The sequence below is a fragment of the Schistocerca piceifrons genome, chromosome 2, assembly GCF_021461385.2.
Source record: "Schistocerca piceifrons isolate TAMUIC-IGC-003096 chromosome 2, iqSchPice1.1, whole genome shotgun sequence".
NCBI classification, from domain to species: Eukaryota; Metazoa; Arthropoda; class Insecta; order Orthoptera; family Acrididae; genus Schistocerca; species Schistocerca piceifrons.
In genome coordinates, this window is record NC_060139.1 from 50398504 (window position 1) to 50542682 (window position 144179).

General features: G+C 42.4%; 1 protein-coding gene across 1 annotated transcript; it reads right to left on the reverse strand.

Moving 5' to 3' along the window:
- Nucleotides 1–49015: 49015 nt before the first annotated feature.
- Nucleotides 49016–118681, reverse strand: LOC124775141 (metaxin-2-like). The gene is made up of 4 exons (XM_047249980.1): nt 118448–118681; nt 90015–90335; nt 73740–73895; nt 49016–49108 (listed from the first exon to the last, which is right to left on the reverse strand). The coding sequence occupies exons 1-4, from the start codon at nt 118679–118681 to the stop codon at nt 49016–49018; spliced, it is 804 nt and encodes a 267-aa protein (XP_047105936.1).
- Nucleotides 118682–144179: the final 25498 nt, after the last annotated feature.

Sequence of the window (144179 nt, forward strand, 5' to 3'; positions counted from 1 at the left end):
TAATAGCAGACAATATTGTGGCCAGCCTGCTACAGCTAAAGGCTCGAGACTACAACTGATAACGCGGCGACGACCACAGTAGGTACTGGCTTCCATTTACAGGGCTGGTACTGTAAGGACGACGCACTGTGATATAAAATGGCAGTGTATTTGCCGTGCTTACTTTGAATCGGCACTAGCAGCTCTAAAGACTGATTGAATACAAGTAAACACCAATAATGGTGGATGTGTATGATGTAGGGCAGAAATATTTACTTATCTGTATGTCCTTTCCCCCCTACACTGCAATCTGTACATGGAGGAAGCAATGATAGAAATAAACGAAAGGTTCAGGAGTGGAATTAAAATTTAAGATGAAAGGATATCAAAGATACGATTCGCTGATGACATAGCTACCTTGAGTGAATGTGAAGAATTACATGAACTGCTGAACGAAATGAACAGTCTAATGAGTACTGATTATGGATTGAGAGTAAATCGAAGAAAGACGAAGGTAATGAGAGGTAGTAGAAATGAGAACAGCGAGAAACTTAACATCATGATTTATGGTCACAAAGTAGATGAAGTTAAGGAATTCTGCTACCTAGGCAGTAAAATAACCAATTACGGATCGAGTAAGGAGGGCATCAAAAGCAGGCTAGCAATGGCAAAAAGGGCATTCCTGGCCAAGAGAAGTCTACTAATACCAAATATCGGCCTTAATTTGAGAAAGAAATTTCTGAGAACGCACGTCTGGAGTAAAGCGTTTAATGGTAGTGAAACATGGACTGTGGGAAATGGAAACAGAAGAGAAACGAAGCATTTGAGATGTGGGGCTACAGACGAATGTTAAAAACTAGGTGGACTGATAATGTAAGGAATGAGGAGGTAGCGCGCAGAATAGGACAGGAACGGAATATGTGGAAAACACCGATAAGGAGAAGGGTCAGGATAATAGGACATCTGTTCAGACATGAGGGAATGACTTCCACGGTACTAGAGGGAGCTGTAGATGGTAGAAACTGTAGAGGAAAACCGAGATTGGAGTATATTCAGCAAATAATTGAGGACGTAGGTTGCAAGTGCAACTCCAAGATGAAGATTTTAGCGCAGGAGAGAAATTCATGGCAGGCTGCATCAAACCAGTCAGAATACTGATGACAAATAAAAGGCCCATGAGCTCTTTATTCTGCTGCACCCACATACATCTCCTGGGAGAGAATCAGAGTTCACACCAAGCCATGCTAGACACCCCATTACAAGTTAAATAAATTTGCACATGAGTCTGTAGCCATAGTACATGCGAATTAGTTCCCTACCTTTTAAATATAATCTCCTACAAGTTTCGTTTAAAACGAGCTCCACTCAATATCCTCATTCTCTCAATCACCAGAAAATCATTTTTTGTGTGATTTCAGCAACGCCCACATTGTGTTGTTGTGGTCTTCCGTCCTGAGACTGGTTTGATGCAGCTCTCCATGCTACTCTATCCTGTGCAAGCTTCTTCATCTCCCAGTACCTACTGCAACCTAAATCCGTCTGAATCTGCTTAGTGTATTAATCTCTTGGTCTCCCTCTACGATTTTTACCCTCCACGCTGACTTCCAATACTGAATTGGTGATCCCATGTTGCCTCAGAATATGCCCTACCAACCGATCCCTTCTTCTTGTCAAGTTGTGCCACAAACTCCTCTTCTCCCCAGTTCTGTTCAATACCTCCTCATTAGTTATGTGATCTACCCATCTGATCTTCAGCATTCTTCTGTAGCACCACATTTCGAAAGCTTCTATTCTCTTCTTGTCCAAACTATTTATCGTCCATGTTTCACTTCCATACATGGCCACACTCCATACCAATGCTTTCTGAAACGACTTCCTGACACTTAAATCTATACTCGACATTAACAAATTTCTCTTCTTCAGAAATGCTTTCCTTGCCATTGCCAGTCTACATTTTATATCCTCTCTACTTCGACCATCATCAGTTATTTTGTTTTCCAAATAGCAAAACTCATCTACTACTTTAAGTGTCTCATTTCCTAACCTAATTCCCTCAGCATCACCCGACTTAATTCGACTACATTCCATTATCCTCGTTTTGCTTTTGTTGATGTTCTTCTTATATCCTCCTTTCAAGACACTATCCATTCCATTCAATTGCTCTTCCAAGTCCTTTGCTGTCTCTGACAGAATTACAATGTCATCGGAAAACCTCAAAGTTTTTATTTCTTCTCCATGGATTTTAATACCTACTTCGAATTTTTCTTTTCTTTCCTTCACTGCTTGCTCAATATAGAGATTGAATAAAATCGAGGATAGGCTACAACCCTGTCTCACTCTCTTCCCAACCACTGCTTCCCTTTCATGTCCCTCGACTCTTAAAACTGTCATCTGGTTTGTGTACAAATTGTAAATAGCTTTTCGCTCCCTTTATTTTTCCCCTGCTATCTTCAGAATTTGAAAGAGAGTATTCCAGTCAACATTGTCAAAAGCTTTCTCTAAGTCTACAAATGCTAGAAACGTAGGTTTGCCTTTCCTTAATCTAGCTTCTAAGATAAGTCGTAAGGTCAGTATTGCCTCAAGTGTTCCGAAACTTCTACGGAATCCAAATTGATCTTCCCCGAGGTCGGCTTAGACTAGTTTTTCCATTCGTCTGTACAGAATTCGCGTCAGTATTTTGCAGCCATGCAGCTTATTAAACTGAAAGTTCGGTAATTTTCACATCTGTCAACACCTGCTTTTTTTGGGATTGCAATTATTATATTCTTCTTGAAGTCTGACTGTCTCATACATCTTGCTCACCAGATGGTAGAGTTTTGTCAGGACTGTCTCTCACAAGGCTGTCAGTAGTTCTAATGGAATGTTGTCTACTCGCGGGGCCTTGTTTCGACTTAGGTCTTTCAGTGCTCTATCAAACTCTTCACGCAGTATCATATCTCCCGTTTCATGTTCATCTACATCCCCTTCTATTTCCATAATATTGTCTTCTAGTACATCGCCCTCTATATACTCCTTCCACTTTTCTGCTTTCCCTTCTTTGCTTAGAACTGGGTTTCCATCTGAGCTCTTGATATTCGTACAAGTGGTTCTCTTTTCTCCAAAGGTCTCTTTAATTTTCTTGTAGGCAGAATCTGTCTTACCCCTCGTGAGATAAGCCTCTAAATCCTTACATTTGTCCTCTAGCCATCCCTGCTTAGCCATTTTGCACTTCCTGTCGATCTCATTTTTGAGACGTTAGTATTCCTTTTTTGCCTGCTTCACTTACTGCATTTTTATATTTTCTCCTTTCGTCAATTAAATTCAATATTTCTTCTGTTACCCAAGGATTTCTACTAGCCCTCGTCATTTTATCTACTTGATCCTCTGCTGCCTTCACTACTTCATCCCTCAAAGCTACCCATTCTTCTTTCCCCCATTCGTGTCAATTGTTCCTCTATGCTCTCCCTGAAACTCTGCACAACCTCTTGTTTAGTCAGTTTATCCAGGTCCCATCTCCTTAAATTACCCCACATATACCAAGAAATTCACTGAACATCATGGCCTCGGGCATGGATGTGTGTGATGTCCTTAGGTTAGTTAGGTTTAAGTAGTTCTAAGTTCTAGGGGACTGATGACCACAGTAGTTAAGTCCCATAGTGCTCAGAGCCAGCCATTTGAACATCATGTCGGTTCCTATGTACACTTGGTAAACATGTTTTAAATTCTAGTCCTGTCAGAATGCGATAATAGGACTTGCTTGACCCCTCACCAGCTGCTCTGCAATCCAGAAATATATCTGGCTTAAGTACATGACATCAGATTTCATATGAGGGCCGAAACAAAAATATATCTGATCCTGGTCTTTCACTCTGACATCGTTAAATATGAACACAATATTCCACTGTACTGTTTCTGATGGTGTAATTCCACTGCTTTCACCATATGTCGGATATTTTATTCCGTCAACACTACGTAACAACCCCTATACTAGCTTCCGTTTGGGTTGAAATAGAATTTTTGAAAATAATGAGCTCGAGGCAATCCCCACAGGATGTGTTATCAGAAACAGAACAATATCAGCCATCACGCAATCGAAAGGCCCAACACAGTATCTATATTGTTGGATAGTAGAGTATTACTAACCTTCCCCTGGTTTCCAACATCATTGCTGTTCCAGTCGGTTACTACAAAGCCCTTGTATTGGGAGTGCTTCTTTCACCCAGTCATGGTGACTACTATACAATTACATCAGCATGCAGGGGGCTTTTAGGTACACTCCTTGTTTACAAACTCTTTCATGTAGCAGACTATACGGATTTACTCAAGTAAAATCATAGTTGTATGCCTGTATTTAACACACAAATTTCCTCTTCTTCTTGTATCAAAGTGCAGTGTGAACAGTAGAGTTGAGTGACGGTTTCTTCTGATGGGTGAAGAGTTTTCTGCGTCATGTGCAACAGTTTGTTCCACATCCTCTCACAGAATCGGTAGACTTATAGTTGCCAGCCTTGCTGGTATTCTAGACCATGTTGAACTGCATGTCTAGAATACATGAAGTTCTTAAAAGTGTGCTCGTGTAGATAGGTGCACTTTCTCTCGTTAAACTGCTGGAAAACTAAATTAGGACACCATTTTAAAGGTTTCCAATTCACTCAGGATTTATTGTTGCAACAGTTCATATGACGTACATGAGATGATTACATTTGCACATCAATAGCACAAGGGGTTCTGAGGTACCAGGTATTGACCCACGCTGACACCACCATATTAGTATGTGGTGTAGCCTCCATGGACGGCAATGCAGGTGCTGACTCTGGTGTCCAGTCGATCGCACAGATGGCGAATACTATCCTGGAATACGTTATTTAGCGCCTGCTCATACTCTACATGTAGCTCCATAAGACTTGGTTGATGACTCGCACGAGTCACTTCTCATTCTATGATTCCCCCGTGTTCTCAATTGGAGACAAATGCAGAGATCGTGCTGGCCATGGAAGTTGCTGCACGTCTTGCAGAACATGTTGAGTTCTACGGGCAGTGTGTGGGTGAGTATTATCGTGTTGAAGCAGCACATCAGCTTCGGCTGCGAGAACAGCAACAGAACGTGTGTAACAACATTCTGCATGTACCGAGCACTGGTTAGTGTCGCCTCCAGAATCGTGAAAGTTGAACGATAACTGTACCTTGTCACACCCCCGACCACAAGATCAAGAAGCGGGGTCAGTATGACAAGGCAGCACACACGTCGTAAGCATTAACGAGCATGACTTGCGTGGAGGCAGAATCTGCTATTATCACTGGAGACCTCCACGCCTCATTCAAAGAGATCCTCCAACAGCACCAGTCAAACCATGCATGTAGATGTTATGGCGTGAGTGGAGGATGGGCTAGAGGTGTGCCACTGCTAATAACTAGTTCGCAGCAGTTGGTGTTGATACACTTGGGCTCAGAAGCCCTCTTATCTGTGCTGTCGTAGCTGTACGATTTGTTAGTGCTGTCATTACAATACGATGACCCTTGCGGTTATCTGTGCTGCATGGATATCCAGAACCTAATCTAAGGCTGTGAGAATGTTCACGAGACCACTGATGCCAGTATTGTTGCACAGCTGACGCAGCATGTCCAACTTGTATAGTAACTCTCCGAAAGGACAGCCCCGCCACTCGTAAGGCCAGAATTTGACACCTTTCAAGCTGGCTCATCTGGCTGTGGCAAGCACGAGTGTTTCTCTTTACTATGGTTGCCTGCTTGCTTCACATGTCTCCAGCACACTGAGACGTTAAAGGGCAGATATAGATGGCGCTATGGTAGGTGTGCCACTGGGCTATCTGCTGGAGGTAGACGTTGGAACCACTGTCAGTACATCTACAAACCCCCAGGTAGCGAGCGTATGCCACTACCGGATCAAAATCGACGTCGCCTTTCCTGGTGTACGATTTTCTTTTATGACCATGTAGTTTAACTGTTTGAAGGAAGTCCCCTACTGTGATAGTATGACGGCTCAATATCACTGAAATGGATAGAGGGTTTCGATGGAATTAAAGAGCAGTCTGCGTTAACACAGTACAGAGTCTATTCCACTCATCTAAGTGTGGATTTTAAGATAACACTACTAGAAGAAACTCACTGTGCAAGACTAGCACCATGCTGAAACCTTTACAGGGGTCCCTGTTTAAGCCTTAACTGAATATTAAAAAAACTTTATTTAGGATGAGATTGTTAGCGTCACCCAACCAGGGCAGAGATTTTTGACTCACATTAACATGTATTTTAGCAACATTTCAAATACTTGAGTAGGAAATTGCGGTTTTGATGGCCTATTCATTATTAATGTACAAAATCTTGGTTCTCCTCACTAAGATGCTGCAACGAGAGATGCATGGGGAGATGCACACTGCAGCATCCTTATCCCACCCTCGACCCAAAAGCCACTGGTCATGCCCCTTTGGATGTTAGGTCAATCATTCCGGTTCGGCATTACTACAGTGACCGCACTGTTGTCCACATTGCTCTTGATAATGGAAGCAAGATTTAAGAAACACGAAGACCCGTTCATAGGGTTTTTCGACCTGGAAAAAGCGTTAGGCAATGTAAAATGTTGCAAGATGTTCATGAACCAAGACGAAACAATAACACTGGAAGGCAAACAACAATGTGTTATGATTAACAACGAGACAACAACAAGACGCAAAATCCCACAGACTGGCGATCTTTTACAGAAGCACGAAATTTAGCGCGGACTTCAATGCGAAATGCTTACAACAGTTTCCACAACGAAACTTTGTCTCGAAACCTGGCAGAAAATCCAAAAAGATTCTGGTCGTATGTGAAGTATGTTAGCGGCAAGAAACAATCAATGCCTTCTACATCTACATCTACATTGATACTCCGCAAGCCACCCAACGGTGTGTGGCGGAGGGCACTTTACGTGCCACTGTCATTACCTCCCTTTCCTGTTCCAGTCGCGTATGGTTCGCGGGAAGAACGACTGTCTGAAAGCCTCCGTGCGCGCTCTAATCTCTCTAATTTTACATTCGTGATCTCCTCGGGAAGTATAAGTAGGGGGAAGCAATATATTCGATACCTCATCCAGAAACGCACCCTCTCGAAACCTGGCGAGCAAGCTACACCGCGATGCAGAGCGCCTCTCTCGCAGAGTCTGCCACTTGAGTTTATTAAACATCTCCGTAACGCTATCACGGTTACCAAATAACCCAGTGACGAAACGCGCCGCTCTTCTTTGGATCTTCTCTATCTCCTCCGTCAACCCGACCTGGTACGGATCCCACACTGATGAGCAATACTCAAGTATAGGTCGAACGAGTGTTTTGTAAGCCACCTCCTTTGTTGATGGACTACATTTTCTAAGCACTCTCCCAATGAATCTCAACCTGGTACCCGCTTTACCAACAATTAGTTTTATATGATCATTCCACTTCAAATCGTTCCGTACGCATACTCCCAGATATTTTACAGAAGTAACTGCTACCAGTGTTTGTTCCGCTATCATATAATCATACAATAAAGGATCCTTCTTTCTATGTATTCGCAATACATTACTTTTGTCTATGTTAAGGGTCAGTTGCCACTCCCTGCACCAAGTGCCTATCCGCTGCAGATCTTCCTGTATTTCGCTACAATTTTCTAATGCAGCAACTTCTCTGTATACTACAGCATCATCCGCGAAAAGCCGCATGGAACTTCCGACACTATCTACTAAGTCATTTATATATATTGTGAAAAGCAATGGTCCCATAACACTCCCCTGTGGCACGCCAGAGGTTACTTTAACGTCTGTAGACGTCTCTCCATTGATAACAACATGCTGTGTTCTGTTTGCTAAAAACTCTTCAATCCAGCCACACAGCTGGTCTGATATTCCGTAGGCTCTTACTTTGTTTATCAGGCGACAGTGCGGAACTGTATCGAACGCCTTCCGGAAGTCAAGAAAAATAGCATCTACCTGGGAGCCTGTATCTAATATTTTCTGGGTCTCGTGAACAAATAAGGCGAGTTGGGTCTCACACGATCGCTGTTTCCGGAATCCATGTTGATTCCTACATAGTAGATTCTGGGTTTCCAGAAATGACATGATACGCGAGCAAAAAACATGTTCTAAAATTCTACAAGAGATCGACGTAAGAGATATAGGTCTATAGTTCTGCGCATCTGCTCGACGACCCTTCTTGAAGACTGGGACTATCTGTGCTCTTTTCCAATCATTTGGAACCCTCCGTTCCTCTAGAGACTTGCGGTACACGGCTGTTAGAAGGGGGGCAAGTTCTTTCGCGTACTCTGTGTAGAATCGAATTGGTATCCCGTCAGGTCCAGTGGACTTTCCTCTATTGAGTGATTCCAGTTGCTTTTCTATTCCTTGGACACTTATTTCGATGTCAGCCATTTTTTCGTTTGTGCGAGGATTTAGAGAAGGAACTGCAGTGCGGTCTTCCTCTGTGAAACAGCTTTGGAAAAAGGTGTTTAGTATTTCAGCTTTACGCGTGTCATCCTCTGTTTCAATGCCATCATCATCCCGTAGTGTCTGGATATGCTGTTTCGAGCCACTTGCTGATTTAACGTACGACCAGAACTTCCTAGGATTTTCTGTCAAGTCGGTACATAGAATTTTACTTTCGAATTCAATGAACGCTTCACGCATAGCCCTCCTTACGCTAACTTTGACATCGTTTAGCTTCTGTTTGTCTGAGAGGTTTTGGCTGCGTTTAAACTTGGAGTGGAGCTCTCTTTGCTTTCGCAGTAGTTTCCTAACATTGTTGTTGTACCACGGTGGGTTTTTCCCGTCCCTCACAGTTTTACTCGGCACGTACCTGTCTAAAACGCATTTTACGATTGCCTTGAACTTTTTCCATAAACACTCAACATTGTCAGTGTCGGAACAGAAATTTTCGTTTTGATCTGTTAGGTAGTCTGAAATCTGCCTTCTATTACTCTTGCTAAACAGATAAACCTTCCTCCCTTTTTTTATATCCCTATTAACTTCCATATTCAGGGATGCTGCAACGGCCTTATGATCACTGATTCCCTGTTCTGTACATACAGATTCGAAAAGTTCGGGTCTGTTTGTTATCAGTAGGTCCAATATGTTATCTCCACGAGTCGGTTCTCTGTTTAATTGCTCGAGGTAATTTTCGGATAGTGCACTCAGTATAATGTCACTCGATGCTCTGTCCCTACCACCCGTCCTAAACATCTGAGTGTCCCAGTCTATATCTGGTAAATTGAAATCTCCACCTAAGACTATAACATGCTGAGAAAATTTATGTGAAATGTATTCCAAATTTTCTCTCAGTTGTTCTGCCACTAATGCTGCTGAGTCGGGAGGTCGGTAAAAGGAGCCAATTATTAACCTAGTTCGGTTGTTTAGCGTAACCTCCACCCATAATAATTCACAGGAACTATCCACTTCTACTTCACTACAGGATAAACTACTACTAACAGCGATGAACACTCCACCACCGGTTGCATGCAATCTATCCTTTCTAAACACCGTCTGTACCTTTGTAAAAATTTCGGGAGAATTTATCTCTGGCTTAAGCCAGCTTTCTGTACCTATAACGATTTCAGCTTCGGTGCTTTCTATCAGCGCTTGAAGTTCCGGTACTTTACCAACGCAGCTTCGACAGTTGACAATTACAATACCGATTGCTGCTTGGTCCCCGCATGTCCTGACTTTGCCCCGCACCCGTTGAGGCTGTTGCCCTTTCTGTACTTGCCCAAGGCCATCTAACCTAAAAAACCGCCCAGCCCACGCCACACAACCCCTGCTACCCGTGTAGCCGCTTGTTGCGTGTAGTGGACTCCTGACCTATCCAGCGGAACCCGAAACCCCACCACCCTATGGCGCAAGTCGAGGAATCTGCAGCCCACACGGTCGCAGAACCGTCTCAGCCTCTGATTCAGACCCTCCACCCGGCTCTGTACCAAAGGTCCGCAGTCAGTCCTGTCGACGATGCTGCAGATGGTGAGCTCTGCTTTCATCCCGCTAGCGAGACTGGCAGTCTTCACCAAATCAGATAGCCGCCGGAAGCCAGAGAGGATTTCCTCCGATCCATAGCGACACACATCATTGGTGCCGACATGAGCGACCACTTGCAGATGGGTGCACCCTGTACCCTTCATGGCATCCGGAAGGACCCTTTCCACATCTGGAATGACTCCCCCCGGTATGCACACGGAGTGCACATTGGTTTTCTTCCCCTCTCTTGCTGCCATTTCCCTAAGGGGCCCCATTACGCGCCTGACGTTGGAGCTCCCAACTACCAGTAAGCCCACCCTCTGCGACTGCCCGGATCTTGCAGACTGAGGGGCAACCTCTGGAACAGGACAAGCAGCCATGTCAGGCCGAAGATCAGTATCAGCCTGAGACAGAGCCTGAAACCGGTTCGTCAGACAAACTGGAGAGGCTTTCCGTTCAGCCCTCCGGAATGTCTTTCGCCCCCTGCCACACCTTGAAACGACCTCCCACTCTACCACAGGTGAGGGATCAGCCTCAATGCGGGCAGTATCCCGGGCAACCACAGTCGTAGTCCGATCAGGGGATGCGTGGGACGAGCTGGCCGTCCCCGACAAACCCCCATCCCGACCCCCACAGTGATGCCCATTGGCGACAGCCTCAAGCTGTGTGACCGAAGCCAACACTGCCTGAAGCTGGGAGCGAAGGGATGCCAACTCAGCCTGCATCCGAACACAGCAGTTGCAGTCCCTATCCATGCTAAAAACTGTTTTGCTAAGAACGTCTGAACTAATCTACAGAGAGCGTAAACAAATCGACAAAATTTAAACGGTTATTAAAATACAAGATTGCCTAGTAAATGCAGTAATGCTGCTACTTGCGCACTGCTGACACTGCTCGGCGGCGGAAGGAGACTAAGCGAAATTACACTATTCAGGTACTAAAACACGATGCTACACACTCAAATACTATAATACGCCCGAAATTTATGAATTAAACAATGCAAGAACCAAAAACACGCAAAGAAATTAAGAATTAAACTATGTAACAAATGAGTGAGCTAGGAGTATACGACTTGCTGCTCAGCTGCTTATCCAACGGCGGCAGGGAGCACACTGACTGCGACCAACCGACACTGGCCGTTCAAAACAAAACAGTAGACAAACGACTACGCGAATTTACACTATTCAGGTACTAAAACGCGATGCTACAACTCTCAAATACTATAATACGCTCGAAATTTATGAATTAAACAATGCAAGTACCAAAAACACGCAAAGAAATTAAGAATTAAACTATGTAACAAATGAGTGAGCTAGGAGTATACGACTTGCTGCTGCAGCTGCTTATCCAACGGCGGCAGGGAGCACACTGACTGTGACCAACCGACACTGGCCGTTCAAAACAAAACAGTAGACAAACGACTACGCGAATTTACACTATTCAGGTACTAAAACGCGATGCTACAACTCTCAAATACTATAATACGCTCGAAATTTATGAATTAAACAATGCAAGTACCAAAAACACGCAAAGAAATTAAGAATTAAACTATGTAACAAATGAGTGAGCTAGGAGTATACGACTTGCTGCTCAGCTGCTTATCCAACGGCGGCAGGGAGCACACTGACTGCGACCAACCGACACTGGCCGTTCAAAACAAAACAGTAGACAAACGACTACGCGAATTTACACTATTCAGGTACTAAAACGCGATGCTACAACTCTCAAATACTATAATACGCTCGAAATTTATGAATTAAACAATGCAAGTACCAAAAACACGCAAAGAAATTAAGAATTAAACTATGTAACAAATGAGTGAGCTAGGAGTATACGACTTGCTGCTGCAGCTGCTTATCCAACGGCGGCAGGGAGCACACTCTGCGCGATAGCAATGGAGATACTATCGGATACTATCGGAGACAGTGCTGCCAAATCAGAGTTACTAAACACAGCCTTCCGAAATTCCTTCACAAAGAAGACGAAGTAAATGTTCCAGAATTCGCTCTACTGCTCATCCAAAAACCCAAAAACTAGCACATACCCCATCATAACAAACGGGGTAACGCCAGTTCTACTGTCGAAGAATGACGATCCTGAAACGAATGCTGATACAATGGGCAAAATTATTCATCTCCCTGAAAAGCATACATTCTCTAATTCAGCAGTTAAACCGCGAAATCTGTCACTAGGAAAATGACGCATCTTAAAAATGCTAATAGCAAGAGTCAGAGGCAACCATTTGGAACCTCTAACTCACAGCTTTCGCCTCTGATGCCGAACCGCTGCGCGCCTCGTTTGCATAATCACTTGTTAGCGCCTGGCGTGAAGCCAAACTTCTTGGGCGGCGTCAAGCGGCTCGTTCTTGGCACACAGATTGCTCGAATTTCCCTGCAGTACCGTCAGTCGTAAAATTCAGACCTTGTTGCTCATAGAAGCACACACATCCCGTGCATTACAGCAGGTAGTCTCCCGGTAACTTTGACACGTATCCCTAACGAAAGGCTGTCCATCTTTAGTAAACATTCGATGAGGTTCTCGAATATATAAGGCACTACAGATCTGTCAGACTATTTTGATAAACAGATGTGTCCTAATCGTACTTTACAAGTTGAATTTGCAACAGTACAATCTTAAATGCGCCAAACTATTGACAGAGTCAGTAGGGGTTCAGAAAATATCGTTCTTGTAAAACACAACTACATCTCAATTCTCACGAAGTAATGAGTGTTATGGACAGGAGATCTCAAATTGATTTCATATTTCTAGAGATGCAGTAAGTTTTTGATACCGACCTTCACAAGAGACTTGTAATGAAACTGAGTGCCTATGCAGAATCATCTGAGTTATGTTACTGGGTTCGTGATTTCCTGTCAGAGGGTTTATAGTTCATAGTAACTGACAGGAAACCATCAACTAAAACAGAAGGTTCATCAGGTTCCCGAAGGCAGCCTTGTGGGTCTTCTGCTGTTCGTAATCTACATAAACGATATGGGAAACAATCTGAGGAGCACTCTTAGACTGTTTCCATAGGATGCTGTCATTTACTGCCTTTTAAAATCATCAAAATCAGTTGCTAAATGACTGATACAAGATATCTGTAGAGTGCAAAATCTGGCAGTTGAGCCTAAGTACTGAAAAGTGTGAAGTCATCCGCATGAGTATTAAAAGGAATCAGTTAAATTTTGATTACACGATAAACCACACAGCTCTAAAGGTGTGAGGTGTAAGACCCCAAGAATATTTTTCTTTCTTTGTGCTTATGAAATATGAAATGTATGGAACAGAGAGTCCATAAATGTTAAGTACTTGTAATATTTTCTGTTATAAAAAAAGGAAGCCGCCAACTTCACATTTTTTTCTGCTTTCAGCAAGGAGATGCCTTGTTGATTCGTGTCGTTTCTTGTTCTGCTTTCGTTATTTAAGCATCAATCCTGTTAGCTCTTTAGAACCTTGAATGTAGTTACGTATATTTAAATTAAAACCTTTAAGATTTCTTCATTTAACAACCCAAACACATCCCATTGTATTAATCTCCTGTGATTATCAGCTTTATTTGCAGCTATTCATAAAAGAAATGGGAATGAGCTGCCGTGGCGCTGGTCCCTGATTGGCGTGATCCAAATACTGATTAGCAAATTATCAGATCCTTTATCGTGCACCAGTGAACCCGCACCCGCTCAGAAACGGAGTTCGACACTCATTTTAAGCGTACAGTATAAAGCGGTTTTCCGACCGCGTTATGCACTCGCCTTTTCAAAATTACGTTGGGCCACGCCAACACCAGGCTGGGGTAAGAGGAAAACACAACAGGAACCAACAAGCATTGCTCGGCTTGTTTTCCTCAACGTTACTGACGGGGTGAAATAATATATGATTACGACTACATGCTTTACGTTCTCCATCTTCCTTCCATATTCGCTAGCAGGCAAGATAGGTGTTGCAACTCACATTGTCAACCGCGCCTGCACCATTGTTAAAAAACAACAACAATATGTGTTATGTAAAAATTGTAATTGTTTGCATAAAATAACTGTATTTCTTTTCGTGATCGATGAACGGTTAAGACCATTGTTAGGTGGATACGATATTCAAATGATACTGTAAAACGAAGATAAATAGAACAATTAATATATTATATAGTAATGAATGATAACAGTAAAGATTGATGCAAGCCTAAACAATACGTAAACACATTAGATAAGCAAAGAGTTACTATTGTGCTTCATTGCTTAAGGTATTAAGTATTAGGCTGCTTTTCTTACACTTTCGTTTACGAATTCACAGAACATTAATCTTCCAGCATAATTTCACATTATAGGGGAGACTGGGTGCAGTTGAAACGATTTGGCTTTTATCGTTCATATTATTGTTGTTTATAAACCAATCAACAATAATGATATGTCAAATGCAAGAGCGCGGTTCTACCTACAAAACGGCTATAGCACTTTTCTTTCTGGAAAGCATATTTTACATTGTACAAATTAAAAAAAGAAAATATCGGTTTTGTTTCAACCGTCCCCATATCAGGGGCGGTTGAAACAGTGATTGGGGTCAGTTGAAACACATGCAAATAACACAAAATATAGACTAATATTGCAACCTGTTTTATTAAAAAGTAGGCTAATTCTAGTGGTATGCATAATTATGGCACTATATGATGAAATAAATCAGTCTTCAAGGTTTTAATACCAATAACGACACTTCCAGGTAACATTTGATAAGTAATGAACATTATGAAAAAACTAAAAGGAAACATTTCTTCAAACAAATAAACTTACAGAATAAAATTTTTACTTGGGGTCAATCTGAATATTCAGAGTCACAGTTGTGGCAAACATAGCTAAGTCCACCTTCTGTGCATTCTTCGTGAGCCAACTGTTTACAAGTAATACACTGAATCCACTTTTCTCCGGGTCTGCTCTCTGAATATGGCGATAAGCAGACAATACAGTAGGAGTCTTCCTCTTCTGATGACATTTCCTGTTGAGTATTATTTTTTCTGCGTTTTGAAATATTTTTCTTTCATTTTCTTCCATCGAATCTTTTCTTCACTTGCTTAGCTTTTCTCCGTCTCAATCTTGCTTCATGTTCTATTCTTATCTCCTCTTTCTCTGGCGTGTCAGTGTAAATTGTTGACTTTCCAGTTTTTCGCCCTTTCGTCCTATTACATTTCCTCAGCGGTGCTTTCGGTAATGGCCGCACTGCTTCCGGTGTAAATACAATAGCATAATTAGAAATTGCTTGTGTGCTTGTAGAGGGTCTCGGTGAAGTTTGATAGGCCTAATGCTGCTGCACAGTGTAGGTGTTTTAGGTCTATTCGAAGTTTCTTGACGTTTTCTTGCTGGGTTGATGGAAATGGTGAGCTATTAATAGCCGCCAGCCGCTGGTGGCCGAGCGGTTCTGGCGCTACAATCTGGAACCGCGCGACCGCTACGGTCGCAGGTTCGAATCCTGCCTCGGGCATGGATGTGTGTGTTGTCCTTAGGTTAGTTAGGTTTAAGTAGTTGTAAGTTCTAGGGGACTTATGACCTCAGCAGTTGAGTCCCATAGTGCTCAGAGCCATTTGAACCATTTTATTAATAGCCTGTTGTTGAACTGTTGTCTCTGTTATTATGCCTAGTTCCTCAGTTAAAAGAGAAGGCAACAGGCCTAATGGTGGTTTTTCATCTTCAGGTGGATTTTCATTACTTACAGGAACAACTGCAGACTCAGCTGTATTTCCAGCATTGGGTCTATCCGTTACAAATGCAGGAGCAAAATCGAGTTCACTAAACAGCTGCCGGTTATATCGGTAAATTCCCGTTTTGCGAAAGCTGGCTTGAATGTTGGAAGATGTCAGAGCGAGGGGCATAGCAGACGCTACAAACCCGGGAATGTCATATATTGACATTGTTTTTCCTGGATGGATTCGCATACACGCATCACATGTCGAGTTTACAGCCTTCTTGAAAGGACCATATGCAGATCGATCGAGTGGCTGGAGTTTGTGAGAACAATGGGGATGGAAAGTCAGTAAGACAATACCATTGTTCTTGCAAAAATCCAGTGCGTCAATATGAATGTGTGAGGAGCAATTATCAAGTATGAGTAACACTTTATGAGACGGAGATACATTCGCGTGCTTCTTGAAGTGTTCCAGGAAATTCATATATGATTCATCCTGCATCCAACCAGAGGGATTTGCAGTTCCAGCAAACCCTACTCGCCCACCCCTAACAAAATGGTCTTGGTAACGCACTCGTGGAAAAACGAAGAATGGAGGAATAACATCGCCAATGGCGTTTGCTGCAAAGGTTACTGTCACTAAACTACCCCTTTCAGCTGAAGTTGCTGAACCTACTTGACGAGCACCGCGTCTGGCTACAACTCTGTCTGGTTTTTGAACAGTGGTTATGATTGTTTTATCCGCGTTATATATGTCTTGGGGTTTTATTAAAGCTAGTCGCCCTTAATAGGCTTGTAGCTTGCGCACAGCGTACGGACATTTCAGGGTTTCTTCTCATAAACATCCGAAACCATTCCTCACCAGCCATTTCGTTGTCGTCCCAAGTTGGAGGTCGTGATAAATTATACTTAATTGTAAGTTCGTATACCAATTTCTCACCTCTATTTTAGACAGACCAAAATATATATATCAGCACATCGCATCAAATATTTTGATAGTTCTTGTTCTTGTTTTTCTTTAAAAACTTTGTTGGGGGCTCTGTGTCTCATACCTTGATCGTCCTGGCCAGTCACGTCTCGCTTTCGTATATACCGGAGTAGAGAACAGTGGTTTATTCCATGCTTGTCCGCTGCTTTACGTAGTGAGCTTCCTGCTTTCACCTCTTCATATGCATCCTTATATTCGACAAATCAACCTGCCTTCCGGAAATCTTCCTCACCCTAACCCTCGGAATCTACAAAACAAAACGAAATAATATATTTACTGTTGCAACGGTAGCCACAAAAATTGTTTCAACCGTCCCCAACCCCACCTTTGAAAGTAGAGAGTTTATAGGAACGGTAGTAATAATAACGCATTAAAACTATCATTACTCCGAATTCTACAATCTTCATTAAAGGCACAAACACACTCTCAGTACTTTGACTTAAATAAAATACACAATATTAGAATAAAAGCCAGAAGAAAAATGGTTACTTTTCTGTGTAGAAAAACAATACGGCCTCCTGTACGCGACGACAATGCACCGGGAGCAGCGCAACACTGAGATTCGTGTTCGGAATTGTCGTCCGCTCTTTTGTTCCATTAGGCCCACCACTCCCTGAATAACATTTCCAGAGATATTAGCTTTGCTTCAACCGTCCTGTGTTTCAACTGTGCTCAGTCTCCCCTATAGTTAACAGTAGCGGACAGAATAATACACATATTAACTGATCTGAGATGGACGACCCATCTCATGCGTAATGACGTGTTCCATTGTGGAAACTACAGTTAGCTGTGTTGTAGTCATCTTGCAACAGCTGTGATTCAACGTTATTTAAGATGAAAAACGTCCCACAGCGATTTGATAATTTCTAAATACTATGGTGAAAATCGTACAGAAAAAAAACAATAGACGAAGCAGATCTTACTAACATTTTTTTTCGAACAAAGAAAGCAGTGAACTAGAAAGCAATATTATTGCCGAAGATATTAATTTTGAAGCCTGCGACATAGGTACATCAGCTGAAAGTAGTACAGTTCAGCCACATATTCAACCAACTGCAAGTCATGTACAGATAGCAAATGCAACATTTCAACCTTCAATTGACCTGGCATTTCCGCCACCACCTAATTCTGATGAACTCACTATGTAGGGAATGAGGCAAAAAAGATCCTAGACAATATGGACGGCACTAACGCAAAGCACCCTACATTTGATACCATAAGTGCTAATGTGTCATAATAAATTACCACTAAACTGTCAGATGAAATGACTTCAAAAATTGGTGAAATGAAAAATAATATAACAATGCAGTTTTCTGATCGATCCTGGTCAGTGTCTAGTCTAAAATTAGACTACTGTAACTTCTGAAACTGAAGATGACAAACTATCCAAACAAAATACGGATTTAAAGAAACAACAAGACGCGATGACCAGTAATGTGTCGAACTTAACTAATGTATGCCATAGTCCATATAGAATGTAGATTCACTTACTGCACAAAACGGCACGCGAAGTGAATCTGTACGCACGTTTAGAGTAGAGCATTTTGCCACTGAGAACATTACTAATTCTAAAGTGCAATTTTTGTGACGAAATGCGGGCCCCTAGTCGGAATTTATGAGAATGGTACTTCACACGTCATGAAATTCCGCAAAGTGATAATAGTCATGACTCCAAACAACTCAAACCACCCATCGATATAGGGATCTGCCGACCTAGATGTAAAGTATGACATCGAATTTGTCTCAGTTGCAAAAAGAGGTGAAACAAATACAAGAACGTGTGACACATTCTTCACCACTCTTACGCCTTCGCAAGAAAATTACAGTCCTGGCGAAGCAGCACGAAACTGTGGGAATGAAAACAATTTCAGTACTCAGTCCCTCACTAATCTACATCAACATCTATATAAATATTCCGCAATCCACCGTGTGGCACTTGTTGGAAGGTACCTCGAACCACTTTTAGTTATTTCCTTTCCTGTTCCACTCGCAAGTAGGGCGAGGGAAAAACGATTGACTGTGCGGTGGTGTACTCAACGACGAACCTGGCTGCACGAATGGCAAAACGTCATTCTTTCGGATGAATCCAGGTTCTGTGTACAGCATCATGATGGTCACATCCGTGTTCGGCGACATCGCGGTGAACACACATTGGAAGCGTGTATTCGTCATCGCCATACTGGCGTATCACCCGGCGTGATGGTATTGGGTGCCACTGGTTACACGTCTCGGTCACCTATTGTTCGCATTGACGGCGCTTTGAACAGTGGACGTCACATTTCAGATGTGTTACGACCCGTGGCTCTACCCTTCACTCAATCGCTGCGAAACCCCACATTTCAGCAGGATAATGCACGATCGCATGTTCTAGGTCCTGTACGGGCCATTCTGGATACAGAAAATGTTCGACTGCTGCCATGGCCAGCACATTCTCCAGACCTCTCACCAATTGGAAACGTCTGGTGAATGGAGGCCGAGCAACTGGCTCGTCACAATACACCAGTCACTAATCTTGATTAACTGTGGTACCGTGTTGAAGCTGCATGGGCAGCTGTACCTGTACACACCATCCAGTCTCTGTTTGAGTCAATGCCCAGGCGTATCAGGGCCGTTATTACGGCCAGAGGTAGTTGTTATGGGTACTGATTTCTCAGGATCTATGAACCCAAATTGAGGGGAAAGGTAAACACATGTCAGTTCTAGTAGAACATATCTGTCCAATGAATACCCGTTTATCATCTGCATTTCTTGGTGTAGCAATTTTAATGGCCAGTAGTGTAGCTTTCTGAAGCATCATCAGTTTCAGATAATTACTCGTATACCCAAGCAAAGATCAACCTGTCCTGTAGCTTTTCTCAAGCCATTTAAAACGGTGTTATCGAACAAAAACATGGAGTGACCAGCAGGACATCAACTACATCGTATGGTTCATACATAACAATTGCCTCGACGATCAGCAATTTGAACGCACTTTCCTTAGTAAACATTGTTCGAGCCCTGCTCAAAAAGGTTAGGAAAACCAGTTTTAAGCTAGAATTTTACAATCCGCACCAGGTTAGCCTGAGATGCTACGTTGAAAAGTACTTGAAGATGACACACACTGCTGCACAGTAGTGGGACAAAGCAGGTGTTACCCCACTCTCCATTGCTGCCAGATGTATCCATGATGGCGGTGATGACATCATTCAAGCTGGTGGCCTGTAGACTTGGCAACAGCCGGATATCACATAAGATGGCGGATTTTGGCGTGTAGTTTGAAATTTGGAGGGAAGATAGGTCACTTGGACTACCTCCACTAACCTAAGTCATCCTACTGCCACCTCTTCCTTAGGATTGGTGGGAAAATGACTCAGCCTGCACTGGTCTGCTGGAAAGAGGTAAGAGTGTACTTTATTTATTTTGGAACACTTCATTTAAGGATGGATTTGACATACTATATTTATAACAGGGACACAAAACACACACTCTGACATGCTTAGGGTTACACCACACAGCCTACAGACCTGTAAACAACTCATAAATTACAGAAATAACACACAATAAACAACTCGTAAATTACTGAAGTAATTTCAGTACACAACATACAGATGTGCAAACTACTCCTAAATAATGCAACTATAATGCTCTGCAAACACACTTGATAATTGTAAACTTCCAAAATAATAAATTGCACAGCCTACGGACCTGCAAACCACTCGTAAATAATGCAATACATTTATGTCCTGAGAGCCAAACAACTCGTAAATTGTCAAAATAATAATCCATCTAAAAGACTGCAAAAATGCTTGCTATTCGTCAACTCTCGAAATGAAGCAGCAGCCTTTATTTAAATAAAATGAGGCACTACCACCATCCAGTGTGTTCACCATGAGGTCCAGAGTCCACCTGACCTTGTACACAGTACCACCACCAGAGTGCAATGTCGTCAGTTCCATGATGTAATGCAAGATGGCTGGGTAAAATGGCGGAAAACAGTGTCGTCCCCATGGGGTCTGGAGTCCAACTGACCTAGTACACAGTACTGTCGCCAGATGGAACTGTCGTCCATTGTGACATAACCCAAGATGACTGTCTGGAGGGGAAAATGACTCAGCCTGTGCTGGGATGCTGAAGAGAGGATGGAGTGTATTTATTTTGGAACAATTTATTTAGGGATGGATTTGAGATACTATATTTATCACACTGATACAAAACACACGCTCTGACAGGCTTGGGATCACGCCACACAGCCTACAGCCCTGTAAACTACTCCTATATTACCGAAATAACGCGCTGCAGACATGCAAACAACTCTTAAATTACCGAAATAACTTCAGTACACAGCATACAAACATGCAAACTCCTCCTGATATACAGACACCAAATCAAATCGTAAACTGTCCAAATAATGCATCGCACAGCTTACAGACCTGCTCACAGAATAATGCAACAGGCATGCAAACAACATGCACAGGCACCTCCCACCGCCCCCTGTCCACTGTACCGCACAGGAGGCTACCACACACACTCCCAGGGGTTGGGATGCACCAGTAGCCCCCATGAAGTGACGCGACCATCAGCTGCCAAGCCATGCACAAGTGCCCATTCAGGATCCTGAAGCATGAGGTGGCATCCCTTTCATACTAGACACCTCAGAAATTCCTCTCGAAATATGTGATAACCTAGGAACTGTTGATGACGCGACTGGACGGGAGGAATGACCTGTTTGCAGAGATGGGATGCACCAAGGGGGTGCATGCATCGACACCACTGAGAGCCACCACCGGACGCAAGCCAGTGCAAGCCATCACTCTCACGCCACTGCCGATGGCATGTCTAAGTCACCTCTACAGTTTAAATTGTTCGAGTGTTATACTGACGTTACATGTCTATGTAAATAATGCCAAGTCATCCTGTAGGCGGCACGCGTATGTGTTTACCATTGCTGGTGTGATCGCTCTCTCCACCTGCAGTCTAGCGAATACCTAATTGCCGAGCCACTCACCCTAGCAGACGCTGCAGAAATCCATTCCAGAATAGCACAGGGTGCACTGTTCCTCGCGATCCTAATGACACATGTGCGACACGCGTACTGACGTGATAGATTGTGCAATAGAAATCTGTTCAATCGCTCGCGATTCTAATGGAACATGCATGATGTGTGGCTAATGTATCGCTGTGGGTAGCTACATACCATCGCAAATTCCCAAATTTGTGGGAAATTGTCAAATTCTGAATTATTACAAGTCTCCGTACCAACCTACAATTAGTGAATTTCTTTTGGTGCTAACCCATTCCAAACAAACAAGTTTTTTTATTCGAATGATGGTGAGAGCCAACTGTTTGAAATTATCCTTTATATTATTTACCACTTCTCGACTTGATGGTGGCGAGGGACAAAAACTCTCTCTGTACCATTCTCGTCTGTTAGAGACCCTACGTCTTGGCTGCACAACGAAAGCTTACCTGTGCGCTGAGCCTTCCTGATCAGTTGAGTGACTGAGCGATTAAGATTGGCCATGAGGACGACAGAGAAAGCATCGCCCTTCTTCCGTTGACCACTGGGACTGGCTGTACATTTTTCCTCCTGTCAGCTATAGTGGTTCAGTTTGTTAGGATCAGACACTTTTCTCTTGTGTTACGCTGTGATAACCATTTCTGAGATGCAACATTCAAGAATTTCTAGTGAGAGCATAGCCTGCTAGTGTGATTCCACATAATTGTCTATTTACATGATTGTCAGCTTTACAGATGTACCATCGTTGAGGCCCGATCGCAACAGATGACGAGCAGTAGCTACAAGAAGTTGCTGTGGCATTTAAATCTTAGGACGATCTGAGCTTGCCAAATCGCGCTTTATTAAATGAAAACACGAAGCTCATTTTCCAGCTAACATGTGGCTCTTGAACGTATTCTAAAACAGTGCACAGGCGATACGTGTGAATTGGATGGAAAGAAAATCCCTTTACACCGACATCAGGACAAAAGTCACGCAGCAGCAGCTAGATAATGCACGGCTACCCCGTTAGTGGTCCACTGTCGGGGAGTATCGCCCCGAGAGACATCACGCAAAGTCATTGGCTCATTTTTCGATGCAGGTACCCCAAAATGAGAAGAAAATCAATTTTTTTCAAAAGACGGTGTTGTGTGTTACTCAGAGGCAACAGAACTGCAAGCGCATGACAGTGTAAAAAGTTTGGTGTTTCTGTACATTTAGATAACTGTTTTGAGGTCTCCTATATCAACAATCATACTTGGCGACATGTAAAACATCCATACTACCTGATATGTATTGAATCTGATTTCACAGCAATCATGAGGGTATTTAAATACGATGTCACTGTGTCGTTATCTGTTGTTATGATTAAGGTTTTGCTTCATGTACAAAGAACATTATAGGTATTTCATTAAGTCAGTCAGTCATGACTGAAAATAATGGTTCAAGTTATTCTTCCTTTTATTTACTACTAGCTGAGAAACTCAGTGTATTTATCTATAGCTGTGTCCAAGACGTCATATTTGCGGAATTTATTTTTGGCTTATGAATCATGTTCCTATGAAACGTTTGAAGCCGTATGATTGGGTGCATGAACCTAATGCTTTTTTGCTTCACCAACACAATAGGGAACCACGTAGAGCTCTAAGTATGAAATGAAACTGACAGTGAGGACCGTCCCTGCAACACGTAGCGTCTAGCTTTATGTTTTGTTTATGGTCATGGCATAACATAAACGCACCGGAAATCGTATACGTTTGAACTAAAATGGTAAACTTTTAGGATTAAATGGTATTTGAGCAAAGAGCTCTCTCTCCTGTTCAACTTCCATCAACATTTCCGATTCTATGAAGTTATACTGGAGAGAAGTAACTTTTAGCCACTGTGAGTGAAGGGTTATGAGCAGCGACGTAATGCATGACTCCCTCGATCTGAGCTACGTTTTGCCTCGCTTTCGGAAGGAGTTCCCAAAGAGCGATTTAAAGCCTGATGTTCTCAGGCCACACCAAGTCTCACCTGACGATCTTCGTTGCAGTCTTGAGACCTCAAAGTCCTGTCTTTTAGCCGGTCTCATGTATTCAGAAAAAAAACTGTCGGTTTCTAGGCATTTTTATTCATGAACAGAATGAAGTAGAAATTTAATATCTAGGCACCCAAATCAGAAAGCAACCTTAATAAATATATTTTTTGTAGCAAAGACTATAAATAAAACATATCGAATGAAACAAAGCAACATCGTTAAGTTCGTAATACGCAGAAATAATCAGGAATGTGTATTTCCAAGCCAAGTAAATTCAAGGTTAATTTGTATTCGTTAAGATTGCGGCACTTAATTCTGTCACTGACGTAAACTCCTGAAAAACACATCTGTCACTGAGTTAAAAATTAACATTGCCATCTACTGGTTCTTTGTAACACTACAAAACTAACAGCATCATCTATTGATTCTTCGGTATACTATTCTGTCATAATTATACTACAAAGATTAGCTTTGGGTTAGGTTAAACTTCAAATTACGAAATTTTTTTCCATCTTCTGATTTTGATGAAATAAAACCTGTATGTTGCCCCAAAATATTCTTACGTAGCCTGTGAAAACACTGTAAAAATTCGTGTAATAGATTTGGAGCTTAGGATATTCAAACAGACGGACAGAAATGAGAGTTATAATTAAATTTTAAATCACTGTCAGTGTGTGGGTGTTATGTTGACGAGTTGCACAACAGATTGATCTGAAAAGAACCCTTTGGCTCCTGCAAGAAGCAATTTCCACCCCACACAACTACAGAAGTCAGACAGACTCTCCTAACATACCAAAAAGAAATGCCTGAAACACTTTCAGCAGTAAATATCTTCTGGAGTCGTCTACTGTAAGGAAAAGACACAAAAATATTATATTTTCTTATGTAACTCGCAGGATACTTGGCTACTGGAGTATTGCTATTTAGTGTAAGAAAAACATTAAACGAACGGAAAATATTGTTTATTGCAAAATTTAAGAAACTTTTATTTAGAAACTGATACACAAGTTTCCGGGTTCTTTTCGGAATATTAGGTTACCTCTTATGGATAGGAATCCTGTTCATGAAATTTATATACAAAGTATGGGAAAGCTCTTTTATGCCTTTTCTTTAAGAATGTTATTTACTCAGCAGAATGGCTGAGAGCCGCACCTACTCAACTTGAATAATTATCCGATTGAATTTTATCTAAGTACGGTCGAGGCTGTCACATGAGAAATGTAATGGAGTGACGTGAGCCAAAGGTTATATCATCCGCTGTCTGCCCCTCGCTCCTCTGGCCCATTGCGTCAGAAATAGTCCACCAATCAGCGTTACTCTTACAAACTGGAGAATAGTGCTCCGCTTAAGCTGACCAGTCCGGAAATCTATAGCATCTGTGTAGGTGTTTACTGTCCACTTCTGAGAGCTCTGAAACTGCGCACTAGGTCCATCGAAAAAATGCGTATGCTGGGGCTCTTCCAAACAATACAGTAGGTTTTGATTTTAAGGTGAACACGCAGGTCATTATCCCTTTTCCCAGGCAAAAGCGCTTCTGGTCTGTGGGCAGTCGGCCGGTGGGCTAACTCACCATCCTACGGACTTTCCGGCGGGCAGGTTGCCTCCGCCAAACGAAAACTCCTGTGGCCGTCGTGTCTTGAAAGTTTTTGTACGCCAGCCTCGACTTTTTAAACTTGGTGTGCACTTGAGATTTATTTATTAGATCTGCATATCGATTAAATGGATATATATAAAACGGACTCTACCCTATCGACTTTGGTCTCGAATGAAACATCTTGATACGCAGTATACAATGGTGAGGTCGGAATATGTAAGAAATGTAGGTCAGGAGACCATGCCACCTTACATCACAAATCGTTTTTTTTTTTTTTTTCATTGCCCAGTTTTGATGAAATAGGGTCTGTACATTGCTCCATGCTGCGCTCAAGTTATCTATGGAAATCTCATGAATATTCGACAAGTTGCTCCCGAAATTAGCGTGTTCAGACACGAAAATAAAGAGACAATGTGGTCCTACATTTTTACTATTAGTAGAGATTTATCACAGAGGTCTGAGAGTATATTGGGCTCCTTTTGTTCTGGTTTTTGGTGGTTTAAAAATGGAAGTTGTTCCAAGTTCGCTTTAATTATTTTTCATTCTGAAGCTACTTATAATTTATTACGTTTTTCATGGTCAGTTGCTACGTGCGCACTTGTACCTAGAGTGACTTCGTAGTTGATCAGAGCACAATGTACTGAATACATCCCTCCTTAAGCGGAGTTGTTACTCTGATACACAGCAATCGGCAAATTTCTTCACTTGGATATTACATAAAGAATAAGATAGGTCTGAGATGCAAACAACTTGGAGACACATGCTGATTGTATATATGTCGAGAGTGGCTATTGCGATTTAGGCTTTTTATGGCGTTACGCTACACAAGGTGAAGCCGTCATCTCGAGGCATACTTTTTCTCTACAATCATAGGCCGTGTTACTCTTTCAGATTGTGTCAGAGTGTTTGAAGGTCTTAATCATAACTTTGAATTAAGTAAAACATGTTCAAGTGACCCTCACGTTTGCCGTTGCTCCATGAAAGTTCTGCGTAATTACGAATATTTTATCAGCAGAAGTCAGCTCATGTTGTAGCTCATTCATGGGTTAAATTTTTTTATACAAGAGGAATATTTTCAGAGCATTGATACTGATGAAATGCTAGTTATAAACTGAGATCAAAGTTAAATAGTGTAATGGAGCGATCACATTACTAGTCCTACAGAATAATGTCTATTGACCTATAGGTGAATTTCTTCTTCTGCAGTCCAGTCCACACGCTTGCTCTGTTAGAAGATGGATAATGTTTCTATACTGGGTAAGCTGTAATAGAGCCAGCCGCATTAAGTGTATTTAAAGGGTGCATCAAATTTTTCTTACGAGGGCCTATCAGGTTAAATAAACCATTAAAGGATAGATAGCTTGTGCGTGTGAAAATTTCAATATATTGTAACTTCTTTGATACAAAAACACCACCAAACTCGGGCTAATCTTACGTTTCGACACTCATACGTACCCACAATCACTCTTAATAGCCAGGTTATGATAATTAACCAAACCTGTTAGCAAAAAGATTACAAAATGGATTGTCTGTGGCAGAATGCTACCTCAAATATTCCATAATTCGTACCCATTGAACTTCAAGTTCTCGGTCCCGACTTGAACAATATGCCACGCGGATTTTAGTTAATTCAAAGTCGCATTTTACACAGATAAATAGGGTTTTCGCTCGTTTGTCTTCGTCATCCGTTCGCGTCTCCTTTGCGGCATTCCACAGCAGACTTACCACACCTACTCAGAGCTCTCAGTACATGAGTCCAAACATGATGAAGACTGAGCTCCGAACTCACCTTACATTTCACAAAGCAGTCATTTAGCCCACAAAATATGCGTGAAGTTCTCTCTTCTCGTTGGATGAGAAACATTACTGCCAATGGTCGTTCAGTATTAAACTGGGCAATCGTACGTCCTTTGCTAGAAACCATTCACAACATAACAGCTTTTTCGAGTGCCTTATTAAAAGAACGAATTCATAAAATCCACAAATATCCATATAATTCCCTCTTTCAATAAGTGAATTACCGTAAAATGTGTCTTTTTTTCCCAGTACCATAAACTGTTGCACTTAACAAATTTCCACTGAGAATATGATTCATTTTCTTTATTCTGATTCGGTTCCCACACTACCATTTACCCAGTTACGAGGCAAAACATTATTAATATCTTACATTACTTTACACTCACACCCTCATTCACATTAATAATTAAACATATTATATGAACAACAAATAACAGAAGCAGTTATGATCACAGAACATACAGTCTTGTTTCCAAAACGCATTGTTTTGATTACGTATCATTTCAGTCCCTAAGCTGCTGACATCTTTCGGCCACAGTCGTAACTATTAGGAACTGTTGTCATGTAAGAGCACATCTGTCCTGCTAGAAGCATAACTCATGTATCTGCTAGCTACCGTCCGACGTAAGTAGGCGTGATACAAGGACCTACGCCTCGATAGGAAACAGGAGACTTCCGTCGGTTAAATAATTTTTTCACAGAAAGGTATTGCAGTCTACTCACTTGAAAGAAACTCCCACGAACGACTGTACAAACAAAAATAGTCCGCAGATGGCACTAGAATTACAGTATTGTTCAACATGTACCCACACAACAAAAACAAAATTTCATTGAAGTGAAAGTTGATGTCATTTATTATCTAGCCCAGGTATTCTTGTTGATTTAAGTCCCATAGCAAATTCCCTATAGATTTTTCGTTACTTTAGTTTAGATGGGTTGTGTTCTCTAATAAAATAATATCATCGCTGTTGACATGTACCAGACGTGTTATACACTTTCGAAACACGGGGACGAGAGCGCTGCTGTCTGAGACGCTAGCACACAGCGTGTGTCCCGACGGGACTTTTGATTTACGAACGCACGCAGTGAGTAATACGGCGCGGGTGCGGTGAAACGCAAACCGTCCCACTGCAGCAGAAGTGCTCGTCCGCTGCTTAGTCGACGTCAGCGCACTCTGGGGACGGAGGCGAGTAAAAGATGAGTGAGGTGCCTCTTTCAGGTCTTTCATCCTGTCAGCTTCGACGTTACTGCGCTGTCTAGCAACAGGGAGATAGTCGCACAAAGCTGCAGCGTTCGGAAGCCTCGGGGAAATGCGCCCGCTACATAAAGGCATGCCGTGGAAGGTACTGAACTTGTGTATTTTTGTGAGCTCGTCGATGTAGAGAAACGTATTTCCAGTTTCTTACTTTCACCGCTACATATCTGATGCTGTTACATCATCACAAATGGATTTCCTTTTATTTAAAGTAATTATAGAACTTGAGCTGTACAGGTAATTCAAGTAGATATATTTAAAGTTTCATAAACGATTGCGAAAATAATAAAGACATTCCACAACGTGACCTATACTGATAGTACTTCTTCGGAATTTTTCATGCATTAAGGTCTTCCGCTTTATGAATCCATGTCTTCCGTAAAGAACTTTTGATTTTATCTACCCTTTTTACATTAACCATTGTTAACTTTCTTACCTTTTGGAATCAAGCTAGCATGCTCCACTTCCGATTCACCGTATATTTCAGTCTTTTCATGACATCTTCACTTCTAGTTTGTTTCCATGTCACAATTTCTTATTCCACTTAAGTTTTTTCTTGTCTAACTTGATGATTCCGACTATGCTTGTCTCAGTTGCTCCTTAGGCAAACCTTAATTTTAAAATGGTTTTCGCATTTAAAGTCGAAGTCCCTTTGCCGTAAGAGCCGACTAGCTACAGACATGGATTGTATCTTTCTGGTACAGATGCATAGAAATAATGTTTTGAAAACCAGCCTTACTATACAACCCTCTTTATTTCACTTTCTCTAAAATTCAGTCATGGTTTTCAATTGTCCAAAATCTAATAATTCCTTAACTGGTTAAATAACTCCTTTGTTAACCTGTGTGTTATTTGTTGCTTTGGTGATTGTACTTTTGACTTTCAAATGATAATAGTTTTTCAGGTATTTTCAAAATAGCTCTATTACGCTCTTCCATTCGTGTTGAAGTTTACCTGCAGTACAGGCTAACAGAATATGAACATCAGTGAAGTAGAAGGTGCTTCGCTTACTTTTGGTTAACATACTGATTTCTGTTTAGGCATCTGAAAATTTTCAGTTTGGCCACTGAGAATGGTTCTGGTCAATCTGAATCGCTTCGCCTGTTCCAGTATTAATCTCGAATTCATCGCTAAAATGATGAATGTCGTTCACACAGGTTCAATCGAAATCTGTAAATCCAAGTCTTGGTTTTTCTGGATACTCATTGCACCATCCTTCAATGTCATTCATGAAATGTAAATGGAATATTGCGCAATAAACATCTCTGCATCCTGTTAGCTTCTTTTTCTAGTTAAATTCTAATCTTCAATTTCTATTAATATTTGAAGTCCTATCTGGAACAACAGCGCTGTTGTACAGTAAATTAACGGAAAAAATCAATCTGCATCGTAAATGGCTTTTATTTTTCTCATAGCCAGTTTCAGTTACAAACACACTATATATCTCTGGAATTAATTAAGTAGGCCAGGAATAACATAGCTGTTCATCTTATACAGGTTGTGGCAAAAGAAAATGGCACGCAGATGAGAGTTCCAGGGTACACAGAGACACAGCAGAGGAAATGAAATACAGTAGCAAACTGTGGCAGATTTGGAAATGACCACCATTCATCTCTTGGCACTTTTGGGTCCTTGTCAGCAACTTTCTCGAGGTGGATCGATGCTGAACTGCTGGAATTGCCGCAGTCTCATCCGAAATGTTCTGCTGCAGTTCTTGAAGACTACCAGAGCTGTTGCGACGCACCTCCCACGCTCCCCACATAAAGTAATCGCACACTGACCGATTAGGTGACCTGGGTGGCCAGCTGGGGACTCGACCAGACTGACCTCTGATAACAACCCTATCAGGCTTGAAGATTGTGTAAATGCGTTCCAAGTTCGACCGACAGTATGGGCAGTTCCTCCATCCTGTTGACAGTAACTGTAGATCACAGGGTGTGGTTATATGCCTACATTCATGGCCAGTCGCATCCACTCGTCCGGGCCACTTTTATTTGTCCCACCCTGTAATAGATTAAACAAGCAACACTGATACAAAATAAAAGTACGTTATGTTGGTGACGCGTGTAGTCAATGCGCGGAACCGGTCCAGATAATGAGAGACATCTGTCGACAACTGCTGACTACCATAGGGATGCTACGTGTTATAAACAGAGTGTTTCACCCATCGGTCCGCGTGTGATCAGTTGTACAATCAATACCACTACGAAACACAAAATAGCGTGTATATAATCATAAAACTCGATAAAGAAGATATTTTCATGAAAGTAGACACATTTAAAATTACTGAAAATGAGATTAAATTTTAGAGAAACCTTAAATAGAGGCTAAACTAGATGAACTGCTCTCTGTGCGCAATAGGTGAAATAGTCATATAATGCATGTCTTGCCAAAAATTACCGCATAGGCAATGCAGACGTCGACTCAAAGTACTGTGGAGCAGGACATCATCAGTTACCAAGGGAACGGATGCTCCCTATGGCCCCCGTTCCGTCGGTGGTAAGCTCCTGCTGGAAGACCAGAAAATGAAACTGTGTCCACTATCTGGCCGTCGTTTTGTTGTAAAACGTTCCTATGCTCGCGAGGACAGTCAATTATTTGCTAATGAAGATTAGTATTTAAGAACTTTTAAAAAATATAATGAAATTTAAATACACATTTAAAAAAAGAATGGAACTACCTTTAGTCTGTCAGTTTTAAATGCATTAGTTCACAAAAATATGTCAGAACCAGGCCCCCAAGAAACGAGGGAGCACAAAATTGCTATTTACACTTATATTCACCACTGAAGTGGTCACATTAAATAAGAAAGGTGTACCCATATTTTACATACGCACTTGAGTTCCATTTCCCTCAGTGAAAATCTGAAGGCATTTCAATATCGCCCATATCATTCTGCATGCCAAGACCTGCGTACGTTATTGAAACTGTCTTCACAAAACTCGTCATAATGCTTAAATTGTACGCTACCACTGGTGGTCGTTTTTCTCATACATCTTGCTTACACACGACTCACAATATTGTCAGTTTGAATACCTAAGACACAGAGTATCATTACTTCTGTTGTTCAGTCGAAATTAAGTTTTATCCGGGGAGTCCGGCGATTCGTCTGCCCAGGAGACAGCAGTCTGTCTGCCAGTCTTTTGTTACAGCTCATGAAATTCCTTCGTATATAGCACAGAGGTTGGCGCGATACCATTGCCGTTTTTCCCATTTATATTTCTTGATATTAGACGCTGGAGTATGGATGTGTCTTTCCTGCTTCCTCACTGTTTGCCGCATCTGTTTTGAACAAGGTAATGTTGTTGGTTCGCAGTTTCGCCAGGAACATTTAAAGACTGTCGCAGTTTAGAAGATATTCTATTAACCTGTCTATTTTCTACAGATTTTTCCATCGGTGGGCCTTCATCGGGTACATTCATAGTCGCATTTGTCTTGTCGTAATCAGAATACGTAGTATAAGTGTATTTACGGTCCCAACCGCTGCTGCCGTCTTTAGAGTCGCTTTCTGATCTTTCTGTCGCCGTACATCGCCAGTGACGATCATTTTAATGTATGAATTTACTTTGATTGCTTACTTTGCCGCTGTCCATACTGTTCCCTTCCTCTGAGCCGGTAGTTCCACTGACGCTCACTGCCATCTCTGCATTGACTTTGATTTCCATCGGCGCGTTCCGCTGTTCCTCCCCGTGTCATCACTGACGCTACTATTGCGCTTTCCATTTATTGCTCTTCGTCCGGTTCTTTTGCTGGTCGTAGAAGGATTTTGTAACGTCCCCTCATTCACAAGAATCCCACTGCTAGGCTCTAACCCATAGTGGCGTCATTCCGCCCTGAAAGAGCAGCTGAGTGTGCTTTCCTTCGAGGGTGACCAGCGTCATATAGAACTGTTTCAAAGAAGTATCATCCATTTGAGTGCTAATTGTTCATTTATTTTACACAACCATGATTTAGCTTTACAGCCATTCCAAGTGGATGTTGAAGTGAAAATTATTATAGCATACATATCGTGAAGTCCAGGGAATGGGAACAAGAAGTTACCACGTATTTGAAGACATTACTTAAATGTAAAGATATACTTGACATGCCTGTGACATGTCATCTTCGAAAAAACATGTTTCTGGTTTCAAGGACCAGTTGTTGTATTATGGAATTTTGACGTAAGTTAATGTCAGCCATATCCTGTAATAGGACAACTGGTCTATGAGACCAGAAATATGTTTTTCATGGACACCGCAGATATATTTTAACATGTGAGTAATGTTTTCAGAAATGCGCTAACTTCTTGTTGCTATACCCTGGAATTTATTATGTGTACGCTTTATCAATTTTCAGTTCAACATGCACTTGAGAATATCTATAAAGCCGAAATCTTCATTGTCTAAAATAAATGAAGAGTTAACACTCAAATGACGGAAATTTCGTTACAAAAAGTTGCATATGCCATTGCTTCAGGTGGTCTTCTCTCAGTAAGCAACGGTTCGTTTCCCTTCAGGTACTCAGTGGAAGTGCACACGAAGCATGTGCGGGGCTGGTATTCATTACCAACGTACGTCATATGGCCGCATACAGTAACGTAAGTAGGTATGTGCTTTTATAATTCTATTTTAGCTACCCTATTGCCATTGAACTTTCCATGCCAAAAATTTTCTCACTACAATTCTTCTCTGATAAAGGAAAATGTCACATAGAAATTTCTGATCTTTTCGAGGGGCACTTCGAAAGATACATTACAGACTGTGACACACTGCAAGGCAAGACCTGCGTTCGTCATTTATATTGTGCTAACAGACCCACCATTGTGCATAAGTCTTAAGTTACCAGTGGTGGTAGTGGCTATTTATTCAGAAACTTCGCTGTTTACACATTTTCATACACACTGTTCACACTTCCACACCAAGCAGCTTTACGTCATCAATCAGCCATTTCCGAACAGCTAGATGGGTAGGCCTTTCGGTGTTCCATACTAAACTAAAAATCAAGGTTTCTCTCCTCTAGAAAGACATGGTTCTCATAGCTGACAGTTTCCGACGGCAAGACACTTCGCAGTCAACAATCGCTCCGCTGCACGCAGCCAGACCAGTCTTCCGCTCGGCACTGCGCGCATGGTTACAACCACACTGGACTCGCATTCGAGAGGCCGACGGTTCAAACCCACGTCCGGCCACCCTGATTTAGGTTTGACGTGATTTCTCTAAATCACTTCAGACAAATTCCGGGATGATTCCTTTGAAAGGGCAAGGCCGACTTCCTTCCCCACCCTTCCCTAACCCGATGGGACCGTTGACCTGGCTGTTTGGCCCCATCCCCCAAATCAACCAATCAACCAACGAACCACTGCGCCGTAACATGGACTAGCTTCTGAGGCGGGTATTCTGCGAGATGAGCACTTCATCCCTAAATGCTCCAAACGGTTCATGCAGTCACTCGGGATGACTTTCATCGTCACGTCGCATTTTATTTATGCCTGCTCGAACAAAGTAGGGAGAATGCTCACTTCCAAATATGTATCCTGTTGCCTGATGAGTGCGCATTTACCAGGGGCTGTGACGGACAGATTTTGACCTTGCTTTGGTATCCTTTTGAGAATATTTCACTAATTCAATGTGTCTGAGTAAGAAGTGTAAATTTTCGCATACCTTTCGTCCTTTCTCTGAACTTTATTGAGTAATTTGTTTACCTTATGTATTGAACCGTAACTAAAATTGCTGTGTAAACTGATGTCATTTGCATTGTCACATTATCTAAATGTAATTCTTATATGTTGTCTTTGTACTTGTAGATGCCCGGCCCGGTAGGGTGTAATCTATGTATAAGTGGCATTCAAATGAAGCCCGGTCACTAGTGTAAAGTAACGGTAACGATTTTACTAACTCAAAAAGGTAGCTATACACAGTGCAAATACTGAAAAATAGTCGCCAAAACTCTTGGCACATTTATCCCATTTCGACACTAGCCGGCCGATTCCACCCTTGAAGAAGTTAGTAGGCTGCTGTCGGATCCAGGCCTGGACCCAGTCACACACATCTACGTCCGCGAATAGCTTGTTTTAGAGGTCCAAACACATGGAAGTCACATAGTGAAAGGTCGGGACTGTACGGTGGATGTTCCAGCATTTCCCACCGAAACTGCTGCAGTGTCGTCTTCCAGTGACACGCGCCTCTCAAGGAATCGTTTCCGCCATTCCACAACACTTGAACGAATCAGACTGTACTCTCCGTACACAGCCTTCATTTCACGGCCACCAACTCCCTCCCCCGCCAAAAATCGAATCACTCCTTACTCGGCTGCATGTTCGATGGTGGACGATAACTTTTGTGGCAACCTTCTCTTTGGCGTGAAACCTCACACTTGAGCCATGCAACATCAAACGGTGCTCACGTGTCAGTCTCTTTACCTATAGATAGCGCCACTATACCCTAAGTTACTTGGTGTCATCTTACGAGTAAGGCAAAAGTAGACGCAATGACCAGGCTTCATTTGAATGAACCTCATATAAATTTATTACGAGCGAGGAGAGAGACAAGTCATGAGCGGGAAAGGTTTCGAGGTGGTTTGTAAATGATTGGAGACGCTCGGTTTCGAGTGTGGTAAAAAACGGGCGATGTTTCTTTAGGTTTTGGAGAAAAAACAGGTTTCTCAGTGTCGGAAGGAGACGGAGTTCGGAAGAGGGCCGTAGCAATAATTTTGAGACTGAGATCGTCAATATTTACGTGTAAATGCGAATCGAACGCGGAAAGTTGTAGAAGGCGATTGCTGCATTACTATTACTACTATTTCGTATATTTTAAGAGAAAGAATTGGTCTCTAATCCGAAGCAGAAGGAGAAATGCAAGCGTAGAAGACAACGGAGAGGAAAGAAGAGAGTCGGGCAAGATGATTTTACCAAATTCATCGCATGAAACGACAGAAGGAAGAACAGATCGAAGAGACGTCAAACTTTGTAGAACCGGCAGCAATCAGATTACGAAAGATCTATCATATCGTAGGTCACTCATGCAGCAAAACGAAAAATATACTTCATCAGTCTGAGCCGAAAAAGAGAAAGTGTATTTTATGATTCTTAAGTGTTTCTTGCGGAAGCAGACTGAGGCGTTCTGCGAACCGAATAGTCAAGAGTTTTGTTTCAAAGTGTGTTTTATTAGTGGGAGAGCATGCTTCCAATTACTAATATTGCGAACATTAATAAACGGACGGCTTGCAAGTTATGCTGAGAGTCAAGCGGGCCTACATCGTTACATGTGAGAATTGCGCAGTTAATATTAATCCAGCATAAACCGTCTGGCGCCTTTCGTAACAATTTTTAGTTCAGTTTACGGAGTGTTCTGCTACTGAGCAGCACGCCGAAGCCGCAGAAATGCTGCGTTTTCAGTTTTGGTGCATATTTTGGAAACAGGCTAAACCACCGTCGCCATTTTAGCAACAGCTCAGCGATATTCCAGAAACAGCAGAGCGTCGAATCCAGAGATCTTGTTGCAGCTACCACAAGATAGGATGCATCTGAGGTGACATTGTGAATCCACGTATCATCCACCTGCCGTCGTTTGTACGACTGGATAATACAAAAGGAAATGCATTTATCGAACGTCTGAGTTGGAGTACTATACAGTATAAACAGTGTTTTTATTCGTTGAGGTTATAATTAATGATATCAGTTAACGACACTACCGAGATTTAAACACAGATGGCGTGAAACACAGCACTCCTCTGCGCTCATCATTCGGCTACTTCAAATTGACAAAGCATACTGAGGAAGTTCATTCCTTATTCTATACAAGTGCTGGTTAGTATTACAAACCATTAAACACCTGTTACAGTTTGTATCTCTACATACTTCCAGCCCAAGCAGCAATTAACATTTATTATTACTATGTCTAGTTCTTACAACATGCCGGCCGGAGTGGCCGTGCGGTTCTAGGCGCTACAGTCTGGAACCGAGCGACCGCTACGGTCGCAGGTTCGAATCCTGCCTCGGGCATGGATGTGTGTGATGTCCTTAGGTTAGTTAGGTTTAATTAGTTCTAAGTTCTAGGCGACTGATGACCTCAGAAGTTAAGTCGCATAGTGCTCAGATCCATTTGAACCAACCACCATCTTACAACATGAGTCTATTAACGAACGTCACCAGATCCAATGTATTCGGTCCACTCACTCTATGACTTACATGAAGTGTATTTGCGTCACTTGTCTACACACGGACTTCCTGTATTAACAGTTATACATCAATAACAACCACAACAGCAGCACTTACAGATGTTGTGTATTCATATCTATTTACATATTTCGTTGAATACATCGGCTCTTGGTGTGACTATGAAGTGTCAGTCTCTTGCATGGATCAGTTCAGACAGCTATACGGAGAAAAGCGAGCTGACATATGCCGGGTGGTCATAAGAAGTCTGAAAATCCTGCAAGGGTGTTGCAGAGAAGGCTGTGCTGAGAATTAATCGTTAATAAAAATAATTTCATACGTTGCGCCGTTTCCGAATTGCATCGAAGAGCCAAAGAAACTAGTACACATGCCTAATATCGTTTAGGGCCCCAGCGAGCACGCTGAAGTGCCGTAACACGACGTGGCATGGACTCGGCTAATGTCTGAAATAGTATTGGAGGAACTGACACCATGAATCCTGCAGGGCTGTCCATAAATCCGTAAGAGTATAAGGGGGCGGAGATCTCTTCTGAACTGCACGTTGCAAAGCATCTCAGATATGCAGAATCGTGTTCATGTCTGGAGAGTTTGGTGGCCAACGGAAGTGTTTAAACTCAGAAGAGTATTCCTGAAGCCACTCTGTAGTAATTATGGATTATGGCATGTGACATTGTCCTGCTGGAATTGCCCACGTCCGTTGGAATGCACGATGGGTATGAATGGATGGAGATGATCAGACGGGGTGCTTAGTGGGTGTCACATGTCAGAGTTGTATCTAGAGGTATCAGGGGTCACATATCACTCGAACTACACACGCAGCACACCAGTATAGAGCCTCCACCAGCTTGATGGGTCCCCTGCTGACATGAGATTGTCTCCATACCCGTACACGTTCATCCACTTGATACACTTTGAAACGAGACTCGTCCGACCAGGCAACATGTTTGAAGTCATCAACAGTCCATTGCCGTTCTTGACGGGGCCAGGCGAGAAGTAAACCTTTGTGTTGTGCAGTCATCGGAAGGGTTCTATGTTTGAAGTCATCAACAGTCCAATGCCGTTCTTGACCGGCCCAGGCGAGAAGTAAACCTTTGTGTTGTGCAGTCATCAAGGGTTCTGTTCTCGCAGAATCTTTTCCGGCAGCAGATATGTCGAAGATTTAATGCTTTACCGGATTCCTGATATTCACGGTACACTCATGAAATGGTCGTACGGGAAAATCCGCACTTCACCGCTGCCTCGGAGGTACTGTGTCCCATCGCTGGCGCGCCGACTATGACACCACGTTCAAACTCACTTACATCTTGATTAACTGACATTGCAGCATCAGGAACCGATCTAACAACTGCCCCGAAATTTGTCTTATATAGGTGTTGCCGACCGAAGCTCCCTGTTTACATATCTCTCAATTTAAATACGCATGCCTATACCAGTTTCTTTGGCGCTTCAGTGCACTTAGCATTGAAGTTATTAAATTGGGTCATTACCTTGCAAATTCAAGCAGCCTGCCATAGACGGTTTTATCAAAAGAGTTGTTCGTTCTGTTTCCTCAAAACAAACAAGAGATCCACGCTACCGTCCAGTGTCCAGTTTCTGGATCGCTCTGGCAAGCTGCTGAAATTAGCGGGCACAGTGGCCTGCTTGATTAATTAACTTGAATCTTAATCAAATCAAACTGTGTCTGACCACCCTGTGTACTTTCGCTCATGTTGGAAGTTTTCTGCAGCTTACTGATTTTGACAGAATAGACGTGGCATCTCAAGTAATATTTTGCTAGACAGGTGTTGTGTATACAGGGCGAATCACCTAAAATTTTCACCACAGATATTGCGGAAATAGAAAGTGTTATTGATGTACGGTTTTTACAGAATGGAGTAGCAGTCACAAGCTCGTACTCTCAGCCAATAAGCAGATTGTAAGAAAACATAGAATGTGTATTTTTGTGCCAATACACACTTCTTTAAATTGAACTACGCGTATTGACATTAACAGATTTAATGGAGAGTAAATTAGGATGTCGCTGTTTTTTGTTGCAGAATTCTAGTGCCTGACGTTTACGTGATATAGTATTTTGATGTCTCCACACCGAAGCTTATTTGTCATATTTAACCTGTGTATTTGGTACATACGATGTTTTTACCTTTGCTTACAGTGTGCTTGTGCGTTCCTTGCGTGCAGTGTGACTTGCTGATCAGTTACTGTGTGATAGTCCTAGCAGTAGGTCCTGAGTGGACGATGGGATTTACCAAGGCAGAAAAAGCTGACATGCTCATGGTGTATGGAGAGTGTAGGAATGCCGCAGATCGTTCTTGTACGAAATATGATGCAATTATACATCACGCTCTTCAACCAACCACGTGAAATAGGTAATGTAGCACCTAGACAACGTAACAGAAGGAAACAAGTGACGACAGATGAGGGACAAACTAATGTTCTTGCTGCTGTTGCAGTTGATCCGCACATTAGCTCCCACACAATCGCAAGTCGAGGTGGCAACAGTTACGTAGGTCTCTTACACATAGGTTCCATCCCTAAGACATCTCGCTCCATCAGGAACTGCTTGTACACGATTATGAAAATCGTGTTAACAATCCGTCGCGCACTTTTTCCCCCCGCCCAGTCACCTTCCTGCCTCCCTCTAGTCCCTTCTTGAATAGATTCCTCCTCAGTAGCTCTCCAGAGGTTGATCTTCGATTTTCAAGCTTTTGAGCTGTGTAAGAATTGTTTTCACTGTCAGCATCACCAATAAGACTGGGAATGAGAAAAAGCTGTTTTTTTTTTTTTTTTGTCTATACGGGTAATTCGGAGAGGTATTAGCTTTTGCAGCCTGAATGGAACACTTTGCTCTTTCAGGGTTTCCTTTGTTCAGATGATGTCAGGTAGTTGTGGAGGTCCTTGGTTCATCGGTGAGGAGCTAATCACAGCAATGTGGGAGAACAAGAGAGAGAAGAGCCACTTGAAGGCGAGGATACCGAAGAAACAGACAGAAACGTGGAAGACAAAATTTTGCCAAACGACGGTACAGAGTCTGACGTGTTCTTCGCTGCTCTCGAAGCAAATCGGGCTCTCTTGCAGCAGTCAGATTTAGACGACTGTGAAGTAGAGAGTTCATTTTGGGGAAGGATGGAGAGAAAATCTGGACGACGTCGCCACTGAGAAATTATACTCGGACATCCGCAGAAATGCTAGCACGTGTGGAGTAGCTGTTCCGTACTAGACTGGAAGCATGTACTGTTGGTGGTTATTCTGAACACAACATGTGATGGCCAATTTCCTCGTTACTAGGCAGAATTTGCTGCTCAGAATCCACATAACTAGTGCATGCACTTGCGTAGTTCTTTAGTCTATGCTACCACAGGGGCGATGTGCTTTTGGATATCCGTCGTGGCTTGTGGTTGCAACACGATGGCGCTTCAGCGCACTTCGACAATGTTGTACGTGGCAACGTGAATGACATCGTTAGCATCAGATGCACATGGAGATCCGACTGCCTGCGCTCCTCGCTCACCGGGCATGAAACCATGGGATTTTCGTTTCTTGATCTTCCGGGTCTCATGATATCGCTGAAGTCACCCCAAGATTCTATGGCGCGAATACACGCAATACCTGAAGTGATATGCCTGGAGTCTATCCAAAGGTTCGACAGGATATCAACGGACGACACACAAAATGTATAGAAGTAGTGGCGGTCATATTGATCCCTTTCTATAAGTGGATTAAACTGACGTTTGTTGACAGTAATGTACATTGCCTCCTTTACTCCTTGCCTAGCTTGTGTGGTCCAAACAGCCCACGTCCTCATCCCCATTTCAGACAAGCTAGCGGGCAAACAAAGCATCTGCAAAAAAAGTTTGTCAACACAACAAGCTCGATACTACCCTCCCACTAATCACCATCCCTCAAAAATGGTTCAAATGGCTCTGAGCACTATGGGACTCAACTGCTGTGGTCATCAGTCCCCTACAACTTAGAACTACTTTAACCTAACTAACCTAAGGACATCACACATACCCGTGCCCGAGGCAGGATTCGAACCTGCGACCGTAGCAGCAGCGCGGCTCTGGACTGGAGCGCCTAGAACCGCACGGCCACCGCGGCCGGCTCACCATCGCTTGTAACATACATTTTGATATGTAGTATGTAACCAATGTATTGTTACCCGTCGAAAGCGGAGGGTAAGCTTTGTTGGTGCATCACAATTTTCTAAATGTGGACTTTGATTAACTAGTGCAGAATGTTCATCTGTGGCACATCAGCGCGCAAGGTGTGACAAATTCAGCCAAGTAAAAAATTTGTGAAATTCGAACGTTTATATACATATACCAAGTGGTTGTAATGAAACTGACGGTGTTTTGAGTGCTCCAGTCATGACTGTATACATTGCAGCAAGCTGAAACATCGTATGTATGCTCATTAAATGGTCCGCTTGCGATGTGTGTTGAGAAAAATAGTAGTTCTACTTCCTGCCACGAGCTAAAAATGTGTGTCTGTAAGCATTCAGAATGTGAAATGTTAATGTTTAGACGTCAGTATGTTGATTTCTTTTGTGATGTTACTGTTGGCGTAAAGGGTCAAGAAGGTTGAAGTTTTCTGCACGAGATGCAGTGGCTTTTAAGAAGATACCGTGTAATGTTGGTCAAGTTCTTTTATCAAGACCGCAGCAATAGTAGCGCTGCGTTGTCGAAATATCGCCGACAAAGAAAGATGCGAACAGGGTCCATGTCAAAAATGTGCTAAAGAATTTGGTCAAGAAATTTAAAGAAACGCGTGATTAGGGAGAGCGATGCGACCCATTCCCGTGACAGTTGTTGATGAAGTCGCTATAGCTTGAAACACGTATGTTGGATGGCGGCGATGGCGAGGCATTGCAGAGTCTCTGACCAGAGAGCTATTTGTCGTTCCTAGTCTGCGCTTGACCGCGACCCATTCCCGTGACAGTTTTCTTGTTACCATTCACTACTAATCCTGTTCCAGAATTCACGCCCATCTGTGTTAGATAGCATGCATTTCGGCCTCCTCTATCTACAAGGTGTTGGCACATTTGCCAACACATCATTGGCGACGAGGAAAACGTGTTCTTTATACTTGCTTAAATTACTTGTGTCATGGCTTCGCCACATTCGCCAGATGTACTGTCCGACTTTTATCGCTTGCAGAATCAGCAGACGCAGGCGTTATTGGGTGCCCTTGGACAGCTCGTCCAGGGTCAACGTGCCATTCAAACCGATGCGGCCGCCGCCGCTTCACCGCTACCGCAGCCACAACTCGCAGTTGCACCGCCTTTTAGGCACTACGACCCGACCCACGAGACTTGGCAGGAATGGTCCCGCCAGTTTGCCTTCCATCTCGCCGCCTACAGAATTCAAGGTAATGAGCGGCAGCCGTTTTTGCTTTCTTGTGTCGGTGTGTCCACCTACCGTGTGATAGTGAAATTGTTTCCCCGACGCGACGTAGCAACTCTGTCCTACGAGGAAATTTTGTCTGCTTTAGATGCCTATTTCAAAGAAACAGTTAATGTGTTTGCAAAACGGTATACGTTCTTTCGTACAAAACGTACGGCCGGTCAAACTAATAGGGAGTGGGTAGCGACATTGCAAGGACTTACTAGGGACTGTGCCTTTGACTGTGACTGTGGTCTTTCTTATTCAGATACAATGGTACGTGATGCAATTGCACAGAACGTTTCTGATGTTCGCATAAGGGAGCAAATTTTGAAACTAGTAAATCCCTCCCTTCAACAAGTGATAGACATATTGGATAGACAGGACACACTTGACTGTGCTCAGGAATCTTTTGAAACTTCGCCAGCAGTGTGTAACATTAACCGGCCCGCCGGGCGAGCTGCGCGGCCCGGTCAACTGCCCTCCCGCAAACAAACGCAGCTGCCGCCGCAATCTAAGCCACGTGTGCCGCGCCAGCCCACAAATGCAGTGAAATCATGCCCGCGGTGTGCTACTAGACATTCGCGTGAACATTGCCCGTCACGCCAAGCTATTTGCTTTTGCTGCAATAGGAAAGGACATGTTCAAAGTGTTTGCCAGAAAAAGCTCAGATCAGACAATCACAATCATTCCAGGCCCTTTGCTTCGCGCCGGTCTCGAACCAAGGACACTCAGGCTCGTGGACCTTCGCCCATGGACATTCATGTCGTTAATTCCACTTAGTCCAGTGACACTCTTTCTAACAGTGACTGTGTTCGTCCCACAAAAACTGTGCGTCGACGTCGCCGGAAATCACGTCAATTAGAAAGTGATTCTGTACCAGTGTCTATTCCTATTGCACAAAACAGTCGCTGTTGTCGTCAGCAGGACAATAAACTTTTTGTGGACTTAGACTTTGAAGGCAAAGTGATACCATTCCAGCTCGATACCGGAGCTGCAGTTTCATTGCTCAATCACGACACGCACAAACAACTGGGCGCCCCTCCGTTGCGTGCCGCAAATGTTAAGCTCACTACATATTCCGGACAGACACTTCCTGTGTTAGGACAGTGCACTCTTCTTGCAACATACAAGGGACAAACAAAACTTGTGTCGTTTTACGTTCTTCGTTCTTCTTCTGCAGTGAACTTGTTTCGCTTAGATTTATTTCAGTTGTTTAACATGTCTATTGTAAATCAGATCCTATCAGTCAATCAGACTGTGCCTTCAGACAGTGTTTCTCGCTTATGTGACGAATTTGCAGACATTTTTGCACCGGGCTTAGGTTGCGCTAAAAACTATGAAGCACATTTGGAACTGAAGGTCAACGCGCAACCGAAATTTTTCAGAGCGCGCAATGTTCCCCACGCATTGCGTGATGAGGTCGCAAGAACATTAAACGATCTAGAATCACAGGGTGTAATTGAACGTGTGCAAGCTTTTCTCTGGGCCTCACCCTTAGTAATTTTGCCAAAACCTTCCGGCAAATTGAGACTTTGCGTGGACTTCAAGGCCACAGTGAATCCACAACTAGTGACTGCTACCTTTCCTTTGCCCCGCCCGGAAGATCTTTTCGCTAAACTGTGCCCGGGAAAATATTTTTCGAAGTTGGATCTAGCCGATGCGTACTTGCAAATACCTGTGGACGACGAATCCCAGCGCGTATTGGTGGTTAACACGCATCTTGGACTCTACAGGTTCAAAAGACTGCCGTTCGGGGGTGCATCCGCCCCTGCATTGTTTCAGCAGTATTTACAAACTATTTGTGCGTCGGTCCCTACTGCAGCAAACTATCTGGACGATATAGTGATCTCCGGACAGACAGAAGATCATCTTGCGAACCTACGAACGTTATTTCAGGTCTTGCGACACAATGGTCTTCGCTTGAGGGAGGACAAATGTGTGTTTTTTGCTCGTGACTTACCATACCTGGGCCATGTCATCAATGCCCAAGGCATACATCCGAGTCCAGAGCACCTCCGTGCCATACAAGATTTACCTTCCCCTCGCAGTGTGTTGGGTAAAATTAACTATTATCACAAATATATGCGCAATGCCTCTTCCATTTCAGCTCCGCTTCATCGCTTACGCGGTAAAGGCGTTCCGTTCGTCTGGAAGACGGAATGCGAACGCGCCTTTCGCCAGTTGAAATCGGCGTTGCTTTCTAATACTTGCCTCACGCCTTTCGATCCCCAGAAACCCCTTTTGTTGATGGTAGATGCATCGGATTTCGGGATCGGTGCTGTGCTTGCGCACAAAGTTGGCTCCCATGATCGCCCTATTGCCTTTGCGTCCAAATTGCTCTCGTCTGCGCAAAGAAATTACTCGCAGATAGAGAAAGAAGCTTTGGCTCTCGTGTTTGGTGTTACTAAGTTCCATGATTTCTTGTATGGTCGTCACTTCACCATCATCACAGACCACAAACCTTTGACATCGCTTTTTCATCCGAACAAGCCTGTACCTCCGCGTACAGCCCAGAAATTCATTCGCTGGTCTATTTTCGTCTCGCAGTACCGCTACGATATCTTGTATCGGTCCACTGCTAAGCACGGAAACGCCGATGCGTTGTCCCGTTTGCCGGTTGCTGAGGATAAAGCATTCGATTCTTCCGAACTTGCTTGCCTGTTCATTGATTCGGAAACCGATGAAGTGGTCGAATCGTTTCCGATTGATTTTCGTCGTGTAGCTACAGCCACCGCTGCTGACCCTGTCCTTGCTACTGTTTTGCGTTTTGTTGCTACGCAATGGCCTTTGTCAAAGTCTCGGATTGCGGATCCGTTGGTTCGCCGATTTTTTGCTCACAGGGAGAGACTTTTTGTTCGACGTGGTGTTTTGTTGTTGCGTTCTGATAATGATCAGTCCCGAGTCGTGGTCCCACGTTCGTTACAGTCCTCTGTCTTACGGCTTCTTCACCAAGGACATTGGGGTATAGTGCGAACGAAACAACTTGCTCGTCAGCACTGTACTTGGTTCGGAATCGATGTTGCGATTACGAATATGTGTTCTTCTTGCATGGCGTGTGCTGAACAACAATCCGCACCGCCGCGGAAAGTCTTTGCATGGCCAAAAGCCACTTCCCCTTGGCAACGCTTGCACATTGATTTTGCTGGTCCATTCTGGAATGCTCGATGGTTGGTTCTCGTAGATGCCTTCAGTAATTTTCCTTTTGTTGTCCGGATGTCTTCCACGACGTCCTCCGCCACCATCCAAGCGTTGTCTGCTATCTTTTGCATTGAAGGTCTTCCGCAGACTATTGTTTCCGACAATGGCCCACAGTTTATGTCCGCAGAATTTCAGTCATTCTGCCAGGCCAATGGTATTCAACATCTGACGTCCGCGCCGTTTTCGCCTCAGTCAAACGGTGCCGCTGAACGATTGGTCCGGACTTTCAAGTCACAGATGTTGAAGTTGAAAGAGTCGCATTCTCGGGAGGACGTGTTGTTGCTCTTTTTGTCATCGTATCGCTCTCAGCCCCGAGATGGTCGCTCGCCGGCTGAGTTGCTCCACGGTCGTCCTCATCGAACCTTGATGTCTTTGCTGCATCCGCCGCATCAGGTTCCTGTGCAGCGGCAGACTTCTGCTTTTGCTCCGGGCGACGTTGTATTCTATCGCAACTATCGAGGTTCACGGCGTTGGCTCGCAGGGCGCATTCTTCGCTGCCTCGGCCGCGCGATGTATTTGGTTGTGGGGGCCTCTGGTGAGGTGCGTCGGCATCTCAATCAGCCGCGCCTCTGTCGTCGCACGGGTTCTGCCGCTCCCCGTCTGCTTTCAGCGACGGTGCCGTCCGGTCAGCGCCCTGTGGACCCATCTACTGGCTCGCCTCATCCCCAGGTGTTACCGACGCTGCCTTCCAGATTGCCCCATGGCGACGCGCCGCCGCAGCCGCCGCCGCCGCCGCCGCCGCCGCCTGTTCTCCCGCCGGCCCCGCCCGCATTCGACGCTTCGCTGCAGCCGCCACGCGCCTCCCCGGGTCACGCGCCGCCGCTCGCTTCCCGTGACCAGCTGCCCTCCGCCATGGAACTCCCGCCCGCTCCGGACCACATGATGTCATCGCGCGTCGGCTACCCCGACGCAATGGAGGTCGACCCTTCGGCCCCTCCTGTCTCTTTACGGGCGCATACACCGCATGTTGACGTGCACCCTGGACTAGGTTTCCAGGCGTTTCCTAGCTCCCCTCGGACCGAATAGCCGGGTGCGGGTGGCACAGCCTCGCCTGTTGTTAGGCTCCCCATCTCATCGCATACGTCAACATGGGGTCCTCCCCACGGCGGGCGGAAGCCTTATCTCACGACCGTTCGCCGATTTGCGGGGGAGGAATGTGGTGTCACCGCCAGACACCACACTTGCTAGGTGATAGATTAAATCGGCCGCGGTCCATTTAGTACATGTCGGACCTGCGTGTCGCCACTGTGTAATCGCAGACCTAGCGCCACCACAAGGCAGGTCTCGTGATACGAACAAGCACTTGTCCCAGTTGAACGGACGACCTAGCTAGCGACTAGATGTACGAAGCCTTTCTCTCATTAGCCGAGAGACAGACTAGCCTTCAGCTAAGTTAATGGCTACGAACTAGCAAGGCGCCATTAGCCTTACAGTGATTGTAATTAAAGTCTCCTGTGTATAGTCAAGAGCGATGTACCATGATTGATTAAAGATAAGTATTAATCCAGCTACGTACTTTTCTTCATAGCATTAATTACGTAGCCTGTTCCAGTACTTGACGCCCGTCGGCGTGTGTGTACGCATGCCTTTCCACCGGCTCCTACCAAGTGGCGTAACAGTCTTGTTACGTCACAACACTTAAACCTAACTAACCTAAGGACACCACATACACCCACACCCAAGGCAGGATTCGAGCCGGTGACCGTAGCGGTCGCGCGGTTCCAGACTGAAGCGCCTAGAACCGCTCGGCAATCACGGCCGGCAATACATGTGTAAGGATGATATAACAATAAACATGACTTTTCCATTTATTAATCATTCAGTAAGTCTTACAGTGATCTGATTTCCACCAATTGAGTGCGGCACTCAGTTTGAACTCACTACATTTTGACGCTTCGAGCAGGACAATTTGCATATTAATCATAAATTTACTACCGTATATATTCATGTTAGCACTTGCCTGTAGCGCCACGTTCTAGCATGTCACCAGAAACATGGCGCAAAAATCTTTGTAAGTGTTGCTTTCTCAAAAGGATGCATCGAACGAGATCACATATTCCTGATCAACTGTCTGCTGTGCAACATGCGGCACGCTACCGTCACCCACCACTTTCGCACACAGCTACACGTGGAAATTCCTTAGACATGATTTCAGGTACGTGTTACATGTTGGGCCAAATCTGATCGGAAACGCGAGATGCAAATCGGTTTGCCTAACTGCATCGCAAGAACTTTTGCTTGCCGCACTGCAAACGTTTCCTGTTCGAGAAGAAACTCTTTTGTTTGTGAGAGGCTTAATTTTCGACTGGTTCCCTGTTATACTTACATGGAAGATTCGTTTTGGTTATCCATGGGTGCGGCAGTCTCCACAGTTGTTGTGGTTTCAAGCGGGCAACCTTCTTATCAAGTGCATTCCTCACTTCGTACAGCATCTTGGCGATTTGCGCCAGTATCCCTGCAGTCTTGGCCCCTATGTTATCTCTAATCATTACGATCTGACAATGAATCAATTCATTTACTGATTTGTGCTGTTTTGTATCATCGTGACCATACAGTCAGATGAACTCTGGCTTTGTATAACCTCCAGGCAAGTACTTTGGGGTTTCTCACTAACTATCGAACTATCCTTGATTGACCTGACAGTTTCCAACTCTATCAACTTCCCAGATATCAAATGTATAGAAACCACGCATGCGAACTAGAATTCTACAAAATCCCGTCACAGAAACAAAACAACGAAGACGTCAACATTGGAGCGCAGGCAGAATAATGGAAACACCAAACAGAATACTGACAGAGTAACAAAATACACATTGTATTCATAAACACTAGATAACATCGCTAGATACAGGAGCTGTCGCGGCTTCAGACTCTGAATACCTTTACTTCATCCACAACGCACTCAGCGTTCATACACGTAGTCCGGCCGTGCCCCTGGCATCACACACAGAAAGGTGATTATTTTCCATGTAGTTATGGGAGGTTAATTTTTACCGAGCTGTGTCTAATAGTTTCAAAGTCTTCGCCACATTTCATATTTATTGTCAAACCTAAAATTTATTTTCTAAAATGCTGATACGTAAATCAAATGACAATTAAATCCATAATTTGATTATTGTAGTAAAAAAATCGTCATTATTAAATTTTCTCTACAGTATCAGGCCGACTAAAAAATTTATTTATTATTGGTGGCAGTAGCATTTGCTTTTCTAGCTCTAAATATAAGCAAATCACCTATTTCCTTTCTGCAGTACTGGCCATTTCCTTGTACGTGTGTTTCTCCCTTTATGTGAAAAGCAACTTCAGAGTGTATTCTGGAATAACATAGGCTTTTTGGTTTCAGCATATACTGATCATAAATTATTAAGATAACAGGAAGCACCGTTCTCCATCTATGTGAAAAATTAAGTAGCGAACGTATACGTATAGTTATGTTGGTAGAAAACGAAAGCTTTGTACTATTAGAGGAAACCGACTAAAGCTGTCTTTCACATAAATAGCGAAACGCGTGTTAGAAAATAAATATGAATAAAGGAGTATGGATAAGGTGTCTCGTTTATAAACGAAGGTTTAATATTTTTTCTAGTTTGTGAAAGAAATCCGCTGATGTGTAATAAAAATGTTCAAACGTGTGTGAAATCTTATGGGACTTTACTGCTAAGGTCATCAGTCCCTAAGCTTACACACTACTTAATCTAAATTATCCTAAGGACAAACACACACACCCATGCCCGAGGAAGGACTCGAACCTCCGCCAGGGCGACAGTCCATGACTGCAGCGCCTGAGACCGCTCGGCTAATCCCGCGCGGCTACGCTTTAATACTGTCAAGAAAAATAAACACAGGTAGAAGCATAATGTACAAACGTATTACTTTATTAAATAATAAAACATCTTTTAATTTTTGCCCTCTTATTCTCCAACCACTGAAACTCGTTTATGGCTTACACTTGTGGCATTTCCCCTCACGCAGCTTGAACCACTAAATATAGTTAAGAGTGCTGTGATTTCCGTGTATCGTCAATTCCGAATGACGAGTTTCACCTGTTATTCCACTATGACGTCAGGAAGATACCTAGATCGCGGCCAAAGACCTCGTCGTCCACCCTCGCCACCAGAGACACCAAGTTAGGATACTCTTGAATGACCTGTGAACCATCAAATTAGATTTAGTGTCCAGGAATTTCGTTTCGTATCTTGGAGGATTTCCTCAATGTATCCACACAAAAGGTCACTTTCACTTTCTTCCTCGCATTAACATTGAGCAGCAACCCTACTAAGTACGCAATGCAAACATCTGATAATATCAATGAGCATACTAACAAATAAAAAGGTTGAAATAACATTACTTCGATATTGCACGACCCATACATGTATGTGCTCGTTTACATAATCGTACATATCGAAGGAAGTGATACATCAGACGCATGACAACAATCGCAAGTGAAAACACTGTGGTTGAAAAATCATGATTTGTATCAGATGGTACTCTGTAATTATAATAGATCTCATGTGGGATTATTTAAATACCTTGTATGCATTGAAAGTTTTGCTGCAGTTTGCGCGGTTTTGTATTTTTTTCATGAACAACAGTATGTTTCGCTTCATTTCAAAGCATTTTCAGTGGTCACTATGTTCCCCTTTTCCGCTATGGTTGTGATAGCGTTCCCTTTGTGCATTTTCTCTCTAAACTTTTGCAGAGTTCTTCGTTATCTTCCTTGCTTTGCGTGTGTATGTCTTGTATCATGACGTACTTAATTCATCTGCCTAGTAGCTCCCTCGTTAGACCTTAGTTCATTGTGTTTGTTTGTCTTCTCTGTTCCTGAGACAGCATGCTCTCAGCTTCTATAATATATTTTTCTATTTAATGTTCGTTCACTCTCGTGTTGACGTTATATTTTGAACCTTCCTGCTGTAATTGTGATACTTCACCATTACATTTTGTGTCTGTGAGGTTTATAAGCCGTGGGTAGAACAGATATCCGTTTCTGCTTTTTTGGGGTGTCCGAAGGCGCCTGATTGTCTTTAAGCGTTTTTCTTTTCACACTTGCCTTTGTTTTAATTGTTCTGTGGCATTAAGTTGTGAATGATGGTGAAGAGACATAACTACTACATAAATGTTTGAAACAAAAGTAAACAAACATTGCATAAAAAGCGGTCAAAGAAACTGAGGACATAAGCGCAGTTCAGACAAAGGCACTAATATACAAAGAAGTTAAAAAAAGCATCACTGATACAGAAACATGAGCACATTAAAACAAGAGAGGTAACTGCGGAAGCTAAATATCTTAAAACTCGTAGAGAACAAGTAGAGAAGGAAAACGTAACCAAAACCATGGTGAACAAAGGGGAAGACGGTGGCCTCTGAAGTTGGTTTGAAATAAAGCGAAATGCTTATGATCTAAGTAAGACTAAGTATAACGTCAGTGGCGAAGTGTGGCATTTTTTGTAGAGTAGGCTGAGAATTACGAATTTCGAAAAAAAGAAAAAAAAATCTTAAAACAATCTTGTAAAATACAAACACTGCAAAAATAACTTAGTAACATATTTCTATTCAGACAGAAATCACTACAGAAATTTTTATAAATATTTGTTAAAATATTAAACAGCTATATATTAATGAAACTGTAACGCAGAACAACTCACAATTATATCTTTTTTATAATTTAGTTCTATCCTCCGGACCTATTTCTGAGTATAAACATCGATAACACGGAATATGAACTCCCCTTGTTTGGTTGATGATTTCACAGTTCCCTTCTCTACAACCAAACTCGCCAAGTTTGACAGTCTAAAATTTCTCATTGTGTTGCGAAGGTAGGTTGTAATGCTTTTGTTTGTACTCATGCTTGTTTCACAAGACGCGGTGCCTGCTGGAATTGCAAGAACCAACGATAGTAATTTTAAACACTCATACAAAATGTATTTTAATCCATTGTTTATAATGTGTTTAGGGTGGTCCTGAGGCTGTAGAAGTTTATCCTCACTGCTGTAAACAAACGTAAGTGCTCCTTTCAGTTTTTCACCGTCAAAGAAAGGATATACTTAAAGTAATTTTTCAACATCACTATCGGCAAATTGTTTTGCCTACCTTGGCTTGAGAACTTTTTCTCGTTTATACATTCTGTAAAACCTGTTTCATAAAAGTCATGGAATGTAGTCCTACGTTTACTACTGCTGAGTCAACTATTTCCGATGCTACCACCGAGCGAGGTTGTGCAGTGGATAGCACACTGGACTCGCATTCGGGAGGACAACCCGCGTCCTGCCATTCAGATTTAGGTTTTCCGTGATTCCCTTAAATCGCTTCAGGCAAATGCCGTCATGATTTCTTTGAAAAGGCCGCGGCCGATTTCCTTCCCCATCCTTCCCTACTCCGAGCTTGTGCTCCGTCTCTAATGACCTCGTTGTCGACTAATCTCCTTCTCCTCCTCCTCCTCAAATGCTAGCCTTCTCAATTTCTGAATGCTAGCTTCTGTTTCGTTAAAATTAATTTCAGATACTCCTGCTGAATATAAAAGGCTCTTAACTTCCACTATTGATAACAGAATAATTTCCTCAGATCTCAGTCTTTCGACAGCCTTAATGCAGTTTTCAATTTCGAACTTACACCGTCTTACGTCCACAGTTTTACTTTGCAGGCTGTCAAACAAAATACTTGCATGCTGGAAAACATAATTGCACAGTTGTGGTCGAAAAAGAAAAGTTTGGTGATCCAGTATACAATTTAGCCCAAATTCTTTATGTAAAGAATTATCTTCCCACTTTCCATTGTGTATCACATCATAAAATGTTGCTCTCAGGTCTGTACAGTGAAGAATAATGCGGACTAATGAAAATAACAACGTACTGGAACGGCTAAAATATGCGTGAAATCAGGATGATTTGCCACAAAAATTTTTACTTGCGCGTTTTTTTGCAAGCATAGAGGAGGACTAGGTTCAGTTGATGTCCGTAGCAGCAGAAAAAGAGAACATGCTTGTTTCATAACAGAATGGACACCATAACTTTTCCTTGCCATTGCACTACATCCGTCGTACGTTTGCGATACTATTTTGTTTTTATCAATAGTCCAACTGCTTAACATTTGCAACAAACCAGTGTCTATCCCTTGTGCATTCCGGTCTTGGGATAAGTTATAGAACACCACGAATCTCTCTTGTATTTCTCCTGGGTCGTTAGTTGCAATACGAAAAATTACACTCATTTGACTTCTAATTGAGACATCCGTTGCTTCGTCGACTTTTACTTACATAAAAGGACTATTTTTATCTTCAGTTGAAATTTTTTCTTCAACAATATCCGTAATACGAATACAAGCTATTAATTGATTCTGTGCTTCAGAGGAAGTGTCTTTAAATACTCCACCGGATGCTAAATGATCTTTCATGGATGGTTGTTCTCCTACGAAGATATCCAAAAGTTCTAAACAAAGAGCTAACACTTGCCTCGCTAGGAAGCAGATGGTCGAAATGAGTCTCTTCATTATACTTTTGTTTCGATAAACCTTCTCGTTATCTTTCAAAGCTTCCAGGGGTGTTATTTCTGAAAGAACATGGTCAATTCTTACTGTACCTATCTGACGGTGTCTAACAGCCCCCGTAATATGTGAAATGGAACATTCATGCTTTTTAAATGTATAAAAGAAACTCTGAAGACTCTCTTCGTCTACTTCTTAACTTAAAAAATTCAGTGGCCCTTGTGAGGAAATAAACGCTTCCATTGCAGTTTGAGGTAGTCTGCAATGCGTTACAGGATAATAATTTAAATATCGCACAGTTTACAGTTTCCCTTTCGACAACAAAATGACAGGGCAAATCGACGATGACACATCACGCGTGACAGGGCACAGCGAAATATACTTCATTAATCTGTTAATCAATACAGTTACTTACTACATTTGAACTGCGAAATTCATGTTCCAGGTTTCACAACAAGCACGTCCAGTACTTTTGATATGAAAAATCTACAGTCAAGCTTTGGAACTACCAACGTTTCAAATAAGAAAGCCCCTAAATTTTAGTCTGAGGCACAATGAAAACACATAGGCTATTTCCTACCATCTTGCATCAACATCTCATAGTGAATTCATATTTATTTTCTGTAAATTACGAATCTCTCTTGCTGTCCTCTGTGCTTTAAATAAGCATTTAAATTAGGAGTTAATGGTTTCTCATTCTGCGCAGGTTGCTGTTAGCGTGCTACACGATACGAAGTAGCGCTGTCTGTTACGGAGTAGCTGAATAACTTGTCATTCCGTTTAGGAGTGTATCAATCTGTTGGTGAGAGGCAGAAACAAATCAAGCGACAGCTTTTAAAAGCCGTATCGACGCTCTGGAAACCCCAGTCCGCCACGTCGAAAGAAGGAACGAATTTACTGCGCACGCTCGTAACAAGCACGGAATTCTGAGCTGCTGTAGGTTGCAAAGCCAGAGCAGTGATGCATTACACTTTTTGAAAACATTTACGGGTGTACATGATCAGATCGGATTCAATTCAGTTTAGACGAATTATTTTGGATCTTTTTGAGTAGGTTCAGCGTTACAGTATTAACGGATGCTTCCCCACTGTGTAACATTAGTAATTTGAACATCTGTGACTGCGGAAACGAAGTCTAACAGAAAAAAAGTAGTTTAATACGGGTTAGAAAGTTTTCTGTCGATGATACTGCATATTCGCGGAGGGTGCGCACATTTACACATGAAATGAATGGGCAAATCAACTTCGTTTTTCTCAGTCAGTAACGTACGCTGGCGCCGGCCGTTGTGGCCGTGCGGTTCTAGGCGCTTCAGTCTGGAACCGCGTGACCGCTATGGTCGCAGGTTCGAATCCTGCCTCGGGCATGGACGTGTGTGATGTCCTTAGGTTAGTTAGGTTTAAGTAGTTCTAAGTTCTAGGGGACTGATGACCACAGATGTTAAGCCCCGTAGTGCTCAGAGCCATTTGAACCATTTGGACGTATGTTGGCGGCGTTGTGTTGTTGTTGTCTTCAGTCCTGAGACTGGTTTGATGCAGCTCTCCATGCTACTCTATCGTGTGCAAGCTTCTTCATCTCCCAGTACCTACTGCAACCCACATCCTTCTGAATCTGCTTAGTGTATTCATCTCTTGGTCTCCCTGTATGATTTTTACCCTCCACGCTGCCCTCCAATGCTAAATTGGTGATCCCTTGATGCCTCACAGGGTGTCCTACCAACCGATCCTTTCTTTTAGTCTGATTGTGCCACAAATTCCTCTTCACCCCGATTATATTCAGGTTGGCGCGGTGTGACATACTATTCGCTCAATTATTAAGGCTACCGGAATAGTATAAATTCCGAGTGAATGTAAAACTAAGTTCACTCATAACTGCTAACAAGGACAAGTTGGATCTAGCATTTATTAGGATTTGTGTCACTTGCGAACTCACTTAACGAAGTAAATGGTGCGAAATGTCCTTCAAAGCAACCTTTTGACTTAAATTGAAGTACTGATGACTTCAGTATTCTGAAAGAAGAGAGACATGCTTTCGTTTCAGGCAACAGTGTCAGGATACACTCCCCTATCATAAAACGACCTCGTACCGGCTTTACAGCTCGGATTCCGAAAATACTGGTCATGAGAAGCTCAACTAGAGTTCGTCACATGACATGAAGGACGCCATGGATCAAGTCACTCATGAGGATGCACTATTTCTTAATTTACTAGAGCCGCGCGGGTAGCCGCGCGGTCTGCGCCGTCTTTTAGCGGTCTATGCGGCTCCCCACGTCGGAGGTTCGAGTCCTGCCTCGGGCATGGGTGTGTGTGTTGTCCACAATGTAAGCTCCTTTAAGTTAGATTAAGTCGTGTGTAGGCTTATTGGCAGATGACCTAAGCACTTCAGTCCCATAAAACCTTAACACAAATTTCCAAAAATTAATTTACTAGAAACCTTTGACTCGGTACCATACCAACGCTTATTAATGATCTTATGTGGTATCAAATGACATATATAAATCGACCAAGAGTAATTGGTGAGGAGGAAGCAGCTTATTATATAATACATAGAGTCGTCGACAGTGTAAAAATAGTTTTGGTCGTGCCTCAGGAAAATGTAATACGATTTGTACCGTACATGATGTATATTACAAACCTGACAGCTAATATGCAATATACCCACATAGACGACACAGTTATCTGCCATAAAGTACAATGTGAAAAAGCTAAGCAGTCAGATTCTGATAAGATTATAAAGTGCTGCTATGAGAGGCATCTTGCTTTAAATGTTCAGAAATTTGAAAGTGTGCCTCTTACGAGACGTAACAAACTACGTTCCTTCACTGCAAAAACATGGGTCACAACTCCAATCAGCCAACTCCCACAAATCCTATATAAACTAAATCTCGTCCGAACAGGACTTGAGTGCCTAACGGCACCGACCGACCGCCGTGTCATCATCGACACACAGATTGCGCTGGACACTGATATGAAGGATCACATCGTCAGCCCAACGCAATCCCGGCTGCTGTTAGTTTACGATACCTCAGCCGCTACTTCTCAGTCACGTAGCTCCTCAGTCGACCTCACAAAGGCTGAGTGCATCCCGCTGGCCAACAGTGTGTGAGGGTATTGGTGTGTAGTATCTGTAAGTGGTTGTTCTTTGGAGGGCGACAATGCCCATTGGCGCAGAGAGTCGCAAGGAGAGGCAGTTGATGAGAGGCTGTGGAAGGTGTAGGCTGCGTGAGCCAAAGGCGGTTGCGTAGCGCAGGATTTATCTCTACGTTTAATAGTAGTGACACGCAGTTTGAATAATAATGTGTTTATGTTTGTGCAGTGTGATAAAGGAAATAAATAAAATTATACCGGTTCTTAATGCGACTCCATCAGTTAGTACCGCACCATTGCATTTAACAATGAGCGAAGCCTCGATATACACGGTCAACTACAACAAGAGGATTGTAACATAATAATCATTAATTAACCCACTTAATCTCCAAGGACACGGGAGCTTATAAGCGCTCGGCAGACATGGATGGTCAACCACTCAGGTGACCACTGGGTTTAATTCGGTGGTCTGACGGGAACCGGTGTTGCCACTGTGGCACGGCTGTTGAATGATCACATTACAAGTAAATCAGTTAGTACACTTCGCTTCAGAGGTAACACGCTGAAAAAAATTTCGTCAGCCATAAAGGGGATTGCTGATATCACACAAACTTCGTTCACCTGGAAAACTGAAAATGAAGGAAACTTCTGCATGATGCATCACTGCTAAGTAACAAGTTCGGTGAAACGTGGATTATACATAGAAGAAACTGCTACATTTTAGTGCAGAAGGTAACTGAAAGAAATACTCAACGAAGCTAAAACAAATTGAAAGGGTCCTGTGGTCCCCTTTCATTATCATTTTATTTGCTTCCCAGTTGTACAGAAACCTCTGGCATGCGTGAGTGAATGAATGTGGGTGTGTTTCATTTTGCTATACAGTGGTTTAGTCTGCTGCAGGGAATCAGCGGTAGTCGTACAGAATGGCCATCCCTCGTGGTTTTCAGGTAGGCAAAGAGGTTTGCTCCCCTTGCGTTAAAGTTACCGGTGTTAGGTAGGTGGCGGAAGCCTCATCTCTGGGTTTTCCTGGCCACGGGGTCGCGTGGGAGAAGTTGGAGTGTGTGAGACGGTCAGTCTGCTTCCAGCTCTAGTCCCGAGGTCGGCAACCTGCGGCTCGCATAATTGAATGTGAAGCTGCGGCTCTTTAGTTCCATACGCAGATATTATTTGTTTTATAAGAAAATTCTTTTTTAATCGTTCTGAATCGATTAACGAGGATTAGGCAGCATTGTTCTCGCTTTTCACCGCACCCCTCCCCCGTGACACTCGTCACTGTCGCACCGCGATGAGCTCGTTCTGGGGTTCTGACCGGTCCGTCCGTGCCAGTCGGCGATCACCGCACACGTGATGCGACAACAGAGTGAGACGAACAGTGTTTCGGATCTGAACTATTCATTTTAATAATTCAGTTGTTGGAGAATTATTTATTCTATCAAGGCAAGTATTTTTAATTGGGAAATACCGATGTAAAATGTTTTTTGATAGATTATACTTTAGAGCCCAACTTTTCGTATGCATTTACGTAGGTATATGTTGACATAGTAAATAATTGCAAAACTTGCCATCTGCTGTTTTGGATACCTGAATAATGATTTTAAAAATTCTTTATCACAGCTTCGCCGCAGGCATGGCATCTACCCAAAAAAAAAAAAAAAAAAAAAAAAAGGAAGAGAAAAACTGAAGAAGAGCATCAAGGATTGGAAGGACTCAGATGGGCTTCCAACTTGTCTCATTTTCCACGAAACACTCGCACACAATAAGAAATTAAATTTAGAGAGACACTTCACTACAAAACATACAGTTTGCTAGTAAATATTCAGCAGGCGAAGAACGAAAAAAATCTGTCGACGAGCTCCAGAAACAAGTACAGCAATCAAGTTCCATGTTAAGAAACTGGGCACAATGTACAAGTAATGTTAATCTGGCAACCTTCGTGGTATCACTAGAAATTGCAAAAAAAGGCAAACCATTCACAGAAGGCGAGTATGTCAAAGATTGCTTCATACGTGCATCTGAAGAACTATTTCGTGATTTCAAAAACAAACCAGAAATCTTGAAAGAATCTAAGATAGAATAAGTAAAATATCTTCAAATGTAATAAATTTGCAGGTGGAAGACATTCAACTGGCTTCTGCCTTATCGCTTGCTATCGATGAGGCTTGCGATATAAAATACACTGCACAAGTTGCCCTTTTTGTGAAGGATATGTCTTCCCAAGGTCCGAAAGAAGAACTTCGAGGATTGCTACTGCTCTTGGGACAAACTAGACGGGAAGACATAGTGAGTGTCGTGCAGAAATGCCTCGGCGATAATAAGATCGATTCAAATAAAACTGTTTCATTAGCAACTGATGGAGCCACAAGTATGACAGGAAACAATAAAGGTTTCACTGCATAATACACCAAGAAGCGCTTTTTGCGCAAACATTTTCGGCCGAAATAGTTGAGGTCATGAATTTGGTAATCAAGATTGTTAACAGAATCTTGTCAAAAGCATTCTATCATCGTCAGCTTAAAGAATCCTTAAACGAAATGGAAACTCAGTATTCCGACCTCCTCCTTCACAATAAAGTACCATGGGTATCCAAGGGTAAGGTGTTGAAACGTTTTGCTTTGTGCTTGAATGAAGTAAATATAAACCTCAATGAAAAACGCATTAATCACCCTGAATTAGAGAACACCGAATGGCTGCAAAAATTTTACTTTATGTTAGACATGACGGCGAAATTAAATGAGCTGAATTTAAAACTGTAAGGAAAGCGAAACCTAGCCTATGTTTTGGTAGAAGAATTGGTTCATTTCGAAGAAAGATTAATTATTTTTGCAGAAGATATTCAGGGTGTTAAATTACTTCATTTTCAGTTTCTAAAACAATATTGCGACAAAACCAGTGCAACTGTTGACTCTAGTTACTTCAGCACAGTTATTAACAAACTGAAAGATGAAATTGCTGATAGATCTCAGCAATTCAAAGCCAACAAATCCACTCTAGCGTTCATAGAAAATCCTCTCAACACAAATAGTAACGAAATCCACATTGAGCCATTTGGAGTTGATAGTGGATCTCTAGAGATGCAATTGATCGATTTAAAAAGTAAAGCTTTGGGGAGTGGAAAATTCAGAGTTGAAAAGCAAATTGGAAGAGTTGGAAGTCCAGAAATGTATGCACGCAACGCAACAAAAGTGGACAGCTTTAAAATAAATGCCGTGAGTTGAGGCATTTATATTCGACGCATGGAACAGTCTTCCAGATTGCTACAGTGAGGTGAAGAAGTTGGTATTTGGAGTGCTGACTATCTTCGGATCGACATATTCGTGCGAGCAAGCGTTCTCTTGCATGAATATAATTAAAAGCAAAGTAAGAAGCCAATTAACGCACGAAAATTTAGAGACGTGTTTGAAACTTAAAACAACAAGTTACGAGCCAAATTTATCCAAACTTTCTAAAACCAAGCAAAGCCAACGTCCCATTGAATTTGTTCGCTCTAATGTATGTTATCTTTTCTTTTCATTTTTAAGTAAATGTTACATTGTTTAGAAAAGTTCAAATTTTCTACTTGAATAACCATGCAAAGCCATCGCTCCCACTGAATTTGTTTGCTCAACTGTTTTTATTGAAGTACAAGTTAGTGTTGTAAGTGAATGTTTAATTGTTTTAATATTTTACTTGAATAATAAGTGATTATGTAATAATGCCATATGTATATTATCTAATTTGTTGTGAAAAAACACTACTTATAGTATGTGAATAAATATGTTTTTTTTCTCTTGAATGAATAGATTAGGTTTTTTTCGTCAAAAAACTTTATTTATGCAAGTACTATTTATTGTTGGCAAGAAATATTTTTGTGGCTCTTTAAAAACTTTGAAAATTTGTAAATTGTGATTTCAGACTCTACCGATTCAAAAGGTTGCCGACCCCTGCTCTAGTCTGCTCTAGAGGGCTTGCAGCCGAAGTCTTTTCGAAGAAGGGTGAGTTGACTTAAGCGCGTGGCGCGTTGTCTCATATGAAGAGGGGAGCTTTTAGCTTTTGGTCTCGCGTTTCATCTTATAAAGCTTTATTTTATGGGTCACAGCAAGGAAGGCAAGGCTTTTGCCGACTTTCAGTTTGATTCCTAATGCAGACTTGACTATGATCAGTAAGAAGAACGTAGCACAAAGGTGTTGCATATGTTGAAGCGCCCTCGGTTCAATGTGAATGTTTGTGTCCCTGCAACTGCATGTGTGTGCATCTTTTCCGAATCTTGGTCATTTTTGCTTCTTTGCGAATTTTCTTTCTCTCATTACTTTATGTCCGGTGGAAACCATCCACATGTGTTAATATTAGAGTTTGTTGGCCCTCTGCCATTATCCTTCGTCTATTAAAATGTGTCCTCTGTAAGATGTTAATTGTTCGGGGCTGCGTGGTTTCACGTTACTAAAATTTGGCCACGGTAAGTAGAAAGTATGTCTCCGCAAGCCACGTGGCCACACGAGTCTGTTGTGAAACTCATAGCGTTTCACAAGCGATTGTACTTAGTTACCAGGCAGCAGCAGTCTATAGATGCATTACATCAATGTTTTGAGGCATAAATAATTTAGCCTCCAATCTTATCCAGTGTACCGATGTTAAGTCTCCGTCACCTACGACATTTACCTTGTAGTTTTTCTTGTTAGCCTATTCAAAGTGCACAGGTCCAATAATTACCGTCCTCTTTTTATTTAAAACAATTGCTCTGGAATAGATCTTGTTTTCAGGAATGTTGCTGCAAGCTGCACTTACGGACAGTGTTCGCGCACTCTTTGCTTTATTCAATAATTGATTCACCGGATCAATGCCTGAATCATATTAATAATTACATCCCATTCTTTATCAGTGACTCTACAACGAATGTTCTTTCATGAGTCTTTCTTGTGAATAAATTAAGTAATTTTTCCGACTCAGCGCAACCTCTTATTTGTCGTGTGGCTAGAGTTGGTGGCGCACCAATCTTTTAAGTTGATTTCAATGTCAGACAGCATTTTGTTATTCAAAGTTCACGTGGCTCTTTTAGCCATCAGGTTACATTCAAAGATCGCTTCACGCTTCTTACACATAGCGACCTTTTATTCACTCTACTTACAAAATTACACTCTTTTTTCAAAGATAATAATTACGCGTAAGTCACCGCAATTCATACGGTGGCCTCTGGATGTTACTAAAGGTGGGGAATGGTTTTTATTACACAATTAATTTTACTAGTTTCTCGTTCCCACTGCTAAGCCCACAATTTCACATAACCGCTTCTTCTATCCCTTCCACTACAACGGCATTCCAGTCCCCCAAGATTAACAGTTTTTCATCTATATTCCGTGGTCTTGGGTTAGCACCTTCGTCTAATAATGAAAACTTCCTTGATCGCTGGTTCGAAACCTGCCACCAATTGAGTTTTTAATTTAAAAAATCATCAGCATTGTCGGTCGAACACTTCCGTCGTCAGAAGTCGCCCTCATTCAGGTAACGGTCTCGTGTAAAAGGGCAAAGTAGTGGACAGAGGTTGATGACACTCTTTTGCACTTCGGATAGGAAACTGTCCATCTAGCAGGAAAAATCGGCAATGACCAACACAACGGACGGCATTGCATGCTCTATAGATTGTCCCCATTCTGGCCCAAGTTTGGCACAGGTTTCCTACGGTAAGAGGTTCCATTCCTCCAGCATCTCTGTTATATCTGTTAAATGGTACTCGGTGCACGTGGACGGGCTACAGTACGTTTCCCCTGTGCCCCGTCCGTGTGCTCCATGGGACGAAGTCGGGGAAAGCTCAGGATAGTCCACTCGCCGGATATTCTTCCGACAGCTTCTTCATCTGCGCTGTTCCATGTGGTCGCGCGTTGTCATTCATAAAAATAAACGCGGGACCGAGTGCGTACAGCCCTGAAAAGACGCACATGTCTGGTGTTACAAAAACGTTGACCACAGAGTGTACCGTGGTCAATGATCTGGATGTCATTACAGCCATGCCACGTTATGTCCCTTCACAGCGTAACATCTGGACCATAACGACGACTTAACTGATTATTGGCGCTTAGTAGAGTAGTAATGCAACAGATTACTAAGTACGGTAGAGACAACATTTTCTCGACTCGATGCCTGTAAAATTTAACAAAATGAGTGTTCTGAGGTACGTTGTTATGCTTCTTCACGTTTGCGAAAACATTAATTTCCGGGAGTAATTTTTGTAATTTTAGAAAAATGCTAGACAAAAATTTAATGTCATTATTTAATAATGTGATAAAGAAATACATTAAACTTATTTTACAGGGAGAAAGTCAGGAAAGTGTCCCGAGATTACAACACTCTCCTCTACACTCGCAGAAATTTCTTCCTGAGAAATAATGCCCAGGAAGGGTACCACTTTGTAGGGATTCACGGCTTCTTACTCAGACATAATCATATTTTTCCTCGCGTAAGTCGAGGGTAGGCGAAAAAATCGATAGTCAAGCGCTGAGTGCGTCCAGCGAATGTTATCAGGCAGTCGGTGATTAGTGTGTATGTCGTAATGGCGTAACCGGAGTTGTTGTGTAGAAAATGCCGTACCGGTTGAGTGCATTCCCATAGCCAAGGGCTAACTCTTGGTGAAACGTAAGAATTGTACCGAATGGTGACAAAGTGTCACTTCATGAGACCATTAAAATTAATATTAGGACTGATCTCAAAATTATACGATGAAACCAAGGAGCTCGTAGAGAAACATCCCAAAATATCAGAGAATTTAGACGAGGCTTGACAAAAAAAAGCGAGGCGAAACGTTTCGATGTAAACAAAGAGAGTTGGACGAAATGTTTGCAGGAGTGTGAAGAAAGAAGGAACAAAGACCGTGAAGAAAGAGATGCAGAAGAAATCGGATAAACATAGGGATGATATGTATACTGCGAGAGATGGTGTATTAGAAGAAGCACAGGAAGATATTACGGAAGCTAAAACTGAAATACAAGAAGATGAAACATTTTACAGTCAACAGATTATAAATATCACAGAGATGCTACAAGAGTGCAACATCATTATTACAAAACCAGGAGGTAAAGAAAACGAACCAGCGGGAAATCGAAGGGAAGAAATTGCAACACAGAGGCAGGATGACGGTCACCAAATTTAGCAAGAGATTAAACATCTACAATAAAGTATACAAGAACGGGAGAATAAATATGAAGATACAGATAAGAATAATATTGTAACTCTGACAGGAAGGAAAGGTAGTATCATTGCAGTAATTAATAGTGATAACAGCTTCATTCAGGCTAATACAGGACTGAACTACAAACTGAAAAAGAACTGACCACAATGATATTTATCAAGTGTTTAAAAGGAGTTTTTACAGCATGCTTTATAGATGAATTCAAAGTCCAATTTGCAATGAGAGAGTGGAAGGCAAAGTTTTCATCCAAGGAGTTGGGAAGAAAGAGAAGGGTAATGATTACAATTACTTTGAAGGGGAATTTCTGGAGTAATGCTGATCCAAGACTTAACAAGGTGCTGTACTTGAAGATTTACTTCACTGCAAATCTCTTAACACACGCTGAGCTGACAAAAGTCATCGGATAGCGACATGCACATATACAGATGGCGGTAGTATTGCGTGCACAAGGCATAAAAAATGGTTCAAATGGCTCTGAGCACTATGGGAGTTAACATCTGAGGTCATCAGTCCCCTAGAACTTAGAACTACTTAAACCTAACTAACCTAAGGACATCACACACATTCGTGCCCGAGGCAGGATTCGAACCTGCGACCGTAGCAGTCTCGCGGTTCCAGACTGAAGCGCCTAGAACCGCACGGCCACCGCGGCCGGCGAGGCGTTAAAGGGCGCTACATTGGTGGAACTGTCATGTGTACGAATGCCGTACATTTGCCACGCCGGACTAGCCACACTTGCCCCTTCGGCAGGTAGCTTGAGTACCGATCCCCCAGGTAAGGACGCCCTTCCTCGTACTTCTTGTGTCTGCTTTCAAACAGCCGTCTCCACATCTTACCCGATACCACCAGTATGTAAAGGACCTTCTTCTTCAATATCTTGGCGAAATACAGAGTTTCTTTTCCGAAATCGAAATATTTATAACTTTTGGGAAACGAAAGCAATACCGACAATTATGTCAGTACGTAATTAGTCCTGCCAAGTATAAATATAGATCCCTCTGTCTGTTCGGTAGCTTCCTTTCACGCTTACTGATTGCGATACAAACAGTCAATCGCCATGGGAGCAACAAGAAAGGAACGATGTAAAGAGAATGCGAAGGTACGCTAATCATTTCTTTTTGATCACTGCATTTATGCCTACTTTAATTACTGCACCTGCACGCCCAAAAGACAATAAGGAAAGAAGAAATGGGTATGTGAATGTTTGAAAAGAAGAACGACATGCTCCATATTAATTTATTCTCTAAAATCCGACATCCCTTGCGGCGAAACATTAGTTAATAAGGTGTAGCGGGACAGTGTTCAAAACATGACTGTAAATACGTTCACTAAATAGAGATAAGAGCATCTATGATTGACACGTCATCTAAAGTCGACGTACAATTTCAAAATGTTAGAAATAAGGAAATGAAGTAATACAGAATGCTATGCTTGTAAAGTACGTTGATGTTCTACATTGTTTAGCTCTGGTATTAACAGGGTCACAGAGAAAGCATCCCAGGTTCTGGAGGGAAAAGCCGTAATTGTAATTATCTGCACTACTACATAAACAAGAAGGACAACTTAAGGAAAAATAATGTAATGTGTGTTCAAGCTCACAATCGACACCGAAGCAGGTAGTTCTTGTGACTTGTGTATTGGCAGAGGTTTTATTCGACAACTGGAATAAATTAATAACTGGCTCCTTTTACTAACCCCCTGTCTCAGATGAAACAGTTGCTGAACAGTTCAAAGAATCCTTGAGTCTCGTCACAAATAGGTATCCTATTCGTACAATTATAGTTGCCAGTGACTTCAATCTGCCTTCCGTATGTTGACAAAAATACATTTTCAGACCCTATTGTAGATAGAAAATAACTCCCGTAATTATTCTAAATGCTATTTTTAAAATTATTTTGAACGATTAGTTCGCGAGGCCATTCAGATTGTAAATGGTTACGAAAACACACTTGACCTCTTAGCCACAAATAATCCTGAGCATCACGACGGATACAGAGATTAGTGAACACACAGTCATAGCGAGGCTCAATTCCGTAACAAAGGAATTCACCAAAACTAAACTCGAAATATATCTGTTTACAAAATCAGCAAAAAATTCGGTTTGAAGTTTTTCTAACCAGTCTCCAATCCTTCGAAACTATGTAAGTGAAGATCACATGTGGGTTAAGTTCAAAGAAATAGTATCAACAACACTTGAGAGATTCATACCAAATAAATTATTAAGATACGGAACTGATCCCCCATGGTACACAAAACAAGACAGAAAGCGGCTGCAGGAGCACCGAAAAAGGCACGTATAATTCAGACGAATGCAAAATCTCCAAGATTGGCAAAGTTTTACTGAGGCTCGAAATTTGGTGCGCATTTCAAAGCGAGATGCATTTAATAGTTTCCACAACGAAACTCTCTATAGAGATGTGGGGGAAAATCCAAAGAGACTCTGGTCCTATGTTAAGTTGCAAGATAACTCGTGTTGGAGGGAGAAAGAAGTGTGAATTTTATCTAGATTCTATAAATGAAATGCAAGGAGTGCTATTCAACATATAAGTGGTTTATTCCGTGAAACTGCATTAAACGGCACATGCAATAATTATTGAAATTTTATCAAATTCACTTAACAATCACTCACAAATTAATCAAATAATGATAAACAAAAATACAAAATTTGGGTCGCCAGATACTGTAGAAAGTATCAAGTAAAAAAACTACAATTAGAATTGAATTGGCACCAAGAGCTCAGAACAAGTGAATTATATAAGGTGCCTGCCCTGGTATTTGCCCTTTAACATGAGCATTGTATGACTTCATTCTAATTTAACATATAAATAAATTACTCGAAACGGGTTGACCTGGTGTAATAAATGCGGAAGGAATAAAAGAAAATAAAAAAAAAAAACAACAGCTGAACATATGACTCTCTTAACGGGCAAACGGTGAGTACTGTGCCTGGCGTCTTTATGAGCATCTAACACATTGCAAAGAAATTGAAGAAAGCGAAAGAAGAATGCGCAGCTAGGAAGGCGGGCGTTTTGTGTATTACCATGTTCTTAGCGTGGTTGGCGTGGCGGTGGAGTCGGGAGATTGCGTGCGGCTTCATCAAGATTCTTCCGGCGTCGTAGTTGATAGCGTCTAACATGCCCTGCGTTGAAAATAGTGACCGAAACCTGCTACTGGAAGTTATCATTACTGGACGACGGTATGCGTCCATCTGCAAATGCAAACCTGCGTGAAACTGCATTAAACAAAGGTCAAAATTGTTGTAACAGTACTACCGTCATCGGATATGTAGTAAATCAAAATGATCCTGAGTTAAGCTCTTGATAACGCGCACAGTGAGTGCAACTCGCCTACTTGGATCTAACAGACTTTGCTTTCTACGCAGTTTGCGACAAATGCAAAGTGCATTGTCTCATGACAGACGATATGAGAATGGTTGCGACTTACCGGAAGCAGTCCAGAGTGAACTCCTGCCTCCTCAGAAGCAAAATTCGGAATGCCAAATACTAGTGCTCTCCTCACACCTGGAGAGAGAGAGAGCCGCTCCCCTCCAGCGTCTTGTGTCCGCCCTTCCGCAAATTACGTAGCTCGTACTATTTGTCAAACCGAACATGAGATTCTTGCCAATGATGAGGTCCGTTTCAAAATTTCCTCCCTCCTTGCCGTCGCATTCTGCGAGGAATAGAGAGCGATACCCTGTGTGTACAGAGTACACAAATAAACCAAGACTTCTCCCTTTGAGTATTGCCGCTACGTTCCCAGGTGTTCTGCTGGCGGACAACGGCCAAAATTCCCCGGGCCACTTGAGATTCTTGGACACCCAAGTCGTGTTGTTGCTATTCAACTCGCCGCTCTGTCCGCATTGCCTAGAATCGTGACAAGCTGTTTTTCGCTCTATGTTCATAGTTTCCGCTGCCTCGGGTACACGCGCAAATGTCCACGGCTTCCCTTGGCAGCGTGTTGATGTATGCAGCGTGTTCGCCTGTCGCTCATCTTCTGGGGGGCTGCCCTCTGTGAAGCGTGTCGACATAGGCGCCCGACCGCCGCTCTGCCTGTGTCCACCTGGTCGCCGCGCTTCCCAGCTAGGAACGCATCAGAAGAATTCCTTCCATGCACAAAGTGTACCAAGTTTGCCAAGGGAAGAATCAAAGCCCTTTACCGACGCTTACGGACGCAATAATTCACCTCCATCACACTTCATATATTGCAATAAACTAATGACTGATTTTTAAAGCAATTATCTCCTTTAATTATAAACATGAAAAGCTTTGACACTTTTGAAAGTAAACCAGCGGAGAGGCTCGGTAAGTACCTTTACTGCGTCACAGCGACGCTAAAGCTACTGATGACAGTGTCACTAAAGTGAAGTTACTAAATGCAGTTGCAGGGGTCGGGTGGCAGGTGAGGGAGGAGAAGGGGGAGACAAGGGACCCAACCCTTCGGAGCAGGTAAAATCGTGGCAGATGTCCGGCGTGGCAAATGTCCGGCGTGACAAATGTCCGCACACCATTTGTACTCAGGTGATTTTTGTGAAAATGTTTCCGAAAGCGTAGTTGGAGCTGGACGCATGGGACAGTCCGTTTCGGATATCATTAATGAATTCAGTATTTCGAGATCCACAGCGTCAAGAGTATGCCGAGAGTAGCGAATTTCAGGCAATAGCTCTCACCACGGACAACGCAGTGGTCGAACGCCTTCACGTAAGAACCTAGAGCATCGGTGTTGGCATAGACTTGTCAGTGCGAACAGACAAGTGACTCTGCATTAAATAACCGTATAAATCAATGTGAGAAGTATGACGAACATACCCGTTAGGATAGTGCGGCAAAATTTGGTGTTAACGGACTATGGCAACACACAACAGACGCGAGTGCCTTTGCTGACAGCACGATATCGCCTGCAGTGTCTCTCCTGGGCTCGTGACCATATCGGTTGGACCCTAGACGACTGGAAAATATTGGCCTGGTCAGATGAGTCCCAATTTCAGTTGGTAAGAGTTGATGGTAGGAATCGAGTGTGCCGCAGACCCCACGAAGTCATGGACCCAAGTTGTCAGCAGGGCACTGTGGAAGCTGGTGGTGTCTCCATAATCATGTGGTCTGTGTTTGCTTGGAATGGACTGGGTCCTCTGGTACAAATGAACCGATGATTGACTTGAATTAGTTATGTCTGGTTACAAGGATACCATTTGCAGCCATTCTTGTACTTCATGTTCCAAAATAACTATGGAATGCGTGTGGATGACCATGCGCCATGTCACTAGGCAACAATTGCTCGCGATTGGTTTTAAGAACAAACATTCTGAACAACTCGAGCGGATGACCTGGCCACCCAGATCGCACGATGTGAATCCCTAAGAACATTTATCGGACGTAATGGAGGGGTCAGTTTCAGCACAAAATCCTGCGCCGGCAACACTTCCGCAATTATGGACGGCTATAGAGGCAGCATGGCCCAGTACTACTGCAGGGGACTTCCAACTTAATGAGTCCATGCGACGTCGAGCTGCTGCAGTATGCCGAGCGACATGATGTCCGACTCGATATTTAGAGGTATCCCACGACTTCTCCCTTCAGTGCATCTAGACGTAACCCAGAGGATGGAGTAGAATCAGAGAAAGCTTACGAAACCAGCAACTCTTTTGTTAGTATACCAATTGGCCAAAGTTGTGCTTCCAGCTGGGGGAAACCTTACTTCTCGTTTAAAGTTTCATCCGTCACCCATCTTTCCTGTCTGTAGGTATAGAAAATTGTAGAAATTATTAAGGGGATTGAGCAGTGGTTGTCCAAGTATTTCAGTCAGGAATCGTTTAGTAATGCAACAACTCTTTTTTTCGTATACCAGCTAGTGATAGGTATGGTCTGAGCTGGGTGAAACTTTACTTCTTGTTTCAAGTTTCATTGCTTTCTCAGCTTTCCTATCTCTGCATAAAGAAAAGTGTAGAAATTATTAATTAGATTAAGCAGTGCTAGTCCAAATATTTCAGTCGGGAACCATTTAGTAAGACTCGTCACATATGCATCTTAATAGTACGAAGTTGAAGTCACTATAATAGTTGTAATATCCCACAAACCATATTTTACGTAAGCGTTAAAAGTCAAAACGACACAAAGACTAGTGGCGAAAGAACAGACGTGAGTGCCAGATCTGAGAAAAACATCTATCAAAATAGTGAGTGAATTTCCTTAGTATCAGTAAAGAAAAATGTTCAAATGCGTGTGAAGTCCTAAGTCCCTAGACTTACGCACTACACAAACTAACTTATGATAAGAACAACAACACACACACCCATGCCCGAGGGAGGACTCGTGCGTGACCTGACGCCTCAAACCTCGCGGCCACTCCGCGCGGCTATCAGTAGAGAAATCAGTATAATTTTGTAGATTTGTGTCATGAGTCATGAGAGAGCAGAAGAACTGTAGAGACCTGGATGGAGATACAGGCAGATGATTGTGAGAAATAGAAAAACACGTAAAATGACATACAGATGAAGAGTTAACACTTTAGATTAATAATACAAAGTATATGGATAACTGATTTAATTAGGTCAATTTTGTGCAGAGAAGTTCTGAAGCAATGAGCGGCTGTTGGGTATTCATTGATGTGAATGGGGTTGATTAGTGTAAGCTGAATAAGTAAATACTTGAAGTTAAAATGATACTGGGCTGAATATGGGTAATGGAGGTTTTTGTGAAATGAAAGATGTTTGGTGTATGAAGTATTGTAGGAGCTAATATTTGAATAATGTCTTTTATTTTACACAAGTCATTCTATTTTTATCAGTATGCATTTATGTATAGGTAATGATGAGAGAAGTATGATGATAACAAGCAAAGTGTTACTCATGAACGGCAAAGAATAATGATTCACTAATCTGGTTACCCATCGAGGTTGGCACTGTATGTATTTGCGCCGCGCTTCGGAAGTGGAATTCCTGCACTATTTAACTCATAATGAATACCAGCTCTTCAGATTTTGAATCATATGTCGACTGAAAGAGGATATATTCTATCAATACTGTTGGCAATGATAGTAAATATTTTACCACAGCAAGTCTCGTATTACATGACTAAACTCACCGTTTCTTCTGAGATTTCTTTCTGCGCAGTCACGTTAGATACAACTGTGTGTAATTTTGTAAGAGATGATTAAAGTACTATCTTAACGTCTACATTTTTGACTGATGTAATAGCAACTAAGGAACTGTCTAGTAGCTGTCTAAAGTGATGTAGAAAAATTATGTTTTGTCTAATAGGGACAGTTTGCTAGAAGTATGAACGCAATAGTTATTAATTTGTAATGTTTCATCTCTGTGAGCTCAATAGTGATGGTAGCATGGCCAGCAAAAGCTCTTCTGACAGGCAGCTGAGTTAAATGAGTGTTTATGCGCTGTGCTGCAAAAATGGTAACCACCGACAGTTGCGTGTTTGGTGGTCAACATAAACAATTTAGAGAAAATATTCTTTGAATTAAATTAAAATAAAACTTTGAAAGTATTTAACTTTTTCATTTAGAATTTTAGGATGATATTTTTGCAGAGGCAGATCACTATTGGATTCAGAGGGAATTTATCCTTGATACATCGTAATTTTTACTGACTGCTCTCAAATATAATGCTCCTTGTTTTCTTTTTTGTAACGCTTAACAAATTTGCTATTCTCTTTCTCGCAAGTGACTCCAAAGAATTCTTTTAGTGAGCGAATGTATTTCAGATCCACGTTCCGCTACCTTCTTTTTAATAGAAAAAAGTTTAGCTAAGCGCAAGTATGCATGACGAGATACATTTTTTACAGGCAGTGAGTGGGTAGTATTGTTGTTTTAATGGCGTAATGAGCGTGTTTGTGATGAAAATCTGATTCTAACAGTGTAAGGCACTATCGCCATGGGTTCGACCTTAGTGAAACATAAGAATTATACACAGTGGTAAGTGTTGTTACCAATAAGTGATTGTAAGCACAACTTATTGATACTAGGCGTTTACGTCTGCCGCGTTGATCAGTGGACTACACTGTGGAAAGGGCGTGCAGATTATTATAATGGCGTCTGACGATATTTTTACTTATTGGATCTGTGTTGAAATCAGACGTGAATAGATGTGACGGAAAAGATAGTGACTGTCCTTTACTTTGTTTACAACGACATTTCGTTTAGTAATCCTCTTCACTGCAGACACACTATTCATTGAATACAGTATTACTGAGAACACAAAATCTGAGTAAAACAACCCCATTTGCAGTTACAACCGATAAGCTGTTATGGATTAGGTAACGGACAATAACTAAAAGATCAGGCTGCTAGACCACTGGATCACCAACGGTCACAAAGTCAATAGAGGGTTTTTATAGTTAACGTTTTTAGTGAGGAATTCTCTCATATCGTGTACAAGACCGCTTATTATTTACCCCCTTATTTTACCTGTCATAGGTTAATTTCAGTGCAGCTCAATTCCGTCACTTCCTTTACTACGTGGGCGCCAGTTCTGATGTGAAGTTTTTGGCTACTTTCATTTGTGCTAGTATTCATTAGTCTCGCGTGTCTTTGGTTTATTTTCAGCTCATATTCCGTCCTCAGTACCCTCTTTATTCCGTACTGTACTCAGCTAATTTTACCGTTGAAATATTTTCCCTAAGAATTTTAATTCCACTCCTCTGCTTTCCTTTCATTTTTAAACAGTAGGGGATAAAGACTGTTCCGTCGACTTACATCCGTTTTAGTCCGTGTACTTCATTCTTGGTCTCCCATTCCTCTACTGTTCTTGCTTCATATTGTATGTAATCCGCGATTTATAATTTGTACCTGTTTCTTCTGAAATATCAAATAACCTGCACAATTTCACGTTACCTGTCGTTTTTTCAAGGTCGACAAACCGTATGAAGGTGTCTTCAATTTACTTAAGTCTTGCTACCACAGTGAAATAACACGTCAGATCTGCCTCTATGGTGACTTTTTTTCATGCTCTTATGCTCTTTATATTGTTCTTAGCAGAAAGTAGGTTGCATAAGCTGTTACGCTAATGTTCAGAAGTTACTGTATTTATCTGCTTAATATTTTTTCTCTTCTTATAGATTCTATAAAGTAACTTGAATAATAATCGTTTTGCACGCTGTTACCCCAAAGATTCTAAAAATTTCGAAGGACTATTTTGAACGACCTTTGCTTTGCTTTATCGCTAGACACTCGTTCCCCTATGCCTTCCAGATCTGCATCGATGTCTTTTCTCGTTACGGCAGGAGACAGTGACGCCCCATCGTGCAAACCGTCACTCCACCCATCCGCCCCGTCTTATATTTCTGTATCCAACTACTCCGATGTCCGTTTTAGAGATGTGCATTCTTCTTTAACTGATCTGAGTTGCATATTGTCTGACATTCACTACCTAAATATCCACATCACAGAGCATCAAACCCAACTCGTCTTTACTGTCTTTTAGTACCCCACTACTTTACAGATTCATTCTCCCTGACGATTCTACTTCTAAACCCTTCAGCATTACCAAATTGTGGCTAAGTGTGTACATGCTTGTTGGTACGCCCTACAAACGTGTTACGTGCTTTCCGAATCTTTGTGTGGCCATGCAATCCAGCTAAAATTTTCCCATGTCCCCTAGCGTATCCTAGGTACACCTCTCACTCTCGCAATTCTTAAACGATGTATGTGCTATTACATCGAGAAATTTATTGCAGAATAAACGCTGCCATTCTCGTCTCTTATTGCTACTGCGGTGCCCGTATTCTCTCGTAATCTTCTGTGGTATAACTTCCCCTACCATAGTGTTCAAATCTGCAGTAAACATTAGATAACTATCACGCTTTACATAGTGTAAGGGGTTCATTAGAGGTCCATTATTATTCGCTAGCGCAATTGATTAGATGTAATTTCTATGGATTGCTCACGCGCAGACTGCGATATGGAATATCTGTGCTACAACAGAATCGCAGATCAGAGCAGTGTTGGCAGTAATTCGAGTTTAGTAGCTCGCAGAGAGCAGTCGTGTTTTTTGTTGCTCGCACAGAGCACTTGAGATCTGGAGTTCGGACAGGGCGGTGCAACGGTTCACTTGTGCTGGGCCGGTCGTGCAGAACGATGGTGGTGCCTGAGCGATGTGGTACAAGGTAAAGAAATATATATTATTGTTCTCTGTTGCCGCGCGCATATATTGCCACAACTGATTTAACCACAATTCTATTATTAAACTCCCATGTAATTCCTTGCAGAAATGTTTCAATAATAACTTTTGCTCTGAAGAAAACTTTTGCCAGTCATTTATCTGAGTTTAAAGGTTTTACGAATTTTTCCTGTGCATACTCATGATGATTAAGCAAAAGAGAATCAGTTGTTTACCTACAAATGAAAATCTAGTGGCCAGCATTGCAATGGGCTGTGCCAAAAATTTCTGATAGAAGCAGATATATAGAAAGAGTTATCTGGCGACATAATTGTGAGGTCAGAATTTTTCAGTTCATTCAGGATGATTTCACAGGACCATGACGCAGTGTTGCTGACGTCAAAACTTATTAATTTCGATATGCAGTTAGTTTTTAATGGAAGGTCACATTAAAACATGAAATTTTATTATTGGAAAGAAATTTTTCTATTGGGAACTTAAATGAGATTTTTTTCTGTTTTGAGGTTACACTAAATGTGAATATTATAATTGTATTTCTTTTGGGAGGTTACGATAGGCCTACTATGTTTTCCGTTGAATGCACTCTTATACGCTGTTTGATCTCATCATCTTCTGCCTATGACGTTGACACGTACAACTAAACTACTGCTGCGGGTGTTGGTTTGAATAATCTTATTACTGAAGTGATAACAATAACTCATTATTTGACCTATCATCGTATTCATGTGAGTCTTACTCGTGATGTACTGTCTCTTGCTACTGTTTTTATTACTCTATATTTGTTGAACTAGACATCCTTATCTTCTCTCCGTTGCACTTCACGTTCTCTCACTTTATGTAGATGCAGTATTTGCACTCATCTTTAAGATTTTGTTGTTTTCCCACCAGATTGAAATTTCCGACACACCACGGTTTGACTCTTACAATGTGAGTTTACCTGGGAGAGGGACGTGTGTTCTCCGACTGGCACGGGCACCGTTAGCAGCAGGAACAGGTGGCCGTATATCATCGCCTCCAGCTCCGTGGCCTCCTCCCCGAAGAAGTAGGGGGCGCCGGCCAGTTCCGTCGACAGCGTGCTACACACGTCGTCCACCTGTCTGGCCGCATCAGAGTGTATGTAGAAATCAACACAAAATTTAATTCTATATAACTCTGCACCAAACTTAACTACTCCTGTTGCACGATCGGTTAAAAATCGATATATGGCATACAGGCCAGTTTGTGGTTTGTTTTTAAATCATTTTCACATACCGTTTTAAATACACAGGTGTATAATTGGTGTACTACGAATGTAACACATAAAAGAATCGCCATAACAACAAAGCAGAGCATACAGATAAACTGGTCGCACTGCCAACACCAACTTTGACAAGCACACATGATCATCAAGAATATTTTGCAACCTTCCTTAACCGCCTGCATGCTATTTTTGTGCATGGACTTGAACTGTTCAAGCTGCGTGAACTTTGATCGATTTTCACATGATCTTGTGCAAGCGTAACGTTATGAATGTACGTGAGCGTGTGTACCGACAATGTGCAGGGTTGTCGAGCGACATAAGTCAACCAGTCGCAAACTGTTGGGTATGTTTATCTGAATACATGGAAACTAGTCTTCTTTGAGCAGCATTAACTCCAAAGCTTGTCTCGGTGAGGCAAAGAACGATGTTACATGTGCTACTTTTCTTTGCAATTACAAAACAATAAGCGTTGCCGCAGACATAAAGGTCCCTATTAAAACTGAGGTAAATGCTCCTCTAATAAAATACTAGAGGAGAAAAGAGAAAAAATAGAAGGCATTTATTAATACTGTGCAGGAAGAGGTGGAGTACACAAGTCCATACAGATGTGAATAGATGCGCATTTAATATCTTCATAGCACTTTGGGGCACGAGAGAAATTAATGTAGGTTAATTCTTACAGAGAAGAAAACATCAACCAGCCACTATTAATACTGCCATTTATTTAGGTAAATAGCGCCGTTACCGGTTTCGAACTGACAAGTTCATCATCAGACGGCTGTTCATATGATTTTAAAGATACACATTACATTATCGTCCGTTTTCGATTTTTATTGTTCCACTGTGACATGTATTTTGGTCTGTCACGGTGGAATAATAAAAATCGAAAACCGACGATAATGTAAAGTGTGTCTTTAAAATCATGTGAACAGCCGTCTGATGATGAACTTGCCAGTTCGAAACCGGTAACGGCGCTATTTACCTAAATAAATAGCAGTAGTAATAGTGGCTGGTTGCTGTTTTCTTCTCTGTAAGAATTAACCTACATTAATTTACACAGCCACGATCTCACCATGTCAGTTTTAGACAAAATAGCACGAGAGAAATTGCTAATTTCTCTCATACTTTCGTATGGCTTGTATGACTTTAAGACTTAGTTGAAAGTATTGCTACTAACAGGAAGTTCAAAAGTGTTCCTCTTTCTTCCAGAAGAAGCTGTACTAATTTTGAGCCTGTAAGAGAATAAATTAATGTAGAAATGCATTTTTCGTTTTAAACCCTCATATAATGCTGTCTCTTTCTTTTTTATCACGTCACAGTAACAAAGTTGATCAAAATTAGTCGTATTCCGAACTCCATATATTCAAAGCACAAACCGATGCTTGTATAGGCACGCTTAAATTGTGTAGAGGATACGGGGATTGGTCCATGCACGCACAAAACACTTGATCATCCTTGTAAGGCTTGCAGATACATATGTACACACATAAACTAAGCAGGGCAATAACTGTTGCCGTAGGTCTCAACCGTTGCTGTTATGTTCTTCAGTCCGAAGACTGGTTTGGTGCAGCTCTCCATGCTACTCTATCCTGCGCAAGCCTCCTCATCTCCGACTAACTACTACGACCTACATACTTCCCCATCTGCTTACTCTATTCATCTCTTGGTCTCCCTCTACGATTTTTAGCCCACACGCTTCCCTTAAGTACTAAATTTCTAATCCCTTTATGTCTCAGAATGTGTCCTGCCAAACGATCCCTCTTTTTGGTCAGGATGCACCGTAAATTTCTCTTCTCTTCAATTTTATTCAGTACTTCCTCATTAGTTATGTGATCTACTCATCTAATCTTCAGCATTCTTCTGTAGCACCACATTTCAGAAGCTTCTGTTCTCCTTTTGCCTCAACTTTTTATCGTCCATGTTTCACTTCCACACGTGGCTACACTCCATACAAAAACTTTCAGAAAGAACTTCCAGACACTTAAATCTATACTCAACGTTAACAAATGTCTCTCCTTCAGAAGCGCTTTTCTTGCCATTGCCAGTCTGCATTTAAAAATCATCCCTACTTCAACCATCATGAATTACTTTGCTCCCCAAATAGCAAAACTCCTTTACTACTTTAAGTGTCTCATTTCCTAATCTAATTACCTCAGCATCATCTGATTTAATTCGCCTACATTCCATTATCCTCGTTCCGCTTTTGTTGACGTTGATGATCTTATATCCCACGTTCAAGATACTGTCCATTCCGTTCAACTGCTCTTACAACCCTTTATTTGTCTCTGTCAAAATTGTAATATCATCGGTGAACTTCAGTGTTATTATACCTTCTGCCTGGACTTTAATTCCTCCTCCAAATTTGTCTTTGTGAGCTGTACTGCTTGCTCAATATACAGCTTCTATAACATGGGGGATAGGCTACAGCGCTGTCTCACTCTCTTTCCAACCACTGCTTCCCTTTCGTGCCTCTAAACTCTTGTTACTGGCCTCTGTTTGCTCCACAAATTGTACATAGCCTTTTTATATCTGTATACTACCCCTGCCACGTTCAGAATTTGAAAGAGAGTATTCCAGTCACCATTGTTAAAACCTTTCTATAAGTCTACAAATGATACAAACGTAGGTTTGCCTCTCCTTAACCTCTCTTCTATAGGAAGTCGTAGGGTCAGTATTGCCACACGTCTCCTACATTTCTACAGAATCCAAACTGATTTTCCCCCAGGTCCACTTCCACGAGTTTTTCCGTTCTTCTGTAAGGAATTCGTGTTAGTTATTGCAGGCATAACTTATTAAAGTGATAGTTCGGTAATTTTCACACCTGTCAGCCTCTGCTTCCTTCGGAACTGGGATTATTATATTCTTCTTGAAGTATGAGGCTATTTCGCCTGTCTTGTACGTCTTGCTCATCAGATGGAAGAGTTTTGTCATGGTTGGCTCTCCCAATGGAATGTTGTCTACTCTGGGGGCCTTGTTTCGACTCAGGTCTTTCAGAGTTTTGTCAAATTTTTCAAGCAGTATCATTTCTCCCTTCTAATCTTCCTCAACGTCCTCTTCCATTTCCATAATATTGCCCTCAAGTGCATCTCCCTTGTATAGACCCTCTACATACTTCTTCCCTTATTTGCTTAGAACTGGTTTTCCATTTGAGCTCTTGATATTCATACAGGTGGTTCTATTTCCTCCAAAGGTCCCTTTAATTTTCCTTTAGGCAATGTTCGTCTTACCCCAAGTAATATATGTTTCTACAAACTTACATTCCTGCTTAGCCATGTTACACCTCATGTCAATCTCATTTTTAGACTTTATATTCACTTTCGCCTGCTTCATATACTGCATTTTTATATTTTCTCCTTTCATCGATTAAATTCAATATCTTTTGTGTTACCTAAGGATTTTTCATTGTCCTCGTCTTTTTACCCACTTGATCCTCTGCTGCCTTCACTATTTCACCCCTCAAAGCTACCCACTCTGCTTCTACATTTCTTTCCACATCACTGCCCCTAAACAATTCATTCGGTTTCTATCTCCTTAAATTTCTATCTTTTGGCAGTTTCTTCAGTTTTAGTCTGCAGTTCATAGCCAATAAATTGTTGTCAGACTCCACATCTGCCCTTGAAATGTCTTACAATTTAAAATCTAGTTCCTAAATCTTTGTCTAACCATTATATAATCTATCTGATACCTTCTAGTACCTCCAGGCTTCTTCCATGTATACAACCTTCTCTTATGATTCTTAAAGCAATGTTAGGTATGATTTAATTACGCTCTGTGCAAAATTTCTTCCAGGCAGCTTCCTCTTTCATTCCTTACCCTCAGTCCATATTCACAAACTACTTTTCCTTCTCTTCCTTTTCCTACTATCGAAGTCCAGTCCCCCTTGGCTATACAGTTTTCGGCTCCCTTAACTATCGGAATAATTTCTTTTTTCTCATCATACATTTCGTCAGTCTCCTTGTCTGTGGAGCTAGTTGGCATATAAACTTGTATTACTGTGATGGGTATGGACTTCGTGTCAGTTTTGGCTACAATAATGCGTTCACTATGCTGTTTGTAGTAGATTTCCCGCGCTCCTATTTTTTTATTCATTACTAAATCTACTCCTGCATTAACCATATAATTTACTATTTATAACCCTGTATTTACGTGACCAAATGTCTTGTTCCTCCTGTCACTAATTCCCACTATATCCATCTTCAAACTATCCGTTTCCATTTTTAAATTTTCTACCTACCTACCCGAATTAAGGGGTCTGATCCGTAGAGCACCAGTTTTGTTTCTCCTTACGACGACGTCCCCCTGAGTACTCCCCTCCAGGAGATCCGAATGGGGAACTATTTTACCTCCAGGATATTTTACCCAAGAGGATGACATCGTCATTTAACCATATCGTAGAGCTGCATGCTCTCGGAAAAAATTAAGGCTGTAGTTTCCCCTTGCTTTCAGCCGTTCACTGTACCAGCAGAGCAAGGCCGTTTTGGTTGGTGTTACAAGGTCAGATCAGGCAATCATTGAGACTGTTGCCCCTGCAACTACTGAAAAGGCTGCTGCCCCTCTTCAGGAACCACGCGTCTGTCTGGCCTCTCAACAGATACCCCTCCGTTGTGGTTGCACCTGCGGTACGGCTATCTGTATCGCAGAGGCACCCAATCCTCCTCACCAACAGCAAGGTCCATGGTTCATGGGAGAGAAAGTTTAAATTAGATCTATAAAAATACAGCAACCCACTCTAATACGGTTCATACAGGTTGTCCCAGAAGGAATGGTCCATATTAAGGGATATGACACGAACGCTCGTTTGAAGTACACTACTTCATGTGCACATATGGCCTGTTCCAAAAGGTATCCGAGATAGAAAACATTTATATGTAATAGAAGTGGATTCAAAACTGAACCCTGTCGAACTCCGTTTGTGACTTATCCCAAATACAATTAACTGATCACCGAGGCAGCCAGATATTAAGCCATTAGATTTTTGATTATGGAGTTGGATGAAGTCTGACTGGTACGAACAAAAGATGAACACGCGAGATGAACTGCTTGGTCGCATCATGGAAACTGCTTCCCTCATTAGAGTATGTGCAGAGGCACTCAGATATTAAACACAACACGCTCTCTCAAGAGCGTACTGGATTTGACGGGGGGGTTTTCGAACATTTATTGTAAACTGTGCAACAGCCGTTAACATGATATATATGGTGACGGTAAATGGGTTAAAAATACGTATTTTTCATTCATACTTTGTAAAGCGCACGTTTAATTTTTGCTGACAATTGTACATCTGTAAACCTGATGATGTTGTGAATAGTACAGAAAATAAATGACAATGTACATTACATGTGTTCTGGATCAGGAACTATTCGGAACGGGTCATATGTCCACACGAAGTTTTTTTCTTCATATGATCGTTGCTGTTGTATTAATGAATACTGACTCAATCCATAAACACTGTGGGATAGCTCTTCGCTTTCGTCCCTGTACATTTCCTGAGGTGGCAGGGGAGATTTATATTTCATCCCTCCTGGGATATCCTGTACATCGTATATCCTCTTCATAACAGGCCTATTACGCACTGCTAGTCTGATAGAACTGTCGCATATTTTTATTAGCCAGCGAAAATTCAAAACGCCAGCTAATACCTGGTCTCTCGTGTTTACACTCGCTTCGGAGACTCCGCTTTATTGCCACAATTCAATGGAGTGTAATCTGGAAACCTTAGTGGGCTATTGAATACTCTCGTTTACCCGATTCACCCTTCATGGAATGTCAATCCATAACTGATAGAGTAACCATGATGAAAGACTATGTTGGCCTTGTTGTCAGAAGGTTATTCCAACATGGAATCTCCCGTGTAGAGCGTGTGATGTGACAGAGCTCTCGTTCACCATGCAGTCAGTGACTTAATTTTTATCAGTCATAACTTGAAAACAATTACAAAACTGTTTTTTCGTTTCTGTTTCATGTTGAACTTGAGAAATCGGAGCTACACCGCTTTATATGCTTAGCTGGGAACGGACCATGGCCGCACCGATCATAGCATCACATTTAAACGCCGAATAACGTTGACGAGGAGATACCGCCTTTTTTATTATTCGCTGGGTCTGTTATTTAAAACATAGTAATTGAAATGCAAACGAAGTAAATATTGAAAAGTACGTGTATTAAACATGTTGCACCCGTTAACTGCTGTTTATATTACGTTTTCAAATGTTGTTGAACATATGATTTAACGTTGATCACGTGAGCAACTCGTAATATTATGACCTCAATTCTTCAAACGAGAAAATAAATTTGGGTTTGTGGAAAGTAAGAAAGGCACGTCGTGTGAAGAGTTTACGTGGTCAGATTACCAGTTTTGCTTTAGCAGCGCAAAAAGCAAAAGCAAGGATGTTCATATAAAGCCACAAAACAGTTACTTGCCGGTGAACTGTGAAAATATCAGAGGCGCAGAATACTGACAAATATGCCAATATTGTAGCATTTTTTATAAGTAGAGGAGGAAATGAGCATCTCCAATATGGATGAAGTAATTCGTGTAACTTCCAAAAGTTGAACAGTTCCTCAAGCTTTGAGTATAAAGCATACCGCTGTTTAACGACATAGCGATGGCGTAAATGACAAATACAGAACAGTTACTCAAAGTCCCTGTATAAATTGCCACATTCTCTATACTATTAGTCAGAATTTTTTCTCTTACAAGAAACTCCTTACAAATAATAATAACTATATAACATACGAAGGTCATTTTACGTACAGACACAGCCATATAGCAGCCCGATGTATCACAATGTAGTGATATTTTTTATTAGCATTTAGACATTATCGCTCAGTCATCAAGAGCGCCTACGGTTAGCCTTCTTAACATATAACCTAATCCTAATGTGAACGGCAGAAGGATGAAGAGAAAACTGTACTCAAAGTTATTAAAAGGAAATATCCCGACTATTTTTTATGAGTTGTAGGAACCACAGAAAACTGAAATATAAGTAGCGGAATTTGGTTCCAAATACTACGAACTGTGTCTGCAACAACTTAGCTTTTTGACAAACGCGTTCGGCGTGAGAGGAGAGAAGACGTATTGTATCCCGATGGGTAGATAATGTACCTGACGACCTTACATTTCCATAATATTGCGAGCTGCAGCAGTTCATACACTTGGCGTACGGATACATCCCTCCCTGAAAGTACTAAAAGCGTCTATGGTATTCTTCGTAAGAAGCAGAATCATTCTCATTACATAACACGATGTCGACATATTGAAAGTATAGTTTCATGACATGTAAGATCAAAGAGATATTATTTGATTGATTCAATCGACAATCGTGAGTGCTACTCAGGTATTTAGAACATGACTTTCACTGAATTGGGGTGTATTTCTACCGAACCTTTTAGCTCAAAATTGTCCACACAATCATGTTCTGAATTATTAACCATTAATCCTGAAAGACCCTGAAAACTTATTCCAGTGGGAAATCTCCAGTAGAACTTAAACAACCGCTTTTCACATGACGTTAATGATGCTCTGTAAAACGTGCAGCAGTTTTTAGATCTAAGAGTATCAAATAACGATATAGCCAATCGAATAATGCTGGCCGTTCAAGGTTGCATCTGTAACCTATGTTAGGCAAACGGAAAGCAAAGCTGTCTAGACTTACAGAGAGGTCGACCTGACGTGACAGAAGGCTTCGCCGCGGCACTAAAACATGCCTACTTACCAGATGCCCACCCTCGAATATTGTCCTCACAGCGAAGTACGGAGGTAGATGCAGTGGGTCTTTTTCTTCTGGGGCTCATTAGTCTTCTGACTGGTTTCATGCGGTCCGCCGGTCCTGTGCCAAGCTCTTCATTTCAGAGTAGCACTTGCAACCTACTTCCTCAATTATTTGCTGGATGTATTCCAATCTCCGCCTTCCTCTACAGCTTTTGCCCTCTGTAGCTGCCTCTAGTACCATGGAAGTCATTCCCTCATGTCTTAACAGATGTCCTGTCTTCCTGTCGTTTCTCCTTGTCAGTGTTTTCCACATATTCGTTTTCTCTCCGATTCTGCGTAGAACCTTCATCTACATCTGCATTTATACTCCGCAAGCCACCAACGGTGTCTGGCGGAGGGGACTTTACGTGCCACTGTCGTTACGTCCCTTTCCTGTTCCAGTCGCCTATGGTTCGCGGGAAGAACGACTGCCGGAAAGTCTCTGTGCGCGCTCGAATCTCTCTGATTTTACATTCGTGATCACCTCGGGAGGTATAAGTAGGAGGAAGCAATATATTGGATACCTCATCCAGAAACGCACCCTCTCGAAACCTGGACAGCAAGCTACATCGCGATGCAGAGCGCCTCTCTTGCAGAGTCTGCCACTTGAGTTTGCTAAACATCTCCGTAACGCTATCACGGTTACCAAATAACCCTGTGACGAAACGCGCCGCTCTTAATTGGATCTTCTCTATCTCCTCCGTCAACCCGATCTGGTACGGATCCCACACTGATGAGCAATACTCAAGTATAGGTCGAACGAGTGTTTTGTAAGCCACCTCCTTTGTTGATGGACTACATTTTCTAAGGACTCTCCCAATGAATCTCAACCTGGTACCCGCCTTACCAACAATTAGTTTTATATGATCATTCCACTTCAAATCGTTCCGCACGCATACTCCCAGATATTTTACAGAAGTAACTGCTACCAGTGTTTGTTCCGCTATCATATAATCATACAATAAAGGATCCTTCTTTCTATGTATTCGCAATACATTACATTTGTCTATGTTAAGGGTCAGTTGCCACTCCCTGCACCAAGTGCCTATCCGCTCCAGATCTTCCTGCATTTCGCTACAATTTTCTAATGCTGCAACTTCTCTGTATACTACAGCATCAACCGCGAGAAGCCGCATGGAACTTCCGACTTTGTCTACTAGGTCATTTATATATATTGTGGAAAGCAACGGTCCCATAACACTCCCCTGTGGCACGCCAGAGGTTACTTTAACGTCTGTAGACGTCTCTCCATTGATAACAACATGCTGTGTTCTGTTTGCTAAAAGCTCTTCAATCCAGCCACACAGCTGGTCTGATATTCCGTAGGCTCTTACTTTGTTTATCAGGCGACAGTGCGGAACTGTATGGAACGCCTTCCGGAAGTCAAGGAAAATAGCATCTACCTGGGAGCCTGTATCTAATATTTTCTGGGTCTCATGAAGAAATAAAGCGAGTTGGGTCTCACACGATCGCTGTTTCCGGAATCCATTTTGATTCCTACAGAGCAGATTCTACGTCTCCAGAAATGACATGATACGCGAGCAAGAAACATGTTCTAAAATTCTACAACAGATCGATGTCAGAGATATAGGCCTATAGTTTTGCGCATCTGCTCGACGACCCTTCTTGAAGACTGGGACTACTTGTGCTCTTTTCCAATCATTTGGAACCTTCCTTTCCTCTAGAGACTTGCGGTACACGGATGTTAGAAGGGGGGCAAGTTCTTTCGCGTACTCTGGGTAGAATGGAATTGGTATCCCGTCAGGTCCAGTGGACTTTCATCTGTTGAGTGATTCCAGTTGCTTTTCTATTCCTTGGACACTTATTTCGATGTCAGCCATTTTTCGTTTGTGCGAGGATTTAGAGAAGGATCTGCAGTGCCGTCTTCCTCTGTGAAACAGCTTTGGAAAAAGGTGTTTAGTATTTCAGCTTTACGCGTGTCATCCTCTGTTTCAATGCCATCATCATCCCGGAGTGTCTGGATATGCTGTTTCGAGCCACCTACTGATTTAACGTAGGACCAGAACTTCCTAGGATTTTCTGTCAAGTCGGTACATAGAATTTTACTTTCGAATTCACTGAACGCTTCACGCATAGCCCTCCTTATGCTAACTTTGACATCGTTTAGCTTCTGTTTGTCTGAGAGGTTTTGGCTGCGTTTAAACTGGGAATGAAGCTCTCTTTGCTTTCGCAGTAGTTTCCTAACTTTGTTGTTGGGTACTTCTTGCCTTAAGTCGCGCATCTGAAACCGCATGGTTTCAACGACTTTCTACGGAGCTCACCATCACTGCGTGTTGACGACCTACCTGGGCCTGATGCGGTACTGCGCTACCAGGATGCTGACAATGTAATTTCGTCACCGACGTTTCGATTCTAGGCCCTGGCAGTTTCCCGAAGATGGCTACTGAGTTACCCACAAGCCACAGCCCAGGGCCGTCCCGGGACGGTGACTGCAGCTAGACAACATTGCTACTCCTGTACTGTTTATGAATAACTTATGGTTATGGAGCTGTTGCTATGGCTTTAAGGCGACCGTCCATCCGGCTCTTTGTACCTGCTGCCCTGACAAAGATCCCCATCATCCTGGTGGTTTGTAAAAATGGTTCAAATGTCTCTAAGCACTATGCGACTTAACATCTGAGGTCATCAGTCCCCTAGACTTAGAACTACTTAAACCTAACTAACCTAACGACATCACACACATCCATGCCCGAGGCAGGATTCGAACCTGCGACCGTAGTAGCAGCGTGGTTCCGGTCTGAAGCGCCTAGAACCGCTCGTCCACAGCGGCCGGCCGTGGTTTGCATTGAAGTAGTAAACCATCCCGACACCCGCTACAAATCCACAAAAGTACGACATCGCGTTTTTAAGCGTTAGCACAAACGGTTTCGTAGCTCTCCCGAAAGTCGCCTCCATAACTGAGTAATTATTTCGGCTATCTGTCACGCGAAGTGCCCGTGTTCGATTCCCGGTACTGCCAGGGAGTTTTCCATGCCGGAAGGATTGGATTGGGTTTCACTCAGCCTCGTGATGTCAGGTCAGGAGTCACTTGACCGAGTAGTAGCGGCTCTAGGTAACGAAAACCGTCAGTGGCATGGAAGGCGATATGCTGACACCACGTCCATACATACTTCATCAAATGACGCTATTGGAAGAGTACGTCACGGCGGTCCGTCGATGCCGATGGACCTGCCAGGCCTTGTGGACGGAGTATAAATTTTCAAGCAATTCCTGTAAAGGTGTAGGGGTGTAGATTCCGCAGTAAGAGTTTATCATCCTAATTTATCCCCCAAATTATTAATTACCCAATGTGTAGGTTTATAAGCGCAAGAATGCTTCGTGTACTACTTAGTCCAAACATTAAATTCTATTTCGCATTTCATTTTGTACAACATCAATCTAAAATAGTTATATCAACAGTTAACTAGACACGCTACAATTCAGTATATCCCTTCTCGTTCTTTCATTGATCGTCCTTACCTGGTATTTAATTGCTATGATTACTCAATCTGTCAAGTTTTGACGTCAGTTTCGAGAATCTGCCTTTGGAAGCTATAATTAAAAATAATGATATTAGCTGCCAGTGGGTGCTGATTGAAATCAATGGGGAAAGTTGAAAATTTCTGGCAGACTGTGATTCGAACCCAGGTCTCCTGTTTACAAGGCAAATGTGCTGATGCTACGACACCTAGACACAGAGCTCATCGCCGCTGCACGGCCTTCCCTATCACACGTTCCATCAGATACAAACTCTCAACTTGTACCACACATTACTTAAATACACTGACATACATCAGTGCCAAGTGGTAGTTAATGTCAGTAATTGCTTATTAGCTTGATTCATAGCGGCTGCAGGATCAAAATAACGTCTGCTCTTGTGGAAATGTCAGAAAAAACAGACACCATGTATGTAATTAACGCGAGCACAACCACTGATCACTTCAGTGAGGATGCACACCGCGCTCAATCTTCTGTGGGAAGCGGCAGTTGCTGCGAGTATAGAGGATAACAAAAAAATGGTTCAAATGGCTCTGAGCACTATGGGATTTAACTTCTCAGGTCATCAGTCCCCTAGAACTTAGAACTACTTAAACCTAACTAACCTACGGACATCACACACATCCATGCCCGAGGCAGGATTCGAACCTGCGACTGTAGCAGTCGCGCGGTTCCAGACTGTAGCACCTAGAACCGCTCGGCCATCACGGCCGGCTATTGAGGATAATAGGCAAGACAAACTATATCAGTAGTGTGCCTATGTTGAGAATTTTGATCCGACGGGGCCGGCCGGAGTGGCCGAGCGGTTCTAGGCGCTACAGTCTGGAACAGTGCGACCGCTACGGTCGCAGGTTCGAATCCTGCCTCGGGCATGGATGTGTGTGATGTTCTTAGGTTAGTTAGGTTTAAGTAGTTCTAAGTTCTAGGGGACTGATGACCGCAGAAGTTAAGTCCCATAGTGCTCAGAGCCATTTGAACCATTTTCGATCCGATGGTAGGCATACTAGGGTAGTTCGTGCTGTGGAGATGATCACTGTGTCTGGATGGCGCAGTGGTAAACACGTCTGTCTAGTTGTCTAGTAAGCAGGAAACCCAGGTTCGAACGCAAATGTACCACTAATTTTCTACTTTTCCCATTCATTTAAATTAATGTCCACTGGCAGTTACAGTCGTTAATTCCTTTCTTTGATTCGGAGTGCTTGGAGCAACAAAACAGGGCCTGTTTCATCGGTCATGTGACACCACGTCAATATATTAAACAGAATACTTACAAACAATTTTTGTCAGCCCCATTTGCGTATGCGATTTCGCATTTCGACAAGATGAGTCGCTACTTGAAAAACGGCATCGTAATTGTGTAGTTCTCAAGTCTCCGTGCTCACCAGATACGTCTATTCTTTTAGTACTTGAAGTAATGGTTATGAGCACTTACGCCCATTTTAATAGAGCCTAATCCATTATGTAGTGTAAAGATGATTGCCATGAGCTCCAATATCGACCGGTGTTGTACAATTCGCGTTTCAAATATCTAGACACGGTACTAGTGACCAACTACGTTACGTTTTACGTAGAATCATATACCGGCAACTGACCGTTTCCATGCACCACTTCAAAAGAAATCTGATTTCATTTTCAATCTAAAGTGTCGATGTTTCTTACATAGTTTCCATACATGGTGCACTACCTGCGTTAAATATTCATATGTCACGCATATCTTCTGTTTACATTTTGCAGATTCCGTCATGCGTGCTAGACCATCTTTAGGCAAGTGGTTACATGGAGATGGACCATCGCCTGGGCGCCCAATTCCTCGCATTGGATAGTTCGCTACTTGTCTCGCAGACCAACGGGAAGATCGTTATAAGAGGCAGTCAGATGCAAGCGAGACGGCTTGAAAAGAAGTAAACTGCTTTTTAGTTGAAAGTAATCACCGTAACTATTAATACATTTATCCCACTTTGAGACCAGACGGACAGTGGCTTAATGGGAAGATGTCTTCGGTTTCCTACGGAAAAATGATTGCATCCAACCGACGACCTCTTCATTCCAGGCAAATGGATGACCACGAATTTCTTTCTTCAGGGCTCTCAAAATATGTCCATCACATGGTGTGTGGTCGGGACTCTATAGAGGATGTTAAGCGTTTCCTTGCGAAACTAATGTAACGTAGGCGAAACGACATCGCTAACATGTGAGCGGACCCCTTCATGTCTCATAGTGGGATAAATGTAATACTTAAATGTATTCTGAAGGAACAGAGACTTGATTATACGAAATACTTCAATGTTAATTCGCGAGTTCCTTGACATCGGCTGTTACTTATAGGTGTGTTACCCACACCGGGGAGTACACGAGGACAGCGACCCGTGGTTGTCGGCTTCGACCTGCAGAGTCTGCTGCGGCTGTGTTTAGTGGAGCTCTTGTTTACTGCGGAGTGTCGTCCGTGCTGCAGGGAACAGTTAGCTGTACTTGGAGTACCGTGTCTCTCTCGAGGAGAGAAACCTTGAAAATTAATTTTAAATGGAACACCGAAAGGCCTACCCCTCTCGCTATTAGGTCTTGGCTCACGGTGAGAGTCTATAATTTACCTTTCCAAGTGCCTCTCGTCGGCCGGTGTGGCCGAGCGGTTATTGGCGCTTCAGTCTGGAACCGCGTGACCGCTACGGTCGCAGGTTCGAATCCTGCCTCGGGCATGGGTGTGTGTGATGTCCTTAGGTTAGTTAGGTATACGTAGTTCCAGTTCTAGGGGACTGATGACCTCAAATGTTGAGTCGCATAGTGCTCAGAGCTATTTCAACCAACCAAGTGCCCCTCCATAAAGTCAGGGAGACGCTTTGTTTATGTGGGACAATTTACAGTAACAGAGAAGAAGTATGGTCAGAAAATTTTTGGCATGACAACCTCAGTGACAACAGAATAGCTAAAATAAAATTACAAGAGCACATACCCATCTTTGTGACTGTATGCGGTCAAATGGAGTATGTTCTGTCAGCTACTTACATGTACCAAAGATCATTTGAACGATTCGTTTATCGAAATGAGGTGGAACGAGTCAGTTTACAGGGTGTGTAGAAACGATAGTGTTTACGTTAACGAACACACTATTAAAACGAATGAAAATCAGGCTCGCCCATCCTCCGAATGTAATTCCATTGAATACCTGAGAGAAAATAGTAACCCTGATTAAAGCAAGACTGAGTGAGGCAACGGTACACTATGTGATCAAAAGTATCCAGACACCCCGAAAAACATACGTTATTAATATTATGTGCATTGTGCTGCCACATACTGCCAGGTACTCCATATCAGCGATCTCAGTTGTCATTATACATCGTCAGAGAGCAGAACGGGGCGCTCCGCGGAACACATGGACTTCGAACGTGATCAGCTGATTTGGTGTGTCTTGTGTTATACGTCTGTACTCGAGATTTCCACACTCCTGGACATCCCTAGGTCCACTGTTTCCGATGTGATAGTGAAGTGGAAACTTGAAGGGACACGTACAACACAAAAGCGTACAGGCCGACCTCGTCTGTTGACTGACAGAGACCGCCGACAGTTGGCGAGGGTCATAATGTGTAATAGGCAAGCATCTATCCAGACCATCACACAGGAATTCCAAACTGCATCAGCATCCACTGTAAGTACTGTGACAGTTAGGCGGGAGGTGATTTCATGGTCGAGAGGCTGCTCTTAAGCCACACATCACGCCGGTAAATGCTAAACGAAGCCTGGCTTGGGGTACAGAGTATAAACATTCGGCGATTGAACAGTGGAAAACCGTTGTGTGCAGTGATGATTCACGGTACTCAATGTGGCGGTCAGATGGCAGGGTATAGGTATGGTGAATGCGCAGTGAACGTCATCTGCCAGCGTGTGTAGTGCCAACAGTAAAATTCGGAAGTGGTGGTGTTATGGTATGGTCTTGTTTTTCATGGAGAGGGCTTGCACCCCTTGTTGTTTTGCGCGGTACTATCTCAGCACAGGCCTACATTGATGTTTTAAGGACTTTCTTACTTTCCACTGTTGAAGAGCAATTCGTGGATGGCGATTGCATCTTTCAACACGATTGAGCACCTGTTCATAATGCACGGTCTATGGAGGAGTGGTTACAGTATAATAATATGCCCATTATGGACTGGCCTCCACGGAGTCCCGACCTAAATCCTATAGAACATTTCTGGAATGTTTTCGAACGCCGAATACGGCGAACATGAACCAGGACGATTACTTCAACATTCTCGGTGAACAGCAGTTGCCCACTCATCTACAAATCTACGCTGAGTATGCTTGGGCGTTCCAGTCTTCCAAAATGCCGGCCATGATCATAAGTATGCTCGCATACAATCATTGTTTGAGAAACACTCAGGCATCCAACCACAGCTCGACTGCCAGGCTAAATAACAGATATTAATCCCACATAAAGTACCTTGAACTATTTTTAGCAGTGGGTTAAATTTAACAGGCAACATCCACACAATCTGATAGCTCTATAGGAATGGTAAACAGAAAATGGCTTCAGCTGGGCGTGGCATAGCTGAACAGAGTTGCGAACTATTTCGCCAAAAACTTACGCCATTATCGAATCTACAGCCCATGATATCCCCTCACATTGACTGGCTCTTTGTCTGGTGAGCGTACTATGTGCAGAGGTTTACGACATTTGAACAGACGGGAGTTGATCGAGTCGCTTCCTTGAAATACAGTTTCGCCCACGACCCTACCTGTTTGTACACCGTGTCGAGCGAGAGTTCGAGGTCCGAGGCCGTGGTGCTGCTAGGTTCCCTGGCGGTCAGCCACGAGAGTGCCTCATTCCGCTTTCTGCGGCCGATGATGGTGCTCAGCGGCCACGGGTAGCGACCCACCACCTGCGGCTCCGTCAGCGTATCCCGCGTTTTGGGATGCAACCAGCACACGCGCAGCTCCGCCGCCGACAGCGTGCACTGAACCAAGGACCAAAGCCGTTCCTGTCGATGCGTGTCTTCCTCTGTCAGGTCGCCGGACAGCGAGACGCCCTTACGAGACAAGTGGTGCAAGATGGGGTCCTGCAACCACAACATGCTAGTGTGACTATTGAAGCTTCTGTTTCTGTATCGCCAATGTCGTAACATGAACCGTAGAGTGGAAATCATAACGGGCCAAGTGCCAAAAGAATTTTTTTGAGTTTGACGCAAGAAACCAAGCTAAGCGCCGTTGTCAACAACTTGAAAAGCGAGTTAAGCGGTACAGTCATTTCTAGTAATGCATATAAGGCCCGAAAGATAGCATGAACGGTATGTACTGGCCTACTGGTGAAGCTAAAGCGGGCGAAGTACCATAAAGCTTTGTGAATGTTTGCAGCGTGTGACAGATTTTGTCCAGATTGAAAAACGTAAGAGGATGGACGAATGTCAGATTTCAAGTACCAAAGGATCTTATAAAACTTACAGAGAATGCGACACCGAACAGTACATTTGTGTTAACTGTGCTCCAGCGCGAGGGCATTTTTATTTTAAAAAAACAGCCGATGCACATAGAAAGAGAACGAAGATAAACATTTTAAAAAGGAACTGGATTGTAGTGAAAGACATTGCACCTAGCTTCGTCAACTTGAGAACAATGTTTAACGAACATGAAGACTGTATCACCTGCAAGATTTTCAAGAAAGAACTTACCACTGACATAATAAAGAACTTAGTTTTCCCTCACAGCACTGTAGAAACAACTTATCAGCAGAAAAGAAAGAGGATTTATAACAGATAATGCCATACGTGAAAGTGGCTATCAGTAGATTTTTCGAACATTTTATCAATTAAAACTGCTTTGTCGTATATAAACTTAAAACAAGGGTTAAAAGTAATTTAATCAGAGGACAGTGTATCTGTAAAATGATTGTTATTAACAAAAGTGATAAATGATTGAGATCTCTTTCATTGGTACTTACCTCGTTTTTACAGATACTTGTATGGTCTTTGGCATGTTCTGCGTTTTTCAGAATAAGATATTTATTTCCGTCGATAAAAGGAAGGGAGCATCAAAAATTTTGCAATAGGTGTGTGACTCATACTATAGAGAACATACAAAAATTTTCTTGAGTCATTTTCATTAAAATATTTTTGTTCGAACAGAAAAACTGAATAACTCGGAATTAGTCTTTTGCGCTTAGCCCATTATCGATTTCCACTCTACAACTCAGCTTCAAACAATCTGTGTCATCTGATACAGAATTACACGTGTGAAACAAATCAGTACACGATATTGATGAAATAATATGTGTGTGGATGGATATCCCTCCAAGAGAAAGTTGCCAAATGTTGTACCGGACGAACGGTGAGTTCCTTAGGTTGCTCCAGGAGGGGACCAAGTGGGTACTGTAAGACTTAGAGTATAAGTGCATTTTATTACAACATAGGTAAGACGAATTACTGTCGTACAATCCCCTTCCATGAGAATGTCACTAGCATTTACAACTGTTTCTAAACATTAAGGTATCACTCGATACAGACAACATACAAGTCCTTCACTCAGAGTACATTTAACAATAACTTTCAGGCGGAGTTCTGACTGATACACTGATCACGTAGCTGGCCAACTAAAGGTCAATACTGTCATCTCAGCGGATGACCGAGGACTGTCGCTCAGCTGTACCGTGATCGGCCGTAAGCAGACAAGCGGCTGCGGCAGCGTACCGAAACATTTCTGGGCGAGGCTACATCAGGGTCGCTCATTCATCGATGTGACTTGGCAGCGAGTATCTTCGCTTGTGGTTGTATTGCGAGGTACTAACCTTGTTTTGACACCTCGCTCTTCTGACGACAGCGCACAAACCACCCGCAAGGCGACATCATAGAAATAAAAAACCAACTGCAATAGGTCGCTCAGCCGAATGTCTACAAGAGATAAATTAGGTAAAGGGGAAATAGTCCTTCCGTTCGCTTTCTTCCTCCCTCTGACTACTCACTGTGTGTATTATTCGCAGTCCGAAAAATACTACCTTACTACTAGGCATCATTGTCAGCTCCATATGTTTCGCTGTTCGCCGTTTATGTTCTCCGTTTATTTTTTATTGACTCGACAGAGCAACTGTAGATAAATACGAAGGTCTAGTGAAACCAGTACACATAAATCACATCTTCACTACAAGTAAGACACGTTTTTTAAAAAAATACCATTAGCGGTATTTGAACTTAATAAAACGAAAAGTTTGTAGTGATGAATAAAGGCATTTTAGTAGTGGTACAAAGTAGAGAAACTAAAACGTATTTCGTACACGATTTAATGACAGCGCATAAACACAACTGAAGAACCTGGCCGACGATATTTCACATGTATCTGGTGACACTATTCGAATCAATAAATTTAACACACTCGTAAAGTCAGTCACAGTTGAAGACTTGACATAATTGCATTCACAGAAATGTTAATGGAACTGCAAGTGCTGTTATTCTCTTGAGCACATTAGAATGCACACACGGTTGGCTGTACCATTCCTGTGCACACATTCTTCTCAGTGGCGGATTGATAATTACATGACATGGCATCATGCGACAGTATAGAAAACATAATGGACGGAATTCTAACCAGACATCTATCTAGTAGTGCGGGTATGTGGATATGTGAGTAGGGTTTATGTAGAAAAAATGGTTCAAATGGCTCTGAGCACTATGGGACTTAACTTCAGAGGTCATCAGTCCCCTAGAACGTAGAACTACTTCAACCTAACTAACCTACGCACATCACACACATCCATGCCCGAGGCAGGATTCGAACCTGCGACCGTAGCGGCAGCGCAGATCCACCCTGAAGTGCCTAGAACCGCTCAGCCACTCCGGCCGGCGTTTATGTACAATGGACGAAGTTTGAGAGAGTACAAGGTACTCTGTCACCAATTTTTCGCACACAGAAAATTGTTAATGATTTTATTACAACCTTACGCACTTTGAGCGAGATTCTAGCAACTTTACGGCCTAAGCAGATGTTGATGGAGCATGGTAGGGCGTTAAAGGTATGAGGTATTTTTATGGTTATTGGTTCATAGAAATGGTATATTGGAAGTTGAAAACAAATGTCAGCGAGCCCATCCCTCCGTAAATCCTGCCGGACAGGCCCACAGCCGTACAGGGCAGACAGAGTAGCCCTTAGTCAAGACAGGTCTCCAGCAGGACAATGCCGCTATACCTGTATTGGTGCCAGCCGAAGGCTGAGCTGGAGTGACAAACTGAAGGTACGAGTCTACACAGTGGAGTCGTAAGCCAGGCATTGTGTGCAGAGCCGCACGTAATAAAAATTCACAAGTTTTCGCATTCGCCGATACTGCAAATAGGCTTGTGACTCACTTCCACCAGCCGCCTCAATTGTATAAGAAACTCCGACATCCGAGAAACGTTTAGACATAGAATCTTTATTGCACCTTACAGCTAGGACTAACATGCTCCAAGGCACAGGCGATTTAGATAAAGATCTTTAAGATGGTATCTATTCGCTTGTTGCCACGGGAAGCAATGCGGATTCAGAGAAAAACATCTTCTCCCTCTGTGAAAACTCAAAAAAGTCATTAATTAGCGGTTTCTCTTTTTCCAGGGATGCTGGTTTCTTAACTTTTGCGCTGGTTCGACATGAGTTTCTGCTGTCGTTTAGGAAGGAAATTTTGCGCCTCTAAAGCCCTGTGATTGGCTCAAGATGGGGTGAAGGTGGTGTCGTTCATGTACTTTGCGGATAAATGGTAATTCTTTTTATCTGGAGAGGTTCGAGGCACTTGGGTTCTGGACTTCAGTCTGGAAGCATCGTCTGGTCGAAGCTCTGGCATGTGTGGTTGGTACTTGGGGCCTGTCCTGAGACTGACTTCACTTACAAGTAGTTAGATTGGAGAGCTGGTGGTGAAGTTCTTACTATACTGACAGTGTAACTTCAAACGTCTCGGACTACTCGTTTCCTGAGGGCACACTTATTCGTTTTTCGTTTACCAGTCTTGAAGTTTGGTATCCTTGTGCGCTTGGTCGTATAAGTGAGCCAAATTGGTCCTTGGTACGACCAGCGAACGGGTGTTTAGCGCACTGAAATCTACCGTGATTTCACGGCTCTGGTAGAGAGTAAACTGCGATCCGTCTGCCTGATCGCTAGTCCGTGACGTTTTTGCATGTCTTTCATGGCTGCGGTCGATTCACAGGTGGCGCCTCCACGTCTTGCCAACACCGCACACTTCTCGCCAGCTGCTATTTACATCGCCGCACGAAGCAAACAGGGTAACATACTGCTGGTCCGGCCTTGTCAGGGTCTACAGATCTCAATCGCAACTTCCTCTCAGCTGCACCTATATAAACTTCAGTAGATTTCATCAATCAAAGTCTGCTCAGCGTCAGATCAATTCAGATGGTGTTATCCAATTTTTATACTTGACTCACTTCTGCCATCCAGGATCATTGTCGATTGTTCTCTTAATCCAACTGTTAGTTGTTTACAGTATTCAATCAATAACTTTAATTTATGTCTGTTTTTTCATTTAAAAAATAAATGTTGTTAGTAAATTTTACTGCATTCTCAATCATTTTCTTCCTACTAATATCACGCATTTTGGAGTTGTCTTGGTATTTGCCCTATACTGTGCATTCTCAACAGTGATCAGTGCGCCTGTTCTATCGGCTTGTTTCGCAGTCTGGGTGGTCCGAAAAGTTCACTCTACTAATGACTGCCAATATTGCAATTTTCTGAGGGAATACCCAACATCCTATGTTCATTCCTTTTTTTTTTTTTACTGTATTCCACCTTCAGTTTATACATTCATTTTCGTCTCCATTCCCTGAAGACTGCCGCGCGGTCTTAGGCGCCTTATCACGGTTCGCGTGGCTCTCGCCCGTCGGAGGTTTGAGTTCTCCCTCGGGCATGTGTGTGTGTGTGTGTGTGTGTGTGTGTCTGTGCGTGTTGTATCCTTAGCGTAAGTTAGTTTAAGGTAGATTAAGTAGCGTGCAAGCCTAGGGACCGATGACCTCAGCAGTTTGGTCCCATAGGAACTTACCACAAACTTCCTAATTTCCTGACGACCTTGTTCCACTCATATTGACCGAGGATGCCATTTTCGTTAAGGTATGTTGAATCATTTCATTAGATTTCCTGTACTAACGCATCTCCTCCAGAATGTAGAACTGTGTTTGTCTATGTGCTGAGAGAAAGGCTTTCCTTAAGTCCCAGAACGTTAACGCGAAATTCTTACTTCTCAGATTTTGGTACACGATTACGAGTTTTAAATTCAAGATGCCTGATGAATATAATCTCCCCTTTATAAAGCTGACTTGGTACACGTTAATTTTCTTTCCCCTGTCCTGAGAGTATCTTATTGATCACTGCTACTCTCGATACGCCTCTGTATTTCCTCGGCTCCGACGAAGCACCATTTCTATATAATACACTAGCAAACCCGCCAATGCTTAACAACTAAAATGTAAATGTCGTGTGACTAGGGCCTCCGGTCGGGTAGACCGTTCGCCGGGTTGAAGTCGATTTGGCGCCACTTCGGCGACTTGTGCGTCGATGCGGATGAAATGATGATGATGATGATTAGGACAACACCCAGTCCCTGAGCGGAGAAAATCTCCGACTCAGTCGGAAATCGAACCCGGGCCCTTAGGATTGACGTTGTGTCGCGCTGACCACTCAGCTACCGGGGGCGGACTGCTTAACAACTTCTAAATGTGTATGAGAATTGGCCATAAGTCCTAAACTCGTTGCCCTAGTTCTCTCTGTTCATCTCTACCTGTCCCCCTATTTGTCCTTCTTCTCCCCCTCCCCATCCCTCTCTTTGTGCATCACGTCCCATCCTCTCTCTGCCTGTTTTCTCCTCTCCCTCTCTCTCTCTCTCCCTCCCCCTCTCCTCTCTCTCTCTCTGTCCATCTCCACCTATCCCTCTCTTTGTTCATCTCCTCAATCGCCTCCCCCTCCTCATCCCCATCAATATGCATCACGTCCTATCCTACCCTCCCTCTGTCCATCTCCTCTGTCTCTCTCTCTCTTCTCCTCCTCCCCCTCCTCCTTCATCTCCCCCCACTCCCTGTCCGTCTCTTCTTTCGCCTTTTCTATGTCAACTTCCTCCCCCTCCTCTCTGCCTGTCTCCTGTTCTTCCCCCTCTCTGACCTTAAGCCTTGTTTATAGTTATTGAAAACGAAACTTTGATTGCCAATTAAAGTCACTTAACGTGAACTGGCAATCGGTTGAAATCATTGCCATACAGTGTTTGAGAGAGACCATTTCCCTTGTTGCATGTAACGGGATAATTGCGTAGTGATTTCCAGTATATACATTCGGCGGTACGGTACTATACGAGAGTTCCATGGTTCCGTGCCGCATCGTGTTATTCCTTGTTTTGTCTCGTTGACACTGAATGTCATACATACCGCATACTTGTGTGTGACTAATTTGTGTGTGGAAGTAAATATTTTAACGGTTTAACCACATATAATTGGTGTCGCGCGACGTCATACCGCATGACAGTACTCCCTCGAGGCTTAGTCGTTCCGCGCCGCGTCAAAACTACACTACCGGCCATTAAAATTGCTACACCAAGAACAAATGCAGATGATAAACGGGTATTCATTGGATAAATATATTATAATAGAACTGATATATGATTACATTTTCACGCAATTATGGTGCACAGATCCTGAGAAATCAGTAGCCAGAACAACCACCTCTGGCCTGGGCATTGAGTCAAACAGAGCTTGGAAGGCGTGTACAGGTACAGCCGCCCATGCAGCTTCATCACGCTACCACAGTTCATCATGAGTAGTGACTGGCGTATTGTGACGAGCCAGTTGTTCGGCCACCATTGACCAGACTTTTTCAATTGGTGAGAGATCTAGAGACTGTGCTGGCCAGGGCAGCAGTCGAACATTTTCTGAATCCAGAAAGGCCCGTACAGGACCTGCATCATGTGGTCGTGCATTATCCTGTAGAAATGTAGGGTTTCGCAGGGATCGAATGAAGGATAGAGCCACGGGTCGTAATACATCTAAAATGTAACGTCCACTGTTCAAAGTGCCGTCAATGCGAACAGGAGCTGACCGAGACATGTAACCAATGGCACCCCATACCATGACGCCGGATGATATGCCAGTATGGCGAGGACGAATACACGCTTCCTATGTGCGTTCACCGCGATGTCACCAGACACGGATGCGACCATCATGCTGCTGTAAACAGAACCTGGATTCATCCGAAAAAATGACGTTTTGCCATTCGTGCACCCAGGTTCGTCGTTGAGTACACCATCGCAGCCGCTCCTGTCTGTGATGCAGCGTCGAGGGTAACGGCAGCCATGGTCTCCGAGTTGATAGTCCATGCTGCTGCAAACGTCGTCGCATTGTTCGTGCAGATGGTTGTGGTCTTGCAAACGTCCCCATCTGTTGACTCAGGGATCGAGACGTGGCTGCACGATCCGTTACAGCCATGCAGATAAAATGCCTGTCATCTCGACTGCTAATGATACGAGGCCGTTGGGATCCAGCGTTCCGTATTACCCTCCTGATCCCACCGGTTCCATATTCTGCTAACAGTCATTGGTTCTCGACCAACGCGAGCAGCAATGTCGCGATACGATAAACCGCAATCGCGATAGGCTACAATCCGACCTTCATCAAAGTCGGAAACGTGATGGTACGCATTTCTCCTCCTTACACGAGGCACCACAACAACGTTTCACCAGGCATCGCCGGTCAACTGCTGTTTGTGTATGAGAAATCGGTTGGAAACTTTTCTCATGTCAGCATGTTGTAGTTTTCGCCAACGACGCCAACGTTGTGTGAATGCTCTAAAAAGCCAAACATTTGCATATCACAGCATCTTCTTCCTGTCGGTTAAATTTCGCGTCAGTAGCACGTCATCTTCGTGGTGTAGCAATTTTAATGGCCAGTAGTGTATGACTGTTACTCCAGCGCCAGCTGCGGTGGTTTTTTATTCAGAACAAAGAGGGATTCCTCGCTAGTGCGTACCGAGCTAGCCTCAAGTAATGGAACTATCAGCAGCGTTACGATCAAACATCGGCTGTTTGGCAACGATGTGCTGCCATAAAGAATGTGTTGATTGTGCGACTGTCTCAGTCTGAAGCTAAACATCTGGAAGAGCTTTTACGAAGAGAGGAATTAGCTGACAGAACTTCGTCGCAGCTGCTTCGTCACCTGTGTACCCTTGCACGCAGCGACGTTTGTTTATTACGGACCGGAACACAGAAGTGTGATATCTGATAGACACCGGAGTGGAAATATCAGTGTATCCCGCGACCAAGTTACCACGTCGCAGGCGCGGCGTTGTTTGCCTGTATGCTGCTAATTACACAAAGATTACGACAGGAGGACACGTCACTTTACTACTCAGTCCTGGACTTCGTCGTACCTTCGCGTGGCGTTTTACTGTGGCTGTTGAGACTTCCACGCGTTCTACGATGTGTTACCCGATCTACGTCGACAGCGATTAAGCGACGGAACAACGAACATGACTGCACACGACAAGGGGAACGATTCTGCTACTATGACAGTCACATTGATCACTGGCGATACGAAAGATACACGACTACTGAAAAATATCCCGAAGATCACGAGGCAATCAATAACGTTAGTACCTGTCAAACACTTGACAGTTCATCATACTTCCACTATCCCAGGCGTACTAACTTTTTCATGCTCGCTACGTTTAGCACCGGATAAACTACACATTATGAAACAAGAGCTTCGTAGTACGTTATCTCAAAGTATTTCCCGCTCTTTAAGTAGCAGCTGGGCAGCCCCTCTTTATGTGGTACCCCCCCCCCCCAAAAAAAAAAAAGAACGATAGACACCCCTGCGCCAATTATCGGCAATTAAATGCGAGAATGATGACGATAAGAAAATTTAGTATTTGCTACATGACGATCAGTTTAGCTTTAGAAAAGGTAAAGCCACGAGAGAGGCAGTTCTGATGTTGCGGCTGATAATAGAAGCAAGACTAAAGAAAAATCCAGACACGTTCATAGATTTGCGGCCTGGGAAAGCTTTCGACAACGTAAAATGGTGTAAGATGTTCGAAATTCTAAAAAAAAAAAAAAAACAGGTTTAAGCTATAAGAAGAGATGGGTAATACACAATATGTGCATGAGCTAAGAGGGAACAATGAGGGTGGACGGTCAAGACCGAAGTGCTCGAATTAAAAAGGGTTTAAGAGAGAGATGTAGTCTTTTCTCCCTTGTGTTCAATCTGTACACTGAAGAAGCAGTGATGAAAATAAAAGAATGGTTCAGGAGTGGAATTAAAACTGAAGGTGAAACGATATCACTGACAGATTCGCTGATGACATTGCTATCCTGAGTGGAAGTGAAGAATTGCATGATCTACTGATGGGAATGAACAGTCTAATGAGTACAGAGTATGGTTTGAGAGTAAACCGAGGTAAGACGAAAGTAATGAGAAGTATCAGAAATGAGACAATGAGAAACTTAACCTCAGGACTGATGGTCACGAAGTAGACCAGGTTAAGTAATTCAGCTACCTAGGAAGTAAAATAATCATTGACGGAGGGAGCAAGGAGGACATCAAGAGCAGAATAGCAATGGCGAAAAGGGCATTCCTGGCCAAGAAATTCTACTAATATGAAACATAGGCCTTAGTTAGAGGAAGAAATTTCTGAGGACGTACGTCTGGAGTACAGTGTTGTATAGTAGTGAAACACGGACTGTGGGGAAACCGGAACAGAAGAGAATCGAAGCATTTGAGATGTGGTGCTACAGACGTATGTTGAAAATTTGGTGGACTGATAAGGTAAGGATTGAGGAGGTTCTGCGCAGAATCGTAGAAGAAATTAATATGTGGAAGACACTGATAAGGAGAAGGGACAGAATGATAGGACATCTGTTAAGATATGAGGGAATGACTTCCATGGTACTAGAGGGAGCTGTAGAGGGCAAAAACTGTAGATGAAGACAGAGATTGGAATATATACGCAGAAAATAATTGAGGACGTAGATTGCAAGTGATCCTATGAGATGAAGATGTTGGCACAGGAGAGGAATTCGTGGCACGCCGCATCAGACCAGTCAGAAGACTGATGACCCAAAGAAAAAGCGAGAACCATTCCGGCAGATATCCCGTGCCGCGTATAAAGGATTTATCTGCCGGGATACAAGGCAAAACGATTCTTTCAGTAATAGAATTAGAGCGTACTATCAGATTAGAATTGCTGCTGAAGACGTTCCCAAGACAGTTGTCACCGCACCGTTTGGTTTATTCTAGTTAACACGTATGCCATTCGGGCTCTTTAATGGAGCACACACTTTTCAGCGATCCGTGGACACGATAACGCGTGATCTAGAATTTTGATATATATATATATATATATATATATATATTATGATACAAATTTGGCCGTTAAAGACTGTGAAAACAGTTATTTCTTGCGCTTCTGGGAAGTCTTCTTTCTCTCAGTCCACACTTCTTTCATTCTTGCGCTGAAGGCGGCTTTTCTCTCTTCAGACCATTTAGTTCCACAAGTCTTCTTAATTTTCACACCGAAACCCGTGAATGAATTCAGTTTTTTTCTAAAAAGGTTTCTGTTAAATATTGTTTCCTGATCTATGTCCATTTCTTTTAGATCTCTTTCTGTGTTGATAAACCATAAATTTCTATTTTTTACATTTGCGATGTACGAAAATATTTGTTTTGTAAGCCTATTCGGGTTCATCCTCATGATGTGAGCATAAAAGGAGTATCTTCTTTTTCTAATTTCGTCTGTAATTTTGCTGCACTTCGTATACACTTCTTTGTTGCTTTTTAGTTTGTATACAGGCTTGCCTTGATCATCTGTTATTTTCCTGTGTCCAAGAATTGTCCTCACAATTCTTCTTTCACGATTTTCTATCTATTCTGCGTATGTAAAATTTGCCAGTGTTTCTGATGCATATAGTATCTGCGGTCTAATGACAGTCTGGTAGTGTCTGAGTTTAATGTTTTTGGATATACATTTTTTTGAATACATTTGTCTGCAGTAGTGAGTTGCTGTCTCTAGTTTTTGTATTCTAGCCCTGCAGGCTGGATGACCTTTTGTCACAGGCTGAATTAGTTCACCAAGATATTTAATATGTTTTGATACCTGTATTTTCCCGTATTTCGTAGTTATTTCCTTTGGTGGATTTTTGATATTTGTAATGATTTCTGTCTTTTCAAATGAAATTTGCAAGCCTGCTTTTTCAGCAGTTTCTTTAAGTAATTCTATTTGTTTTATTGTGTCTTTTTGTGTGTAAGCTAGCCAGGCGAGATCGTCAGCGAAGGCAAAACAGTTGGTTTCAATGGCTTTGTAGCACTTCCCTCCAATTTGGACTTTCTCAACTCCATGTTTTTGCGTGAGTTTTCTCCATTCTGCTATGACTTTATACAGAACACAGTTGAAGAGTACCGGGACAGCGCATCTCCTTGTCTGACGCCGGTTTTGACCTCGAAATGCCGTGAAATTTCTCCTTGGAATTTTACTTTTGCTGTCGTATTTGTTAATGTTTCTTTGATTATGGTGATTGTTGTTTCATCTATTTCACATTCTCGAAGTGTTTTGATGAGTGTGTCCCTATCGATTCAGTCATAAGCTTTTTTGAAATCAATGAATGTTATGAAACATTTCTTGCTCCTTGTAGATAAATAGTTCATTGTTGTTTTGAGGTTAAAAATTTGTTCGGCGCAGGATATTCCTGGTCTGAAGCCAGCTTGATATTTTCCAAGTTTTCCCTCTATAATTGGTGATACACGATTGAGCAGGGCTTTTGATAGAATTTTGTATGGGACTGGGAGAAACGATATTCCACGATAGTTGTTAACATCCCTTTTGTCACCTTTTTTAAACAAAGGGTGAATTAGGGCAGTTTACCAGTGACTTGGGATTTTCTTGGTTACCCATACTTGTTCAAGTTCTTTGTGTAGTGCTTCTACTGATGTTTCTCCCCAAAGCTTGAGCATTTCTGCTGTAATTGTGTCTTCTTCACATGCTTTCCTGTTTTTGAGATTTTTGATTATGTTTGTGATTTCCTCTCGTGTCGGAGGTGTTGAATGTGTTGGTAATGTTTCTGGTTGCGTAAAACTGAGAGCCTGGATGGGTGTTTGGCAGTTTAGGAGTGTCTCAAAATATTCAGCCAGGATTTCACAGTTTTCAGTATTGTTGGTGGCGAGAGTCTTATTATTTCTCATAAGGTTTAGGCAAGGGGACTGGTATCCTCGGAGTTTCTGGTTGAATGTTTTGTACCAAGCTGCCGTGTTGCATTTCTTGAAATTCTCTTCGATTGAGTCCAGTTGTTGTTTTTCATATTGTCTCTTGGTGTTGCGAATAGTGTTAGAGGCATTCTTTCTGGCTTGCTTAAATTCCTCAAAGTTGTTTACAGTTTTATGTGAGTTCCACTTTTTCCAGGCTTTAAGTCTTTCATGCAGAACTTCATTACAGTTGCGGTCCCACCACGGGTGTCTCGGTTTGCTCTTTTTTTGGAAAGGTTGTTTCTGTTGCCTCAATCAAGTTGTTCTGAAATTCTTGGAGGTTTTGTGAAGGGGAGAATGTCTTTAGTTTTTTCTGAAAATCCTTGAGGTTAGAGTTGGACTTAAGGTTGTAAGTTCTCAGGGTTGTAAGATCAAAATTTATTTTATTTCTGTTTTTATATTCACCGTTTCTGCTTTTCTGTTTGTTTTGTGGGATCAGTTTAGTTTTTATTTTCGTGAGATAGTGATCGGAGTCGAGGTTTAGAGATTTTCGGACACGTGTGTTCAATATTTCTTTTTCACATTTGGAGGAGATGGCAACGTGATCTATTTGAAATTCTCCGATACTCTTTATCGGAGATACCCAGGTTTTTTGTTTTCTGGGAAGATGTTTAAAACGTGTTGACATTAGCTTGAGTTTAAACTGCTTACAGAGCATAATTAACCTTTCTCCATTTTTGTTGGTTCGTTTGTATGCGGGAAAGTTGCCGACAATATCGCGGAATTTCTTTTCTTTTCCAATCTGAGCGTTAAAATTTCCTAGAAGTATTTTTGCATTGTTTTCTGGGATTTCTGATATATGATCCTTAAGGTTTTCCCAGAATTCATCTGTTTCTTCCCTATTTTTAGCATTACTTTTGTCATTTGTGGGAGCGTGAACATTGATTAATGTGTATTTTTTATTTGCACATCGAAAAGTGAGGAAAGATGTTCTCGATGATGTTGACCAAAAATGTTCGACAGAGTTCAGAATTTTTGTGTTTACAGCAAAAGCTGTGCCAAGCTGAGGGCATTTCTTCATTACAATTTTTCCAGGTTTTCCTTTAAATACTCTGAATTTGTTTGATTCAAATGTGTTTTCATCAGTGAAGCGAGTTTCTTGTAGCGCCACAATTTGTATGTCTTCCGTGTGTAACTTGTCTGTAAGGTGCTTAAGTTTTCCCACTTTGAGAAGGGAGTTTATGTTGAGAGTTGCTAAGTTGAAGATTTTTCTGGGTTTAATCTTGTTGGATTTGCATGGTGTTGCAGACTCCCCAGAATCCATGGGTCTGCTTGCGTCGTTGCCGACGGTGGATAGGCCACCTGGGGTAGTTTCGTTATTGAAAGACATTTCCATCATGCGTTAAGATTGTAACTGTTGAAATTCTTCAAAGTTGGGGAGATTACTTGCGTAACCTACCAGGAATACGACTAACGTTGTTAGCGTTAGAAGGTTTTCTTGAAACAGCCGCCTCTAACATGAGGAACAGACGCTGCCCGCAAGCCGCCCAATCTGGGTAAAGACGTTTGCAGTTATAGATTTTTGGTTCCTCCGCTCCTCAGCCGTTGGGAGTTAAAAATTCCTTATCCGCCTATGAGACCGTTGACCGCTTTTCACCCGTAACCCTAGGCAGGGGCCCTCACAGGCTGCTACTATCCGGAGCCAGATGGACCCAGGTTTTTTTACGAGGTTGTTACTCCTCCCCCTCCTCCTCCCTCATCACTTGTAAGATGAGGATCCGGGCTTGGGACCGGCAATGGCGGAGAATATATATATGATCCGAAGAGGAAGATATTGAGCATCTGACTTAGATATTTGAAAGTTTGTTTGCACAAGGACTAATAGTGAACCTATCAAAATGTACACTACTGGCCGTTAAAATTGCTACACCACGAAGATGACGTGTTACAGACGCGAAATGTAACCGACAGGAAGAAGATGCTGTTATTTGCAAATGATTAGCTTTTCAGAGCATTCACACAAGGTTGGCACCGGTGGCGACAAATACAACGTGCTGACATGAGGAAAGTTTCCAACCGATTTCTCATACACACACAGCAGTTGACCGGCGTTGTCTGGTGAAACTTTGTTGTGATGCCTCGTGTAAGGAGGAGAAATGCGTACCATCTTGTTTCCGACTTTGATAAAGGTCGGATTGTAGACTATGGCGATTGCGGTTTATCGTATCGCGACATTGCTGCTCGCGTTGGTCGAGATCCAATGACTGTTTGCAGAATATGGAATCGGTGGGTTCAGGAGTTGTCCAAGCGGTTCTAGGCGCTGTAGTCTGGAACCGCGCTGCCGCTACGGTCGCAGGTTCGAATCCTGCCTCGGGCATGGATGTGTGTGTTGTCCTTGGGTTAGTTAGGTTTAAGTAGTTCCCATAGTGCTCAGAGCCATTTCAAACATTTGGTTCAGGAGGGTAATACGGAACGCCGTGCTGGATCCCAACGGCCTCGTGTCACTAGCAATCGAGATGACAGGCATTTTATCCGCATGGCTGTAACGGATCGTGCAGCCACGTCTCGATCCCTGAGTCAACAGATGGGGACGTTTGCAGGACAACAACCATCTGCACGAACAGTTCGACGATGTTTGCAGCAGCATGGACTATCAGGTCGGAGACCTTGTCTGCGGTTACCCTTGACGCTGCATCACTGACAGGAGCGCCTGCGATGGTGTACTCAACGACGAACCTGGGTGCATGAATAGCAAAACGTCATTTTTTTTCGGATGAATCCAGGTTCTGTTTACAGCATCATGATGGTCGCATCCGTGTTCGGTCACATCGCGGTGAACGCACATAGGAAGCATGTATTCGTCATCGCCATACTGGCGTATCACCCGGCGTGATGGTATGGGGTGCCATTGGTTAATGGTGAAATGAATTTCTACCAGCGGTTTGTGTCCCATCAGGCGTTGGTAATAGCAGCATTGAATGAACTCTTGGGTTCAAATAGGCGAAACGATAGACTGCAGTGGATGCGTGAAGCAGACTCCGCTTACAATGCTATGTAAACAGCAACAGCGGATGCAGCTCCAACAGCATTCCCTGTAGCAAACATGCGATTAGTATTAATGGTTCAAATGGCTCTGAGCACTATGGCACTCAACATCTGAGGTCATCAGTCCCCTGGAACTTAGAACTACTTAAACCTAATTAACCTAAGGATGACACACACATCCATGCCCGAGGCAGGATTGGAACCTGCGACCGTAGCGGTCGCGCGGTTCCAGACTGAAGCGCCTAGAACCGCTCGGCCACTCCGGCCGGCTAATATTAATGGTTGATGCTTCTACAAATGCAGTTGCAGCAGTATTGCAGCAGAGGACAACCCGGTGTTGGTAACCGCTTTCTTTCTTCAGGTAAGACCTGTCACTCTCACAACAGCATTGGGCAATGTACGATCACGAACTGTACGCAGCCTATGCTGCATTAAGAAAAATTGAAACATTCTTTGGAATGCCACCATTTCAGTCAGTATCTTTATGGACGAGAAGCCGGTAAGTTACGATTTAAAAGTTAACTCAAGTGAAGCATCGCCAAGACAACTCACGGATATTGACTTAATTGGCCTATTTGCAACCAAAATCATACGCGTACAAGGCAACTTAATGTACCCACTGGCGCACTCTCCCGGATTGAGGCAATGGACGTAATCGAACATACATCGCCGCATGTTGACATCATAGCTGCAGCTATTGATTTTGATGTCATGGCAACAGCGCAACAAGACGATGAGGAGCTGTGTCTACTGCTTGTGCAACAATCAGGTTACCTAGTAAGAAGAGTGACAATACCGGGCACGAACGCGGAGTTATACTGCGATGTCACCAAGATACAGCCTCGGCCGTTTGTTGGTAGTAATTTCGAGCCCAGGAAATCTCTTCAGCGCATCCTGGAGTCCGAGGAACCACGAACCAGGTTAAACAACGTTTCATTTGGCCCAGCATCAACGCCGACTGAAAATTGGGTATCCGACAGTGTATCGACTGTCAGAAGAACAAAATCGCACGTCAAGTCGAGGCACCGCTGGCTACATTTATACCCATAGCCAGCGAGTTGACCATATCCACCTGGATAATGTAGGCCCACTATCAACGCCCGAAGGCTGCAGTTACTGCCTTACGATGGTGGGCGGATGCCCGAGATGGCCAGAAGCATTAACTGCGACAGACATTACAGCGGAGACTATGGCGAAAACGTTTGTCGCAAGATGAATTCCGCGTTTTGACGTACCGTTGAGAATAACGACAGATCATCGACGTAAATTTGAGGCGTACCTATTAAAGGTCCATGCCAAATTGCTACGCGTCAAGCGAATAAAGACCACCGCTTATCATCTCGCAGCGAACCGAGTGGTAGGACACCTGCACCGACAACTGAAGTAAAATCTTCGTTGTGACGCAACAGGCAAGTGGACAGAAACTCTATCGATTGTTTTACTTGGACTGCGAATAAACTTCAAGCCTGGCCTCCAAGCCACATTGGCAGAGTCGCTGTACGGCCACTCTATAACATCTGCCCGGAGAGTTCATCCATGATATGCGAGATGAAACCGTTGCAGCGTCAGACTTCGCTACGAAGTTTCGAGCCCACGTACGTCAGTTTCGTTCAGTACAGCCTCGGGAACAAACCGGACTCCGCAATTTTGTCTTTACCGGTTTAGGCACATGTACACATGTGCTCTTACGTAATTAAGCGGTACGCAGACCACTGCAACCCCCATATGAAGGAATTTCGAGATCGACATTCATAGCGTACCTACTACGGTTGCGGTTGACCGTATCAAACAGGCATTTCTGGATACACAGTCAACAGAAAAAGAAGCTGCGTCAAGGAACATGAAGAAGGGAGAGGCAGCAACTATAGATCCTCCCGCACGGGAAGCTGCAGAGGAGCTAGACGAACATCGTTTGTCACTCAGGAAACATCAGTAGCCGCTACTACCCCGCATTTGGAAGAAGACACCGATCCCAAGGAGAAGCTCCGGCGATTCAAGAAAGGCGTGACGACGTGATCTGAATGATATGTCAAATTTAACGAGGAATGTCGCTCACCCTGGTGGGAGGAACTCTGTAGTGACTCTCACTGTATAGCTACATTCCGGGGTACAATGGCGTAGTAGACCGTACGAAAGCTCCATAGTGTTTATTCTCTGGTTTTTATTATATAGTTATCCTTTTTTTGACTCGTTGACTCTGAACATCATGCAAACCGCATACTTATGTGTAATTAATATATATGTGCAAAAAAAATCATTTCACGAGTGAACCACAACAGCTTCAATGACGTATTTCACATAATTGTAAGCTGCGAGTGGATATGATTACGAAGTTTTAGAAGATTCAGGTTCCGCAGTAGTATGCTAATTATAAGCCTATAATCAATGAACACAACTGTAATATTTTCTGTAAAACTGACGGCGTGGAAGAAGATAAACCAGCTCACTGTTGTGTACACTTTTTGTTTAAAATCACGTATAAAAGGGAAAGAGTATATATGGGAAAAACTATTTGTCTAACAGTTTACAGGCCCTACCACCATAGTTAAATCTGCCTGCTAGAAATAAAATGAAACGGCATATTTTCACGTAACAGCACAGCCTGCATTTCGTTTCTCATGGTCGCCGTCAACGGAAAACCTGCACATCGTCGCTTTAAAATACATACAGCGTATGTCCCCCTAATTTGCGTTTTCTTCTTTCCTTTTAGACCATCTGAAGGACGCATGGTTCCGTGTCAGGTTTCTTTCTTCTGGTCTTTCTCCTTGTCCAATATTCCTTCATTCACATATTTCGCAGCCTTCGCTCTTCCATCCATCGTTTTGTTGTGGGTCTACTTAGGTAATCGAAACCTGTGAAAACCTGAAGTTTTTATTTAAAAATCAATTTCTTGTGTATCTGCGGTACCTGTAATCTCGTTTCTGGGACATACATTTTTACTCCTTGGATCCAACGTAAATTGATTCTCTAGTTAACAAGAAACTGCATTATTTGCTGCATTAGCCACTCTTCGCCCATTGGAAGGATGTCCGAAGAACACGTTCCTTCATTTCCTGGTGAAGTACTGTAACGCCAGAAATGCATATCCTCCTATTTCCATCTATTGTACTATAGATTTTTCCTTGTTTTGTTACCTCAAGATATGACATTTCTGTGTCTTTATATATTGTAATTGTTTTACTACTTGTGTATATATATATTTATGCATTTATGTTGGTTTGTTTTGTGAATATTATTTGTATTTTACGCTGGGTCTTGCCTAGGGAAAACTATGCTATCGAACGAATATATCGATAGGTCGTGTGAAGAACGAAAGTGTGTAGGATCTTTGGTAGTGAACTCTATCGCGTGGAGCGCGGGCAGGGGGAGTCTGGCTGGAGTAGTGCAGTGGAGCAGGTGTGTTGTGTGAAGCTCCCGCGAGTTGCCGCGCTTTCGGGGTTTGGCAGCATGTAATTGCGCTCGACTTGCTATGATAGTTTCTGACACGTCGCGGACGGGAAGCATTAGCTGGCGCACATCAAGAGCCCGTTTCGCCTGGTGACAGTGTCGAGAAGAAGGCGCGCCAACATCCAGCTTCTGCAACAGCGACGGCCGACAATGAGTGACTGTCGCCACCTCCTCGACCGACGATTTCAAACCTTCAATCAACCAACAAGGAATACTGGAAGCACGTAAAGTTTTAGAACTGTATGACAGACCTCAGCTTTTAAAATTGTTGCATCACAAAATTACAGCAACTTAGCGTGAACCTTTGTAGCTCATTGTCCCAATTGCATTACCAAGCAGGGTCCCTTCCTTTTCCGAAATGAACCCGAGTGTCGTTGAAATTCAGACGCCAGCATTAAAGTAATATCTTTCCATTTCACTGCTTTAATTTCAAAGTTAAGTTAAAGTATTCATAGCTGGCTGCAATATTTAGATTACACAAGGACAAATTAAGAGTGCGAGTTTTGTTAGCATATTTTAGCTTACCTGTGACTGCAGCTCAGCTTGGTAAGTGCTAAATTTTAGTATTGTTAATTGTTCAGAATCATTTAATTCAAGTTCAGAGTTAAATCTCTTATTTCTAAATTGCGTAGATTCAAGAAGCTTTTGAAATGATTGTTGAGGTAGCCCAAGACTAACCGTATTTTACTGAATTTCGATGTGCTTCAGAAAGAAAGCTCACTATTAATTTCAGTCACTAAATTAACTTTCAATTTTCCGGTTTTATTAATTCTTTTGCTAAATTAAGTCACAGTGTAGTGAAATTTATTACTTCTGACAAACTTTCAGTTTTCACACTACACGTGTCAACCTTCAGTTGCCACGCTTCTAGTGCTAATTATATGTGTAATAACCTTTCTTTTTCAGTTACTATAGTAATTGTCCATAGGACTGGCGACCGTAATTTCCCCCAAATCTCAAATATCTAATTACCGCTAGTTAATTGTTAACGTAGCGGCCACACATTTACTTTCTTTATTAACTTTACCCCTTTTCAAAATTAATTTCCACCAGTTTCATTTACATTTTTCCTTTCATTTAGATGTAACCCTTTCCTCCCTCTTTACCGACAGATTAACTTCGGTGACGATTGCTTTTCCCAAATTTCCATTAGGTACACGCGGTTTAATTTTTCACTGTCATTAAGGTCGATAAGTAAGGAGGAGGTTACACGTGGCGACATGGTGACAGGACAATCTTCAGATTTGAGGTTGTTCTGGATACGAATTTTGCATTGTGCAAATCTCGTAACAAAGTACTGGTTACGAACAGGCCGTTACGTCAGCGAGAATAAGTAGTGTGAGTATATTTGAGATTTGGCATTTATATTAAAAATTATTAAAATGAGTGAAGGCAACAATTACCAAAATTTGGTAGACTTGGGTACGGAATAATCGGTCGAACAGTGGGAAACACGCACCGCGGAAGCCATTGTTCAGGGGCAGGCGGCTAGCATGAAAGACGCGACCGCCGAAACGCAACAAAGAGTAGAAACGGAATTCCAAACATTAGAAAATGTTTCGGAATCGGAAGAGAAAATCAAATCCGTACCCCCTTGATGACGAATACGGCAGAACATATATAGAGGAACCACCTACGGAAGTAAAAGCGGTAGTTTCCGGGAATTTAACTGATTTATTGAATGTTTTGATTAATGAAATCAAGAGTCAATCGGCAGAAATTAAAGCTCAGTCTGAAAAAATTGACAGGAAGCTAGACAACCAGAACAAAGCTATTAATGTTGTTAACAACAATGTTGGAGTTGTTAACACAAAAGTTGATAAACCAAAGAAGATATTGTTATGATTAATACCGAAATCGGTAATCCTAAACAGGAAATGATAGGAGTTCAGGCGGAAATTGCGAGCATAAATACTCGTTTTGATTCCGAAATTAGCAGAATCGAGAAAAGTGTAGGAGAAGCAGTTGCTCCGATAATCGAGAATAAGGTGATGGAACAAATTCAATTAGTGAAAAAAGAGGATCAACAGAAGGTGGAAACTTTAAAGGCTTTAGTATCCGAAGTAGATACTAATGTGACAAAGCAGGCTAATACCTGCGAAGTGAAAAATAGGGAAGTAGAAACGCTTGCGACAACCACTTGCCAGGTAATTACGAGAGTGTCGGCATTAGAAAAGAAACTTGACGAAAAACAGAGCTATGTGCCAATCTTTGCACATAGTTCGGAATTGTTGACGAAAGAGGAGCGGTTCGACCCCTTGGAAAAAGGCGGTATACACGCGACGGATTTCATTAAAAATTGTGAAAGAGTTTTACCCAGATCATGGACTAATGAGAGAAAAATTAATGCGGTTATTGATGTGTTGGCTGGGGATGCCAAGCGTTGGGGTTTAAACCTCAACATTACGAACCTGACTTTTGACGAGTTTAAAAATTTGTTTGTGGTTGAATACTGGTCAGAGCAAAAACAACAAAGTGTCTGGCGCGAATTTGTCGTATCGAGGCCTTTCGATGCGAATTCGCGCGGCTCGATGAAGGAGTTTTGTGAGGGCTGGATCCGCAAGTTGGAATATTTGCGTGATCGCCGCACGGAATCCGAAATAGTCTGGGAACTCTACAAGAAGCCTCCAGATTACACAAAACGCTACGTAGGAAGCTATTACAGGACAGTTAATGATTTCCTGGAAAGAGTTGAGGACGAGGACAATTGGCGCAATAATCGCGACAGTGGTGGAGGCCGTGGTAACAACAACAAGTACCACAGCAACAACAATAGTGGTTCGGGCCGTAAGGACAATCGGTACAATGCAAATAATACCAGGAATGACGGAAACCAGTATCATACTAGCGTGATACGGACTTCGCAGAATAGTAATAACGCCAGAGGGTGTGACCAGCCGCCTCAGCAGTATCCGGGGAGCGTATCGGCTGGGACGAGACAGGGAAACCATTAGCCGCGCCGGTGAGGGGGCGACCGGGCGTGGAGTAATTTTGGCGGCCCAATAACAGTAGAAAACCGAGGTGTCGTCGTTATGAAAATTCCGTATGGAATAATCAGCGGCGGGAGAGTGTGCCAGTGTTAGGAGAAAGGAGTGCGCCCACAAGTAGTAGATCAGCTGTAGACACGGCAGCAGAAAATACATTCACTGTCAGTGAGAACAACTTAAGCAGTGTTCCGGAAATCGATTATAAAGTGGCAGCTGTAACACCCACAGCGGAACTGGAGACTGAGTTTAAAAATGATTCGTAATTGTCAATAGGACTGGCGACCGTAATTTCTCCCAGATCTCAAATATTTAATTACCGCTAGTTAATTGTTAACGTAACGGCCGCACATTTACTTTCTTTATTAACTTTACCCCTTTTCAAAATTAATTTCCACCAGTTTCACTTGCATTTTTCCTTTCATGTAGATGTAACCCTTTCCTCCCTCTTTACCGACAGATTAACTTCGGTGACGATTGCTTTTCCCAAATTTCCATTAGGTACACTAGGTTTAATTTTTCACTGTTCATGATTTGCTCGTCTTGCCTATTGACCATCTTCTGTTCTTCGAGGTCCCAACATCCTCTTGAGGATCTTTAGTTACACCAGTTTAGTGTATCAAGTACTTCTGCTATTCTTATATTAGGAGTATCTGAGGTGTATATGATTTTCATTTTTACATTGATCGAAATATTCTTCTTATTGTAGGCGTTCTTAGTTAGTTTTTATGCTAAAATCATTTTGTTTGTTCGTGCTCCCATTGCTTCCTTTTTTGTTCACCAGGTTTCTATCCATTCTCCCAGTTACCTTATGAATTTTCCATTCACTTACTGGCATCCATCTAAGAGCTGCCTTGATGTTTCATGTATATACTACATCTTCTCGACAGAGACCTGTAGGCATGTTTTAGTCGCTTCTCCCTGTAGTTGCGTGGTTTGGTTAACCACCTCTTCTAACGATTCTGACACTATCACAACATCGTTGACGACTGCTAGACAGTCTACCCATATTCCTTTCTTCTCCCACTCCGTCGTGTTACACCCACTCCTTCCATCTCTCGTCGTCACTCTGTGATCACCTTATCAAGAACACATTTAAGGAACAATGGGTAGTCCGCCTCCATTTCCCATTCCTCTTTTGATTTATAAGGACTCTCTAAGTTTTTCTCTTAACCTGCTCTGAGAGGCTGCGTTGGTTAGAGTATGTTTAATCAGTTCACTCGTTTTTCTATATAGACTCATTTCCCCTAAAATTACGAACGTTGTTCGTCTATCATCTGATAGTTTAGTAGCGTATCGCGTAAAAATTTCAAGTAAATCGTCAAGAAATTGTCGACACTTGCGCTAACAGTGCTTCTCCTTTATTTACGATAATTATACATCATACGTATTATAAAATATGGTTCTTACGTCTGCCTGAACGTTAATTAGAATATCGTGTAAAAATTCAAATAAAATTTTCATGAACTTTTCGAGAGTTTTTGCTAACAGTCTTCTACTTCTTGTATTATATTTATATTTGTGTACAATATATATGAAATACATAGCTTATGTTTATCAGAACGTTACTTGGAGTAGCGTCTAAAATTTGAAGTAAGTTGGTAAGGAACTGACTTCCTCAGGAGTTTTATTTATGACGCTCCTACGATTTTCTGCAGTTGGTGGCCTCGGGAACAGACAGTTGGTAACTTCTTTGGCAGAGAAAAAGACCTGTATTATTGTTATGTCATAGTCAGTGTACAGGAAAAGTTAGAAAAATTACTACGTTTGATGAACCTCTAGATTCACTCACTTTTGAACAGTCATGTGGGAATGTTCTTTGAAAATTTAGGTTACATCATTGATGGAAGGGTCATATTAGTCCGCTGGAATACCAACATGATGGACAAAGATGAATGTTGGTCGCTTAACACAGACATTCAACAGAGACGTTCAACAAGAATTCATCGGAGAACATTAAATAACAACTTAAAAATCGTCCTGTCCAGCACGAAAAGGCGAATACTCGTCTCTTTAAAAGACTGATATAACAATGGGGAACGAGCTCCATCAATCCCCATAATGCCTTCCACATCAAAAATTTTGCATCCAAGCGTATTCGCTGTCCTTTAACATTGGACATTCTAAATCCTTGTACCTATTCTCTCTTTGCCGGCAAGTCTTCATAATCAGTACCTCCCTCTCATTGTCACTGTCTATGTAACCGTATATCTCTCTCCCACTGTCTTTATCCAATTCCTTACGTTGTGCCATAGCATGAATATTATCAAATCTCAAACACTTCATAAGGAACAAAAATCTGTCCAGTGACATAGTGGTGTGAAATATTTGTAATCTTAATCCCTGTGAAGAAAGCAGATGTTGCACATTCATTTCAAAGCAGATCTTGCACATTCATTTCAGCTGTTCTATAAGAACCAGCAGTTATAAGTAATTCAATGAGAGATTGCATTTCCATTTAATCTGTTTTCCGATATCTATTTTTGCTTTGGTAGAAGGGCCCACTGCGATCAATATATAAAGATTGGTGCACTCGACTATTAAGCGAATTATTTCAGCTTTTATGAGAACATTGAAGCACTCTACAGCAGTCTTGCAGTTTGTAGCAGTTAATTTGTTACAACGAAGCGGAGTTGCTGTATTTTGCTTCCTCGTTCTCATATTATTAGGCTTAGCTGTAGTCATTAATTTGAATATTTTCTTCTGGCCAAGCATAAACTTGTCTGGTGAATCGAAAAGGAGGATGCTATATCTTCTCCAGCATCATCACCAAATTGATCACTTGCTGCTGCACGGTCACTTTCTTTGCAGTGCTCTTCTTCTTCACTGTCATCCAAATCTAAACAAACTCCGTCATGTAACAATCATTATGATCCTCATTCAGTACTTCCTCCAACAGCTTTCTAAGATGTCTTCGCTGTACCTCATATGGCATACTGATATACACTGCTCACCACAGAATGTCGCACTTCTAGGTAGGTGGGGTGTGATCCGTACCCCCAGCGATTAAAGCTTGTGGCGTATGCTGTTTCATATCTCTAAAAACACAACAACCAGTTTCGCAACAATGTGCATCAATTTGAACGAAGGTAACAAGCCGCTCAACTGTGTCACCAACGTGCTTCCCTATATACTAGTCAACTTCTCCACCTGGTTTGTTGTGAACACCCCACATCCGCAATTAAAGTCTACTGATCAAAAGCAAAAAGCAAAGCGAAAATTCCTTACCCTTCAGCTGACTCACATCACGGACTTGTGCTGCCTGTGTAGGATGAATAAAGAAACTCCGACAGCCAAAACGTAAAAACCAGAAATTTGTCTGTCTGTCAGTCTGCAAGTGAAGTTTACATCTTGATGACACACAACTGAATTTGAATCTTGTTTCGCAGAATAGATTTCTCGGTCATCTTCCAGTTATTACACACTATTTTCTGTATTACAGCTGCATTAAGTTTGCGTGGAATGTCAGTTTAAAGATATGGCGGCGATTCCTGACACAAGAAGATCCGTCGCCAATCAGTGTACTCCTATGGCCGACTGCAGTGGCTCTATTAAGACTTTACCGTCTGCCCTCAGCTCCAAGACGAATTTTTTTGGATAGTTTACAGCTAAATCAGTTAGTTTTAATGTCGGACATTCATTGGTGTGCGCCAAGAGACGTTTCCGCTTACATAGGTACACAAAAAAAGTTTTTAAATTTTTTTGTGCGGTAATAGCACCGATTTACTTGTTTCATGGGTACCGAATCCATATATGACCTCACTATCTTACATGGTACAATTCTGTCAGAATGCTACTCTGTTAGAAACTAGAAAAATTGACGAAACACACGTAATAAAAATGTAAAATAATTTAAATTTCGAAAATGAAACAGGTTTTTTGTAGTCAAATACAAAAAATCCTCTTTACTACATAGTAAATATGTGTCCATGGGCGTATGTTAGCTTGATATGTTGTCTGTAGAGTCGGTCCTTGCACGACACTGCACGGTACCAAAATGTTCCAAAAAGTCTCCCGCGGAAATGCGGTTTTTCCAGAGGCCATATTTCGGACTCTATTGATCACAGAGACAAAGGATCAAGAGTTTTGAATAGCCCTTGGCCCAGCGACCATTTGTATAGCCATCGTAAGGACGGGCATACTGTAATGTCCTACGGTACAGGGTGAAAATTTAATCATTACACAATTCCACCAGCCTAGGAAAATTGTGCAAATCGATTTTTCTTTATTTAGGCGTGGTCTAGGAGAGCCTTACGCGGCTTACGAAAGAACCATTTGTTCATCGGTGGGTCCTGAGAAAACCATGAAAAACAATAATTTATGGGTTCGAAAAATACCAGCTGCGACAATGGCCACCCCATCATTTCTATCCACAGTAGGCCGTCGGAATGTTTAACATGTGGTGTTAGATAATATTCTTGGGAAACTTAGAACCTTTTTTCGATATCATAATACGTTAAGGAAATGCACTGGTTGAAGTTAGCGTACTTATGCAGAAAACTTCAAAAACCGAACCGGTGGGTCGTAACTACCTAAATAATGAAAAGTTTACTTTTTTTATTTTCAGGCAACTATCAAAGTTCAGGCATTCACACATAATCAACTTCGCTCCCCAAAATTCCAGGACATATTCAGATTTGCTTGGACATATGCAGAATTTGACGGTCTACACACGGAAAAATTTGAAAACGTTAAACACATATGTTTTTACAGAGCACAGGGAAAGCTGTGCGTCTGTGAAACTGTTGCATTCATTTGTGGCAGTTTATGTGACAAACTCTTATCTTCTCATCTCTTTTTTGGGAGTGATTCTCACATCCACAAGAACACCTAAATCGGGCAAGTTAGAAGAATCTTTTTACCTATTCGCCAAGTGTACAAGTTAGGTGGATCGACAACATATTCCTGTCATGTGACGCATATGCCTTCACCAGTGTCGTATAGAATATATCAGACGTGTTTTTCTGTGGAGGAATCGGTTGTCCTATGACCTTGTGATCAAATGTTTTTGGTTCCCATAGGAGAGGCACACACTTTCGTCTACTAATCGCACGGTTTTGCGGTACGGTCGCAAAACACAGACACTAAACTAATTACAGTGAAGAGAGACGTCAATGAACGAACGGACAGATCTTAGCTTTGCTGAAATAAAGAAAGTAAACTTTACACTCGAGGGAAGATTTGAAGCCAGGACCTCTCGTTCCGCAGCTGCTCACACTAACCACGGAACTACGGCGCTCCTGAGCTCACACTATCCTTTCTACATCTACATCTACATTTATACTCCGCAAGCCACCCAACGGTGTTTGGCGGAGGGCACTTTACGTGCCACTGTCATTACCTCCCTTTCCTGTTCCATTCGCGTATGGTTCGCGGGAAGAACGACTGCCGGAAAGCCTCCGTGCGCGCTCTAATCTCTCTAATTTTACATTCATGATCTCCCCGATAGGTATAGGTAGGGGGAAGCAATATATTCGATACCTCATGCAGAAACGCACCCTCTCGAAACCTGGACAGCAAGCTACACCGGGATGCAGAGCGCCTTTCTTGCAGAGTCTGCCACTTGACTTTGCTAAACATCTCCGTAACGCTATCACTTTACCAAATAACCCTGTGACGAAACGCGCCGCTCTTCTTTGGATCTTCTCTATCTCCTCCGTCAACCCGACCCGGTACGGATCCCACACTGATGAGCAATATTCTAGTATAGGTCGAACGAGTGTTTTGTAAGCCACCTCCTTTGTTGACGGACTACATTTTCAATGGACTCTTCCAATGAATCTCAACCCGGCACCCACCTTACCAACAATTAATTTTATATGATCATTCCACTTCAAATCGTTCCGTACGCATACTATCAGATATTTTACAGAAGTAACTGCTACCAGTGTCTGTTAAGCTATCATATAATCATACAATAGAGGATCCTTCTTTCCATGAATTCGCAATAGGTTACATTTGTCTGTGTTAAGGGTCAGTTGCCTCTCCCTGCACCAAGTGCCTATCCGCTGCCGATCTTCCTACATTTCGCTACAATTTTCTAATGCTGCAACTTCTCTGTATACTACAGCATCATCCACGAAAATTTCTCTGCCTCGTGATGACTGGGTGTTGTGTGATGTCCTTAGGTTAGTTAGGTTTAAGTAGTTCTAAGTTCTAGGGGACTGATGACCATAGATGTTAAGTCCCAAAGCGCTCAGAGCCATTTGAACCATCCACGAAAATCCGCATGGAACTTCCGACACTATCTACTAGGTCATTTATATATATTGTGAAAAGTAATGGTCCCATAACACTCCCCTGTGAGTATCTTGCGCATGGATTACTCAGTTTGTATATTTTGCTTATTTTCTTCATAGTTCCACACAACTTCCTGTTTTCTCGATTGATCTGTGTTCAGTTTTTCAAGGCCTATCCGCTGTGCCAACTTATAAATAAATCTGAGGGGGGGTGCGATGGGGTGGTTCCCTTGTCAGTAGCAAATACAGAGGACAAGCACTAGCCCTAGGGGACACTCACCAGCTCGGAGACCAGCTGGCGGCCGCACTTGATGAAGGGCGCGCGGCCGGAGGGCGACATGTACTCCACGTTGGCCGGCTCCTCGACCTCGAAGTCGAGGCTGAGCATGCGCAGCAGGGCGTCGACCGCGAGGCACTCGGCGTGCTCCGGCAGCGGCACGTCGTACATGCAGCGCAGCACGTACAGCGAGAGGTCGCGCGGCCAAGAGTCCTGCGCCGCGTCCACCAGCACCATGCCGTCGGCGCCGCACGTCGCCACGCACTCGGCCTGCACATTCGGCGCCTCTGGTCAGCGGACAGCGTCAGGTAAAATGTCAGGCACCGCTAGCGAATACGAACATGGTTCTCCATTCTTTTGCTTTGATATGCAATTAGAGTTACAAGAACTTTCGCGATATCAAAAATATCGCTGAGAGCAGCTGAAAGTTGATGGCGTAAGAGCACTGTATTACGTTACTAGTGGGTATGAAAGGTTGGGTCCACAACTGTTGATTATTTTGTCTCATATCAACTTGTCGTTTAATACGCTAAACAACAATTGAAAATGCTCTATTTATGAGAACTACACCACTCGTCATTAAAATTGATACACCAAGAAGAAATGCAGATGGTAAACGGGTATTCATGGGACAAATATATTATACTAGAACTGACATGTGATCACATTTTCACGCAGTTTGGGTGCATAGACCCTGAGAAATCAGTACCCAGAACAACCACCTCTAGCCGTAATAACGGCCTTGGTACGCCTGGACATGGAGTCAAACAGACCTTGGATGGCGTGTACAGGTACAGCTGCCCATGCAGCTTCAACACGATACCACAGTTCATGAAGTGTACTGACTGGCGTATTGTGACGAGCCAATAGCTCGGCCACCACTGACCAGACGTTTTCAGTTGGTGAGAGGTCTAGAGAATGTCCTGGCCAGGGCAGCAGTCGAACACTTTCTGCATCCAGAAAGGCCCGTACAGGACCTGCAACATGCGGACGTGCATTACCCTGCTGAAATGTGGGGTTTCGCAGGGATCGAATGAAGGGTAGAGCCACAGGTCGTAACACATCTGAAATGTAACGTCCACTGTTCAAAGTGCCGTCAATGCGAACAAGAGGTGACCGAGACGTGTAACCAATGGCACCCCATAGCATCACGCCGGGTGATACGCCGGTATGGTGATGACGAATACACGCTTCCAATGTGCGTTCACCGCGATGTCGCCAATCACGGATGCGACCATCATGATGCTGTAACCAGAACCTGGGTTCATCCGAAAAAATGACGTTTTGCCATTCGTGCACCCAGGTTCGTCGTTGAGTACACCATCGCAGGAGCTCCTGTCTGTGATGTATAGTTCATGCTGCTGCAAACGTCGTCGAACTGTTCGTGCAGATGGTTGCTGTCTTGCAAAAGTCCCCATCTGTTGACTCAGGGATCGAGACGTGGCTGCACGATCCGTTGAGGATGACACGGCGGTCGGATGGTCCCCATGGGCCACTCGTGGCATGAAGACGGAGTGCTATATAATTATAGTTACAAGAACTTTCGTGATATCATAAACATCGCTGAGAGAAGCTGAAAGTTGATGGCGTAAGAGAACTGTATTACGTTACTAGTGGGTATGAAAGGTTGGGTCCGAAATTCTTGATTATTTGGTGTGTCATATCACTTTGTTGTTTAATATGCTAAACGACAAGTGAAAATGCTCGATTTATGAGAACTATAATTTCAAGAAAAATGTATGTCGCATTCCAGCGTCATCAAATTGGCACTTATTTAACATACAAAACGAGCACTGCTACAAATAAAGTCAAGGTCAGAAGACAACACCAGTGGCGAATCATGTTACCCTGCATACCGAAAGCAAGTCCAGTTGCAAATCTTAAGAGCTGTTCAAACTAAAGTGAAGATACAGATGAAAAAAACTTTGTGAATGACTATCGAGGCAGAACAAGTCGCTAAATGGTTTTAAGACAACTGAAACAACAGTTATATTAGGAGACGTAATCAACTTCGGGGGACAGCCGCTAGGGTCTAATATTGTTCATGTAGCGTCCATTTCGTACAGTCGCTGAGGCCAGTATCTTCTCGGAAGCCCCTTCAAGGAGCTTAAAACTCTCGCCCATCCGCGGACCTCCTAACATAAACACTTGTGCCTTGGCATAAACGGCTAAAGGTATCACAACAGTGATTCCAGAATGTAATGTTTAGCTCAGCTCTGGGTACTCTGCTATATAGAGTTTGCTCATACCTACTTTGCTTAAATGGATATTACACTTACTGCGGAATGATGTATTTTAAAAGGCATGCATGGACGTCGCTTTACAAAACTGTAGAGAAGAGTTACTGCCAACAGTGAAACTAATCGAGCAGTGTAAGAGTTAGGATCTGGGCAATATTAATAGTTCCACGAAGATTAAGGGTGAACCTTGCTGAAACTTTGATGCCCATATTGTAGTAAGTATGTGCTTCCGACACAGAAATGGCTGTATGTGCTGGTAAACATTCAAGTGATGCGATTTAATACGTGGATGATATACTTCCCCACATCTGTGTAGGTGTTACGTGATCCTTTCTCCCCTAACTAATGTAAACATGAAATAAAACGCCATGTAAAATTGGAATAAATTAGTCTGCGCTTACAAATTTGATGTGAGTCAGTACCAGTGACTGCAGGCACGTATCTATGTAGATTATAAGTTCCTACATTGAACTGCCTGTACATTAAATGAGAAGCCTCTAAGAAAGCATCTTGCACTTGGCTGTAGGCAAGGAGAACAATAGCCAGCAGGAAACAGTCCCAACAGAATCCGCAAAAGGCGCATAACGCATGGAAAGAAATGCGGCAGGAGGTTAGACTGGAAAATATTTCAAAGAACGATGGCTTAATGGCGGCCGCACTAAAAATAGCAACACAGATTGTATCGCTCGTCTGTTCGGGAACGACAGATACTGTTTTTATGAGCTGTCTGGCCTGGGTGATGCACTCTGTTTTTTCAGAGTCCCACAAGCACTTTTGCGTTCGGTATAGATGGCAGTCAGAATTCGCTAAAATACGTGGACCGCTAAGATAACATCTATGCAAGTGCAGTAGGAAGAGAAAAACGCTTGGGACACCTTTGAAGATCCTGAGATACTGACATCGCACTCAGGCCACACAGGACTATAAAAATAACAAAAATTGGTTAATATAAACAGTTCAGAAGTAACAGTAAAAAGTGTGACTGTGCTTACATTGGACCCTTCACCCTTCCCTACTGACATGAGTAGGCGGTCAGAGAGTGGGTTAACCGCCTGAAAAGATTGTAAGGGAGGTTGATCATCCCATTTTAAGATAGCTTTTCAATGGTCAGCACTTGCAATGTTTATCATTCAGAAAGTCAAATTACAAGACGCCAGAAAAACACAAGGAACTGAGTCTTCCTCGTCGGAAGCGCACTGCAGAAAGTCGCTCTTCAACCAGATGTCACCTGGCGCAGCACTAGACAGCCTGGTGCCTCATCCAAACAGACTTCACTTTGGTAACAAGAAAGTCTCATCTGTCCAAGCTATAATTACATGCAAGTTGTTGGTACAGGGCCAATGCCTGGTTCTGCAGGAACTTCAGCCATTAGGAGAATGTCAAGATCCAACCACAACCGTGCGGTAAACTGTAGTTAAAGCCGAGTCATTATTAACAATGTACAGTTATCTTAGTCTTAATACTCAAGGATTTATTGCATTTTAAGGTTCAACATGCTTTTAACTCCAGCTGTAAATGTAAATGCATACCCTTCTTCAGTACTATCTATACTGAAATACTAACCCTCGGTAGTCAGGTTAGGATAGATATAATTTTAGTATTGTAGGTTTATATTTAAATCACATCCCAGATCTCATGTCTAGATTTTCTAAGACGTTATCTTATTATTGTCAATAATCGTCAAATCATTTCTTTTGCAGTTAGGTTCACTGAGATCCTTGTTTTATTTCGTAAATAACTGAACTCCTTTATCGTTGGTTTGGTGGGTAACAGTTTAATTATTTTGACTATTTTAAGAGATCCAGTTAAAGATTGATATTTCTAAACCTCTACCAACAATACCACCACTTCCCCACCACCCACTCTCCATCGTCGATGTCACATTATATTTTGCCGACGGCCCTGGCAGAAAACGTTTACCTGTGGACCCCTGTCGCCGCAGTTAGATTCACAACAAGTTTTCACCTTAAACTTAAGTTTGGAAGAAGGATTTGCGTTTTCCTTCTCAATAATCATTAAATTAACGAATATGAATTATTTTAAGTTGCTGACGTGTGATCATCTACTGTGTTCCATTTCAACAAGGTTTGTACATGTGTATAGTTTCCAACTGAAAATCGTAGTGGAGCTTTTGCATCGTACTTCATTTGTTTTCTGTGCACTTTATGTGTTTTACGTTAGGAGGGCATTGAATTGTATTGAATATGTGGGTTTTGAGCAGTTTATTGCAGGTTTATTGGTCCTAATCAAACATACGTGTATTGAAGTGTAGAGCTATTGTTAGAGCATACAGAAATTTACAAATTCTTAAGCTATATATTTAGCAAGAATGACTGAGCTACATACAGAACATACAAGTAATTCCTAAACGGTAAACAATGGTTAAGATATGGCTGTACAGCAGGATAATATTAAGAATATAAATTTCAGTGCTCGATAAGAAGTAGCATCAGAGTATGAAACTAATGTGGGGAATGAGCAAAGTCAGGTGCAGATTAACGAAAAAATGTCTCAACCTGAGTCTAGGAGAGAAGATGATAGAGAAATTTCTGTGTAGCGGAGACGTCTGATATAACAAGTCACTAACGAACAGTATGGAATGATGCTAACCGTGAGCCCACGCCTCAACAACCAGCAGCATTCGATCTGAAGAGTTTTCTAACCGAGCACTTCAAGAGAAGCTAGGATATATTAAATAAAAGAGAGGAGAAAAATTATTTGCGCTTCTAGAAAAGCGAATAAATAAGGGACGCATAGTCTGAAGAAAATATGAAACAATTTACAAATGTAGATTACAGGATAGAACAAAAAGTTGGGGCCACGAACAAGAAACTCGACGAACACATGAAGATATGCGAAAAGCAAACAACATTGTTTGACTAAAAGGTTGATAAGTATGTTACGAAGGTAAAGAAAGAGCTCCGAAGAAAGTAAATGAGGAAGTGCAAGACTTTAACACGAAAATACATTCTTTGACACAAAATACTAGGAGAACTATAGATAGTTTAGGAGAAGATGTAGATACCAATGCACAAAACATTGATTCACACAAGAGTAAGTTAGGAAAAGTGTAAAAATAAGTGGGGATACTAACCACCGCCATCACGTAGGTGTGGACGTGCAACTTAACCACATCTGATAGGACACTATCCATAAGGCTATGCAGACATGAGGAGATTAGAGATTTTGTAAGGTTCAGTGAGACACAGATCAACATTAATCGACGGAACAGAGGAACACCAAATGTGTTAATGGAAGAGAAGAAGAGCAGTAAAAATTCTAACGCTAATGGAAGACAGAACGTGACAACTCAGAATGAAGGACAGAAGAATCGAGAGCAAGAACAACTAAGAGAACTGACAGACAGTTTATGTCACATCAGGCGAATACCTTCACACATATAACTCCACCGGTAATTAACTGCAGAGTCCGTTTAAACATTGCCCAGCGATGAAGATGAAATCAGATGCAGAAATCAGACAACTGTTTCTGTCAGTGCAAACATATACGTTGTTTCTCAGTGCATTGAACCACTTACACGCTGAGATTTGAATGGAGCAGTTTAGAGAGGCCTTACCTAGATCGTGGCCACATCTATTGAAGATTAAACTTGTGTGCACACACCCCAGGGAAGAGCCGAAGAGGCAGCAGAATCAATGCTTGTGGTTGCTGAAGAGAGAAAGACATACAAAGAATTCAAATTCACTTTCCTTCTTGAGTGCTGGTTGAAGGCACTACAAAATCATGCAGAACTAAGGGTACTGATGGTGGATGTTTATGCGGACTCGAGGTAGCAGAACGCCATACTGCATTTCAAGGAAACTATCAACAGAAACCAGATCCTTGACGTCTCTAATGAGCCAGTGGAACTCATACTAATTTGTTTGATGAAACTTTTGTGTCAAATCCAGATTGTTGGTAGGAAAACGCGTGATGCATGCTGATTCTACCGCACGAGTTAGGTTACAATCAAAGAACAGAAGTGAAGGAACTTATGCACTTTATTCAGTCACAGTACTAGAAAGCAAAATACCAAATGGAGAGCGAGACACCGACCTTATAAGACTGGAAACGGATGGGATTGGCGAAATGAACACAGATGATGATGTGTAATCTTGGCAGAATCCTATCCTTCTCCACACAAAAAAAGGGCCAGAGACGAGTACCTACATTATCCCAATGACAAATTAGTACAATTTCTTTGATGCACTTATGCTATAATGAGCATCAACATGCATTTAGAGAAAGGCAGCAAGGGGTGATGCTAGACTACCGTTTTCCCAAAAATTTCCTTTAACTAATGTAGAAACTGAAATAAAAGGCAAATCAAACCGCCATAAATTAATTTCCACCGATAAAGGAAATATGAACCGGTATCAATGACTGTCAGTACGTAACTATGTAGTTTACGATTTCCTGTATTGAACTGCATGTACACCTAAGTAAATAGCCTAAATGAGAGTATCTTGAACTTGCCTGTAGGGAAGGTGGCATGCCATGGGTCATACATAAAAAATGGCAGGTACGGCTGACAGTCTGAATTCTCCGAAACAAACAGGCAACCATCACAGAGAGTTGAGAGGGAACCAAAAAGTATAGGGAAGTTTTGGAGAATGAGACAACGCCACCTCTCTCAGACGTTGCAAGACAAAATTTTAATAAACTGTAAAAAGAGCTACCATTGGTTCTCCTACACAATTTCAATGTGGTTGTAAGAAATGCAGCTGTGCCTAGAGAGATCCATCCACCTTCAGTGGCTAACTCGCGAACGTATATAGTATAATAGAAAAACATACATCTTTAAATTTTTAAGTGGTTTTAATGTACATGGCCTGCGACATTTAGTATGCAGGACTGCCACCTCTGGTGGCAGCATTGGCTCAACCCCAGATGGCCAGTGAGTCGAGCTGAGCTTGAGTGATGTAATAGAGGTAGGATACTCCACGTTCCTTCATCTTTATATCAGAGTTTATCAGTCGTAGAAGCTGGCGAATGGTCGTGTGCTCACTCTTGTTAATCCATTACAAAACATTTGTAGTCGATATCTAAAGAACGACCTGGCCAGGCCAACGGTCGGAGACCTTTGTGTCGATATAGGTTAGGATGGCATGGGCAATATTAAGTCTTGTGTTGTCTCGTAGAAGATATCTCAATGGAGATCTAGAAGGTAGGGTATAGCCACCATCATTCACATATCAATGTAATAGTCGAGTCAGCTGGCGTTGAAATGAGCCGTTTTCGTAACAAAATGGAATTTTTTTTTTCTCAGCAGTTCTATATATTCATATGTTCACTACGAATTTCATGTTTACTACCTTGCAGGACGTAAGTTACACGACGAATAACGCAAAAAACATAATATTTTTCAGTTTTTATGTTATATCCCGAAAAATATGAGGTTATCGAAGATGACCACTCTGAACAAAACTGAGGTAAACGAAACTTACTAAAAAATGTACTTATAAGGTCAGATTTGCTGTCCAGCGGAACTGGTCCTAGAGAAAGCTGAAGAACAGCGATGTTTTGGGTCTTCTACGAAATCGTCAAAAACTCACACTCTCACCTCCATCAACTCGAAAAATATCCACGTAATCAACAAAGAAACCTGCACCATGTGAATGTACATTTAATTTCCTACATGAACAGTCTGTAACATTCGGTTTGCTAATAAAGGGGGAAGGGAACAAAGCGAAAATTACCAAAATGGCTTCTGCACCCTCCAGGCAAGCGACCCCGACCACCTGTCCTCATCGGATCGTTGCTTTCAGTTTTACACGTATAAGACGTTGTTTCGAATGAACTGCTGGGGAAACGTGTATGATGAAAATATTAACATATTTTATTTTATTAGATACACGATAGTGTACACAAAGACGAACATGAAATCAATGTTTAGTTGTGTATATTTTCCACGAAATGAGCGAATGTCGAGCCCAGGATTCGGTCATTGCTTCGGGTAGCTTTTCAGGAAAAGAGAGAAGGATTGAGTGACAGAATATGGATACAAATGCCCAGTGATGATAAAAAGTTCTTAAAGTTTAAGAATGGCCAGCACTAGGAGCCTTGTCTCTTTGTTGGATACGCTGTCTTTGAGTTCTTACTAGTTTCTGTGGCTGCATTGTGAAGGTGATCCCAATGTCTCTCACACCACTTTCACAAATCAACACGCACCATATTTAGCAGCGTATCAATTTGTGTGACTGTATGATTTATGTTTGGGATAATCCTACAAGATGGCTGTTCTCTGAGCCTGAAATATTTGTATGGATTGTTGTTTGGATTTATAGCCAAAACATTCCAATGAGCAAATCTAAGGAGAATGAAGCGTTATACAAATAGGCAATTAAATGTAATATTAGTGTGCTACCTTTGGATAGAAAAGTGGAAACTCCATGGAGAGATCACCTTCATTTAACAGTGAAGTTCCATAATACAGCTCATAATGCACACAGCTTGAAGAACGTACTGCCACAACAAATACCCATTTCTTCCATAATTCCAGTAGTATGAAGCAAACTTTCTTGTTGAGCAACTGCATGGTTTTGCGTTTCTGACAGTGCACAAAAATACATTTCATTCTCCAAGTGAATAACACCAAGAGTATCGCTCCGATTCCTGGATTCACTACGATTTATGTTGGCACCTCTTCAGAAACTTGCTCAGACGATGGATTGCCGGGATATGCATATTACTTAAGCTGCATTTCCTAACAATACAAGATTTCAGTTTGTAACGAAGAATAAGTCAACCCATAAATATGACTGGATTCACTGGAGAGATTCCATAAAACTTTGTATCCTGGTATAAACTCATTCACAAGCAGACTCACAGACACTTCCATAACGGATGTGGAATACAGGCGAGCGGCGAATGTTCAGCAGGAATTCTACATCTCTGACGCAGAGAGATATGCTAATTTATAAACGGAGACTTACTTACGCTTGCTCGCCGATATTTATGAGAAATTTCGGAGTGTATATCTGGGCACAAACACTTTGCATCCTGATTTCTATTGCACCACACTAGGGCTTCCTTGGGATACGATATTAAAAAAGTTACGTATCGAGACTGATCTGTTGACTGAGTTCTATTTACGTGGTACTTTAAGAGGAACGCCAAGACAAATAACCCATGACACAAAGAGGAGGATACAGACAATCTGACGACTATGAGTTACGTGCTTCACTTGAACGCAAATGATCTCTATGGGTATTCCAAGCAACAAACTTTGCAGTCTGAAGAGTTCTGATGGTTGTCTAAAGAGGAAATCGTTGGATTGAAGGATATGATGAATTATGTTCAAATGGTTCAAATGGCTCTGAGCACTATGGGACTTAATATCTGAGGTCGTCAGTCCCCTAAAGCTTCGAACTACTTAAACCTAACTAACCGGAGGACGTCACACACAACCATGCCTGAGGCAGGATTCGAACCTGCGACCGTAGCGGTCTCGCGGTTCCGGAATGAAGCGCCTAGAAATGCTCGGTCACAGCGGCCAGCATCAACGACGTGGTGGCTGATGCCACCGAGAAGATATGCCTCGGAGGCAGGCCTGGAATATCATATCAAATTGGCAACATGATCATAGCGAGCTGCTGCTGTGTCGGAGTGCCTAGTCCAGTGAAATAGTTCTGTCCCCAAGCTGATGACAAGACTGGATAACAAGCATAGATACGTTTCACACTATAGAAACCTTCAGCATTGTCTCAGATTGAGGGATGTGACTTCGTGGAATCACCAGTAGCATCTGCTTCGACCACCATGATGTTAATACCAAACAGGGGCCTTTCATGATAAAATGATTCTTACAAATTAATGAACAGTTCAGCTTTTGACAAAACCATGGAGAATGTTACAATCTGTCACGAAATCCATTTGGTTTACCATTTGGCTGGGCATCATGGCGAAAGAGATTAGGTCGCTAGGCCACATTTTAAGTGGGCCACAATCTTCAATGAAAGACTAGTTGCTGTGAAGATGGCAAAGGTTTCGATGGAATTAACAAAACCTGTCTATATTAGTATGTGTGTTCTGTACCTCTCCAAACTCCAAATTCTGATGTCCCCTCTCTCTTGTTGCCCAGTATTGATGTTAGTGATGTTTGGGGTAAGTTAGTAATTTGTGCGACTGGTCACATTTTCACATCCCTTGCCACACTGAGATAGTAACACACTGCAGCCAATGGCAAGGACCGTCGAATTTTAATAAACACTTCTGTTAATAATAAAAATACTCACGTTTTTGTTGCGCTTCTTTGTTGTAAGTCGATGTCTTGTTGTTCTCTTCCTTTCTGTGGTTCATCTTTCTATAACTGTCTACAGTGTGATCGGCTTACTGCTTCAATAACAATGTGAAATCTTGTGGACATTCTGCAGAATTACTCATATATTTTCAGTCATTTCACTTCACAATACAAATAGCTCTAAGCACTATGGGACTTAACATCTGAGGTCATCAGTCCCCTAGACTTAGAACTACTTAAACCTAACTAACCTCACACACATCCACGCCCGAGGTAGGATTCGAACCTGCGACTGTAGCCGCAGTGTGGTTCCGGACTGAAGCGCCTAGAACCGCTCAACCACAGCGGCCGGCTCACTTCACAGTACAAATCAACAAAACATACATAACTCGTTCTCCATCCTTGGACTTCCGACTCGTACAAGCAACAGCCGAAACAAAGAAAGATTTTCCTCTACCAACATGTAGCAAAGAAATTACTTGTAATTAATAGGTTTCAGCTATCAGTCGCCCTTTTTAATTTTTATTGGCAGATGTAGATTTCAGCTAGAAACTAGCCATTCTCAATGCACTATCATTTTTGATCAATGCATGTAATGCCTGTTAAATACTTATTCAATGAACTGTGGATGAAGCCAGACCAACAGGCATTACATGCATTGATCAAAAATGATAGTGCATTGAGAATGGCTAGTTTCTAGCTGAAATCTAGATCTGCCAATAAAATTTCAAAGGACGACTGACAGCTGAAATCTATTGTTTACAAGTCAATACAACAGTCGCTGCGTGCAACAGCCTTCCGAATGGAAGGTAGCCTGACATAGAAATTACTATCATATATCGATCTATTTATGCAACATAATCTTTGAGACATACATTTCATAAATACAACTAATTGTCTGTCTTTTTTAAAAGGTACACAATCATCGTTGTACTTACATTAAGTGTTTATAAACGTGGACATTTAAACATTTTCATAGCTTTGTAGTAGTGGATTTATGGTTTTTACGTCTTCACCGCAGTACCGTTCAGTCCATATGATCGAAGATCGGGCAGTGCATTTATCTCACTATAACCTGTCTCATCACAACATGCATCAGTTCCACTACAAGTCTGAAAAACCAAATGTCTATGTCAAGTTACTTTATGTAGATACAGATAGTTTCATCTGCGATGCGATCCGGATAAAGTAATAATTAGGTTCAAGCTCGAGGAATACAACACATCTGGTTACGCTGCCAATAATCATTATGTCATAAAACCTCAGGATAAGAAGGTTATCGGGCCTGATGAAATATGAAAGGAATGCTTAACTGCTGTGTAGTTTGTAGGGCTCAAATCGAAGATGTACGCACAGTGTCGACGTGGGTGTCATCCAGAGTGAATCAAGTGACCTCACAGGCTCTCACGATTGAAAAGTATCAGATGTGTTTGCTGGGCGAAGATGGATCTCCTAGTATGGTGCAGCAAGCAGTCTTTGTGTCACGGGGCTATGATGTGTGTACTGTACTGCAAATGAAAGTCAGTGGGTTACTACATGACAAATCCTTCTTCTCACGTGATTTTGTGCATGCATGAGCGCGCGTGCGTGAGTGTGTGTGTGTGTGTGGGGGGGGGGGGGGGGGGGGGGGGGTGCATGGACACTTGCAAAATGTACATTGTTATGCGTATCATATGCATGATTTTTGTCATTCACAAAATGTGTGCTTGTATATATGCGACTAACTGTATGATTCTTCACCTGTTACTGTTAGTCGCTATGCACTGTAAAGATAGTAAACAATAAAAAAAGTCTCTCCCTCTCTTCATGCAACATAGCTCTGATAGTCACATCTAGGGTGTATGATGCTATAAATATTGCATAGTTGATCAATTGCTGTTACGCAAATAAAATTATTCTGCACAAAACCAATCTCATTTTTTTAAAAAAGAAAGTACTGTTACCAATATCAAAACTGTAAGTTAACTTCTTACATCTGAACTACTATTTGATTCTTCCACTATTGAAGTTATTATAGGGTGGTTGCAAATAAGAACAAATTTTCTTTGAAGAATTTTTCTTTTTTTGTTTTACATATAGACACCGTACAATCGCTCAGTTTTACAGAAGTATTCAAATAATGGTCTTTTACATGCTTTGAATTTAGCCAGAATCGTATTCAAGTCTAACTTGGCGCCGTTTTCGTTACCGTATGCCCCCCCTGCGTTTTCTCTGTCACAGTTTTCCAGCTAAGTGTCGCCATTCTAAGAGAGCAACGATCGACGATGCGATGCCCCCCCACTCAACCCCCTACCCCCCACCCCAAAAGACGAATGCCGATCTACAGCAGTAGCACAGAAAACAGCAACATTAGCGAAGCCGTGAAGTATTATAATTTTGCTTTTACCGTCCTTGAGCCGTAGACCAGAGATACTACGATAACCGTCTAACTCAGCGTTTAACTAGAAAAACTCGTCATTGCGATAGACAAGAACCACACCACATCGTCTGCATACTGTCGAACCGTGAGAGTCGCACCAAAAATGATCATTTCTCGTAACTGAAGCGAGTGACAACGAATAGCGGTTCCAGAGAAATCAGAACATCTAAAGCGTGCCCTGGGGCACATCTACGCTAATCGCGATCGGCGGCGGCAGCTGACCGTTAACGAGCATCTTCGCCGCGATGACCTGAAATATGTCGGAAAGAGTTACACAAACCTCAAAGATGAAATCGATTATCTCCAACACATGGGCCAAATAACTGTGAGAAACACTGTCCAATGCCTTGTTAAAATCCGGAAAAGCAAGGGCACGGAGAACAGAAGAGACAGCAGCAACTGTAAACGCATACCGGAACTCTCCTGTTGGAGTCAAATACGAGCAACCACGAAGGCAACTCTCTGAAGCTCCCCAATCAAGTTCGCCAGCAGAGAAGATAACCCTTTGTAGACTGCCCTCGCAACAGTTTTATGTTCAAAATTAAGCAAAGTGAGAAGACGAAAAGAATCGCAGTGACACGATCTGGTTGTTAAGGTATTGATACGATCTGACTCACCTTAAAGCCTGCAGGCACAATTCTCCCACAGTTCTCCTCCTCTCACAGCTCTCGTTTAACATCGCCGTAAACGTCGGACCCACGAAGGACCAAAAGCGGACATAAAACTTCTTAGGGAGACCATCCGCATCACGTGATTTACGAGGTTGAGAGGCGGCAATAAGAGAACCTCACCTGCCTGAAAGACGGCCAAAGGTACAACGTTCCGAGCAAGCGTGATCCTCCCACTCAGGGCACCATAAACGTCGACGTGAAAGTGTGTCATGTATATCTAGTTCCGCCTAGTACTGGTGGAGATGTACAACAACAACTGTACATATAATAATTTTTTTCTTCAGATTTTCGTTAAATTAGTGTAATCGATGTTCTGATTTCATTTCTTTTTCTTTTCATGCCATGATGTTAAAGGAACTGTAACCAATTTTCGATGTGAATATTAATGTTAATGTCAAATTGCTAGCAATATTATAACAAAATGGAAATGTAAGAAATGTTGAAACTGTTGTAAGATGTTAAAGTTGTAATTGTGCGCATGGTCCATACGTAGGCAATGTATTATTATATGTGGAGTGCAAAACCTTTGGTGAATACCCTGTCTGTAGGGGAGCGGTAAAAGGTGGATGGCAGGCGAGCGCGGGAAAATGCACACAGGCGCGGCACGGCATAACGGGCTGAGCAGTGGTAGTCGGAGTTGGGCATCGGTCTGAGAAACACGCTCTGGATCGAGGAGGCTCTCCTGGAAAACGTGATTTCATTGAGCCTCGGATGTGCCGTTTCCGACGACTATACAGCATGGCTATATTCCATAGGCACTAAATGGAAAAGTATTGCGACGCTAAGAAGAAGCAAAGTGCCGATACATCAAGAGCCATAGCTGTGATTGTATGTGTGCTGTGCGCCTCGCCATCTCGCCGCTCGCCAACCGCCGCATCGACACGAACAGGTTGAAACTTTTAGTACTGTATTCGTATGGACCAGTGTTACTTTTGTTCCTGACTGTTCAATAACAACTTAACTTTTACCAGAACTGTCCTATGATTTAATTATCCTCATCACTAATCTAGACAGGGTCCTTTCCACATGTTGTGCAATCCGAGTGTCCCGAAATGAAGATTTAAAGTTTATGCTAATAATACTTACCTGCAGACCTATCTATGTTAGAACGATGTTTAAAGAACTTTGTTGTTAATGAATATATAGGTCTGGCAAAGTTGGAAGATAATGTTGAAATTGGTTTAGTAATGAAGTTTAATTATTGGAGGCAGATAAAATGGTAATTAAATGAGCAGGAAATAGGCTAAAAAGAGTAGTAACTCACCTATTGGAAATCTTGAGTGCTTAATGAATCCTTTAATCAATATATTGAAGCCGGCCGCGGTGGTCTCGCGGTTCTAGGCGCGAAGTCCGGAACCGTGCGACTGCTACGGTCGCAGATTCGAATCCTGCCTCGGGCATGGATGTTTGTGATGTCCTTAGGTTAGTTCGGTTTAAGTAGTTCTAAGTTCTAGGGGACTAATGACCACAGCAGTTGAGTCCCATAGTGCTCAGAGCCAGAGCCAATATTTTCAATACAGTGATCATAACAGTTTCAGGGTCTGCCCCCCCTTTTTTTCTTTTCTATTCATTTAAATTCTGAAGTGTACTGAACTGAAAGTTAAAGTCAATATAAAACCAAAATTTATTAGTGTTTTACCTTTTTCAAAATTGATATTGTATGTGTGTTTCGAAAGTGCTATTTCTAGGGTAACCTATGCCCGATTTAAATCAGATCAATAGACAGTACGAAGTTTATAGTAAACATTATAGTGTATTGTTGTGTATTTATGGCTTGTCCATATTAGTAAAGAAAGTGAAATCATTAGTTCAGTAAATTTTCTGGTTCTAAAATTTACCATAGTATGCAGTGTTATTACGTGTTGTTTTGTATGAACGTACATCAACTTGTACTGGGAAGAAACTCAGTTAATGCCTAATTAGGCTGGCGACCGTATGATTAACAAATTGGTAGCATCTGATGTGTCGTTTCTTGTCCGTCCTAACGTGTAGTTGCACTTCAGGCTTGCTTGACGCATCAATGTTGTTACTGAGTGGGTGAAAGTCTGATTTTGCCTCCATTCAGGTACACTCGGTCAGCATATATACCAAAATCCTTTCTTATAAGGTGAAGCCCGTCAATTTACCATAGTACAGGCTTTAATAAGCATCGTGCGTATTAGTGTAGCGTTACAAGTGGCTTTTTCGTGACAGGACTACTTGTTCTGTTGGGGCATGCTACGTAATAAACCAAATTTGGTATTTCATAGTATAAGCTACGTAAATGCTGCTGCAGCGTAGTGTTACAGAGAGATCGAAAATCACCTTGCGAAGTCAGTTGGCGGCACGTAGTAATTGTGAGAGATGTAATGAAGGGGCAGCAACATTGCGAGTGATGGCGAAGAAGATCATACAATGACGTCACTTCTCCTTCAACACGCGATCGAGGTTTAGGTTTGACCTGTAACCCCTTCGTCTGATTCCGCATGAGCCGTCTTCGATGGGCAGATAGGCGTCACATCCTCGTTCATACAGTTTACGAAAAAGAGAGTAACAAAATTCGTACGTTGTCCTGAAGTCCTTCTCTCGAGCAGCACAGACTGACGGAGCTTCGGCTTCGCTAAATCTGACCATCAATCTAACAACGAAGAATAACGCAGAGCGGAGAGGGGACAACGTTCCCACACGGCGACATCCACATCATCCAGTGCGCTATTCGTGAGGTAGGAGACACGCTGCATCCAGTGTGTCCTACACTATACAGTTTCGCAGGTTGTCGTTCAGGGTTTACAGCAGCCGCCACGGCAGAGTACTCAGGAAAGCAACCGGGGAGAACGTCAACGGCAAGAAACATATGAAATAAACAATAAGATAGGTAAAAGGTGTCAGCGCGGCTACAAAAGACATGGTAAAAATCGTGTATGTAACCAAGGTGGGACATCTCTCCTCCCAAAAGTCACGGAAACACATCGAATGAGCCAATTCACCTAATTCACGACGAACATTATAATGAAATTAGGATTATATATATTAATACCTTCAGCCGCGGACGGGCGTTGATATATATCAACCGAGACTCGAACCCGGGATATCTTGCTTTCATGGCAGACGCACTATTCACCTGAACCACCGAGGGAAAAGAGGATAGTGCGACTGCAGGGACTATCTCGCCCACGCCTCGTGAGAGACACACATTCTCACCTTATGTGTCCACACACAACATTCTTAGTGTCCCTACCCAACACTCTCATTACTCGTGGAAGACATTCTCACCAAATCCCGTAAGATTTCGGGTAATATGTGTGATCCGCACAGAAGAAGAAGGACATGGCCGGTATTGCCAGAACTATATTCTTATATAGATATGGTGTGTGTTCTTTCGGACATGTCCGAAAGAACAGACACCATATCCATATATGTATAACATTATAATGTGTCGAGCGATCGCTAGGACGTAAATTAAAATCGCAACCTGGCATCTGAAACCGAGGACTCTTGAACAAAAAGATAGACAACCTCCTATTTGTAAAATCGTGAACGCACCTCTGTACGACGCGAAACAGACGGTGCATATGAAATAATCAAGGTGAGGCCAAAAAGGCGACACCGTATTTCCCCTACCAGAATCAGGTAATGTCTTTCAGTATGGACAAAGAGAACATCCTCACGACACAAAATATCGGTACCCGTCGCACATTCTGGAGCCACATTGAAAACAGTATGAAATCCACGGAGAGCAAAACTGGTAAATACAACTATTTGTAAAAGTGTTATATCAACACAGGATTCGTAAATAAACTGAGGTACGAAGACAGAGGTAAATCTGATTCGATTCTATTAACATTTAAGGTAATAAAGTTGTAAACTTAAGTCATCAGTCACAGTAAGAACAGATGGAAACAGCACAAAAAATGACATTTCGTGTTCCATCCTTCGACCGTCACAATCCGTAGTCGCATTCAACGATAAATCTGAAGTAAGGGGGTTAGTACCGCGTTGTGCTGAACCTTCATGCTATTGTTAATTCTTTGCAACAACACAATGCAGTTCGATTTGTTGTTTACGCCGCCGTGTGGCTACTTTATCTCTGCGCCGGAGAAATTAGAGGATCGTTCACCGCATCCAAGTCAGTCACTGCCGGACAAGAATCCGAATCTGCCTGCACAAGAGGAACGCCTGGTGAAAGGGATCCATCCACGTCAACAGGACAACCAGACAGTGGGCCGGGCGTCACGGCAGACAAATTGTGTGAAACTACCCCCGAGTCCAGCTTGTCTAAAGGGGAAGGAAATAGAGACGTCGGCGGCAGTATTAGACAGGGGCACAGGGGGCGCTGCGACTCAGTAGGTGAAACGAACGTAATGGGCAATAAGGGACTCAATACCAAGTGTTATGTCCTCTGGGTTCAAAAATGGTTCAAATGGCTCTCAGCACTATGGGACTTAACATCTATGGTCATCAGTCCCTTAGAGCTTAGAACTACTTAAACCTAACTAACCTTAGGACGGCACACAACACCCAGTCATCACGAGGCAGAGAAAATCCCTGACCCCGCCGGGAATCGAACCCGGGAACCCGGTATGACCTCTGGGGACGTTCGGTGGAAATATCCGCGGAAGTCGAAGGAACACCAGAACCCTCCATCTCAACTCTCGATTCGATTCTACTGACTCCATCCCCATCATTCAGAGAACCAACACACTCACGATCTTCAGGGGCGGAGGGGGAGGGGGCCCCGAGGCGTCAGGACATGGGCAACGCTATCAGCAGTATTCTCTTCCTGTGTATGGCACCGCTTATTTTGGATCACCTGAGCAACTGCGCGATGAACAGTAACATCACAACCCGTCTTCCGTCGCAAAGGCGAAAAATCACCGTAGCGACATTCCAATCCATCAGCTGGGCTTCATTAGCACAAGATTGTTTTGCCCCTGACCCAATTCCACTGTGGACGAGCTCGGGCACTGTTGAGTTAACGTTGTTCAAGACAAAATCGCAAAACAAAAACCCTTCACAGACTATTGGTACGAAGATAAAAATTCTAATTACACAAAAAGCACATGCCCACCTGACCACTGTATGTAACATGTAAACGATAGCCACATACTTGTAAATTTGGCGGGATATTTTGTTTCACCTGCATTTCTACGGAAAGAATCCAGATGTAACATTGAAATCTGTGCTGGCAGCGAGTCACAGCGCCTTACATCATGACAATAGAGATAGCAGCAGCAATAATCAGACGTGTAGCGTGAGTCACGTGCACGACTGGTGGTCTCAGACCCTGCTGTGTTTGTAGTTTCTGTGCGATCTGGTAGAGATCGCAAGTTGGTGGACAGTGTTCGAGTCTCGGTCAAAATACTGCCTTTTAATTTGCAGTTCTGTTTGTTTAATTTTCTAATTATCCAATAATTATTATTATACTTGTACATAGTTATGAGAGTGAATGGAGATATGAATGTGAAATATTGTTTTATGTAAAGTTTTTAGACGATACATTGAAATATCTCGTCTCACGAGCAATGTTCGAGAATGACGTGTGTGCTAGTCATTAGTACCGTGGAATCTTTATAAACTGGTTCATCAGTTTATAGTAATGGGGAATGAGATTATGATTTCGGTAAAGTTGTTTCGTGAGGAAGGAGGTAAGTTTATAATTTTTGATTTTCAAAATTTATTTATGTTAATTTACTGTTCTGATTCAGTAACTATTTTTCATTGGTTCTGTACATATGCGCAGGATTGAGAGGGTTTGTTGCGGCTTCCTGGATGGCAGAAATTAGCATATTCGCACGTATTTTGTGAACTGGAAACCACTTTTGTGTAGAGAGAGATGAGTAAAGTCGGGGATTGGATCTCATAGTGATAAGAGCTATTGACAGACGCTCCGATGAAAATTGTTAAAACGTTTGAGAAGAGCCGTAATGAGTGGAAGAGCGTTCGACTTCATGCGCAGTCTGATATTACGAACTTTTGTAACATTATTTCCGTGCCGGATAATTAATTATTAGCATAAACTGGCTATGGTTATGAATGATGCGTGCATAGTAGACTTTTCAGACTTTTTGACTCTCGGTAGTGACTGGTGTATACAAGCTTACCTTAATAGAGTGAAATTTTATACACCTAAAAACTTTTATTTAGCTATTCCTTGCACCGAAAAAAAACTGTTTTTGGTGCGACTTATAGTTACGAGGTATACAACTGTTTTTTCTGTACTTTTTTCGGGTTGTGAGTTGCATTTCAGTAACTTCAAGGAGGCGTGTTTGTGAGAAGAGACATCCATGCGGTGAGTGGAACTTTGCAACGCACCTCGCCGTCGCAAATGCAGCACTTCGGCTCGGGAAATATAAAAAGCTGTAGAGAAGAGATCCGCAATCGAGAGTAAACGTGCAAATGAACAGTGTCGAACAGTGATCAGATGCCAGGATAGATCAGTGTATGACAAAGCGGAAAGGCGGGACACAGCAACGAGAACTGTAATCCTACGGCGGGAAGAAGAAGGACTTCGTAGATACGAAAGAAGAAGCGGTCTACATCTACATCTACATCTACATGACTACTCTGCAATTCACATTTAAGTGCTTGGCAGAGGGTTCATCGAACCACAATCATACTATCTCTCTAACATTCCACTCCCGAACAGCGCGCGGGAAAAACGAACACCTAAACCTTTCTGTTCGAGCTCTGATTTCTCTTATTTTATTTTGATGATCGTTCCTACCTATGTAGGTTGGGCTCAACAAAATATTTTCGCATTCACAAGAGAAAGTTCGTGACTGAAATAGATCTCGCCGCGACGAAAAACGTCTTTGCTTTAATGACTTCCATCCCAACTCGCGTATCATATCTGCCACACTCTCTCCCCTATTACGTGATAATACAAAACAAGCTGCCCTTTTTTGCACCCTTTCGATGTCCTCTGTCAATCCCACCTCGTAAGGATCCCACACCGTGCTGCAATATTCTAACAGAGGACGAACGAGTGTAGTGTAAGCTGTCTCTTTAGTGGACTTGTTGCATCTCGTAAGTGTCCTACCAATGAAACGCAACCTTTGGCTCACCTTCCCCACAATATTATCTATGTGGTCTTTCCAACTGAAGTTGTTCCTAATTTCAACACCTAGGTACTTAGTTGAATTGACAGCCTTGAGAATTGTACTATTTATCGAGTAATCGAATTCCAACGGATTTCTTTTGGAACTCATGTGGATCACCTCACACTTTTCGTTATTTAGCGTCAACTGCCACCTGCCACACCATACAGAAATCTTTTCTAAATCGCTTTGCAGCTGATACTGGTTTTTGGATGACCTTACTAGACGGTAAATTACAGCATCATCTGCGAACGACCTAAGAGAACTGCTCAGATTGTCACCCAGGTCATTTATATAGATCAGGAACAGCAGAGGTCCCAGGACGCTTCCCTGGGGAACACCTGATGTCACTTCAGTTCTACTCGATGATTTGCCGTCTATTACTACGAACTGCGACCTTCCTGACAGGAAATCACGAATCCAGTCGCACAACTGAGACGATACCCCATAGGCCCGCACCTTGATTAGAAGTCGCTTGTGAGGAACGGTGTCAAAAGCTTTCCGGAAATCTAGAAATACGGAATAAGGAATATGCTGTTAGCAGACGGAGCGACCAATGAAGCGGCAGCCGCTATCTCAAGAACAGCACTGACGGTGTTAGCAGTAGCCGACAGTCCACGAACTTACATGTCTGGAGGCAGGGGACGGTCCCGCAGTTTCAGCGCGCCTGGACTACAGTCGACAAATAGAAATGAGTTTAGTTCATCTGTTGTTTGCCTTTTTAAATGCAATGGGAATTGTAGCTCTGTAGTTGTGGAGGAAGAGGATGTGATTCAGTTTGATGGAAGTGCCACTCAGACAAGCACTACAGGGCAGAGAAATGTGAGTGAATTAGAAATTAATGATATTTCGGTTCCTAATTTACAACAGTTTTCTACAGTTGTGGGAGGGAAACAGGGACGAAATGTTTTAACGGATGTTGCTGGGGGTGAGGGTACCAGCTCTTTTAATAGTACATTTGGTGATTTTAGTCATTCTCATTCATTTGGCAAGAGCCAGTGTTTTCTAACTGAACAGGAGACAAGAGAGGCAGATGCCGAATTACATATGTTGCAAGTAAAGCAAACTGAATGAGAACGTGTAAAGGAGATGATAGCAGCAGTAATGCTTAGCGTCAATAAAGCATTTAAAAACTTAGCTAGGGATGTTAAGATTAATTTTAGAAGAAAAATTGATTAGCAGTCCAGTAATATAAATGGTTCACCTAGCGAGCTTAAACAGCAGTGATTTAGCTGGTGAGCCTAAACAGTTCAAAGTTAAAATTGGTACTAAGTTTAAAAAAAAAACGACTTCTAATCTAAAGGAAATGTGGCGAAAAGAACTTTTGATGAAAAGGTCGAAGTAAAGAAAGGGATTAACAGAGGCTATACAAAGGGTGGCTAATGAAAGCAAGCAAAGAGTGGGTCAGATCCAAGGAAATGTTCAGAAAGTAGAGCTTGAAATAGCTACACCTCTAGGTGTATGTAAAAGTGAGAATACAGTTTTGAATACTAAAATCAATGGAGAAATCGAAAACTATTTGAAAGCCATAAATGTTGTGTCCGACAGTGTGGAAGAAGTATAAACTAACACAGGTCATTTAACTCATCAGGTGGGGGTGGTAGTAAATAAACTGCATGATCATTAAAACAGACTAACTAAATTAGAACATAATATACAAGCTGATACTAACAGTGTGTGTCTGTGGGGGAGGGGTCTGAAAACCAAATCGGCTGAAGTAGCTTACTTCAGCTAACAGACAGTTCTTACATTTTGATTCTGCTGGACATGTGCATCCAAAGGCATTTTGTAATTATTTTGACGATGCGTTACCAAGATTGTGGACTGATAGGCACAATTGGGTTTTATTTGCTTAAAGTTTTTGAGGAAAGCAAGGGACTGGGGAGTGAATGCTACTGAACAATATGATACCTTGGAAAAGTTTAAACATGCATTTTTCGCAGAATATTGAGGTAAACGAAAGCAGATGGAACTGCAAAACAATTTCTGGGCTGGCGAAAAGTTTAATCACATAAAGGGGTTGCTAATTTATCGTATGTCCCAAACAAATTAGAGCCACAACAGATTATCATGGGTCTAGATGGGAAGCTGCCTATGAACTGCAGTAACAAAATAATTGCTGCTCCCAGGGACGTTAGTAACAAATTAATTTATTATTTTTAATGTGTAGAGAGACTCTTGCAGGAGGTGGAGCCGGTCTCCGAACAACGCGGAACCTGGACAGAATGCAAATGTAAACAGAGTGGCTGTATCTCCAGCTAAGGTTAGAGGAAGATTCGCAAGTGGCTGGCGCCACGCTACTGCAGATAGGCAGACTAACTCCAATGAAGGACTTGCTAACTGATAGCTATCACCAGTATATGACGATAGTGACGTCCAAACAAGACAACAAGGAGTGCGAGTGGGAGAGAGCGCGGAATCACAGAGTATGGGAAACTAGGTCCCGTCCGTGAAGATACTGAAGTTCTCAGGACAGGAAATGGTAGTTTAAAATCGCTAGCAAAACCTTTTGTGATGTGTAATACAGAAGTGACTGAATTAGGAAGTAATGACTCATTGCTCTACAGTACTAGCATCAAGCCCATCAGTACGTAGCACCAACAGGTTAGTGTTCATCACGAACGTGGTTTTGCAGTCAGTGCAATGTTTACAAATGCGGAGCTGGCAGATGTCCATTTGATGTATGGATTAGCACGGGCAATAGCCGTAGCGCGGTACGTTTGTATCGAGCCAGATTTCCAGAACGAAGGTGTCCCGACAGGAAGACGTTCGAAGCAATTGATCGGCGTCTTAGGGAGCACGGAACAATCCAGCCTATGACTCGTGACTGGGGAAGGCCTAGAACGACGAGGACACCTGCAATGGACGAGGAAATTATTCCTGCAGTTGACGATAACCCTAGTGTCAGCGAGAGAGAAGTTGCTGCTGTACAAGGTACCGTTGACCACGTCACTGTATGGAGAGTGCTACAGGAGAACCAGTTGTTTCCGTACCATGTACAGCGTGTGCAGGCACTATCAGCAGCTCATTGGCCTCCACGGGTACACTTCTGCGAATGGTTCATCCAACAATGTGTCAATCCTCATTTCAGTGAAAATGTTCTCTTTACGGATGTGGCTTCATTCCAACGTGATCAAATCGTAAATTTTCACAATCAACATGCTGACGAGAATCCGCATTCAATTGTGCAATCACGTCATCAACACAGATTTTCTGTCAACGTTTGGGCAGGCATTGTTGGTGATGTCTTGATTGGGCCCCATGTTCTTCCACCTACGCTCAATGGAGCACGTTATAATGATTTCATACGGGATACTCTACCTGTGCTGCTAGAACATGTGCCTTTACAAGTACGACACAACATGTGGTTCATGCACAATGGAGCTCCTGCACATTTCAGTCGAATTGTTCGTACGCTTCTCAACAACAGGTTCGGTGACCAATGGATTGGTAGAGGCGGACCAATTCCATGGCCTGCACGCTGTCCTGACCTCAACACTCTTGACATTCATTTGTGGGGGCATTTGAAAGCTCTTGTCTACGCAACCCCGGTACCAAATGTAGAGACTCTTCGTGCTCGTATTGTGGACGGCTGTGATACAATACACCATTCTAGAGGGCTGCATCAGCGCATCAGGAAGTCCATGCGACGGAGGGTGGATGCATGTATCCACGCTAACGGAGGACATTTTGAACATTTCCTGTAACAAAGTGTTTTAAGTCACGCTGGTACGTTCTGTTGCTGTGTGTTTCTATTCCATGATTAATGTGATTTGAAGAGAAGTAATAAAATGAGCTCTAACATGGAAAGTAAGCGTTTCCGGACACATGTCCACAATACATATTTTCTTTCTTTGTGTGTGAGGAATGTTTCCTGAAAGTTTGGCCGTACCTTTTTGTAACACCCTGTATATGTAAAAGATGACACCGGTGTAAATCAGTAGGGAAACGTGTCAAATAAGAATCTTTTTACAAATAAGGGGAGAGCAAAGATAGTAAAGAATTGCGTGATTTAGTTGCAAAAAATGTTGTGGAGGTGATTAATGAGAGTTTGTAGCAAAGGCAGAGGAGCATGCTGTGAATTACCATAGTGGGAGACAGTTAAGTAATGGAGTAGAGGAGGTACACGTAGAAAATGGTGATGTGTCAAGGTGTTTGGATTTGTCATTAGTGGACAGACTGGCTGCTACGAAGAGGATAAATAATGAAAATAATCCTACTAACATCTGTGTAATCTCTAGACAGGAGGAAGGTCTTGAAAAAAGGGAAGTTCCACACGATTTGCTAGATGAATCTGAAGTCAGTAATAGTGGGGAGAAGACAGGTTAACCTGTAGTTAAGCTAGTGAACACGGGGAAGAAGTACAATGTTTAGCTGACAGTGGCAATGATCTTTGTGCTGTTAGTCAAAAGTGGTTAGATGCTTTGCCAAACAAGGAGGAATTGTAATATTGCCTGTTATGGGGATTCAAATAATTGTACCCACAGGAAAGATTAAGAAACCAATTGAATATGAAGTGCTGCTGTCTGTTAAAATAAATGGCATAGAGTTGTGTCATACCTTCCTGATAATTCAAGAACTATTTCATTACAGTGCGAGTACGTACAACGATATTATCAGATAATGGCACACAGTTTATTTCAAGAAGGTTCAGGGAATGTTTAGAAAGTACAAATATTGAACATATTAAAATTTCAGCATACTTCCCCAAGATAATTTCTGTAAGCGTGTTGTGAAAGAGCTTAACAGGCTGCAAAGAAGATATTACCTTAGAAACAATACTGCATGGTCGCAATATTTAATTATGAGGTGGTAATCAATCATCTGAAGCATGAAGCAATAATTTACTGTTTGAATCGTCGGAATTTCCGTACATTGCCGATGTGGCATTGGCAGAGACGGAAAAAATGCCTTAATAAAATATTAGGAAAAAGGGACCTGAGAGAAAGGGACGACATGATTCTAGAGAACCTGGCCACTAGCCTTCGCATAGCCGATTTGGTTTTAGTTAAAACTACGGAAAAGCCGAAGGAGATCACGCCAGAAACAAAGAAGTTTACAGATGTGTACATGGTTCCTTTCAGGAT

Excerpts from the sequence above, each read along its gene's own strand:
- LOC124775141 (XM_047249980.1), bottom strand. The coding sequence starts at position 118,681 with ATGGTGCTGGTGGACGCGGCGCAGGACTCTTGGCCGCGCGACCTCTCG. Across the intron at positions 90,336-118,447 it reads GCCAGCTGGTCTCCGAGCTG|GACCCCATCTTGCACCACTT; the intron begins GTGAGTGTCCCC and ends TTGTGGTTGCAG. Across the intron at positions 49,109-73,739 it reads AACACACGTCCCTCTCCCAG|GTCATTCAAGAGTATCCTAA; the intron begins GTAAACTCACAT and ends GATGGTTCACAG.